The sequence below is a fragment of the Taudactylus pleione genome, unplaced genomic scaffold, assembly GCF_031769625.1.
Source record: "Taudactylus pleione unplaced genomic scaffold, aTauple2 ptg000408l, whole genome shotgun sequence".
Classification (NCBI taxonomy): domain Eukaryota; kingdom Metazoa; phylum Chordata; class Amphibia; order Anura; family Myobatrachidae; genus Taudactylus; species Taudactylus pleione.
Window position 1 is genome coordinate 7,285,288 of NW_028284810.1, and position 144,179 is coordinate 7,429,466.

Genomic DNA, 144,179 nt, shown 5'->3' on the forward strand with positions numbered 1-144,179 from the left:
ACAAACTGCCCAAGGGCTCCTGTAAGGGGCTCGGCACCTGATAGCACCAGACATAACCCTTCCCGAGTCAAATCCTCCGTACTCACACCTGCAGCACATGACTTGCAGGATAGCAAAAATGGGTGCAGTATCATGCTCTATTTCCTGGTCAGACATATCTGACCAACAATCATTGTGGAAATATCAGGCAGCGCTATACTGGTCCTGACTGGCAACGTGCAGCATGCAACAGTATGTGAACAACCTCACAAATATTGACAACTATATATATGTGAGGTCTCAGAACCACCCTAGGTACACCTGTATTAGGGCAGAAAAGGGATAGATATACACTGACAGGTGAGAGAAAAAGCACAGAAAGTCAGCACTAGCATAAGTCACATACAATGCAGAAATATATATACATAAACATTACATATAATATACTGCAAATGTCGCTACATTCAACTGCCCAGATTCAGTGTCTGGGAAGGCTATAGCGCTGTGTACACTGACCTAAATGGTGAGGTACGCAGGGGGACTGGACTCACTGACATCCTAGGAGATCTGCTGCATCCATAGAGGAAAATGGCCGCCTGGAGACCTCAGAGGAAGAGTGGCCCACGGAGGAAACAGCTCATTGACGCCGGACCATGCGCTGGAAAGGCGCGCTGAGCTGAGGAGCTGCTAGACAGGGAAGGCTGCCTCCCCTGGCTAGAAATTAGCCCCCAGGATACCGGGACTCACTGCCGCTATAATCCCTGGTGGTCTAGACAACTCGTTGGGTATGCCTCTATGGAGGGGGAGCCCACCTCCACCGCTAGCGCCTCCGGTCTGTCCCCAGAGACATAAGGCTGCATGCACACGCGGCAAGACTTACCTGTCCCCGTCGATCCGGCTGCAGCCCAAGGATTCCTCCAGAGTCCAGCTAGTACAGACTCTGGGGTCCCGCTGCGATCCCCAGATCAGTACTGGCATTGCAGCGCCGGCGGGGTGTAGGCGCGGCAGCTTGGACGTCCAATGAAGTCTGATGCTGCCGCTCTGAAGAGTAGTAAAAAATAATAAAATAAATTAAAACACTTAAAAATAAAATTTTATTTAAGCTTAGGGAGTGCTAAGCAGCCCCCCTGCGCCAAATGTAACCCAACTCCGGCCGGGCACCAACTCTGGCTTGGTGGTGGGGTTTAAGGGAGAGTGGACCCAGTGCATAGGGAAAAACTATGAAAAATACTATGGGCCTGATTCAGACCTGCTCGCAAGCGGGTCGATGGTTGTGTATTGCACACGCCCCGGAGCGAGAGAGAAATTCTCTTGCTCCAGGGCTCGCTATAAACGGGGCGGCTGTTGATGTTGATCGACAGCTCGCCCCATTTTGTAAGCCGGGTGGGGGGTGGCTGGACAAACGGAGGCGTTCCCGTTTGTGGGCGGCCCTACTGACATCACCAGTAATGTCAGTAGAGAGCTTCCGGCTCTATTAAAGCTGGAAGCTCACTGGGGCTTGCGGCAGATGAGACCCTACCACAAGGGTCTCGTCGCAAGCCCGATGATCGCGACCATCATTTGGCCGCTCACTAAAGCTGTGGGTGGTCACCCACAGCTTAGGGAGGGGCCAGGAGGCAGAGTTTAAAAAAAAAACCGGCTGCCCTGATTCAGAGCAAGCGCTCGCTTTTTGCGAGCGGCTCTGAATAAGGCCCTATGTTCAGCATTTGGAAGCAGCAGCTGGCCTGGGCACCAGATGGGCCTCTCCAACAGGCCTGGGCCCATGTAATTAGTACTCGCTCCCCCCCTCTTGGTGCCCCTAATAACTGGAGAAAAGAGTGCTAATTCCCAGCAACGCATCCACCACAGCATAGGGACAGTTATCATGAGGTGCAAGAGCCTGATTGTTTATCCCAGAGGATAAGGCCTGATGCTGAGAAGCACCTGGCTTGTAGAAAATACAAGGGATAAATCTGTATATTTATTACATCTGGTATTACCATGCAAGTTTAGGAGTTTGCAAATTGCACTACACCTAATGAGGTTCACTTGTCTATTTTGTTGGAAAATAGATGGTGGTCAAAACCTGGCAGCTCCTTTCTTGGAAGCCGCACTTCAACATACCACCTCATTCTCTTAAAAAGAAATATAATAGCCAACACAGGGAATACATCTGTAATACACTCACCAAGAGCCTAGCATCAGGAGAGATGAATGAAAGTCCCTATAGTTCACTTGCATCCCCGCACATAGGTAACTGTCCTGCATTTCTTATTTCTTTTTTAAGTACATTTCATTGAAGAGATCACAGAATACATCAAAGACCAAGACGATTGAAAAAACTCAATAGTAAAAGATGTAGGCAAAACAAATATCAGGTATATATATATATATATATATATATATATATATATAAAAAAAAAAAACAGACAGTTATAATATAAAATTGATCACATAACTAATAAGAAAGAAGACTCCAATATAAACGAAAAAGAGTGAGGTACTGTAGTATAGGAGAAAAGAAAAACTCAGAAAGAAATAGAAGGAAAAGAAAGGTAAGGGAGAAGAAAAAGAAACCGGTAAAGAAAAGAAAAAACCCCTGGGATAGGTCCTAAAAATAGAACCATAAAAAATGACTATATATAAGTGGCTATTACAAGGTGTTTTGAGAGACTAACCAAGGGTTCCATATTTTGTTGTATGATTTAGAAGAGTGATTGATAATGCTAGTCATATATTCCATTTGGTAAATATACTATAATTGTAGATACTGTAAAATAGATTGCATAGATGGGGGGGGGGGGCAGATTGTTTCCAGTCTGCCGCCAACTGGCAGGTCGTAGCAGAGACTATGTGGTGGCGCATTTATTTATTTTGATGCCTACTCAACATGGGCAGTGGTGTCCCTCCCCGTTATGACACCCGATGCAGGGAGGGTTGCCATGCACATGGCGTAGCCGCGCGACGATGAAAAAGGGGGCGTAGCCTCAGGGTAGGGGTGTGGCCTCACTCCCGCCTCCTGTCACAGGGGGAGCCTGCACCCTGGTGTCACCCCTCGATGGGTGACAACCGGGTGCAGCCCACACCCCCCTTGTGACACCACTGAACGTGAGGAAGAAAAAATATTTAGGATCAAAGGGAATGGAAATGTTAAGTAAACGTGTGATAGTACCTCTTTGGAAGGAAGTTATTGGTCTTATCTTTGGGTAGGACCATCATGTATCAAAAAAGCTGCCCTCATTGGCACATCCTTTCCAGCATCTATGTGGGATATATTCTGTGCAGGCGAGAAGGCACATTGTACCATCTGTATAGTAGGTTATAGCAGGGACGAGCAGTCAGGGTAGGCAGAGCCTCCCCTGTCATACTCCTGAGATTTGATATAAAAATGATTAGAATAATACAGAAGATATTTATAACTAGAGAGCTAATAGAGGCATGCCTCCGAGCATGGAGGGGCATGCCTTGAGCACTGATGGACACCTTGGCGGTGTCATGTGACCAGGAAGTGCACTGCTGTGTTTAGAGATCGGAACTCAGGGCCTGATTCAGCTACGGACGGAATTGTAAAGCTGTTCGCAAGCAGCTTTGTAATTCTCTCTATGCAGATATGGTAATTCAGCAGGAAGCATCATGCCTCCTGCTACATCCAGTTTCTGAGCTGCATTGTCCAATGCAGCATCGTATACTCTGCGGAACATTGGCCGGTTAAGGTGACCCATGGGGTCACACAGCCGGCTGCCACAGATGAGGAAGGAGCCAGGAAATCTGTCAGCTGACGGAGATCCTGGTAGTAGAAAACTGCAGAAATGTAAAAACATATGAGGGAACAAAATATCGGATGGGTCTGAAAAAGAAGCCGAGGGAGTACACTCATCTTCACTGAGTTCACTCTGCCAATCCAAGAAATGAGGTGGCTTGACCATGAATTTAAATCAAACTTAATTTGATCTAGAATAAGGGGGTAATTAGCTCGAAAAAGTTGCTGGTGGCAATGTGTTAGAAAAGTACCTAAGTATTTAATTTTCTGCTTATGCCATTTAAATGGGAAAGATGCTTATAGGGAGAGTTTGGTTGGCCAAATAATATAGAAGTCATGCACCTCTGTTTTACTAGTGTTGATTTTATAACCGGAATAATCAGAGTAAAGATCAATCTCGGAGAGGAGGCAAAGATTGAGCTGGATTACCTAGGGATATCCGGACATTGCTTGCGTACAGCGCAATTTTATGCTCGGAAGAGCCAGCCATCACACCGCATTGCTGTGAATCCTTGCCACCAGGGGCTCCATAACTAGAACAAAAAGCAGGGGGGAAAGTGGACATCCCTATCTGGTTCCGAAAGAGGAAATGCTGTTGACAGGCTTTGGCTGAGGGGGATCTATATAGAGCTGAGACACCATCTAAAAATTTCCCGACCATACCCATCCTTTGGAGTACTCCAAAAGCAAAGGACCACGACTTTCTTGCATTTCTTTTGTGCTAATCAGTCCACATAGGATGAAGGCTTTAAACAAAGTTAAAACATTCTTGTTTCAAAGCTATTTATTATAACAAAGCGATACTGACATTCCTTACCACTATCTGCATACTACATATCCAATATTGTGTCAGTCACCTGAAAAGACAGCCAAACTGATCTCTACTGGATGCAGTGACATCTTTCCAGGAATCTAAAATTTTAATCCACATCAATTCGCAGCATCAGTCTCCCAGCTGTCAGCTCCAGGACGGATATCTCCAATGCCGCAGTCCCAGGAGGGGTCTCTAGTGCCACAGCCCCAGGAGGAGTCTCTGTGCTTGCCTCCAGGCATGAGATTCTGCTAGCTGAAGTGGCCATTCCTGTTGAGGTCCCAAGCCCTGTACCTGAGCCTGTCGAGTCTCCAGTGCCCGCTGTCAGACTGCCCAGTCTTCAGTGCCCACTGAGCCATATGTTGTCTTCAATGCCTGCTGTGCCCACTGTTGAGTCTCCAGTGCCTGCCGTGACGAATGTTAAGTCTCCAGTGCCCACAGTGCAGACTACTGCATCTGCTAGTGAGTTCCCTAAAGGCCAAGCAGTTTTCTTTGAGGGAAATACTTCTAACTTTGTTAAATTGAAGCAGCAGTGTGGGAATCGTTTTGCTGACTTATCGCAAGTTTCCCACCATGACTTGACAGCCTCCCTGATTTTGAGTTTTAGGGTAGAGGCTCTGGAGTGGGCCCTTTCACCTAATGACTCTAAAACTGCACACTGCAGAATCTTGTTGCTTTTAGTTTGGCAGTAACCAAGAGATTTTGTCCACCTTTGGTTCTGACAACACTATACACCACTACCTCCGTGCATTAACCACCATCTGGAGAGTCTGTGTTAGACACTTCTGGAGAAAGGACATAATAAGAAGGGTAAGAAGAGATTACCTCAAAGGTGTCTGGAACCCTCTTTACAAAGGTGGGCATTATATGATAGGACTCTGTTTTACTATGTATCCCAGCAGTATGTTTCCCTGCCACCCAGGGCCGGTACAAGGTTTCCCGACACCCTAGACAAAAAGTCAACCTGTCCTCCTCCCCCATCCATGTCACGTACACTTCCCTGCCAGTAAAGTGAAAGTGTGGCATCTTATACTGCAAGTACCCCCCGCACAATTACCCACTTCCTAATACACACAGCTAAACCTCCCCTCCTACTACATGCATGACACACAGCCAGATACATCTTGCTTGATATGCTACAGGTGCCTTACCTTCAGATGTCCGGACCAGAGAGGAAGAGTGCTGTGCACTGATGAGGATTAACTGACACTGAAAGGCCCATGGGAGCTGCCTTGGAGGAGCTGTGCTGCGCATCACAGCAGCTCCCCTGGATGACTCAGCCATCTCACTGGCTACAAGGTTGTTCGGAGCTCCACTATGGCTCACACACACACACACAATAAATTGGTGGTAAAGCCGCAGCGATGCATCGGCGGGCACCACTGTAGTGAAGTGACTGACTCTTTTCAGCCAGGCAGCCCTGCTCCTCGTCTCTGAAAGGCAGAGGAGGAGCTAAGGGTATGAGCAAAGGATAGGCTGGTCCAAGCAGCTGGGGGACAAGCGTTGACTCTGCAGAAAGAAAGAGAAGACGGAGCTGAGTAACGGGTGAGCTGGTGAGAAAGGCTGTATGGCACATCGTACCCACAGTAGTCAGCACAGCTAGCGGCAGACAGTGAGATTAAGCTGCGCCAGTGACTTTACCATAGCTTTCCTAAAAGACCAGCCTAATAGCCAGCCTGCAGAACAGTATGCCCTCCCACTCCCCTGTTGCAGTAAATACAGCTAGCGGCAGGCAGTGAGACTAAGCTGCGCTAGAGACCTCATCATAGTTTTCCCAGAAACCAGCCCCATACCAAGCCTACATAGCAGTAATGTCCTATCACTGCCACATCCCTGTAGATACCTGTCAGCCTAGGAAAGGCTAAGGAGACAGCTGAGGGAAAAAGACAGTTCATGGGACTATTATTTCACCGTTCTCAGGGACAATACAGTAATATAGCCGTTTAAAGAGAGCCCTGTAATTACAATTGTTGTAAGCCCACAAGCCAGCTGCCCGCAGGAACATTTAACTAGGGCTGTCTGCAGCAACAAACTGTTACAAAGTAGCTGCGACTGCCAGCCCGCCCTACACAGCCAGAAAAAGATACTACATAGACTGTAACAGTTGCAAAGTAGCCGAGATTGCAAGCCAGCACCGTAGTGAAGTTCAGGGGAAAAGAGACAGTCAGCCCGCAGAAAGAATAAAGTCTACCCGTAGGAGCTAATCAGTGTTAAAACCACTAATAGGGTAATTTGCATCCTCATTGACTTTTGGAAGTGTAACAGAACATTGCTTCTTCAACTAGAGTTATATAGACGTTAGTCGCAATACTGGGCAGGATTACTAAGGAGAGACTGATCTCACAGCAGCAAGTTCCCTTTAACTAATCTAAGTTACTGTAAGAGAGGCAACAGTATAAAGGACAACTTCAGTCAATGATAGCATAACAGTGAACTAGCACCCGGGCAACATTGTGTACACCAACGGGACTTATGTGTAAACGAGCTCATGAACTTGTAGTTTTCTGGCCAGAAAAGTGTAGAAAATAGGCTAATTTACTGTCTAAATTAACTGTGTAAGGTAATGTTTATTGTTATCGCTGTATAGTTAGGGTCGTTTAAGTAAATCTGCTCTAGGAAAAGTACTGTGTGTAGTAATCTTTGGAATCAGCAGGAAGAGAGGACCGCTAACCAGGAGGCTGTGTTCCAGTACAATAAAATTCAAACTGTTGGTTATTTTATTGTGTATTGCAAATAAGAAGAGTTGTTCTGATTGTAATTGAACTTGTAATTGACCCATTAAAGTGTAGACATTGTAATTCACTTGCTTCTACTCTAATAATATACTTACCTCTTGACCTCTCTGTAATCACTTGAGAAAGTACATAGGAACCCCATTCCTCACCTTTACCCAGATAGGGGGGTATCACAGTGGCGCCAGCCCTGCTGCCACCAGGTTTCAACAGGCCTCCTGACATGTGAGTTGCATTCTAGATCTTTCTATAGGTGCTGCTCTACTGACTCTGTTTTGCAGCCAGGTGCCTTTGTTGGGTCATCAATGTTTCTGGACTTGTATACCTGTGAGCACCTGTGTTTTGTGCCTGCCAGGCTAAGGAACTTCTGCCATTCATCAGGTTACCTTCCATCTTGTCTTTGTTCAGTTATACAGGGCGGGATGTACTAAGGGCAGAAATGCGGTAAAACCCCCGAAAATGCAATTTTTGGGAGTTTTACCGCGTTTCCCAAATGTACTAAGAACTGGAATGCATCTTCGTCCAGGTGGGTAATGCCATCTTTTGATGGCATTACCCAATAGAAGCCTATGGACTTCTTTTCGGGACGCCTGCTGAAAGGGATTCAATTGGATCCCTCCCAGCTCCCCACGCGGTGCGCACATCCTTCTATGCGTGTGCAGGAGGACACCAGAGGGACTTCTGGGTGTTAAACCTGGAAGTCCCTCTATCTGAGGGAAAAGCAAAGGGCAGCTTTTATCGGTTGAGCAGTCCTTTGCGATTTAATTGCATTTCTAAGTACATACCGGTGTAATTAACACCACTATGTACCCGATAAGAGTGGATGTCCCACATCGCGGATGCGATGCTTAGTACATCCTGCCCACAGAATCTTTGGATTATTATCTGCAGTTCCAAGTGTGTCTGCATTCTACATTTCTAAGTGTATCTGTATTCCCATCATTGAATCCTATTGCAAAAAACATTTTTGAATATATTACTATAGTCTGTGACTTGTTGCTCAACCGCACCCAGGGGGTTCATGACTACAACTGACAGACCAAGAAGCCTGCTATATTATTGGTGTGACTACTGACCTAACAAAATATGACTAATATTGTTATTATGCCAGTGTTTGCCAATTCCAGTCCTCAGTAACCCGCAACAGTGCATTTATTACAGATCTCCTCAGTATCACAACAAAAATACTGTACACCAACTAGGAAATCTGTAAAGCATGCACTGTTGGGGGGCCCTGAGGACTAGAGTTGGAAAACACTGTATAAGCAATTGTTGCTGAAATAAATCTTTATATAACATTGATTATTTTATTCAAGCAAAGTAATTCAGTTAAGAACAGGAGAGAAAAACAAAATAAAGCATTGACCTGCCATCGATCTTTTGTGACCTCCTCTGCACAACACTTGCATATACTGCATGTCCACCACAATAATGACAGCCCCTCCAACATGACCCCGTGCATCAGGTACAAAATGCTCTGGACTTCTAATTTATGGTTACAGTCACCTGTGTTGAACTAGTTGATTAATGGGAAGGGTGTTTCCACACAGGTGGCTGCAATCATACATTAAGAAAGTTGTCCAAGAGGAGCATTTTGTACCTAATGGAAGGGGTCATGTTGGAGGGTCTGTAAGGTGCCAATTCTGAGTTGCACACTGTTGCGACCGCATTAGCATCTGTTGCCGTAGTCACGTCTGTGACTTTATACTAATCCAAGTATCATCCTTTCCCCTGGTGTACAGCTATGTTTCCGAATGTGCACAGACTGAGACGCTCACTTTGTGCATCTTTCGCCACTGCAATGCCGCTTGGTGCATCGATAGACGCAACATTGGTCACCCCATACTAGGTGCAGATTTTCCATCTAAGGGGGTGATTCATCTGCCGTTGCAAGTGCTATTGCTAAGTGCTAACGTGGTAACAGCTGCGATAGCGCCATTATGGTAATGCAGCAGGAGACGTCACGCCTCCTGCATGCATTACTTATCCAAGCTGCGTCCAAGGATGCATGACATAGCACCAAGCAGCTGGGACTAAAGTATTCACTTCTGTATTAGGATGGCAGGACAGTCCTATAATAGCTGCATTTTTAGAAGGATGTATTTAGATGCTAAAATAAAACACACAAAAATTAAAGTGCTACAACTTTATTTTGTACATTTCTCATAGAAAATAACACATAAACAAAATCTATTTTCTGTCATAGAAATAGATGAATGAAGGACTTGATTTTGACATAACATCAGGTCATCTTATACACACACATTCCGCAGCACATATCCTAACCCACCAAGCTCCTTCCTCACTATCTATCCCATCTGTGTTGCCCCTGTCTGTCTGCCTCTCCCCTTAGAATGTAAGATCTCACGAGCAGGGCCCTAGTCCCTCACGTGCTTCTCCTATCCCTACTTATAGTATAATTTACTCCTAACTACCCAATTGGCACCCAACATTTGGTTGCGGAGGCCTTGCTACTTGTGTTATGCAGCCATGTTTATAAACCATGTGCTTGTCCTGCATTGTTTTGTATTACTATTAACTGTTTTTCTTGTGTGCTCATTTATGTACTGTGTAAGGCGCTGCGGAACCTTTGTGGTGCCATATAAATAAAGGATAATAATAATCTGCGATCACAACGGCTAGATGAGTGACCCATGAGACACTCAAGCCGGCTGCTGCTGATACAAGAAAGGACAGGAAATCTCCATCAGCCGACGGAGATCCTGGCCTCTTCCCTCCCCCCCAATGGGGGTGACACACCTCTGTTTTGGGAAACGAAGGCTGTCGCTGCCACTTCCCCACCCACAAACGCTCTGTGTACGATCATGCAGGTCTCATACTGCACATGCACAGTACGGGTCTGGCGTTTGCGCATATTCCTGACCATCGGGAATCTGTGGTCAGCAGTGCACATACATGCACTGCTGAAACAGGGCCTAATTACGGCCACCAATGGGAGTTATATAAGCATCTGTGTATGCAGTTTAGCAACACATCTGCGACACTTCCATTACACTCCCATAAAACGGACCATCTTTGTGTGTCTTGTCATATCCCAGTCACCGGCCAACACATTTCTAATACATTTCTGATACCATGTGCCTCAATCGCAACTGCCCCACCGTGCATAGACACCATTGGATCAGGGGAGTATGTATAATGGATGCAGGGTGTGCGGTGCACATAGGCCCCTGGGTCCATGGGGGCCCACACCGCATCCATTTATTTCATACTTACCTCTCCGGAGTCCCGCGTTGGTGGTAGCAGCACTGTATAAATCATCAGCAAAACGGTGCGGCGGCCATTTTCCCAGACAGTTTGCGCATGCCCAGCAGGGAAAGTCATATAACACAATGAGCACTGGAAATGAGTCACTGGAGCCATATAACACAAAGAGCACCGGAAAGGAGGAATTGGAGCCATATAACACAATGAGCAGGGACTATTATTATTATAATTTATTTATATGGCACCACAAGTGTTCCGCAGCACCTTACAAAGTACATAAACAAATAAATAACCAGTGACTTACAATACATTACAAAGCAGGACATGGACATGTATAATAAACATTGCTATATTAGCGACCTTTACGCCCACATAAGCAGCCGAGTGTTGGTTGCCCTAGTTGGGAGTAAGAGATAAATGAAATGACAGTAGTACAAGACAAGAATAACAAGAGATATGGTAAGAACTTACCTTTGTTATCTCTGTTTCTACGAAGTCCATAGACTGCACAGGTTTGACCTTGGGGGTATAGGTTGGGAACCAAACCCGGACACCACGCAGTTAATGCTTTCAGCTCCCAGGATGCGCTGGGTCCACTCTCCCTATAACCCCGCCCCAAGCCAGAGGCACCTCAGTTTGTAAGTAGCCAAAGGCCGGAGGAGGAAAGAAAGATAGAGAAGACTGGAACACTCAAGAACCATACTCACAGAGAAGGAGACTGGAAACCGGTGACCAGTAACACAGCCCATACAAAGCCAGGTGCATCAGGGCAGGTGCCCTGTGGACCCTATGGACCTTGTAGAAACAGAGATAACAAAGGTAAGTTCTTACCATATCTCTTGTTTTCTACTTCAGGGTCCATAGTGGGTCCACAGGGTTGGGGATATCCCAAAGCAGTCCTTATAAGGGTGGGGATGCTCCTGTGCTGAGAGGAGAATCTGTCGCCCAAAGGAAACATCCTGAGAGGCAAAGGAAACCAATGCATAGAACCTTAGAAAGGTCTAGACAGAAGACAACGTGGCCACCTTGCATGGCAGAACAGCTGAGGCGCCACAGCAAGCCACCCACGAGGGGCCCACAGCCCAAGTAGAATAAGCATCAACAGAAACAGAAAGGCCTTCCTATGTGTAGGTCCCTGAGATAGGCAAACGAAGCCATCCAGCCAATATCTGTTTATTGGCCGGTCATCCTTTCCTGTGAAATCCATAGACCACAAATAAGGAGTCAGATTTCCTGAAGGCACTTGAATGGACCACGTAAATCCTGAGAGGCCGGACCACAGTCAATGAGGCCACCCCAGCCGATAGAACTAGAGAGTGAAATGTTGGTACAAGTAGTTCCTGAATAATATGGAACTCCAAAACCACATTAGGAAGAAACACAGGGCAAGTTCAACTCACAACCCTGTCTTAGTGAAATATCCAGAAGAGGGAACCCCATGAAAACGCTCCCAATTCCGACACTCTCCTGGCAGATGCAAACGCCATATGAGTCTAAGCCATAAACCACGTAAGGGCTATCCAAACTAGTGGTTCACATGAAGGCCCCAGGCGGGCACGAAGAACCGCTACCAATTCCCAAGGAGCCCCTAGGGGGGATAAAGGGAGATAGAATCCAGAAAAAAAACACCCTTAAAGAAGGATCTGGATACCCGAGAGCAGAACAATTCCACATCTGAACCATCCTAACAGGGCAGAGACCCGTACTTTCAGGGAGGCCAGGCGGAGGGCTAGATCCAAGCCAGCTGGAAGAAATGTCAGAACTTCTGGAAATCCTACACACCTGAGGATCGTAGCTACAGGTACGATACCATAAGAATTATGTATGCCACATTCAGAGGTAGATCCCAGCAAAGCTGGCCTACACGCTCTAAACAGCCCGATGATGACAGAGCCAGAGAAGCCTTAGGACCACAGTAGGGACGCAGTCAAAGACAAACGATCCAGGGAAAGGCAAGGACCCTGAGACAACAGGTCCGGATATTGAGGCAGCAGGAATGGAGTGTCGATGGAGAGACTCCGAAAATCTAAGTACCAGTGATGTCTGGGTCAATCTGGAGCCACTAGTAGGACAGTACCTCTGCCTTGATTGAACTCAAGGAAGAAGGGAGACTGGAGGAAACAGGTACACAAGTTTGAAGGACCACTTCACTGACAACGCATCACTGAAGGTTGCTTCAGTACCTCTAGTTCTGGACCCTAACACCGGCAGTGTGTGATAGAGTCAGGAGGCCATGAGGACCACCTCTGGGAGACCCCCTCTGCTCACTGGGAGTTCAAACCTCTCTTGGAGAAAAAACTAGTCTTCCAATGGAGAACTCCCGGAATGAACACTGCAGAGATGGCCGGGAGGAGACCCTTGGTCTGTGTCAGAATGTGTGACACTTCCTTCATTGCTGCCCAACTACGAGTGTCTCCTAGATGTAAGCCACTGTTGTGACATTATCGGAGTGAACCTTTACAGGTTTACCGTGAAGTATGTGTTAGGCCAGAGCGAGGGCCCAAGACAGCTTGAAGTTCCAATAAGTTGCTTGGCAGGGCAGAAGCGACAGACGTCCAACTGCCCCGAAAGAAGTGCGGACCGGTCACTGCGCCCCAGAGACTGGCATTCGTAGTAAGGATTACCCTATATGAGATGGCCATAGTCACCCAGATAGAGTCAGAGGCACTTCCGGAGAGAGCATCATTGTCTGAATAGTGATCCGATGGAGAAACCCGTTCCATCTGGAGAGGCTCAGTTTTTGCAAAGGCCTGGAATGGGACTGAGCATATTCCACCCTTCCGAAGGTAGACATCCTGGATTCCAGAACCCGCATTACAGAGTGTAATGACACTTGTCGGATGTGGAGACATCCGCGCACTAGTAGTTGAAGAGTGGAGATCTTGTCTGATGTCAGAAGGATTCTCCGATTCTGAGAATCCAGCAGGGCTCCCAGATGAATCATACCCTGTGAGGGATTCAGGACTTTTTCCCAGTTGATTAACCATTCGTGCTTGTGAAGGAAAGCAATGGTTAACTGGAAATGGCCTTAAAGTACCTTGGTGATCCTGCTAAGAGCAGGAGGTCATCAGGATACAGGAGCAGTTGGATACCCTGAATAGGTGGGCTGTCATAAAAGCCATAAATCTGGTAAAGCCCGGTGGGGCTGTGGAAAGTTCAAAGTGCAGAGCCGAAAAATTGGAAGTGTTGCTGTGGCACAGCAAATCTGAGCCAAAGCTGATGAGAGGGCTGTATAGGTACCTGTAGGTATGCGTCCTGAATATCCAGTGATACCATAAAGTCCCGAGGTTGCATAGCTTGGATGATGGGGCATAGGGGTACCCTCCTGAACTTAGGCACCTTTTAGGAATTAGTTCAGATATTTCAGATAGAGGATAGGCCAATGAGGACCATTCAGCCTCTGCATCAGAAAGAAAGTAGAATAACCAGTCCCCCACTGAGATAGTGGGGTTGGCATAATTACCCCTGCTTACCGCAAGGACTGTATAGCTTTTTGGATTTGTAAGGCCTTATTCGGGTCTGAAGAAGGGCCTGTGTAGCAAAACATGTGGGGAGGCCGTCTGAGCAATGAGAGGGCGTACCCGTGAGAGACCAACTCTTACCAAAGCACCCGTGGTGACTTGACACCAGCACTGGGCGAACTGAAAAAGTCAGTATCTCACTCTAGGATCCCCCAGATGAAGGTCTGTTCCGTCAGGCAGAAGGTGTATCCTTAGGTTTAGAAGCAGGGCATCTAGAGTTCCAGGTCTGCTTGGTTCCGGGTATGGCGGCCCTCGTGGAGGCCGACAGTCTAGGAAAAAACTGGACTTTAGGCTTTCCCTAAGGACAAAACGACTAAACAGATGTAGTCCGAGGCCTTGTAGTGGAAGTAGCTGAAGGCAGAAATGTTGTTTGTGATATTGCCAACATTGCTCCAATCTTGTCAAGGTCAGGGCCAAACAAGATCTCCCCATTATAGGGTAATCTATTTTAAAGCCTATCTTGGGGTCCACCTCTGCCTTCCAGGAGCGCAGCCATAGGGTATGGCGGCCGAAACACTGAAGGTTAGGAGACTGGTATCCAAAGTTGTTACTCCAACATATGAAAACTGCATCTTGAATGTGAGCAGCAAGAGACTTTGGATCCCCAGATGTTTTTGAGGGAAAAACGGTCTACAAATGTATCAGCCCATCTCTCAATAGCATTTAGCCATGGTTGGACGGGCAACAACCCCTGAAAGCGAGTATATTGATTTCAGGCAAAGCTACCACCTACGTATCTGTAGAATCCGTCAGAGCAGGGATGGGAGGCATAGTAGCGCTCTTAATCAGATGAGTAACATGATGAGAATCCACCCCAGGAGGTGATCCCTATTACCCGCAATGACCCTCAGGGAATGGGTAACATGAGGCCAAACGCTTTTGTGATACCTCCAATCTGGCGATTGCCGGACCCCCGCCATGTGATCCACCCACTGTCAGAAAGAGGGGGAAAACAGCTGAAGACACTTTAATGCTTAAACTGAGGGTGATTTTTTTAGGTGCAGGTTCAACATCTATAACTAGGATGGACTTGACCGCCAGCACCCAAGCAGGGATAATAATACTTTTTAGGCTCCCCCTCATGTGAGAGGGATAGGAGTCCGAAACATCATCATCCTGTACTCCCTTAGCTGACAATCTGTGTCAGACAGCAGTGCAGACTGGGAAGTAACCACAGGGCATGTATTACGCCATCTTGCGTTTCGTAGAAATGACAACCACCCAGGACAGACTGTTGTGGTACCTGAAGGAATTGCATGTACTGTGAAAAATCCCGGTAGTCTGTGTCACAGGGGTAAACTGCAAGAACTGCGAGAGGTATCCCCAAGTGGGTATAAGACTACGGGGGCCGCCAGGCGATCTGCAATGGAGGCCTGGATCTTGAGAAAACAAACTGCCCAAGGGCTCCTGTAAGGGGCTCGGCACCTGATAGCACCAGACATAACCCTTCCCGAGTCAAATCCTCCGTACTCACACCTGCAGCACATGACTTGCAGGATAGCAAAAATGGGTGCAGTATCATGCTCTATTTCCTGGTCAGACATATCTGACCAACAATCATTGTGGAAATATCAGGCAGCGCTATACTGGTCCTGACTGGCAACGTGCAGCATGCAACAGTATGTGAACAACCTCACAAATATTGACAACTATATATATGTGAGGTCTCAGAACCACCCTAGGTACACCTGTATTAGGGCAGAAAAGGGATAGATATACACTGACAGGTGAGAGAAAAAGCACAGAAAGTCAGCACTAGCATAAGTCACATACAATGCAGAAATATATATACATAAACATTACATATAATATACTGCAAATGTCGCTACATTCAACTGCCCAGATTCAGTGTCTGGGAAGGCTATAGCGCTGTGTACACTGACCTAAATGGTGAGGTACGCAGGGGGACTGGACTCACTGACATCCTAGGAGATCTGCTGCATCCATAGAGGAAAATGGCCGCCTGGAGACCTCAGAGGAAGAGTGGCCCACGGAGGAAACAGCTCATTGACGCCGGACCATGCGCTGGAAAGGCGCGCTGAGCTGAGGAGCTGCTAGACAGGGAAGGCTGCCTCCCCTGGCTAGCAATTAGCCCCCAGGATACCGGGACTCACTGCCGCTATAATCCCTGGTGGTCTAGACAACTCGTTGGGTATGCCTCTATGGAGGGGGAGCCCACCTCCACCGCTAGCGCCTCCGGTCTGTCCCCAGAGACATAAGGCTGCATGCACACGCGGCAAGACTTACCTGTCCCCGTCGATCCGGCTGCAGCCCAAGGATTCCTCCAGAGTCCAGCTAGTACAGACTCTGGGGTCCCGCTGCGATCCCCAGATCAGTACTGGCATTGCAGCGCCGGCGGGGTGTAGGCGCGGCAGCTTGGACGTCCAATGAAGTCTGATGCTGCCGCTCTGAAGAGTAGTAAAAAATAATAAAATAAATTAAAACACTTAAAAATAAAATTTTATTTAAGCTTAGGGAGTGCTAAGCAGCCCCCCTGCGCCAAATGTAACCCAACTCCGGCCGGGCACCAACTCTGGCTTGGTGGTGGGGTTTAAGGGAGAGTGGACCCAGTGCATCCTGGGAGCTGAAAGCTTTAACTGCGTGGTGCCCGGATTTGGTTCTCAACCTATACCCGCAAGGTCAACTCTGTGGACCCCCTATGGACCCTGAAGTAGAAAATAACTTAAATGTCAATAGTCATAATGTCGACGTTGACCATGTCAACATTCATCATGTAGTCAGTGATGAATGTATGACATGTTAGAATGTCAACATTTTGTCCTGGTGGCCCAGTGATGACTTACCTTCTACTGACGGCTAAAGCGGCAGGGTCCTGGTGGTCATGTGACTGTCACTTCCGGGTCAGAGCTCCAATCCTTCGGCGGTCCCATAAGTATTTCTCCGCTATCCCTAACCCTCCCTCTAGTGCCTAACCCTAATATCCTCCCCACAGCCTAACTATAACCTCCCCGCAGACTAACTCTAACCCTCCCGCCACTTAACCCTAATGCCGACATTTCATGTTGACATTCTGAGAATGTTGACCAGTTTCCTGACATTTTAACAATGTTGATATCATAACTGTCAACATTATGGTGTCAACATCATGAATGTCAACATTGTTACTGTCGACCGTTTGATTACATCACCTTGTGTACATGAATGCTATTCTATATTAAATTCAGAATGCCACATAGAACTTTATTTCTGGGTATATATTACTGTGGGGTTTACTAAGCAATGCTTTTCAAAGCTGCTGCATCTTCATCAGTTTCTGATGCTGGATTTAAAGAGGCAATAATATTAAATACAAAATCAGACATGGTTTGTATATAATATTATTGCCCCTTTAATGATTTTTTTCAATTATCTTTTTATTTAATGCTTCACTGTAAACAAACCCTCAGAAATTGGTCTCTAAGAAAGGTCGTTGCTGTATACTGTTCTAGTTTGCTAATTTGCTACCTAGAAAGGAATCTTCACTGTATACCAGAGATAAGAAACAGGTCTAGTTTTAAAGTAGAAGCCAGGATTGAGTGTTTTCCACATACTGAACTTCTGAATTGTTCTAGGCTGTCTGTCATCAGGAGCAGAGACTCATCACAGCACCCCTCCTTCCCTGTCCCAGTGGATAGTAGAAACCTTCTACCTACTGTATATAACTACTATATAATACAGACAGCATCAGTGACCACCATATACTACACACAGCTTCAGTGACCGCCGTGTACTAGACAGCATTAGTGACCGCACTACAGACAGCATTAGTGACCACCATATACTACAGACGGAATCGGTATGTAATGCCGTCGGATGTGTTCCCGGCGGACGTAATACCGACGCCAGAAGCCCAAACAGTGCAGATCCCGACTAGGGCTGGTAAGTAACCTAACCTCCCCTCTCCCCCCCTAACCCTGCCTTAGTGGTGCCTAACCTTAACCCACCCTTCCCGCACTGTAAACCTAATCCTGCCGGGGGGGGGGTGCCTAACGCTAACCTTCCCCCAATGGTGCCTAACCCTAACCCACCCTTCCCCTATCCTAACCCTCCCCGGAGGGTGGGGTGCCTAGCCATAAGTCCCCCCAATGGTGCCTAAAACTAGCTCTCTCCCCCTCGCGCTAACAGTCCCTGCTTACCTTTGTTCAGGATGCCGGCTGTCGGGATTTCTATGTCTTGCTAAAGATAGGCGTTGGGATATAGAGCCTATGTTTAGTACCAGGTCGGACTTCCAGTGTCGGGATTCCGATGGCCAGCATTCTGAACATTAATTATGTAATATGAAAAATTAATGTACACATTATCTGTTCTTTGTATCCCATTATATGTATCCTCATTGTACTACCCACACAATTCTACTATCTAGAATTAGATGTGAACTGTCTATCAACTACACCCCGCCCACTTAGAAGGTGCCATCAATCAAACCCTGTACACACCCACCAGAGAGCAAGAACAAATGAGAATCAGCGACAAATTAATCCAGTAAGTATATCTAGGAGACCTGACTAACAGTACTTTACAATCCTTGAAAAAGGCTATACAAAGCGTTGGGACCCGAATCACATGCTAAAAAGACTAATGGTGCGTACACACTGGGCGATTAAAGTGGACGACTGAACGATATCGTTATCGTTCAGTCGTCCACTTTTAACACAAAAACAATGAACGATAACGACGACGCGCGTTCCCACGGGTCGTTCGTCATCATCGTTCGTCGGGTAAACATGCAGGCCAACCTGACGATGTCGTAAGGTTGCTGCATGTTGGGGAAGGGGGGAGAGAGCCCGGCGCTGAATGATATCGTTAATGATATCATTCAGCGGGTGTGCTCAATGTCATGAACGACATTGAGCACACCCTGCCGAGGACACACTAGACGATATCGCTCAGGGAGCATATCGTCTAGTGTGTACGCACGATAACAGCTACCCCATTGAGCAATTATCACAAGACCAGGAGCTATCCTCAGCGATCATAACAGGCGGAGGCAGCGGACACCACCAAGCAGCCGCGACAGAAAGGCCCAAGCAGGGAGCAGTTATGGACCACAGTACAGGAGACACAGCAGCCCGCCCGGCGAGGAAAGGGCAAGTACCATCAGGTCCAACTCTGCCTCCATTGTGACAGCCATCCCGGGCAGCAGCATGCTAGTACCGACACCCGGCATTGCAATAGGAGCTCCTCATTACACAGGACAGACAGAATTTTGGACTATACTACAGTAAAAGCACAGCGGACATCTATTAAACTGAACTCCCATTCCCATTGACCATCCCCTATCCACCACTCAACACATCTGTCCACGTCTGACACTGTCATCCACAACACACCCAAACTCCCTCTGTAGTCCTGTGCAACCCAGTCTGTCCTGTGTATTTTGGGCTCTTCCTTTTTACACCTAAAAGCCGACTATCTTGAGTATATTGCAATAATTTCTACATTCATAGTAATTCTGTTAATTACATTTATATTCCACATATTGGATAGATGTAACCAATTTTGTGAGTATATGATCTTAATTGTTTTACATTGCCCCTTGAACAGATATCAAGTCTAGTGAAAGGAATAAATTGCTTTTATTACATAGCCCATTGTCATCTGTCATTTATAAAAATTGATTTTGCACACAAAACATACAAGACAAAAATTGGAATTTCACATTAGGGTTGAGTGCTTGGCTTTTTTTCATTTAAAGACAATTGTGACATTAAGGGTGGTTACCCCTTAGACCCATAGCAGCTGCCCCCAAAAAGTGTATTTTTTTCAGATTGCACAAACACACACAAACCATTGATCCATTTTATATGTTTTATTGTTTATAATGTGTATTGCATTTATACTTACATTTACTACTGTTTCGTATAAGAATAAAACAAATAGACCCTGCCAAAGTTACCTTTATTGAATGAATTGCTTTAAAAAATAATCTCTTCATTGATTAGAGGGACACAAACCCTATTTTTATTTTTTTAATCCCTTTGTATTTATCTAATGTAAATATTAAAACTTGAATGTGCAAAAATATCCATATTAGGGAACTTCCATTTCTAATTTGGTATTAGTAAATCTGCTTGCTGAGCTCACAATTCAGTTTCGTTTCTCTTCTCCATGGTCTTTTTTTCTCCTCCTCGGGCTCTGCTGTCAATCAACATAGGCTTAATAATCTTCTTATGCACAATAATTTGGAGGTGTGGCCTGGTGGCAAGGGGCATGTAAGCCTCACTGGGGTGGGGTCAGTTCCGGAGAGGTTAGATAATATGATAGACAGAAGGGAAAGAAGTGTTAAATAAAATTTCTCACCTTTGTGATCATAGAGGGCCTGATTCAGCATGGAGTGCAACTGCAACAGTGTACACAGATCGATCGATGGTGCATACTGCGCATGCATATGCAGCACAGTGCGCATGCGTGAATTAGTATTTCAAACGCTTTGCAATCACTCAAGCAGAATAAAACCCATCGCAGAGTGAGTGACAGGCTGTGAGCATTTGGGGGTGGTGATGGGGGAGTGGTCGGAGAAAGTCAGGCGTGTCTGTCCGTTTGAACGCCGTTGCATGGGCATGCATAAATTAGCCACTGAAACGGCATACGCAGCTTCTGTACTCACTGTGTGCAACAAGACTTTCAGTTTCTGCAGCAGGTCAGACCTGCTGTAATTCTGCGTGAGGGGTTGATGTTATCGATGTATACGCAGGACTGAGAGGTATTATGGATGTGAGATAGCGGTAGTGGGCGTCTCTATGCTGGCTGTGTGAGGCTTTGCGATTGCATTCATTAGCATATTTTCGCAGCAGACCTCCGTGCAATTATGGAGCTGCGATCGCAATAGCGTTCCATGCTGAATCAGGCCCTGAGTGTGCAGACAGATAACATAAAACTAGCATATGAACTTCTCTTAACATTAGTTTTGAGTGTCCCTTTAATTCAACACAACCAACTACAATGGTAAATAAAGCTGCACTAGCACCATACGTTACAACAGAATGGCCAGCGGGGTCCAGAATTTAAGGGGTCTCTTTCGATATAGTTAGCCAATCTTCCACCCAATTCCCGACTGTAGTTGGTGGTTCAGAGGGGATACGTTTAGGAAGCCGGCGGCCGCAATCCTGACCGCAGGCTTACCGAATCTTCTATCTCGCCTGGGGTTAAATGACAGGCGTCTAAAATCTAAACGCCTGTCATTTTTCCGACGCTGGAAGACAGGCGCCCGGCATCCCGATCAAAATGCTGGGCGCCGCAAGTGGACAGCCGTGGGGGGGAGGGTTAGGTTTAGGGCACCTGCGGGGGAATTAGAGTTAAGCACCCCCACGGGGGGTTTAGGCAGCGGGGAAGGAGGGGTTAGGCACTTAGAGGGGGGAGGTTAGGGTTAGGCACTTTGGTGGGGAGGTTACGGTTAGGCACCCCTGAGGGTTAGGGGGGTTGGTTAGGTTAGTAAGTACTTACCTTAGGGACGACCGGGATTTCCAGCGCTGTCGGGCTTCCGCTGCCGGGCTCTGCTCTTTTGTCTGGCTGCCGCAGCAGGGAATCGAACCGCCGGTCATGCGGCAGCCAGCTTTTCATACCGAATGCGTCCAGAGGTTGGATGACGTGATTTGCATTGAATTGCCCAGCCCCCAACTGTAAAATGCTGTATTTTGCAGCAAGGGATGAGGCCACGATAAAATCGGGGACCCAAACCCGCCCATCGTGTAAGGTTGCTCCCTAAGGGAGGAATCGGTAGCGCCTGGCCGACAACAGCAGCGTTCCCGGCAGCGGAAGCCTGACAGCTCTGGAAATCCCGATCGTAAAAAGGTAAGTATTCTCTAAACCTAACCCCCTAACCCTCCTTAGGGGTGCCTAACCCCACCTTCCCTGCTGCCTAAACCTAAGTCCCCCGGGGGGGGGTGCCCTAAACCTAACCTTCCCCACCCGCGGCTGTCTGCTCGCGACGCCCGGCATCCCTTCGATCGGGATGCCGGGCACCGGTCTCCCGGTGTCGGGGAAATGTCAGGCGTCTACATCTAGACGCCCGGCATTTCATCCCTACGGGACTCTCCCAAAGGGGATTTTAGAGCTGTTAGCAGATGTAACTACCGCCTAGCAAAATGTTTTACTAAAGTGCTCTCTGCAGCTGTTTTTACTGGTGCGCCCCCAATTGTGAGCAGAACAAGTAATAAGCCACTATAAAAATATTGAGCTTGTGATTAATCCTCCTGCTCAACACTTCTCCACTATTTAAAGCTGGCGAACTAAACTTATTCACTGGTACCATCAAACTTATTCATCTGGTACCATCAGTGCTGCTATTGTATCATGCGTTGTGGTGGCATGCATCTATCATTTGCAAAGCATCCGATGGTTCAGCCATTGATTGTTTATGTATGCGCAGAGCCAGTGGGAACTGCATGTGAGTGAGTGCTAAAATAGCAACTGGGTTGCTTCGGAAAACAAGATAAAGGAATTGTGGCAGCCATCGCTTACCTAGCACTGAATAGAAAAACCCTCACCATTGGTAAAAAAACAAACATTGATGGTTATGAACTATCCGATTCTGATGGCCATTCCTACCCTGAATGGGAGACCTCCGAATGTTGCATAAACTCTCCCACTCTCTAAAGAGTAGCCCAGACAAGGAAGTGGGCTGTCCGAGGGCATAATAATGGGATTCGAAGCAAATTCTACCATTATATCCCTGCCCACTACCTCACAACGCTAATCGCAGCACTGGTCAGAAGGGGCGAAGCTGCTATGACGCATTTTTTAAGTCAGCAAATACAGGTTAAGATCACCTTAGTATATTGATAATCTTGTATGCAGGTGCTAGAGCAGCTTTCAGTGGGAAGTCTGTCTGCAGAGCATTATGTGTACCTGTTGAATGTTGCAATCTGCCTAGTCACTGCCACTCTGTTACCACTTCCACTTAGGTACACTGCCACCCTCCCCTGCTGTCACAGAAGTAAGCTCATGTTAAAATAAAAAAGAATGAGCCTCATTTTTTTCGGTAGTGGATAAATCCCCTTCAGTAGTTGCACCCTGACGTCATCAGTTACTGTCCGTCATTTCTTACTATCCACGTGGACATAGAGGGGGAATATAAACCCGTGGCGAGCAAAGAGACCCACCGTGCGCAAAGCGTGGCGAGCGAAGCGAGCCCACGAGGTGACAAGTTTCTTGTTATGGTTAACTGTATGGGCATGGAACCGCACTTCCGCCCTCTATGTACGTCACTTCCAGGTACTAATAATTTTTTCCCCATGTGAAAAATGGCGCCGTTGGCCTCAGCTACGCTGCGTGTGATGTCACGTGGGGGCGGAAACGTGCAGCTGACGATGGGAGTTTTGAAGCTTTTCTCTTAGTGGTGCCGGAGCTGGCGCCGCCTCGTTACTCACTGATCCCGTAATAAGTAAGGGCATGGCGGCGGCGGAGGACGAGGTGTCCGAGTTCCTCAGCCAGAACCGGGAGACGGCTGCCTGGGTGGAGAGCCTGCGGTGGGAGTGTGAGTCGGACAAGCTGTGGCGGCATCGGAGAGAGTTCATTCTGCGGAACATGAGCGACTTCTGTTCGGCTGGGGAGCTGCCCGAGTCTAACCACAAGGGCCTGGACCGGCTGATCGCCTACTCCATGGTGTGGTGTAACCATGTCTTCACCGGCTGCCGGTAAGTGTCCCGGCCGGTCTGACACCGTGCTGCGGGGTCTCCCTGCCTGTGAGTGAAGGGGGAGTACCCAGTTTGTGCGGGCACCCTGGTTTGCTCTATGGTTATCCCTCCTGCAAATATATCATATTGTGGGTGTGCCCAACAATCCATGAACCCATTTGTATACTGTGAGTTGTGTTGTATAACTCGTTCTGTCTTTTCTGCCACTTGTTGTGTTGTGTTCCACCCTGGCTGTGTATGTGCCTGGAATACGTGTCTTGTCAGTGGTAAACTTCAGCTGCCATTGTGAGAAACCCTGTCCTTACATGCATTAGCTCAGGGGTAGCCAACCTCGGTCCTCGAGAGCTACTAACAGGTCACGTTTTCCAGACCACCTAGCTTTTGCGCAGGTGTATTTATTACTCACTAAGGGCGGGATGGGTTGGGTATGGATTGCTTACGGTTGGGATGCCCCTGGTCAGAATACAGACACCCATCAGGAAACCAGGTAAGTCTAACCCTCCCTCCCCGATGCCTAAGCCTAAAGGCCCCCATAAGTCAGAGATTGATGGCAGCAATCGTGCAATTTGCAATTGATTGCAGAATTGCCACAGTCGATTGTGCATAAAAATCTTTCCCTTTTTCAATCGATTGCAAATTGCACGATTGCTGCAATCAATCTCTGATGTATGGGGGCCTTAACATCCCCCCCCCCCCCCCCCGCATCCTAAACCCAACACTCCATCCCTGGTGCCTAAACTGAACAAACCCCCCCCCAGTGCCTAACCCTCCCCTAACTGGCGATACTTACCTTCTGGATGCCGTCGGTCAGGATGCTGGTGTCTGGATGCCGATGCTGTCAAAATTTCGGAGACGGTATTTAGACCGGTGGCATACTGGATGCCCACGGCATACTGGAATGCCGACTACATCCCGGGCGGGATGCATCCTGTTGGTCTTCTGTTTGGATTCCTCTCACAACACTCTGCGGAAAAAAGCCCATAGGCTTCTATGGGTAACGCCATCAGGAAGATGGTGTTACCCACCGCAACAAAGCCACGTAGTGCATCGCATTCCTGGGCTTGGTGCATATGAGATGCTGTCAAACCTGCATTTTCGGGGTTTGACTGCATTTCTCACCTTGCTGCATCCCGCCCTAACACATTTGAAAAGATTGACAGCTGGAGCTAATTTGCATCATTTGCGATTCTGTGAGTAGACATGGAAAACATGCACTGTTGGTAGCTCTCGAGTACCAAAGTTGGCTACTCCTGCATTAGCGAAGTGTGTTTTCTGTTGATGCCACCTAAAACTTATTTTTCCCCCTGGCACAGAATATTCCCCTCACCCTATTACTAAGTGAAGCTGGTACGTCAGATAGCCTCCTCCATCAGTCCTGCAACAGCCCTGAGTGTGTTTCGACAAGTGGGAACTCCGACATCATCGTCATTGTGGGCACAGAATCCTTTCTTATCCAGTGGAACAAAATCCTGCTAGGCATGGATCCCACATTTCTGTTTGTGGCGTGTTGTATATTAGACTTTGTAGAGTGATAAATAATCCTGTAGCATTAAACCAGCCTGCATAGTTGAACACACGCCACCGCCGCACACATGTATTTCTGTGAATATCTTCTTGTTCAGTGTTAAATTATTTTAATTTTTTTTTTTTTTTTTTTCTTTCAGTTATCCTCATCCCGTTATGGAAAAAGTCCTTAAAATGGCAGAAACTATAAAGGTGACTGATGCACCAGTCCACACAACACGAGATGAACTGGTTTCCAAGGTGAAGAAAAGAGGGATTTCAAGTAGCAATGGTTAGCAGAACATAGATGTAAACCATAAGGACTGTGATATAAGATTCAGTGCATCAATGTGTGTTACATGAGAACAACACTGAGTCAAGTGTATTTTGCCAGTGTGCGTATGGAATTTGGTGATAACATGATTGGATGCTGGGTATGTATGCTATTATAGCTGTGACACCTAGAAATGTATAGGTGTAGTTCTGGGTGAACCGCACTCCGGTTTACATAGATAGGTTTCGTAGATCCTAAGAGCTTTCTCTGTTTTAGAAATCTGTAGTAAAAGACAGTGTTTGCATCATTTGTGTTCCCAATTCATCACTGAATCAAATACGCAACCTGCAGTGGACAGTCAGTGCCAAGTTTATTCATTGTTTCAGTGTATTTAGATATTTGAAACTGATTATTCTGTGTGGGGCACAGTAGTGTGCCAGATCCTCAAAAGCCCACAAGCCATTTAACTGAATTCACAATCACCACCTGTACCTGGTTTTTGCAAGGTATATTTCCCTTGGATTGTGTTCACTTCACCAGGGTCCATTTCAATCACATAATTTGAAGTCATGTAAAAGGGTATTGAAGAGAGATTTTCAGAACTGCTGCTTTGCCATGTATGAACTGCTGTTCAGTATGTATGTGTGTTTACTGTTAAGACCATATTCATGTTTCAAGGTGGAAAAGGGATATTTATAGTTCCTATCTTTTTGTTCTACAGAAGGGGTAGAGGAAGAACCTCTGAAGAAGCAAAGATCTGCTGATAGCACATATACAGAACCTGTAGGCCAGCATACTGATGAGTTGAGTTCATTGCATGCTCCCTGCAGCGAGGCACAAAGGACAGACACGGGCTGTTACCAACCTGCCCCTCAGCAAGGAAATAATAACCATGAATGTCATCAACAGACAGTGAAAGCTCAGTTACAGTCCAGTGTGAATACTGTGAAAGCTCCTCGCAAACTGACTTCTGAAGACACTAAGGAACGCCAGTCGTTCTTTAACAGACTCTACAAGACTGTAGCCTGGAAGTTGGTTTCTGCAGGAGGATTCGGCCCCAGCCTCAACCATTTAGAACTTCTGGGCAATTCTATTGAGTCTTTAAAATCTACGTTGGACATTGCTTTTGTACCGCTAAAGGAATTGGCAGATTTGCCTCAAAATAAGACCTCTCAGGAAAGCATTGTGTGTGAACTAAGGTGCCAGGCGGTCTATTTGGGCATGGGTTGTGGAAAAACAAAGGAAAATGCTAAAGCTGTGGCTTCTAGAGAGGCAATAAAACTTTTTCTGAAAAAGAAAGTAGTGGTGAGAATATGCAAGAGGAAATACTGTGGCCGGGAAGTTGAAGACTTGGTTCTTCTAGACGACGATTCGCGCTCCCCAAACTTGCCTCCTGCATTGAAAAACCCCTTGGATCTAATTTAAGAGACTTTCATGTTTTAAACCCTAGAAAATAATATAGATGCCTAATACTTTATATATTAAAATACAGATTTATTTTTTTTTTCAAATGTTGGATTCTTTCATTCACTTTTAATAGGTAAAATGTCACCTATATTAGCTGAGGCATGTTTTGCTTCAGAAATTGACTTTTTGCTTTCTACTTGGGTTATCTTAGTTTAATTTGTGGTGTTTTTTTCATTCTTTGTACAGACATTTAAATTATTGATATTGTTTTAATCTTCCTGGTTTTTTTTTCTTTATGGAATCCCTTTCACACATTGCTTACACCACTTTTTTTATTTCCAGGTTATGATTTACAAATAACATCTTTATTTTACTGCTAACTTTAATCCCAGTCCATATGCTTCATGAAAATGTCAGTTTTGACATCATTAAATGTGCTTTTGTTTTTGATAGTGTGACTTGTTGCCAAGATGTTTTTATTTTTTGTCTTTTCTTTTAAGTTACTAGTAAACCCAACAGCCGGTTAGACAGCTTATACTGAAATCTTTACACTTGGAAATACAGGTTGACTCTTCTGTTGCAATGACAAAACTATTACTTAAAGCACACCTATCACTACGCTCCTTATGCATATTTACATCCATGCCTTGTGCGATCCCATGGTGACTCGCTCACTTGGAGAGCACTTTTTCGGGTGCGCTATGCTTCCTCTAGCTCTCACCAACAGTAAAGCTGTGACTTGTATCGCTGCAGTGTGAGGCTTGGTTGTACTGTCAGATGACTGCTCCTTCTCTCTTCATGTTACAACTTCTGTGTTGTGTGGCTGGAGGAGAAGTCTTCCAGAGAGAGCGAAAGAAACATCCCAATAGAGGACCCGCGACAGGAAGTGTCCCCCCAAACCACCTCTTATACTTGGGTTTATCTTGCATTAAAATAACATTTTATATTTCTAATGCTCTGACCTTAGGCTCATTTTATCTTATTTAATGGGTAAAAACTGGCATTGTGTTTTCACAGAACATGGTCACAAATGTGAATGGTACCACAAAAATCAAGATTGAGTTTCTTATGCTCTGCGTGTTGTTTTCCTTGTTAAATAAAATCTGTTGAAGCATTAATCTACTTAAAGATGCATTAGCACCTACACATAACCTCCACCCTAACCTAGCCAGATCCTGTGGGTTACTCCATACACCTGTCTATTCCTGCGGCGACTCCTGATTCTGTAAGAAAGAACTGGTACAGCAATTTCATTCACTACCTTACAATCTCTGCAATGGTGTGTGTGGGGATAGTGAATGGGATTACAAGTCCTTGATTTCTTGATCAATTTCTTGATTGTGATTTATGATTTTTCCTCCATATTTTTTGTGGGGGTCTGTGGAAAGAACGGGGTCCCTGGAACAACTGCCCATTGGGACTTTGGATACGTGAGGTAGTATGTTAGTAAAGCCGTGCTTGTAGGTGGTAGTGTAGCTTTAAATCTAATTCAGTTGCTGCTGTATGTTTTTTTTTGTTTTTGTTTTTTTTTTTTTCCACCCCCCCACATCATTTTGTAAAGAAATTCTATTTAAAAAAAAAAAAAAAACCCTACACAAGTTAATCTGAAGAAGGGATCACATTGTATCACAACCAAAATGCTTTACAGCATATATGGTCATCTTTCTCCCTTAAGCCATCTCCTTGGCCTCTGTCACTGTGCAATGTGGGTCTTTGCTGATGTTGGTGCTACTCCTTTTGGGGGCCATGAATGCGGTGGTACCAGTAAAATTTGCACGTGATATTGGTGCATGCGTCGCTGGCATTATCAAAGTGATTAGTTTGACTCTTTAGGGGTTTTTAAGCCTAGCACACACTATACGATTTCTCGGACGATATGACCGGTTCCGTTGGATCGGAACAACCTATCGTCCAAATCGTGTTGTGTGTACCCACTACATCGGCTGTTACGCGCTCTTGTGGGTTTATTGGCCGCATCGTCGGGTCATCCCTACATGCAGCTCACCTGAGGTTGCGACTGACGACACCATGCAGCGGGATGTGGCGGGGGCCGACACGTCGGGCACCGGATCGTCAAGTGTGTACGGGCCGTCTGATATGTCGGCCTGTCGTTGGAGAGGGCGGCAATCGCATCGCTGGGTACACATTATATAGTGTGTACCCAGCTTTAAAGACCTAAAAAGCAGATTTTTATAGTTGTAACATGCACGTTAAATCAGTCTTGCCATATGGAAAAGTGGTGCATTGCAGCGAATATGAAAACTTACAGGATAATGAATAAAAAGAATTAGAAAAATACTAATTTGGCTATTGATTAATTGTTATGCTGTGTACTACAACAAAGTGGAGTAACGTCTGATACTTCAAATCGGCCTTAGATCCATAGCTGTAAACTTAAGTCAGCCATGTATGAGCTTGTTGCTAAGGCTGACAGATTTAATATTCAATTTTGGCCACACATAAATGTGTTCAAATGTTATAAGAGCCAGGAATTCAGCTATGTGGAACCAGCAGCTAGATAACCTCAGTGGCCTGGTAGTGCTGCTGAGAGATGACCGGACCATATGGTCCTATCTTCCTACTGCATTTTATATAAAAGATAATTATCCAATGGATTCTGGGGGAACTATTATCTGGTGTCATTGGTGTGGCTGGGCCTTCTCTCACTGTGGATTGCCATTAATGACACTGGTGCTCCAGGCTGATAGATGTGTTGTGACTAAGTGACCTTCCTTAGTTATACCTGTAAGCAAGGAAATAAACTAGACTGCAGTGTTTCCATGACTAGTTGAAGACAATACATCTGTTATATTTGAGCAACAAGTGATACAGCGGCTGATTTCATATATTTTACATTTCATGAGCCCTTCCAGTAAACTAAAACATGTTTTTAATGGGCCAATTTAAAAAAGAGAAAAAAATATTTTGAGAGTAGTTCTCCTTCAACTTTAGGGGTCAATCCACGTACTCGCGATGTACTCACTGGTGCAAGTCATCGCAACAACAGGCACACAGAAGACCTACAGCCTCCTAACTCCTCGGTGGTGCCTAAACCTAACACCCCTCCTCCCCGCAGCCTAACCCTCCCCGGCGGGTCCCTAAACCCAACCCCCCCATCCCCGGCCAAACCCTAACCCACATACGTGCCTTCGGAATGCCAGCTGTTGGGATGTCGATGTCTGTATCCTGACGTCCAGCATCTTGACTGGATCCCTATAGAACGCAATAACTGCGACACTCGAGACAACATTGGTCACACACAACCTGATGTGGATAAGCATAAATAGAAAATATATACAAAGGATATTCTGATAAATGGGTTGGATACAAAACAGCAGGAGTTCTCTGCAATCTAATGGTAAATGGTTATACCGTTAGAAGGAATAGAAATGCAAGCTGCCACTCCACATTGTAAAAACTTGCTTTCCCAGGTGCCCTCAGAGGGTAAAGAATACCAAACAATAGAATGTAATAACTGGCACTCGCAGGTCCTTTTTTAATTAGACTTCAGACCTATATATATATTTTTTCTTTCTCATTCTATACAATATTTTTAATAATTTTGTGTACATACATGAAATGTATTTGTTTCATATACACACAGCCTGAAGGTAATTTTATACAATATATTTAATAAACTCTGTGCCTTAAACATAGTTTGTATACAGTAAACCATCAGAAAGCAAAGGTTTCATTATCTCAGTCATGCTCAAACAATTCCGTGTTTTGGATAGTTGGATATGGGAGACTCAACCTATGTATTTGTGTGTGTATATTTATTTTTTTGCTTTATTATTATTTTTTATTATTATGCTTAATTTTCTATTACCATTGTTACACAGTCTGTAAGTTTCTATTACCATTGTTACACAGTCTGTAACTAGCCACGTGGTGATGACGGGATACTCCTGTACACACAACCTACTGCACTCTGGCCAGCAGAATTTTCCAATTGGCTCCCATTGGAATTTGGTTTTTAAAGAATGTAACATTTGAGGTGCATGTACGTGTTAATTACAGATCAGTTGTACACACAATTACTAAAATGTCCAAAGAAATTGGTTACTATGGCCAGCATGAGACTAGGCAAATACATTTACAGTACAAAGAGATTAAAGGGTTTAATAGATGAATGTACCTGCCACTTTCAAATGAAAAATAGGTGTTTATGCATTTTGTTTTGTTTTAAATGCCCATTCAAGTGAACAGAGAGGCACACAAAAGCACTTTTGGATGCAGCCTATCACTTCTATGGAAATCAATTTGATACAGAAGAGCACAGTAAGTTCCTCAAGAAGGCCTGAAGCCTTACAAGTTAACAGAGTTGATGTACACTTCCAATGCAGGGTTTAATATATATATATATATATATATATATATATATATATATATATAGGGGCTGGCTGGCAACTTTTAGCCTGGGGGGCAAATGCATGCAGGCGGCCCTGGAAGAGGAGTAGCGTGTAGCCAGGGTGCCCGAAAGAACGTGTGTGCTGCGGCTTCCTCCCTCAAGTGTTCTAGGGAGGAGGCGGGTCCATATGGGATTAATGTAAGGTAAAAATAAAGATTAGGGCCAGCCCCCTGTCGTAGTGCCCATATGCAGTGCCACCCTGTGCCACAGGAGGACACCCTTATGCAGGCCTCAAGTAGTGCCCCGAGTAGTGATCCCCCCTATGCAGTGCCCCTTGTGCCCCCAGTAGTAAGCCCCTTATATAGTGCCCCCAGTAGTGGTAACACTTATGCAGTGCCCCTTAAATAGTGGCCCCAGTTGTAGTCTTCCCCCTATGCAGTACCCCCACTATTGCCCTTTATATAGAGCCCCCAACTCTATATAAAGGGCACCCCTCGATGCAGTGCCCTTTATATAGAGCTGGGGGCTCTATATAAAGTCCCCTCCCCCCTATGTAGTGCCCCTAGTAGTAGTCCCCTCCCCCACATGCAATGCCCCTAGTAGTAGTCCCCTCCCCTTGTAGTGCCCCTAGTAGTAGTCCCCTCCAGTAGTAGTACCCCCCTTGTAGTGCCCCCAGTAGTAGTAGTCCTGCCCTTGCAGTGCCCCCAGTAGTAGTCCCCCCCCTTGTAGTGCCCCCAGTAGTAGTAGTCCCCCCCTTGTGCCCCCAGTAGTAGTAGTCCCCCCCTTGTAGTGCCCCCAGTAGTAGTATCCCCCCCCTTGTAATGCCCCCAGTAGTAGTAGTCCCCCCCTTGTAGTGCCCCCAGTAGTAGTATTCCCCCCCCTTGTAGTGCCCCCAGTAGTATTCCCCCCCTTGTAGTGCCCCCAGTAGTATTCCCCCCTGTAGTGCTCCAAGTAGTCCCCCCCTTGTAGTGCTCCCAGTAGTCCCCCCGTGTAGTGCCCCCAGTAGTATATACCTGAGTCCAATTAAGAGACTCAGGTATATATTGATGCAAAGTACTACTTGGAATTGTACCTTGACAAAGGTCCATGGTTAGGACCGAAACGTCGGAGCTTTACTATGATGCTGTAAATTTTTTTTAAAAAGATGAAATAAAAACTCATTTTAGAAGACTGGTGAGTGCACCCCCTTTGTTCATTTTTTGTATGCAGGGATACAGGTGATCCCATTTGGGTGGCTACCCCAGCAATTGGATTTTCAGACGTGAGTGTGGACTAATACTGGACTTATATATATATATATATATATATATATATATATATATATATACATAAACACTACCGTTCAAAAGTTTCTAGTCACCCAGACAATTTTGTGTTTTACATGAAAACTGACTTTTATTTATCAATTGAAATGCAAAATGAATAGAACATATAGTCAAGACATTGGCAAGGTTAGAAATAATGATTTTTACTTTAAATAATAATTTTGTCCTTCAAACTTTGCTTTCGTCAAAGAGTGCTCCTTTTGCAGCAATTACAGCATTGCAGACCTTTGGCATTCTAGCTGTTAATTTGTTGAGGTAATCTGAAGAAATTTCAGCCCACACTTCCAGAAGCACCTCCCACTAGTTGGATTGGCTTGATGGGCACTTCTTGCGTACCATACGGGCAAGCTGCTCCCACAACAGCTCAATGGGATTGAGATCTGGTGACTGCGCTGGCCACTCCATTACAGACAGAATACCAGCTGCCTGCTTCTCCCCTGAAATAGTTCTTGCATAATTTGGAGGTGTGCTTTGGGTCATAGTCCTGTTGGAGGAGGAAATTGGCTCCAATCAAGCGCTGTCCACAGGGTATGGCATGGCGTTACAAAATGGAGTGATAGCCTTCCTTATTCAAACTCCCTTTTACCTTGTACAAATCTCCCACTTTACCAGCACCAAAGCAGCCCCAGACCATCACATTACTTCCACCATACTTGACACCACTCTTCCAGCATCTTTTCACTTGTTCTACATCTCACAAATGTTCTTCTGTGTGATCCAAGCACCTCAAACTTCGATTCGTCTGTCCATAACACTTTTTTCCAATCTTCGTCTGTCCAATGTGTTTCTTCTTTTGCCCATATTAATCTTTTCCTTTTATTGGCCAGTCTCAGATATGGCTTTTTCTTTGCCAATCTGCATAGAAGACCAGCATCCCGGAGTCGCCTCTTCACTGTAGACGTTGACACTGGCGTTTTGCGGATACCATTTAATGAAGCTACCAGTTGAGCACTTCTGAGGTGTCTTTATTTCTCAAACTAGAGACTCTAATGTACTTGTCTTCTTGTATAGTTGTGCATCGGGGCCTCCCACTTCTCTTTCTACTCTGGTTAGAGCCTGTTTATGCTGTTCTCTGAAGGGAGTAGTACACACCGTTGTAGGAAATGTTCAGTTTCTTGCCAATTTCTCCCATGGAATAGCCTTCATTTCTAAGAACAAGAATAGACTGTCGAGTTTCACATGAAAGTTCTCTTTTTCTGGACATTTGGAGAGTATAATCGAACCCACAAATGTGATGCTCCAGATACTCAACTAGCTCAAAGGAAGGCCAGTTTTATAGCTTCTCTAATGAGCAAACCGTTTTCAGCTGTACTAACATAATTGCACAAGGGTACCATTAGAACACTGGAGTGACGGTTGCTGGAAATGGGCCTCTATACACCTATGTAGATATTCCTTTAAAAACCAGATGTTTGCAGCTATAGTCATTTACCACATTAACAATGTATATAGTGTATTTCTGATTAATTTAATGTTACCTTCTTTGAAAAAAACAGTGCTTTCTCTCAAAAATAAGGAAATTTCTAAGTGACCCCAAACTTTTGAACGGTAGTGTGTGTGTGTGTGTGTGTGTGTGTATATATATTAGGGGTGTGCACCGGCCACTTTTCGTGTTTTGGATCTGGATCTTTCTTCGTGTTTTGGATCTGGATTGGTTTTGCCAAAACCACCCTTCCGTGTTTTGGGTTCTGGGTTTTGTGTTTTGGATCTGTATTTTTTTTTTAAAAAGCATAAAAACAGCTAAAATCACAGAATTTGTTGGTTTCTCTGCTCCTATGCTATTATTAACCTCAATAACCTTAATTTCCACTCATTTCCAGTCTATTCTGAACACCTCACACCTCACAATAGTGTTTTCATGTCCAAAAGGTTGCACCGAGGTAGCTGGATGACTATGCTAAGCGACACGAGTGGGCGGCACAAACACGTGACCCATCTAGGAGTGACACTGCAGTGGCAGACAGGATGGCAGTTAGAAAAACTAGGCCCCAAACTGTACATAATGCAAAGAAAAAAAAGAAGTGCAAGATGGAATTGTCCTTGGGCCCTCCCACCCACCCTTATGTTGTATAAACAGGACATGCACACTTTAACAAATCAATCATTTCAGCGCCAGGGTCTGCCACACAACTGTGGCTGAAATGATTGGTTCGTTTGGGCCCCCACAAAACAAGCTGGCAATTAATGTGTCCCTGCACAAACTGGCTCTACGGAGGCAAGATGTCATCCTCATCCTCCTCATCCACCGATTCCTCACCCTCTTCAGTGTGTACATCCTCATCCTCACAAAGTATTAACTCGTCCCCACTTGAATCCACCACCACAGGTCCCTCTGTACCTTCTGGAGGCTGGTCTCCCTGGAAGAGCTGATAATTCATTTTGATGAACATCATCTTCTCCACATTCTGTGGAAGCAACCTCCTACGCCTTTCGCTGACAAGGTTCCCGGCTGCACTAAACACTCTTTCGGAATACACACTGGAGGGGGGGCAACTCAGGTAAAATAGAGCCAGCTTGTACAGGGGCCTCCAAATTGCCTCTTTTTCCTGCCAGTACAGGTATGGACTGTCTGACATGCCTACTTGGATGCTGTCACCGATGTAATCCTCCACCATTCTGTCAATGGTGACAGTATCATATGCAGTGACAGTAGACATGTCAGAAATTGTTGCCAGGTCCTTCAGTCCGGACCAGATGTCCAAACTTGGTACTGCCTGCCCTGCATCACCGCCAGCGGGTTGCTTAGGATACCTAAGTTTTTTCCTGGCAGCCCCAGTTGCGGGAGAAAATGAAGAAGGAGCCGTTGACGTGTCACGTTCCGCTTCAGCTGACAGTGTGTTCACCAGCAGGTCTTTGCACCTCTGCAGGCTTGTGTCGGCAGGAAAGAGAGACACCACATAGGCTTTAAACCTAGGATCAAGCACGGTGGCCAAAATGTAGTGGTCTGATTTCAACAGATTGACCACCCTGGAATCCTGGCAAAGCGAATGAAGGGCTTCATCCACAAGTCCCACATGCCGAGCGGAATCGCTCCGTCTTAGCTCCTCCTTCACTTTCTCCAGCTGCTTCTGCAAAAGCCTGATGAGGGGAATGACCTGACTCAAGCTGGCTGTGTCTGAACTGACTTCACGTGTGGCAAGTTCGAAGGGCTGGAGAACCTTGCACAACACGGAAATCATTCTCCACTGTGCTTGAGTCAGGTGCATACCCCCTCCTTTGCCTATGTCATAGGTGGATGTATAGGCTTGTATGGCCTTTTGCTGCTCCTCCATCCTCTGAAGCATATAGAGGGTTGAGTTCCACCGCGTCACAACCTCTTGCTTCAGGTGATGGCGGGGTAGGTTCAAGAGTGTTTGCTGGCGCTCCAGTCTTCGGCACGCAGTCGCTGAATGGCGAAAGTGGCCAGAAATTTTTCGGGCCACCCAAAGCGTCTCCTGCACGCCCCTGTCGCTTTTCAGAAAATTCTGCACCACCAAGTTTATTGTGTGAGCAAAACATGGGACGTGCTGGAATTTGCCCAGATGTAATGCCCGCACAATATTGGTGGCGTTGTCAGATATCACAAATCCCCAGGAGAGTCTAAGTGGGGTAAGCCACTGGGCGATGATTTCCCTCAGTTTCTCTAAGAGGTTGTCGGCGGTGTGCCTCTTACTGAAACCGGTGATACACAGCGTAGCCTGCCTTGTAACGAGCTGGCGTTTCTGAGATGCTGCTACTGGTGACGCTGCTGCTGTTGCTGCGTAAGGTGATACATCTACCCAGTGGGCTGTCACAGTCATATAGTCCTTAGTCTGCCCTGTTCCACTTGTCCACATGTCCGTGGTTAAGTGGACATTGTGTACAACGGCATTTTTCAGGACACTGAGGACACTTTTTCTGACGTTTCTGTACAGTCTCGGTATCGCCTGCCTAGTGAAGTGGAATCTAGACGGGATTTGGAACCGGGGACACACTACCTCCATCAATTGTCTAAATCCCACTGCACTAATGGTGGATACCGGACGCACGTCTAACACCAACATAGCAGTCAAGGCCTCAGTTATACGTTTTGCTTCAGGATGACTGCTGTCGTACTTCATCCTCCTCGCTAAGGACTGTTGGAGGGTCAATTGTTTAGTAAAAGTAGTGGTGTTCCTACTTCCTCTCTGGGATGATGAACGACTCCCAGCAGCAGCAACAGCAGCAGCGGCAGCAGTAGGCGTAGCAATGCAGGATCCTCCAGAGGAATCCCGGATAGGAGAGTCAGTCATGCCAGTGACATGGCCTGCAGGACTACTTCCGATCCTGACTAAGGAGGAAATTGACGAGGAGGGAGTTGACGGTGTGGTTTGCAGGCGCTTGGATACAACAGGACAACGGGATTTAGGTGTCCCTGGACTGCTTACGGTCTTAGCCAAAGTTTCTGAACTTGACAGTAACTTTTTATGAACGCGCTGCAGGTGCCGTATAAGGGAGGATGTTCCTAGGTGGTTGACGTCCCTACCCCTACTTATTTCACCTTTACATATGGTACATATGGCAAGACAGTTGTTGTCCGGATTTGGATAGAAATATTGCCAGACCAAAGAGGTGGAATGTTTGGTCTTCTGCCCAGGCATGACCGTGATGGGCTTTTTCATCCCACGGACAACAACTGTCTCCCCCGGAGCCTGATTTAAACAAACCACATCACCATCAGAATCCTCCTCGCCAACTTCCTCCTCAGCGCCAGCTACACCAGTATCCTCATCCTGTTGTACTTCAACAGTGACATCTTCAATTTGCATATCAGCAAGTGGACTGTGGGTGCTCCTTTCAGCACTTGCAGGGGGCGTGCAAATGGTGGAAAGAGCCACCTCTTCCCGTCCAGTGCTGGGAAGGTCAGGCATCGCAACCACCACCACACTTGGACTCTCCTTGGGGATTTGTGATATCTTCTTAGAAAGCACAGTTCTTCGCTGTGCTTTTGCCAGCTTAACTCTTTTGATTTTTTTAGTGGGAGGAGGGCTTCCATCGTCATGTGAAGCTGAACCACTAGTCATGAACATACTAGGGATCGACCTTAACCGTTCCTTGCCACTCCGTGTCGTAAATGGCATATTGGCAAGTTTACGTTTCTCTTCAGCTGATTTAAATGTCTTTTTCAAGGTCATTTTCCTGAACTTTGCCATTTGGGATTGTATGTGCCCTCTACTATGACATTGGGCATCGGCCTTGGCAGACGACGTTGATGGCATGTTATCGTCTATGTCATGACTAGTGGCAGCAGCTTCAGCACTAGGAGGAAGTGGTTCTTGATCTTTCTCTATTTTATTTTTATCGGAGAAAGTTTGGTCCTCCATTTATGTTATATCGATTTGATATATACGTGCGGCTAAACACAGAAAATAATTTTTTTTTTGGTTTGGACTGGAGTGTACTTTCAGGGGTTACAGCACCCTTTAACGGTCAAGCCAGCCGGCCCTTTACTTATGACACAGACGCACGCTTGGCACTACTTTGTTGATGCACGTGCGGCTACTGCGCACACAATTCACAAACACAGAAAATAATTTTTTTTTTGGTTTGGACTGGAGTGTACTTTCGGGGGTTACAGCACCCTTTAATGGTCAAGCCAGCCGGCCCTTTACTTATGACACAGGCGCACGCTTGGCACTACTTTGTTGATGCACGTGCGGCTACTGCGCACACAATTCACAAACACAGAAAATAATTTTTTTTTTGGTTTGGACTGGAGTGTACTTTCGGGGGTTACAGCACCCTTAACGGTCAAGCCAGCCGGCCCTTTACTTATGACACAGGCGCACGCTTGGCACTACTTTGTTGATGCACGTGCGGCTACTGCGCACACAATTCACAAACACAGAAAATAATTTTTTCTTTGGTTTGGACTGGAGTGTACTTTGGGGGTTACAGCACCCTTTAACGGTCAAGCCAGCCGGCCCTTTACTTATGACACAGGCGTACGCTTGGCACTACTTTGTTGATGCACGTGCGGCTACTGCGCACACAATTCACAAACACAGAAAATAATTATTTTTTTGGTTTGGACTGGAGTGTACTTTCGGGGGTTACAGCACCCTTAACGGTCAAGCCAGCCGGCCCTTTACTTATGACACAGGCGCACGCTTGGCACTACTTTGTTGATGCACGTGCGGCTACTGCGCACACAATTCACAAACAGAAAATAATTTTTTTTTTGTTTGGACTGGAGTGTACTTTCGGGGGTTACAGCACCCTTAACGGTCAAGCCAGCCGGCCCTTTACTTATGACACAGGCGCACGCTTGGCACTACTTTGTTGATGCACGTGCGGCTACTGCGCACACAATTCACAAACACAGAAAATAATTTTTTTTTTGGTTTGGACTGGAGTGTACTTTGGGGGTTACAGCACCCTTTAACGGTCAAGCCAGCCGGCCCTTTACTTATGACACAGGCGCACGCTTGGCACTACTTTGTTGATGCACGTGCGGCTACTGCGCACACAATTCACAAACACAGAAAATAATTTTTTTTTTGGTTTGGACTGGAGTGTACTTTCGGGGGTTACAGCACCCTTAACGGTCAAGCCAGCCGGCCCTTTACTTATGACACAGGCGCACGCTTGGCACTACTTTGTTGATGCACGTGCGGCTACTGCGCACACAATTCACAAACACAGAAAATAATTTTTTTTTTTGTTTGGACTGGAGTGTACTTTCGGGGGTTACAGCACCCTTAACGGTCAAGCCAGCCGGCCCTTTACTTATGACACAGGCGCACGCTTGGCACTACTTTGTTGATGCACGTGCGGCTACTGCGCACACAATTCACAAACACAGAAAATAATTTTTTTTTTGGTTTGGACTGGAGTGTACTTTCGGGGGTTACAGCACCCTTAACGGTCAAGCCAGCCGGCCCTTTACTTATGACACAGGCGCACGCTTGGCACTACTTTGTTGATGCACGTGCGGCTACTGCGCACACAATTCACAAACACAGAAAATAATTTTTTTTTTGGTTTGGACTGGAGTGTACTTTCGGGGGTTACAGCACCCTTAACGGTCAAGCCAGCCGGCCCTTTACTTATGACACAGGCGCACGCTTGGCACTACTTTGTTGATGCACGTGCGGCTACTGCGCACACAATTCACAAACACAGAAAATATATTATTTTTTTAGCACTTGGGGGGAGCACCCCTGATGGACAGAGCACCCCCTGGACAACACTACAGCACTCCTTTAGGACTGGGACACTGCACAGGACTTTGGAGTGGACACAGCCCCTATGGAGAACTGACTGCACAACACAGTCCAGCCAGCCCCTATGGACTTTGAAGTAGTGGACACAGCCCCTATTAACAACAGCAGCACAGCACAACACAGCCAGCCCCTATGGACTTTGAAGTAGTGGACAACAGCAGCACTACACTACACTACACAGCCCTAACTCCCACCCTCCCTCTTCACTGTCCACAGCCGAGTGAGAAAATGGCGCCGACGCGGGTACCTTATATAGGATCCAAAACCCGCGAGACTCGGAAGGCGGGATGATGACGTTTTGCCTCGATTTCAGATCCGAGTCAGGCGGGAAAAGTCGAGCCTGACTCGGATCAGACTCGGATCGGGGGGGTTCGGGGGGGTTCGGATTTCAGAAATCCGAACCCGCTCACCCCTAATATATATATATATATATATATATATATATATATATATAAAATTACGTGTTCATCAATCTCACCTGTAAATATCATAAAACTGACCCATTCGCAGATTATCCTAATCACCTGCTCAAATAATTTATATTACCACATTTTGTGTTATGGACAATAAAAAATTATTAAAGAAATAATTCATTTAAATATAAATGACTTAAGTGGCTCTTGAATGAGGGGCAACCCCTGTCCATCTACCATCTGTCCTATGTTCCCATTATCTCACCATAAAAACATTAGCAGTTTGCACCTAACACATGCTGTTTAAGTGTTTCATGAGTTACATGCAAAAATGCTCATCTGAAGCAGCCATTAAATTTGCCAATAAATGAATACAACTTTATAATAATAATAATTTTATTTATATACCGCTTTTCTCCCGTAGGAATCAAAGTCGCTTTACAGACATCAGAAAACATGGTACATTGTACAAGGATTTGGTATTGCAAAAAATATAAAACCACATGGAGATAATTAAAGTCAACCAAAACCTAGAGAGCACAATAAGCATATTGCGGGGTTGGTGCAGACATTTTGGGAAATAACTTCCATCAGTTATATATTCCATCCACGAAAAGTACCAGATGAGGTTGTCTTGGGTGCACTACGTAGGATTACCCTGGGTGTAATAGGTTATGCCTAGAAAAAATTGCACAAAATGGATGGCTAAAGTGTCCTAACACTAGGGGTAGGGTCCCACCATAATAGTCAGGACCATGTATTTTTTATCACATCCATGTTGGACGCACTACAAAGGTTGCAGTGTGGGCATATATAGGAAAATGGACACGTGTGTGGGAGTATGAATAGATCCATGTGAAGTACATCCTGCCCATGGAGGATGTGCAGTGGAGGTATAGCACACCAGTATAGAATACAGTGGGGTGGAAGTACATGGTACAACACAGGGAGTAGCAAATACAGCAAACAGTGATGCAGTTCGGGCATGACATATATATGGGTGACTGAAACCTTTGTAATATAAAATGCATTGAATGAATACGTGTTTGTTCATCCTGCCCATGAAGAACCATCAGATGCAGCCATCTTGGGCGCACTGCGTAGGTTACATCTGGCAGGGAGTACAAGTAGCGGAAGTATAATGTCCAGGTGGAGAGAATAAAAAAAATGAATGAGAAGCTGAATACAAAGGTATAATGGAAAAAACAAAAAAAGAGTTATCTGCAAAAAGCCACAGACGCTAGGCCTGCGCCTAGTGTCTCCCTCGGCCGAGTGTGTGGTCTTGTCGCATCCAGCAGTTTGTGGAGTGTGATTTGGCTGCAGCATGAGCCAGCACCCAAACCCAGTCTCAGGGGAGTTGAATTGAAGGTGGAGTGGTAGCATTCCTGTGCTGCTGTGTCTGAGAAATGGTTTAATTTTTTGGGCACTATCGTGCTAGGACACCACATCCCCAGTGCAACATGATCATATTACTGTTCTAATGTGTGTAATATCAAATTTACCAATAACATTCAAAATACAGAACAAAACAATTAATGTTAAGGTGCATATCCACTACGCGACCCAGGGAAGACAGTACGATTACGATATTGTAATCGTACCATCATTCCCCATCCCCCTGCAGTGCCTACACTGAACGATTAGTCATTCAGTGTAGGCACCCTCCATCATCCCCGAACCTTGTCAATCTGTTGTTATCGGCAGATTGACCGCCATGTTCGGGCGATGATTGATGTCGGAAACAACCAGCAGGAGCGCGCCTCAAGCAACATAGAAATCTAACAAGTGACAGGATTTCATGATTGTTATTATAATGTACTGTCAGGTGCATAAACATTGGGACATTGACAGAAATTTCATATTTTGGCCTCTATTCGCGACCATAATGGCTTTGAAATTAAACAAGCAAGATGCGCTTTAACTGCAGACTTTCAGATTTAATTTGAGGGTAATTACATCCAAATCAGGTGAACGGTGTAGGAATTATAATGGTTTCTATATGTGCCTCCCACTTTTTAAGGGACCAAAAGTAATGGGACTATCAACTCAAAAGCTATTTCATGAACAGGTGTGGGCTATTCCCTCATTATTTCATTATCATTAAAGCAGGTAAAAGGTCTGGAGTTGATTCTAGGTGTGACATTTGCATTTGGAATCAGTTGCTGTCGACTCTCAATATGAGATCCAGAGAGCTGTCACTATCAGTGAAGCAAGCCATCATTAGGCTGAAAAATCAAAACAAACCCATCAGAGAGATAGCAAAAACATTAGGTGTGGCCAAATCAACTGTTTGGAACATTCTTAAAAAGAAAGAACGCACTGGAAAGCTCAGCAACACCAAAAGACCTGGAAGACCACGGAAAACAACTGTGGTGGATGACAGAAGAATTATTTCCCTGGTGAAGAAAAACCCCTTCACAACAGATCAAGAACACTCTCCAGGAGGTAGGTGTATATGTGTCAAAGTCAACAATCAAGAGAAGACTTCACAAGAGTGAATATAGAGGGTTCATCACAAGATGTAAACCATTGGTGAGCCTCAAAAACAGGAAGACCAGATTAGAGTTTGCCAAACAACATCTAAAAAAACCATTACAGTTCTGGAACAACATCCTATGGACAGATGAGTCAAAGATCAACTTGTACCAGAGTGATGGGAAGAGAAGAGTATGGAGAAGGAAAGGAACTGCTCATGATCCAAAACATACCACTTCATCAGTGAAGCATGGTGGTGGTAGTGTCATGGCGTGGGCATGTATGGCTGCCAATGGAACTGGTTCCCTTGTATTTATTGATGATGTGACTGCTGACAAAAGCAGCAGAATGAATTCTGAAGTGTTTTGGGCAATATTATATGCTCATATTCAGGAAAATGCTTCAGAACTTATTGGACGGCGCTTCACAGTGCAGATGGACAATGACCCAAAGCATACTGCAAAAGCAACCAAAGAGTTTTTTAAGGCTAAAAAGTGGAATGTTATGCAATGGCCAAGTCAATCCCTTGACCTGAATCCGATTGAGCATTCAATTCACTTGATGAAGACAAAACTGAAGGGAAAATGCCCCAAGAACAAGCAGGAACTGAAGACATTTGCAGTAGAGGCCTGGCAGAGCATCACCTGGGATGAAACCCAGCATCTGGTGATGTCTATGCGTTCCAGACTTCAGGCTGTAATTGCCTGCAAAGGATTTGCAACAAAGTATTAAAAAGTGAAAGTTAGATTTAGGACTGTTTAGTTTGTCCCATTACTTTTGGCCGCTTAAAAAGTGGGAGGCACATATAGAAACCGTTGTACTACCTACACCGTTCACCTGATTTGGATGTGATTACCCTCAAATTAAATCTGAAAGTCTGCAGTTAAAGCACATCTTGTTTGTTTCATTTCAAAGCCATTGTGGTGGTGAATAGAGGCCAAAATATGAAAATTCTGTCAATGTCCCCATATTTATGCACCTGACTGTATATAGCACAAAAAATTCTGCAGTGCTGTACAGTAGAGAGAAAAAACAAAACAGGACAAGTCAAACATCGGGAAGTACCTATAGTAACTGGGCTCTATTTATGATATGGTGAATAGCTCAAGATAGGGCTTCTCTATGTGTAAGTAGCCTCCAGGGGATAAACTTACTAAATTGAGAGTTTTTAGAAGTGGAGATGTTTCCCATAGCAACCAATTAGATTCTAGCTATTATCTTCTAGAAGCTGCTAGTTAAATGTTAAGTATAATCTGATTAGTTGCTATGGGTAACATCTCCACTTCTAAATACTGTCACTTTTGAAAATATACCCCCCAGGAGAGCGATAGCTATTGTCGGCTACTTCCGGGCTCTGGCATAACAAGGACAGTGGAGGTCTTCCTATTGCTAGCTATATCTCAGGATGAGGACCATAAAGGTGCTGGAGTTTTTTTATTTTTAGCAAACTAAAACATTGTTTCATTTGAAGACCAATGGGGGTCTATTTACTAAGCAGTGTTAGGAGACAGAGTGAAAAGTGATAAGGTGCCAGCCAATCAGCTCCTAACTGCCATCTCACAGGCTGTGTTTGAAAAATGACAGTTGGGAGCTGATTGGCTGGCACCTTATCACTTTTCACTCTGTCTCCTAACACTGCTTAGTAAATAGACCCCTAAATTAAAATATTTAGGGCACCATTTACCTACAAACTGTATTGCCAGTGGCATATTTCGTTTAGCAGTGCAGTGATACTAATGAATATGCTGCTGGTATGTCACATTACTTACGTCACTTGGTCCAGCGACATCCCCCTCCTCGGTGGCATCCTTTATTCTATCACTGCCAGCTACAAGCTGCTGTGTGATGCGCATGCGTGAAGTCCAGTCTGCACATGTACATGACACCTTCACCTGCAATACCAGAAAGGATTCGCTGAAGCCGGAAAGGCTGTATCGCCCCTGCCATCTATAGATGGCATAAGCGATACAGTGACAAAACAGTAGTAACATTAATTTACTGCTGTTTGGTAAATACTGAAAATAGGACATATCCCCTTTAGCGATAGTCAAAGGGGTTATGTTTTTTTGTTAAATGGGGCCCTTAATATTTAATCCATGTTTCCTGTGCATGTGTGACACGGGTATGGGACTCCTGGCAAAGCTGTACGTCTCTTCATATTGCTGCCAGTCTGTATCGCCAGAGCAGATTGGCATCCCACAGCTGCATGGGCACATTTATCTTGTTAACCTGCGGTGATAGAAGATTTACTGCATCGATATAAGATCTTTTCTATTGCTGCACATTCATAAATAGATCCTCTTATCACTAAAGTATACTCTCTAATGGGATACAGGGTAAATAATACAGTATATTTTGTGCAATAGAGGAACCATACATGAATACAGTCAAACCCGTGACAAATCGAAAGTCCATGAACAGAACTGGTGTCTGCACGAATAAGATGTGAACACAACCAGCCAACATCAGGCGATGTTCCCTCTATAAAAGCAGGTATATGTATACTGTATGAAAGGCAAAGTGCTGTCTTATTTTCCTTATATAAAAGTATCATGCACAAGTAAGCCATTGATAAAGAGGCTGCTCTATTATCTGCTGACAAATAGTTTTTATATACTATATAATAGCAGCATATGTGATATATATATATAATATATATAATATCCGCCCCTGATACAGCAGTGACACCGCCCCCTGTAAATTGGATGCTGGGAAGTTGTCCCTTTGGCCCCGCCCCACATTTTGGGTACTGATTTCGTCGACGTCTTTTTCTCCTAAGGGCGGGGTTAGTTAGTTGAATTTTAATAAATTAGCATGCGCTTCCAGTCTCTCATAACAGGTCTTATGTATAGGTATATCTTGCGTTTGGTTATGCCTAGAATGAACTGCAGTCATGGCTAGTCATCATACACCACTAACTTGGCAGAATTAATACTTATTGGTAAGTCGCCACTAGCTCAGAATATGACGGCATTTTGTGACATAAATAACGGCGAGCTCAGCCCTGATTCGTAGGCGTTCTGAAGACCTGACGTCTAGGCCACGTACGGAGGACGCATGTTCCTCGCCATCCGCCTAGGGGAAAGTCCCCGGACCTCGGGTAGAGAGTGCCGCGTGCTCCCGTAGCGCGCAATAATCCGGCCCCACCACCCACAACACGTCCGCCAAGAAGCTCCCAGAGCCGAGCGGCTTGGGTGAGGGCGGGACCCTTCGTCCGTACCCACAGTAACGCAGGTAGCGCGGCGCCGGTCACGCTAACAGAACGGGGCTCATTCTCAGAATGCTCATTTTATGCACGATTCGCTTTATTTATTTACTGTTACTATTTATTCCTTCCCACCGCTTGTTGCTGTGGAGATAATTCCCATGAGCTATAAGTGAGGTATAATTACTCTGCTGGAGACTGTATTGCAAGGTTCCAGGTGTAGGTGGCACTGTCCCAACCACGGCAGAACATTTATACGGACTGCCAGGTCTGGTGCTTGCGCCTTGCTGCAATACAGCAAGGCGGATAATAATAGGGGCGGATAATAGGGCTGGTCACAGCTTGATTTTTTACTATGGATAGATTCATGTAGTAGATTCAGAATGACGTGAAATAATTGGGGTGTGAGTGAGGAGTGAGTGAGTGGACGTGAATCTCATCTCCGGATACACCTCTGCACACTTTGCTTACTTACTAGTCAGACTGACACCCCAAACACCCGTTACTGGTATCAGTGACTTGCAACCCCCATCCATAGGCCTCTCCCTGGAAAACAAACCACATTAATAGGGGTATTCAATATGGAGCGAAAAGTCATTTTTTGTGATAATTTCGCACCTATGACGTCATTTTCGCTGGTTTTGGTTTTACACCGTATTCAATTTCAAAGGCTTTTCCCAGGTTCGAAAAGTCTTTGAAAAAAAATGGGGATAAATTTTCACCACTGAATAGGTGGCGAAAAAAAGTGCAGACTTGGGGTTTAGGGGTGCAGGCTTGAAAAAAATAGCCTGCACCCCTGGTAATGTCATTTTAAAATAAACTGTGTCAAAAAAAGTTTTAAAAAAAAATAGGGACACCCCAAAAAAATAATTTTAAATTTGGGGTGAAAAAAAAAAAAATTGGAAAAAAGTGTTTAAAAATAGGGAAATAGGTTCAGGGCTATTCTGTAAGTATGCGGCAGATGTATTTTAGAATAGGTTATAAGCGACAGGTGCATATTTGCAGAATTTTTAAATAAAGACTTTAGGGACTTCAAACTATGCTAGTACCCATTTTCATGTACCCCAAATTTGATGGGACCACTAAAAAAACCGAAAAAAATAACAAGTGCTCTTCTGCATCACTTCTTCAATGTCGGGAAAAAAACACCTGCAGCCGCTGTTTAAATCCCCGACTTTCATTTGCAGGCTAAAATGGGGGTACACATAGTGATCCCCCATGTTTTTACAGTTTTAGGGGGGTCCTACAATTTATTCCAGGAAATTTCGTATTTTTTCGCAGGCTCCCGTTTTCGTAGCTTTTATATTGAATACGGGGATAAAGCGGGCGCGCACGCGATACTTTATCCCTGTAAAATCTCCGATGTGGAGCGAAAAGTCCAGCACAGACTTTTTCGCTCCCATATTAAATACCCCTGTTACATTTTGTTTCAACACTTTGGTACCTGTACTGTGGTGGCTGCCCTTTTCTAATGTAGGTAATGAGGTGAGAAGTCTGGGTCAAATGTGTGCCAGGCAGCAGGCTACTATACCATCCAGCTGTGTGTGTGAAACTGCATTCCAGACAGTAGCTGACAGTGGGCCTGATTCAGAGCCGCTCGTAAGCGGCCGCTCGTTCGTTCCGAGCGATGTTTGCACAACTGCGCATGCGTACGGATCGTAATACGCATACGCGAACCAGTCAGTGCGGCCGAAAATCGTTAGTTCGCTAAATAGCGAATGCCTGCTATTTTGAGTGACAGGAGGAGGCGTATGTGGGTGGTAACAGGGGAAGGTGCTTGAAAACGGGGAGTGGAATTCAGAACGCAGGCGTGCTTAAAGGTCAAAACAGGCCCAGTATCTTTACTGGACTTAAGGTGGGTACTGGACAATGTGTACCGGGACGATATGTTGGACCGACATATCGTACTGCGGGTACACATCAGAACGATGTAATGAACGACGGAACGATCACTCTTTCTGCCCTTCATTAACATGAATGTGATGTGATATCCCCAGGTTTGATGGGCAGCACATCAAACCTGACAACGTCGCATGCAGGAGTGCACATATCGTGCATACACTGCACGATATGTCGTTACGCTTTGACCCTCCCAAAAAATGGGGAACAAACTTCTAACCTAGAATTTATTCCTAAGGGGTTCCCAAGTATGCGGCAGGTTTTTTAAAGAATGCGGGTGGTAGTGCATTTTGAAGAATTAAAATAAATAAATTTAGGGACTTAAAAATATGCTTGCACCCCTTTTCATGTACCCCAAATTTGATGGCCATAGTTATTAAAAAAAAGATAAATGCTGTTCTTCACAGGCACATTTATGCACCTGCCGCGGCTATTTGAAAACCCCGACTCCCTTCAGCAGGCAAAAACGGGGGTACCCATAGTGATCCCCCATGTCTGGACATCTTTAGGGGGTCCCAGGAACAGGGCCGCCATCAGGGTTGGACTGCAGTGACTCTTGTACCGGGCCCGGAGAGAGAAGGTGCCCGGCAGAGAGCGACGAGCTGCATTGGGGCGGCAGCAGGCAGGGAGAAAGATCATCTCATTAGCGCTGTGACATATCAATTATGGACTGGAGCCGGCCGCGAGCTGTGATTGGCTAGCGGAACGGCAGCCAATCAGGAGCGGCCGATCCTGATTGGCTGCTGTCCCGAGAGCTGTGATTGGCTCACGGAACGGCAGCCAATCAGGAACAGCAGCTCTTGATCAGCCAATCAGGAGCGACCGCTCCCGATTGGCTGAGCAGGAGCTGCTGCTCCTGATTGGCTGCCGTTCCGCGAGATAATCACAGCTCGCTCCTGGCTCTAGTCCATGGTTGATATGTCACAGCGCTGATGATCTTTCTCCCTGCCTGCCACCGCCCAGTGCATTCCTCGTCGCTGCCAGCCGGGCCCCCTTCTCTCAGGACAGAAGAACAGGTAAGCAGGTATGCCGATCCTGCCTTTCGCCCCCCCTCTCTTGTCCAGCCAGCCTTCCCTGCACTGTTCCCCCCAGTTCAGCCAGCCTTTCCTGTCCCCCTCCCCCAGTTCAGCCAGCCTGCCTTCCCTGCCCCCCCCCATGTCCAGCCAGCCTTCCCTACGCCCCCCCAGTCCGGCCAGCCTGCCTTCCCTGCCCCCCCCAGTCAGGCCAGCCTGCCTTCCCTGCCCCCCCCAGCCAGCCTGCCTTCCCTGCCCCCCCAGTCCAGCCAGCCTTCCCTAAGCCCCCCCAGTCCGGCCAGCCTGCCTTCCCTGCCCCCCCCCCAGTCCAGCCAGCCTATCTTCCCTGCCCCCCCCAGTCCAGCCAGGATGCCTTCCCTGTCCCCCCCCCAGTCCAGCCAGAATGCAGGCTGATTATGAGTGGCCGCTCCTGATTGGCTACCTTTACGCAAGCTGTGATTGACTCATGGCTGGCTCCATAGTTCAAATGCTGCAGCACTGATGCTCTTTCTCCCTGCCTGCCGCCTGTTGCATTCCTCACCGCTACCACCCTAGCTCCCTCTCTCTCTGGGACTGGAGTCCCAGCAGTCCCCCCCTGATGGCGGCCCTAGTGGCAGTGACACAATTATTAATACATAAGCCCCTTTGAAACAAAGAAATTTGTTAATGATAATCTAATAGTTATGATCAGTTCTACAGGTTCTCAAACTCGGTTCTCAGGACCCCAAATAGTGCATGTTTTCCAGGTCTCACAGAATCACAAGTGAAATAATTGTCTCCACCTGTGGATCTTTTAAAATGTGTCAGTGAGTAATGAATACACCTGTGCACCCGCTGGGGGACCTGGAAAATGTGAACTGTTGGGGTCCTGAGGACCGAGTTTGAGAACCATTGTTCTAAACCAATTAGAGATACCATGTTTGTGGCTGGTCAACAATACCCTATGATATTGTTTGTTGATAGAAAGGTCCTCTGACGCCACAACCACGTGACTGCTAGGACAGGGCCGGTCAGCTACCAATGTAACTATCCACGTGGGCATAGAGGGGGAATATAAATCTAGCGAGCGAAGCGAGCCACCATGCCCGAAGCGTGGCGAGCAGAGCAAGCCCATGAGGGCACACTTTTGGCCTCCCATTCTGTACCTTGTTCCTCCCCCTTTTGTCGCTGATCACATAGTTGTGACTTTGGAGGTCCTGTACAGCACCTCGTTCTAGACCTAACCCTATGATATTGGCTCTAGAGAGCTAACATGCTTAGTACATTTATTACTATTCATCATAGGGCCTATTCACGCAGGTGTGATTTTATTCAGGCATTTACAAGGATTTTATTGCATGCATAGCAGAGGTGACATTGCCCTCATAATCTCCAGGAACCTCAATGATTTATATTTATCCTACCCCTGTTTGATGGTACAGACACTTGCAATTTAGAGAGCTGCCACAGATTCATGAAAGCACAAGACTGCAACACTGCCAGTGAGAAACTAGCTGCCTGTACTGTAATTAGTGATATCACTGTTGCTCCTTCATGAGTGAATTCTGACAGTCAATTGTAAGCGCCTGCTTGAGTAGAGCCGCGTATCCACTACGCAATGTTACTGAGTGATTGCACGATTACGACATCGTAATCGTGCAATCGCACAGTAATCGTGCACTATTATGTCGGAAACGACCAGCGATGTGTGCCCCCGCTGGTCGTTTCTGACATCAATTATCCACTGAACATGCTGGTCAATCTGCCGATAACGACAGATTGCCCGTGTTCAGAGATGATTGATGTGCCTACACTGAACGATCAATCGTTCAGTGTAGGCACTGCAGGGGAACAGCAGCGACGGTACGATTACAATGTTATAATCGTACTGTCGTGACGCCGTCGCCTAGTGGATGTGCGGCTTAGGACTATCACCAATGATAGTGCAAGTTGCAAGACTTCTTTACAGTCAAGTCATTTTTATTGAATTTTCCAAAATTAACCACAAAAGAAGATACAAAACAGCCTAGTCTCCTTGCAAATACAAAGTAATAAAAATATAAAATTCCCTTGAAATATAGGTACATGTTCTGAAAATACTTCAGTGGAAATAGTATAACACCCATAAAGTGACAAGAAATTGTACATAAAAAGTTTGAAAAACAAATATTAAAGATCAACACTAACTTGATAAAATAAATGAAAACTAATCCCAAAACAGTTTGGTTACCTAAGGCCAGGAGCAACACTAATAGCATAATTAGAAATGATTACTTTGACCGTATCGGTTTATATTTTTGCTTGCATTCTCTAGTGAGGTATACTGTACATGTCTTTCATGACTAATAGTTTCATACACCAATGCAATCCAATGTTGAAAACACAGAGCATATTTAGCCGACCAATACATTCGGAAGATACTGTTTTTGACTGTAAAGATAGGATTCCCACTATGACCTAACTGTGTGTAGTTTGTATATTGTCCCTGTGCTTGCGTGGGTTTCCTCCGGGTACTCCAGTTTCCTCCCACACTCCAAAAATATACTGGTAGGTTAATTGGCTCCCAATTAAAATTAACCCTAGTGTGTATGTGTGTGAGCATGTGGTAGAGAATATAGATTGTAAACTCCATTATTCTCCAGTATTCTCTAACCTTAATTCAACCCCGTAACCCTCCCTTATGGGTGCCTAACCCTAGCCTTCCCCCCCAGTGCCTAACCCTAATCCTCCCCCCTCTAAGTGCCTAAAACCCAACCCCCCCTTCCCTGCAGCCTAAACCAAAGACCCCCGGGGGGTGCCTAACCCTAAGTCCCCCCTTCCCCTAGCCTAAACCTAGCCTCCCGGGGGGTGCCTGACCCTGAATCCGCCCCGGGAACCCAAAAACCTAAGTCTCTCCCCCACCCGGCGCCCGCCCTCCTTCGATCGCGGATAGCCGTGGGTGGGGCGCGCTTTCGGTCTCCCGGCGTCGGTAAAATGACAGGTGCCTGTCATTTAACCTTCGCCGGGATTAAGCAGTCAGGGAGCTGGCTGTTGGGATTAGGTCAGCCGGCTTCCCGACTGCATACCCTAATCAACACCTGTGCCACCTAATAATGTGTGCAGCATACCTCAATACCGCTTGCCTTCTAAACGTACTATAGTACAGTATATAGCTGTATATTATTGAGTCCTGCCCATTGCAATAAACTTTTATATAATAGAGTCACCAATCTAGTTGCAAGGTTGTGTCAACTGTGATGCACTATAAACAAAGAGTGTAATATGTGGAAGGGCTGACCCTCTGATACCCCTGTCACACTTGCTCTCATATCCCGGGTTATTGCACACAAACTCGCAGAAACCCGGGTTACTGTGCAGTGTGAAAGGGCCACGTTGAAATAAGCCTTGTCGAGCGACCCCGTATTTAAACCCTGGTAACAAACCCTGCTCGCGATGCAATTTTAATGGGTAACCTGGGTCCCGTTCACTGCTTAGGAAGAGCCGGCGCTTGGGTCTGATCTCATCTCCGAGCGCTGGCTCAGCACGTGATGGCGCCTTTCTGAAAGGGGTCTCAGCCGGGTTGCACCTGGGATGGAGGCGTGAACAAAATCCTGGGTGCGACCCGGCATTGAGATGTGAGTGTTTTATAAGTCTAAGGGCACATGTCCTGTGAGGCATATATACATTTTTACTTGAATAAATATTTTAATTAAGCTAATTCTACCTATTGTTGTAAGATGCAGTTGTTTCCATATGCACGATTTAACATGTAAGAAATCAATTAAAGGGACAATGGGCCTGATTCAGAGCTGAACGCTATTAGCGCTCGCTCGTTCAGAAAAAGGGGGTGGCTATTCAAATGAACCGTTCGCTCCTTGCGGTCTGTTGCCGCCTCCATGTCTGAACGAGCGAACAAAACATGCGAACGTTTATTTGAAAAATACGCCCCCTGGCCGCTCGCATCATACGTCATGTCCGCTATTTATTAGATTAATCGAGTACATCGAACAGCGTATGAACTGCTCGCTATTCTTGTGGTTGGTTTTTCCTACCACTATATTGCGAGCAGTTCTGACTATAAAACAACCAGGTGACGTGGTCAATGACGCTGCTGTATTAATTATGCACACCCATAAAACGCCCGCTTTGACCTTTAAGCACGCCTGCGTTCTGATCTCCACTCCCTGTTTTCAAGCACCTTCCCCTGTTACCACCCATATACGCCTCATCCTGTCACTCAAATTAGCAGGCATTCGCTATATAGTGAACAAACGATTTTCGGCCGCACTGACTGGTTCGCGCATGCATATTATAAACCGTACGCATGCGCAGATGGGCGAACATCGCTCGGAACGAGCGTACTGCCGCTTACGAGCGGCTCTGAATCAGGCCCAATATTTCCAGTAATATTAACAGTCACATTGTTTGAGATCCAAATCCATAAGTATTTGACTTTTGTAACACAATGTACAAAATAAATATCTGCAATATCTTTGGACAATTCCTACAAATAAGGAAAACAGATGCTTTGGACCAACTGATTTTAAGGCCTGAATAATAAAAAGGTTTTAGAAAGAATAATTTGCATCAGCCAATATAATAACGCAATCTGCATTTGTTACTAGAGATGTGCGCCGACCCCCGTGTTTTGGTTTTGGATCTAGATCTCCCCTGGTTTTGGATCTGGTTTTGCCAAAACCTCACCTCCGTGTTTTGTTTTCGTGTTTTGGTTTTGGATCTGGATTTTTTCTTAAAAAATCATAAAAACAGCTAAAATCACATAAAATGGGCCTGTTTTTATTCCTACAGTATAATTAACCTCAATAACATTTCCAGTAATTTCCAATCAATTTTGACCACCTCACAATATTATTTGCTTAATCTAGTTAAGGCCAAAAGGCTGCATCCAGCTAGCTGGCTGACTAAGCTAAGTGAAACAGTGGGCGGCACTAACATGGGGCTGTTCAGTTTCTAATTTCCAACACGGATACAGTGTGGGTTGGATACACCAATAGTGCACTTACTGTGACAGCAGTGTCGGCAGAGAGGGGTTGCTGACGGTGTCCTCAGTACATGGAATGGCAGTGCTGCAGTGCAGGCAGTGTCCTCAGTGAAGGGTACCGGTGATGTCAGTAGTGCGGGGGTGCCAGCAGTGTCTTTAGTGCAGGTTTGCTGGCTGTGTCGACAGTGCGGGGGTGCAGCGGTGTCTTTAGTGCAGGTTTGCTGACTGTGTCGGGGGTGCAGGGGTTTCTCAATGCAGGGTGTCCTCACTGTGGGAGTATCGGCAGTGTGGGGGTCGCTGACGGTGTCCTCAGTACGTTGGGCAGCAGTGCAGGAGTGTCGGCAGCGGTGGTGGATGCTGCCAGTGGGGGTGTCGGCAGTGGGGGGTACCAGCGGTGTCAGGTTTCCTCCTTTGCAGTGTTTTCAATGGGCTTAACGCTGAGTGGCTGAGAGCCATGACAGACGGCTTTCTCAGCCAATCAGTGTTAAGCCCGCTGAAAACAAAACCTCGCGACTCGACGGAGGGGTCGCGAGGTTTTGACTCGGGTCAGGGATTCGGGGCAGGCAGGGAGATCCAATTCGGGTGGGTCCGGTTATCTGGGAACCGGACCCGCTCATCTCTATTTGTTACAGTCTTCTTAGTTCTTGCACATATTACTAGACCACATACTGTATATCAGAATCACTTCTAATTTTACATGCCAGAGGCTCATTGCCAGTGCAAATACCTTTTGATAGGTGGCAGCTTTAATACGTAACTTTAATGAAAATGTATTGGAAATATGTCCATTTGTACTGATTTTCGGTATGAGCAAAGTCATAATACCTAGTAAATAATATTAGACCTATACTAAAATTGTGTAAAACCATCCAAAATCCTTAGCTGCATGAAGAGATACTACCACTTCATCACTAATATCATGTTTCAATTGCAAATGTGTTAATAAGAACATAAGATTAGAGGATGTGCACCTGCCAAGCATAAAACACATTGATCAGTGCTTAATTTGTTATGAATTATATATTTAAATGAAGAACTAATACTTTTGCTAATATCTCAGCTTGTGCTACCAATAGAGTTATTGACCTGTGCAAGTCTGGATTAGAGGAGTGGTAAGTATAGAGGCCTGCATTAGAGTCTGTATATGGAATGTAATACTGACAGTCGGGATGCCTCCTGTCCAAATACCGACAGCGGCATCCCCATGGGGGTAGGGGTAAGTATACTTACCCATCCCCCTTCTCCCCCTATCCCTCCCTTCTTGTAGCCTAACCCTCCCCACCCCGCACCCTTACCCTCCCCGTTAGTGCCTAAACCTAAGTCTTCCCCCTTCGTGCGTAAACTTAACCCTCCTCCCTTAGTGCTCACCCCTCCCTTCAAAACCTAACGCAAACCCCGCTATGCTACCTAAACTTACCTCGTTTGGGCTGGCGTCTTGTCTGTATTCCGGCGTCAGGATTAAGATTGGAGTCGGTATTTCGACGCCTAGCTTAAGTCAAGTGTCGGGCTTCCACCAATTGCTAACTACACCCTGTATATTACCTGATTAGGGACCGTGCTGTAAGATAGCCACCAAGGAATGGGCTGTGTATAGTATGAGATGTATCTTGTGTACTAGGAGCTGGACCCAAACTCTGTTATGTAGTATTTGGTTTATATAGAAGTCAAAGTAAATATACTAAGTTGTGCTTTTCAAAACCATCGTGTCTTCAGCAGATTTTGGCTGCTGGATTTAAAGGAGCAATAATATTAAGTACAAAACATGCCTGTTAGTTTATTTAACAAAAGTATTGGTGAATTGTGCATTATTGATGGTAGTATCCCTTTATATCCCAAGTGACTAAAGAGAGCAGATTAAATTATGATCACTTTGGCTATCATTCAGAAATAAACACATGACATTTAGAGCAACTTAATTTACTCTTTATTTGTTTCCTTCCATTGCACTGGTGTAAGACAATGTGTTTCAAACATCTGGAAAATGTGTGGGGCATAATTAGTTGCCTCCGGGTACATTTCCTCCCACACTCCAAAAATATACTGGTAGGTTAATTGGCTTCCAACAAACATTTTCCTCTTTAATATACTGTATCATCAAAATATGTGTAAAATGAAGGGCCTGGTGCAGAGATGGACACTATTGCACAGTCTTGCAACTATGCAAAAGCCGCAAGAGCCATCTTGTATAAATAGACACCTCCTGTCGGCTTCTCTGATCTGCTGCTGAGTCCTAAGATGCAGCATTTGATCATCTATGTGACTGTCGGCCATCTGAGTAACCCATCGGAAGACGTAGATACTAGCCTTGGCACGCCTCAAAAACTGGGTCGGCACTCCTCCGTTTTCAAGAACGCTGGCCGTCGCTGCCCTGTCCATGCCCCCAAAGGGACGCTGGATGTCAGTCATGCGCAGATCTCACACCATGGGAGAAGTACGGAAACGATTGGGTTTGCGCACATCTCTGAATCAGGCCCTAAATATGATTGACCATGGCAACATTTCTTTATATAGTTACTGTAAGTAGCCTTGTGTATCAGTATGTTTGTTAGTACTGTTTAATATCCTGTAGGTGTAACTGTTGCTGACTTATTTATTGGCATTATATAAAAGTACTATAATAGCAGACCATGCATTATGACAAAGTAATAGAATTATACAGTAAACAAAAACAGAATTCAGCGCCAATAAAATATAATAATATGGTGGATATAATTCATTTTTAATAATATAAGGCTGTGTTAAATGTCGTTACCGCAATCGGTGGAGCTGCAGAACAAATCAATGTGCCTGTGGCAGCACACAAAAACACACCTGAAATCAGGTGCACCCAGAAATACAAAAAATGGTATGTGTCTGCGCTAGTAGAAATAAGTGACCAAGATAATTAATATAAATATAAACAAATCACTACTAACACAAGATTTAATAGTATAAAGTAAGTTTTAAAATTAAATTACTTTATACTAATAATTAGTGTGTTAGTAGTGATTTGTTTATATTCTCTTGGTCACTTATTTCTACTAGCGCAGACACATACCATTTTTTGTATAAAGTAATAGAAGTAACCAAATATATTATCACAGAAGATCAATAGTATTTCATTTTAAACATATTGAAAAGTTATATATTTATGACAGTTATTCTTTAAAACAAAAAAGTTCTTTATAATCCATAAATAGCTGTTTCATGGGATCATTTGAGGTTTACAAAGCAGTTTTTCAGGCTTATGTAACAAATAACAACTGCTACTATTACATTTGGCTCATGAGTGATATTATGAACTGCAATTTCCCTAAGGACCCGTAAATAATCCTAATTCCATTCCATACAGCGAATTTCAGGGTTGGTCTGAGCCACATGATGTCCAACCACTGGTGACTTCCTCATCTAGTCGTCTGTCTTCTGGGCATCTCTAGGCACTAGATTGAGTATGACAGGTTTTGTTGTCTTTAGGAAACCTCGTGTGTCAATTTCCAGTGGGATCTGTTAAATAAATAATAATATTTCACATAAATTGGGTTTAGCTACTAAAAGTAAACAGTAATTTTGTATGTTGGTTTTTAAAGCTTGGTTTAAATAGATTCTTCAACATGACCTATTTCAACCTATAGATAAGTGCTCTCGAACATCCCAGCATTTTTACTGGGTGGAATTGGTCTTTTTGTATTTCCAGGGCCTGATTATCTATAAAACAGCAAAATAGAATAGCGGGAATTCAATGGTTACCAGCCATCAGATGCAGCTTTCCGATGACTGGCTGTGGGGGGAGCACACACCATGATGGTTATAATATCGAATAGTTGCGATGTGATGGCTAGTTGCCATTGCTTCGCTGGATTTGATGTTGAAAGCCCAGCAACCATTTGATGCCGGCAGGGCTGGACTGCCCATCTGGCACTTCTGGCAAATGCCAGAAGGGCCGATGGCCAGATGGGCCGGTCCGGCATCAAACCCTGGCCGAGCAGCTCCACCTCCCGGAGCTCTGCTAGGCCGGGATACTGAAAGACGGGGGTTTGCCGCGAGGCCGGGCCCCTGTGACTTGCGGCATGCCCCAGTGAGCTGAGGCCACGCCCCTTTTGCAGGAATGCGTGCCTATGGTGCACGCAGGAGAACTACCAGGACTGCTGAGCAGTCCCAGTCCGTCGCTGGATGCCAGGCTTCCGATGTCCATCCCTATGAACATGTGCTGCACCCTTGCTGGAGAAGCCCAGCACATGCTGCTCTTACAAGAGCAGGGGAGCGGGGCTACACTGGTCTTTTCAACTTCAGTCCAGGCAGCATTGCGGAGGAGGGAGCTGCTGCTGGAGGATACAGTTCAAGGTGATGAGGACTACAGTGAAACATGTTTGTGTGCCCCAGTCTGTGTGTGTCTATATGTATCCCTCCCTGTATGTGTGTCTCTATATGTAGCAGAGTGCCCCCTCTCCCCAGACCTCCCTCCCTTGCACACATCTGCTGGGACAGTTCCTCTTCTGAGTCTGAAAGGAGGTCCTGCTGCATGCTCTGTCATAGTGGCGGTTCCTGTGTAGCCATGGTGGAGAATCAGGCTAGAAGGGGCAATGGGGGGATATTTGGGCAGCATGTAAGAAAAAAGCTGGAGGGCATTGAGGAAAAAATTGATCGGCAGGGGGCACGTGAGTGAAGAGCTGGTGGACAGAGGGGCATGCAAGTAAGAAAAAGCTTATGGGCAGAGGGCATATGAAGGATGAATTGGTGGGCAGAGGAGTATGAGTGAAAAGCTAGTAAGCATGTATAGGCTAAGTACTGGAAATAGAGGAAAGGGGCTGGGGAAAGTCATTTTAACATTAATGAAGTGGAAGTGGCCCCAAACCAGTATTTTGCCTAGGGCGCCATGTTGATTTCTACATGGAAAAGAACACTAATTTGTGAGTGGTACCCATTCTTCAGGTGTAGAAGTAGACAGTATCCAAAATGATGTTCTTTTCTGTTCTTGCATCACTAAACATGGGAAAAAGTCACTAATACCTTTATATAGCCTTTAGGCATATTTTTTCATGCACTATCAATAAAAATGTGTCAGCATTGGACTGTGATGCAAGTATTAAGCTAGGTACATGCCTGTACAATGTCTGCGACCCAGTGATGCGGTGAGCTATGTAAAGATACATCGTGCGCACCGTACACACTGCACGTTCTGGCATACTAGCGCGCAATGTATCATTACATAATACATGCCATGTTTGTGGCATCGTCACATCTGACATACAGGACAGAAGTTAGGACAATGCAATGTTAAACCGTTTGGAAAGGCAGATTGGATGTACACACTATACAATTTGCAAGACACTATCCTTCCAATCCACGTTGGAACCATATGTCATACGATACATTGTATAGTGTGCACCCAGCATTAGACCTGCTGTTCATTTTTTATTTAGGTTGCTCATTTTGGGGGAGACGTATCAAACCTAGGAGATAAGGTGGAGAGTTTGTCCATAGCAACCAATCAGCTTCTAATGTTGTTTATCTATGACAGTCTAGAAAATGACAGATGCTGATTGGTTGCTATGGACAACATCTCCACTTTAACTCTCTCAGGGGTTTGATACATCTCCCCTTTTGAGACCTCTCTAGCCATGCCTTTGTAATTAAAGTTACCAATATATATATACTACATTTTGTTAGGTTAACCCCTCCACCACTGTACATTGATGCAAAATAGAGAAGCTTCCTTTAGGTGTAAACACTTTACTTATTTCAGATATGTGATTGGAGGACTGACTTGTCCTATTTTTGAAGTTGTGACCAGACCAATAAGCAGCACCGCTAAATGAACACGTTAGAAGAGCAGCTGCTGTGATTCCTTACTGGAGTGTCTTTGCACGAGCGGAAAGAGAAGTTCTGCAGTAGTATGGCGATGACTGATTTCATGTTGATCAAAGCAAATCTCATCCCTATGCAGTTACGTGGTCCAACTCCAAACGGAAGGAAGGTATATGAGTCTTGTGAATCTTTATTCTCTTTACTGAACCTGTGAATATAAAGGAAAAAATTACTTTTCCTAACTACACTAATAATTTATAACTTGTTAACTCTGAGAACACTGTTATACATGGTTATAAAGGGTTACCAGGAAATCGGCTGAGCAGCCCACTAGTGAGTCCTTAGTAAATGTATAAAATCCTGGACTTGTATGTTTTGTTACAGGGTATGTGAGAAAATAAAATAAAAAACTCTGTTATAATTAACCTTATTTATAGTGATAACATGTTACACAGAGCTGTACAGAGACTGTTTAACCAGAATCAGTATGTACTACAGGCTGTCGGGATGCCTCCTGTCAAAATACCGACAGCGGCATCCCGATGGTTGGTATCCCGACAGGGGTTGGGTAAATATACTTACCCTCCCCCCTTCTCCCCTTAACCCTCACTTCTTGTAGCCTAACCCTAACCTTCCCCATCCCACACAATAAACCTCCCCATTAGTGCCTAAACCTAAGTCTACCCCTTCGTGCCTAAACCAAACCCTCCCCCCTTAGTGCCTAACTCTAACCCCCCCAGTGGTTCCTAACCCTCCCCCCTAGGGGTATCTAACCTCCTCCCCCAAAACCTGATGCTAACCCCACCATGTTACCTAAACCTAACTCCCCCCCCCCCCCCCCCTGTCGGCTAATAGCTAAGGGCGCCCCAAACTTGTCTCGTTCGGGCTGACGTTCTACTGGATTCCAGTGTCGGGATTAAGATGGGTGTCGGTAATTCGACGCCTATCTTAACTCCCGTGTTGGGCTTAAGTCCCGTGTTGGGCTTCCCCCGACGAGATTTAGACCGGCGGCATCATGGCCGCCAGTCTCATAACTACATCCCGTTTAACTATTGACTCAGAGAGACGTAGGGGGTGTAATTACTAATGTTCGGGTTTTTAGAAGTGGAAATGTTGCCCATAGCAACCAATCAGCCCAAATAAATGGCCCTCATACTGCGATACCTTTCAGGCCTGAATTCCTCTGGCTCTGGCCATATGTCAGGGTCACGGTGCAACACGAATGCTGGGATCACCACCACTACTCCTTCTGGGATAGTTACTCCATTGATCTCAGTTGTTTTCTTACACACGCGCTCAATTCTTCCAGCTGCAGGGTACAGGCGCAAGGTTTCAGATATTACCATATCAAGATATTCCATCTGCACCAGAGCATCGTATGTTGGAGGAGCCTGTGGGCAATGTGCACAATTTCAGTATCATAGAATATATAATTTATGTACAATATGTGATCATGTATGGTCAGGGGCGTATTAACAGAGGAGGAGGCCCCCTCCTCTCTCCCCTGGCGGCCGGGAGCAGACGGACACGTCTGACCACCAACCACAGCATCAGTAGACTCTGGGCAATAGTCTGTGCCCAGAGTCTACTGCACATGCTCAGGAAACTGGGGAAATGGCGCGGCCGCCGATTTCCCGGCGATTTTCTCACTGCACTTGCGCAAAACGCCGGAAAAATGGCTGCGGCTGAGTTTTGTGCAGGGCTGAGACACCCGACGCGGGACCTCCAAGAGGTAATATGGGTGCAGGGTGTGTGGTGCGGGGGCCTGTGTGCACCCTGCACCCATTATAGATACGCCCCTGTGTATGGTAGACAGTACTGGTATTTTTGAGAAAAATCTATAATGGTGCACACAAAATTAAAAACACTTTGCTGTGATCTATACAGTTTATACTTTCAAGCACTTTACATATATTATATTGTTCTATCTGCATTTTCCCCCCTCATTAAATAGCAAGGCCAGAATACTGAGTAACAAAGCTATAGCTTGTTTTATGGTTTCTTTTGCCAAAAGAGATGAAGCACCTCTAGCTTCCTCTTGTTATGCACTTAAGAAACCAGTAGGAGGGAGCAAACACTCTCATTATAGCCAGCAAGGTGTTACTAGCTCAAGCAGCAGGCAATCAGCAGCACTTTCCTTAGGACATGATCATCACTCAGTTTGGAAGTGCTGCTAAATGGAATGCACAATGGAAGCAGTTACAGTAGAACACACTTACATGTTAGGAAATATTCTATTTACCTTGTTTGGGAGAATGGAATCTATTTCCTGTTGAAGTTTAGTTTGGACATCAGGGTTAGTGGCCAGATGGTAAGACAGGAACATTAGTGTAGTGCTGGTTGTCTCGTAGCCAGCCAAGATGAAGATAAGTCCCTGAGCCATAATCTCAGTGTCTGTCAGTGCTATGAAACAGATATCAAATACAGTCAGTAGTAATGTCCCTATTTGTATGTGATTCAAAATAACTTTAATTGATTTTATAAACAATGTTAAAAAGCTCATTTAAATTTTAATTCATTTATCATGTATAGTAACAAAGGGATCAGCACAGGGGACAAAAAAACCTGTAGATTGTAAGCTCTTTCTAATGGGGCAGTTTCCTGTTGGATTTTTTAGTTTCAAGCTGCTAGTCGTTCCAGTTTGTCATTTATGCTGTAAGGTGTTTTGTACATTTTGTGACACCATATACATAATAACCCTGTGCATGTATACATAGCTGAAGGAAGTACACAATTACAGGTATCAACTGAATATACATATAATCAGTGCTCAAATTGGGAATTTTGAAGTTGGGGGTATGTAAGTTTGAGTTCAACCCCCCTCTCCAAACCTTAGGGATTTTGATAATAAGAGTCAGCCTCTGCTGCTATCTCAACGCAAAGGTACAGGTTACAATCACAGAAGAGAGGGAAAGATAAGATTACAGGCGGGCTGTATTATTAACATTTATATTAGTATAATTCATAGCTATTTATATAACATTCATTGAACTAAACCATGTAGATTCTTAGGTACATAATTATAATATTGCCACAAGTTGCCTTCTCCAATTTTTGCTACTTTGCTCATTATTCAGGAGTGGTGATCTCCCCTCCAGAGATTACTGTACAAGCAGGGCAAAATTTACTAAGCGGCGGTTTGACTGCGGTTTCTATTCCATTCTAAACCCCGGCGGTTTGGTGGTGGGTTCTATTCTATTCTAAACCCCGGGGGTTTGGTGGCGGTTTTGCAGCAGTTTATAAATGACAGCCCTGTGCTATTCTATTCTAAAATGTGTTTTGACTGTGGTTTGGCGGCGGTTTTGCTTTCTGCAGATTTACTAAGGCCAAAACCGCTGCAAAACTGCCATCAAAACCCATTTTAGAATAGAATAGAACAGGGCTGTCATTTAGAAACTGCTGCAAAACCGCCACCAAACACCCGGGGTTTAGAATAGAATAGAAACCGCCACCAAACCGCCAGGGTTTAGAATAGAATAGAAACCGAAGTCAAACCGCTGCTTGGTAAATTTTGCCCACAGAGTGTTTCTTTGCATTATCTTTTTATCTATGTATTGTATTCTCTAACTACACAATAATCATTATTATAGTCATATCCTTTCTTGGATATTAGCTTTGTGACCACAGGTGGATCCCCATGTAAATGTAATCCCGAGTCAGAGCCTTGTGATAACTGTGACATCAGCCAGCAAGGCTCACCCATTATGCCACACTGCCAGTCTCTTTCGCTATAGCTTGCATGCATTTGTGTGTACAGTAGTTTGAGTACCTTTATTGCTCTGATCACACTGTATAAATCATGTCTTATACCTTTATAGTTATGACTCTCCTCCCCTGATGATGTATCTTGGTCGTTGGTTTGAGAATCCACCATAAGTTGTAGGAAATCTACCCGGTCCTAAAGAGGCAAATTGGTGAGATATACAGAACAATTATGTTGTCACCTTGGATGCCCAACAAGTGGTACGCCCAGAATGGATACAAGTTACCCTTTATTTCTCTAGTTTAGAAAATATCTTTCACAACCATCTAAAGATTAAAATACCTAAGGGTATGACTTCTAAATGCCTTTGGCTCTCACTGCAGGTTATATTAGGCTGTAGGGTGAAGCAGCAGCCAAGCAAGCTAAACAGAGGACCTCAGCTACTCAGCTTTATACAGGGAAGATGTCCCCATACTCAGGAAGGAAAGGCATGGCTTAAAACCAGGCTAATATGATAGAGCTGGGGTGCAGATTACACTTTAAAAATGAGCAGAATCATGTGGGCAGAGCGACCTATGCTGGATGAGCAGGGATTTCCACCGTCGGGATTCCGCTGCCAGGATTCTGACCGCTGGTATTATCAGTGCTGGGATTGCGTACCCAACCCCTTATCGAAAGTAAATGTCGATGATAAAATTTTAGATTTCAAAATGTCTTGATTACTGTGTTGGACATAGGTTGTATAGTACCATACATTTGTTTGAGTATAAAAGAGTCTGTCTAGTGTTAGTTCCTAAGCTTTTGTATTGTCCCATTTTCAAAATTGTTGGAGGACAGAGGCCCACAAACCACTGCTGCCCACTCATGGCTTGTTCCACCACCGGATATCTTCAATCCTAATATTTCCCCAATAAGCGCTTACTTACTGTGTGAATTCCTTTCTGCCGGCTTTCCTTAATTCGTTTTATGGCTTCCTGGAAAAAGTTGAGAACACTCACAGGAAGAAAACAGAAGTTCAGTTTTTCCAGGAGAGGAATAAGGAACGGACACAGCACTGCAAGAAAAGTATACAGAACTCTGTACTTAGGCAAATACTGACTACAGATCCCAGCAGATAAACATTTGTGAGAAGCTCATTCAATAACTTACGTGTCATTAAGAACAGAGGATTGAAAATGGAGAAGGTGAAAAGTTTTCTTCCATTGGTCACAAATGGATCGTTGGGATTGTTCAGTGAATCTACATTTACACTGAATGATGTGCTCAGAACAATGTCCATGCTGTAGCTGCCAAAGATACTAAGAAGATAAATGGTAAAATAGCAATAAAGAAACTGAAGTTACTGAAAGCTCGCTCTTACTATATCACTGATCCATCCCAAGCTCCTTACCTTTCCTCCAACAAAATGGCTTCTGTCTGTAGTGGTGATGTCATAGAAATTCACTTAGCCAATCAAAAGTAAATGTCATCTCATTTACACAGTACTGTGATTGTGCACACAACCCAATTTCCAAAAAAAAAAAAATAATCCCATGTGTATAGTAACAAAAAACATTAATGTATCAGTTGTACAAAAGTCAGTCCACTTTGGGTTCAGATTGATTGTGCACTCTGGTTGTATAAGAACAGCATACAGGTGGAAATATGGGCACTTTCATGTTTCCCTCAAGACATTTGTTAGACCTTTATAGTTCCTGAGATATATATTTATGAACATCTATAAATAATATGTATTTAAACAGTGTATTCTGATGACATAACTGACCGATTATGACCTACAGTATGACATCTCTCCAGTCTTCATTAAGAAAAGTTGGTCAGTATAAAAAATAACACACTGTAAATTATTACAATATTGAGTCACTGCTAAGATCCAAGACCTGTAAAAAGCATTTCTCCCGCGGCCTAGTGCCTTTTTAGGGTTGGGTAAGCAATCCTGGGGTTGATAATGCTGATGACCAGAATCTTGGCAGCGTAATCCTGATGGTGGAAATCCCATCGCATGCACTTAAGTATTCTAACCCTTGCCCCAAACCTACCCCTCCGCAGCCTATCCCTTCCAAGTGCTTAGCCCCAACCCTAATACTCACCGTCGGGAGCCAGGATTCTGACTGCTGTTGGGATTCAGGTGCCAGGATTCTGACCATCGGCATTGTGTGCGCCGGGATGCGACTACAACTACTCATAGGCCTATTATATAAGTTACAGTAGGGCGTACATTTTTCCATATTGCACAGGACATAGGCTTTTTTATACAATTAAGATTAAGTACAGACAAACTAAAACATTTCAGTTCAATAAAGTACCATTTACATATACCATTCAGTTTGACGGCATTCTCACTTAGGTCAATAGAAACGGTTTCTAGGCCGCATACTTACTTCTTCATGTCTATAGACTCTTTGTTACCCACTTTCTTCCACATATTCTTGACTAAAAGTTGTCCATAATTTTGTATTATTGGGAACATCTGTAAGGAATAGGATGACAATGGATTTTATTGTAATAAATCTCTCATCTCAAATATGGAGAAAAACTAGACTTCCAGATTCATATCTGATAGCCTTTCTTAGTAAAGATTGAAAATTCAAATAAAAAAAACAAGCAAACTTCTTCCTGACTTGTTCATCAAATGCCACAAAAGGAATAAGAACTGTGCATCCCTACATAAATGACAACATCTATGGATGTTGTTTTATATAAAGTTGTTTAAAAATACATTTTGAATAATATCAGGAAAACTCCAGTAGCACTTGAAAATCTATTCTATGTCATGAGAATAAATGTGCACAGACAGAGAAGTCCTCTCTTCACTATATCATGTATAGCTAGAACAAAGTAAGCAACCTAGTACTCTAGATCAACCTTATAGATCAACATCAGCCTCCCTCCCCAGGTGTAGGGTCTTTATGTTTTACTGCTTTCTTATTATGCTTGTAAAGGTGTGCTCTGTTACCCATATATATGATACCTATATACTTTACCTGCTTTAGTTTACCACTGGTGAATGTAGGGGACAGCACAGTTCGAATCCTCTTCCACTGATCGTTCTCAGCAACTGACAAAGCAGAGTTCATAGGTCCGTTTAGGCCAAAATTCTAATAGAGACCAAATGTACAAATCAGCATTGTGCGATTGTGCATCCAGACTACACAGAAAAATTGTTAGCATATATATATATATATATATATATATATATATATATATTCACATAGAGGCCAAAGCATAACACATAAATGTTTTGGTCCTATACAGGGACTTTTGTCAAGATTCCGGGACTAAAGTCCCCGATTGGGACCAATTAGGTATCTTGGCAAAGGCCCCTGTTTGGTATCGAAACGTTGATGTGTTATGCTATGGCTCCAACGTGAATAAACCCTGCTGAGTTTTTCAAGTCTGGTGTATGCACCCCTCCGATTTAAGTTTTGCATTTGGGGTCCTAGGACTGTATTTGGATAGTCACCCCAGCAATATTATGACTATTAATCTATGTGAGTGTGGACTATATGGAAGTATACATATGTACTGTATATTGGAACTAAGAGAATTTCAGCTTAGGTGCCTATTTATCAGGCCTCTTTTATCTTAAAGTCATGTGGAACCGGCAGCAGCAGGGTAACCATCAGCTAACACCAGTTCCAGATGGCGATAGCCACTTTCTGACTATGTAGAAGAGGGATCTCCGGCAGCCTCTATGTTCCTCTATAGGTTTTCACTAAATGCCACTAGTGTGTATGTGCACTGTCAGAACAGGCAGTGAAATGATAGTGATAGCTATCACTTCATTGCCCAGTTCTTCAAAGGGACTGCTTATATAGGCGCTGCTGTCTCATAATGTGATTTTCTATTAAAAGCTATGTTAATTCTTTATTGCCACGAATTGGAATGAGTATTCTCAATAATGATAAATAGATCCCTTTAAACTTGATACAGATCAAGGAGATCAAATGAGGAGCATGACAAAGCAATGAAGCACTTTCATTATAGAACGTCTCACATCTAAATACTAGAGTTTGTTAATGGTCACAGTCATAGCAAAATACTGGGGTTGGGTTGAGGTACTGTCACTTACCCTTCTGTTTGTGAATAAGCTGTAACATTCCTTAACTAGAACAGATTTAATAATAACTGGATCCATAATGGCAAGAACTGGCTGTCTACCATCATAGAACCTGAAGAAAAAATAGAAACCATTAGAATCATTTTACAAGGAACACCGCCACTGAGGTATATATGACCTACGACAGTGACGCCATTAACTGCTTTTATTACACATAAAAAGAAGTTGCAAAACAAAATGCAATTAAAAAGTAAGGCAATATAAAGTAACATAGTCATTTAATTATCGGCATACTCAGTGCTTAGTAAGGACTTAGTCAGGTTTATTTATGGGCAGTGCTTAAAGTGGTCCTAGAGAAGTGGTGGAACTCACCGCCCCGCCTCAGTACCTTTTCATTAAAAAGGAAGAGCGCGCGCCAAAAAAGGGGCATGGTCTCAAAAGAAAGGAGCGTGGTTACACAATAGTATTTCCAATTCAAATTATGCCACACAGTAGCACAATCTTAATTCACATTACACTACATAGTAGTGTCCCTTATTCATGTATGACACACAGCAGTGCCCCTTTGTGCCTCTTATACACAATGCCCACAGTAATTGTGCCCCTTATACAATGCCCACAGCAGTAGTGCCCCTTACACATAATACCCACTGTAGTGGTGCCCCTTATGCAATGCCCACTATAGTGCCCCACAGTAGTGGTAGTGCCCCTTATGCAGTGCCCTCAGTAGTGGAGCCCCTTATGCAGTGCCTCCAGTAGTGGTAGTGCCCCTTATGCAGAGCCCACAGTAGTGGTGCCCCTTATGCAGAGCCCCCCTTATGCATTGCCCCCAGGAGTGGTGACCTAATGCAGTGCCGCCATTAGTAATCTCCCTGTAATAGTGCCCCCAATAGTAGTGCCCCCAATAGTAATGCCCCCAGTAGTAGTGCACTCAGAGTAACTACTCAGTACTACTCAGTAATACTGCCCCCTGAGTAATGCCCCCTGTAGTAGTGCATCCTATATTGAAGCCGCTAACACAAAAAAAACACAAAACACCTAATACCTTAAGCCCTGCTCCCGCATCCGCTGCCATCTGGTCCGCCTGGCTGCCCCTCTGCACTATGGGAGAGTCTTGAAAAAGAAAGGAGTGGGAGGTATAGCCAACCACAGAAGACTCTATAAAGAGAGCACTCAAATCAGCAGTTTGTCACCCCTTAATAAAACTTAACCTTTAATAGGATTGTAATAAAGAGAATAAAATTGGACTCACAATCACATATAACAAATACTGACCAATTTAAACAAATTTGGCAAAACTAAGGTACACTGAAATCACCATAGTTGTCATTTCATACTTAAGGCGAAATATTACAAAATTGACATAAATACATCACTAACAAAAGATTAAAAAGTCTTAGTATAAAAAACACCAGGTTCAGAAAAATTTGTCAATAATTGGTCCTTAAATAGGACATAGGATGACCACCGTCACTGTTTGATCCACAATAAAAGAAAACCTTAACGTGAAATAATAAAAGTTGGGTGCATCCAGTAATGCAACTAGGCTCTGCTGTTTCCTCTCATACAATGTAGAGTAGATCAAATGAGAGATCTGCTAGCGCAAACACCCCTTGAAAAAGAGTCAACAGTGATCCACTTCATCAACCCCAATCTCTACTGTTGGTTGTCTTACCAACAGTATTGGACAAACAATGAGATTATTCTCAGGTTGGTATGGGAATCACTGGGAAATAAGAATATTGGGACAATGAAGTCTCAAGGGAGGTGTAAAGAAAAGTCTGGGATAAAGATTCTAACCACAGGCTCTGCTGCTCCTTCTCATATATGTATACAGAGGAGGAGGAGGAGTGAGAGATCTCCCGTGCACAGTAATCCCTTAGAAAAATTAATAAGTGTAAGCAGTGGTTTTCTTCAGCCGAAATCTCTGCTATAGATTGTCTTGCCTATTGGTATAGGACAATAAAAGAGAGGGTTGAAGGGTTGATATAGCCACTGAGAGATTATAGATACAGATAATGAATAGTGGTTAAATAACCACTCTATAACAATTAATTATTGATTGTGTGCAGCAGTGCAGTACTATAATTCCATATTAAAGGTATTTATTGTAGAACAAAAATACTGTACTTCACAGGTTAGACATCTCATAACAATCACTTGTAATTATGATATAAAAATCAAAATTTAATAAAGCATTGGTTTTATTGCTGTGTTTGAGCTTTTCTCCATTTGCTGTTCTTAATAGATTCTCAATAGAAAAAGATCTACACCTGTGCTCCAACCTACGCAAACTTATTCCTAGGTTGGTGGGAGAGAGAAATAGTTTTTTCTGAAGAAAATCAGATTCATACAGAACATGTGGAACAATGGCTGAGATATATTGATGATGTCTTCATAATCTGGAAGGGGAGTGAACGAGAATTCACTGACTTCATGAAGATTTTAAATGTGAATGACTTAAATCTACGATTCACCTGGGAAATCAGCGACACATGTATCAACTTTTTGGACCTTAAAATCTCAAGAGGACAGAATGGCACAGTTGAGACAGATTTAAATAGGAAGAAGACAGCCACCAATAGCCTCCTCCACAAAACAAGCTGCCATTTTCCTCCCACAATTTCAAATCTTCCGAAAGGTGAATTTCTGCATATGAGACGAAACTGCTCAGATGATATTATGTTTAATAAAAGATGTCAAGAACTGACCACTCGACTACACAACAGAGGTTATAGTAATTGGTCTAATAAAAAGGCAAAATATGCAGCACAAAGTACTAACAGAGAACAAATGGTCTTTCCTCATAAGAAAACTATAGATGATGCCAATGAACTTAGATTTATAGGAGACTATTGCAGAGAATGGCAATCACTCAAGCAAATTCTCCAAACTCATTGGCCAATCCTTCTCAAGGACCCAGATTTGAAACAACATCTTGGTACCCAAATCTCCATGAGTTGGAGACAAACAAGAAATTTAAAAGATCAACTAGTTCACAGTCATTTTATTAATACTCCAAAAAGAGAACCCAAACTGACAGGTACATATCCATGTGGAGAGTGCAAAGCAGGTAGCTATATAAAAAAAAACAATATAGTAAAAGATAGGTTTGGTAAGGATATAACCATAACAAGCTTCATGAATTGCAAAGCAATAGGAGTCATTTATTGCGTGGAGTGTACTTGCGGGAGTAGATATGTAGGCATGACTACCAGAACTCTGAAGATACGGGTTTTAGAATATGTAAGTAATATTAAAAATGCCAAAATGGATCTTTCAAAAATGAAGAAAATCACCTCAGTAGCGAGACACTTTTTGCACAACCACAATGGAGATCTGAATCATCTCAAAGCCTTTGGTCTTGAAAGGATAAACCTGGGTATTAGAGGAGATCTTAACAATACATTACTGAAAAGAGAGACTCAATGGATTTTCAGGTTGGGAACCCTGACACCACAGGGTCTTAATGAATACAACAGTTATAGTGCTTTTTTGCAATGAAACCTTAAAATTCCCTACATACTTTTTATATATTTTAACTTTATTTAATCTATTTACAATTTGTGTGAAGTCACTATTAAAAAATAGTTTTAACTCTTTTTTTTACATGCTAATAAGATTAATTTCAAACTTAGCGATATACATACAGTAATATAATTAAGGTATTTTAATTAAATATAACATGAGTGTTATAACCTATTTTATCTTATTATTATACTACATTTTATTCTATCACTTACACATATGAACATAGGCCCTCATTCAGAGCCGTACGCTCTGAGCAGAGCGCACGCTCTGAATGAGGGCCGGCCTCCATAACTATGGAGCGTCCTCCTGGACGCTCGTATAGCTGTGGGTCACCACCCACAGCCTATACGAGCGTGCAGTTTGATGGCCGCGATGGTCTTGACCATCGCGACCATCGAAACTGCGAGCCGGAGCCTGCGGTTGAGGTTTTCAACCGCAAGCTCCGGAGTGATTTTGGCTCTATCAGAGCCAAAATCACTCCCACTGACATCACTAGTGATGTCAGTGGGCCGGCTTCTGACGGGAGGCGTTCCCGTGGGAACGCCCCCGTCAGGGAGGCACGCCCCCGGCACGCCTACCAAAGGGGGCGTGCTGTCAATCAACATCGACAGAGCATGCTCAGTGCACACCATCGACCCACTTGCGAGCGGACAGCCGCTTGCGAGTGGGTCTGAATCAGGCCCATAATTCCTTATTTTACGTTTAATTTCCCCAACACATTATATTTTGCACGTCACTATTTTACATAATTTTAATTATTTAACAAAATTTAACTATTGTCATTCAACATCAATTTTCACATTATATTGATAGGACACGTTATCACATTGGTTCACATTATTATTATTATTTCACATATTGTGACTACCCTCACAATTATTAGATTTTTATTATATCAAATGTATAAATTTTAAGAATGTATATATTTTTGGTACATGCAGATATTAATTATTAATATTTCCATATATACTTTTTAATAATAGGAGGACATTTCATATATGTATTTCTTTGTAAATCCATCTGTAGGTCACATAATGAGGAATCTTAATAACTTCATAAATAAATATATATATTAAAAAAATATTAATTAATTTAGCATATGGACTCCTTTTCCGTTTTGATTGATTGATATTAACATATGTGAATATATATACAACAATGTATTGTCACTTTTACAATAAATTATATATACTCTATATAATTCCATATGATCAAATAAATCATAATGGCTAGTTATGAAATGTACTTATCAAACTAATTATTTTGCATTTCAATTATTTCATTTATTTTTTCACTGTATAAACAGCAGTAGTTCTCCCTCTAATTCGCTATATAATAATGCATGACACTTTGGCCCTCATTCAGAGCCGTACGCTCTGAGCAGAGCGCACGCTCTGAATGAGGGCCGGCCTCCATGAAAATGGAGCGTCCTTCTGGACGCTCGTATAGCTGTGGGTCACCACCCACAGGCTATACGAGCGTGCATTTTGATGGCCGCGATGGTCGAGACCATCGCGACCATCGAAATTGCGAGCCGGAGCCTGCGGTTGAGGTTTTCAACCGCAAGCTCCGGAGTGATTTTGGCTCTGTCAGAGCCAAAATCACTCCCACTGACATCACTAGTGATGTCAGTGGGCCGGCTTCTGACGGGAGGCGTTCCCGTGGGAACGCCCCCGTCAGGGAGGCACGCCCCCGGCACGCCTACCAAAGGGGGCGTGCTGTCAATCAACATCGACAGCACGCCCCCTTTGATCAGACACAACGAGCGAAGGACTTTCCTTCGCTCGTCGCGTCTGGCGTATGCGCACGACGGAGCTCCCTCCGTCGTGCGCATGCTCAGTGCACACCATCGACCCACTTGCGAGCGGACAGCCGCTTGCGAGTGGGTCTGAATCAGGCCCATAATTCCTTATTTTACGTTTCATTTCCCCAACACATTATATTTTGCACGTCACTATTTTACATAATTTTAATTATTTAACAAAATTTAACTATTGTCATTCAACATCAATTTTCACATTATATTGATAGGACACGTTATCACATTGGTTCACATTATTATTATTATTTCACATATTGTGACTACCCTCACAATTATTAGATTTTTATTATATCAAATGTATAAATTTTAAGAATGTATATATTTTTGGTACATGCAGATATTAATTATTAATATTTCCATATATACTTTTTAATAATAGGAGGACATTTCATATATGTATTTCTTTGTAAATCCATCTGTAGGTCACATAATGAGGAATCTTAATAACTTCATAAATAAATATATATATTAAAAAAATATTAATTAATTTAGCATATGGACTCCTTTTCCGTTTTGATTGATTGATATTAACATATGTGAATATATATACAACAATGTATTGTCACTTTTACAATAAATTATATATACTCTATATAATTCCATATGATCAAATAAATCATAATGGCTAGTTATGAAATGTACTTATCAAACTAATTATTTTGCATTTCAATTATTTCATTTATTTTTTCACTGTATAAACAGCAGTAGTTCTCCCTCTAATTCGCTATATAATAATGCATGACACTTTGGCCCTCATTCAGAGCCGTACGCTCTGAGCAGAGCGCACGCTCTGAATGAGGGCCGGCCTCCATGAAAATGGAGCGTCCTTCTGGACGCTCGTATAGCTGTGGGTCACCACCCACAGGCTATACGAGCATGCATTTTGATGGCCGCGATGGTCGAGACCATCGTGACCATCGAAATTGCGAGCCGGAGCCTGCGGTTGAGGTTTTCAACCGCAAGCTCCGGAGTGATTTTGGCTCTATCAGAGCCCAAATCACTCCCACTGACATCACTAGTGATGTCAGTGGGCCGGCTTTTGACGGGAGGCGTTCCCGTGGGAACGCCCCCGTCAGGGAGGCACGCCCCCGGCACGCCTACCAAAGGGGGCGTGCTGTCAATCAACATTGACAGCACGCCCCCTTTGATCGGACACAACGAGCGAAGGACTTTCCTTCGCTCGTCGCGTCTGGCGCATGCGCACGACGGAGCTCCCTCCATCGTGCGCATGCTCAGTCCAGAACATCGACCCACTTGCGAGCGGACAGCCGCTCGCGAGTGGGTCTGAATCAGGCCCTTTGTCACTAATTAAACTTAGAAAATGTTACTGATTTCTACTGATTGGACATATGTTTCTTCACTATGAGTCAATTTTACTACTTACTCATGACTAGTTCTCATTGGTCAGACCACATGCCACAATGACGCAACGGCTGCATTTGATTGATTCCCGCTACTAGAAAGAGCAGGAGAACCAGGAAGCAGCACTTCCAGCTGATCTCCATGACCAAGCCACACACAGGCAAAACGCGTGTCGGATTCGGGTGCCCCGTGACTGCGCAGTACGGGACACCCCAGCACCAGGTTGAGTCACACCATTCTTATACTGTATACTTCACATATGGAGCAGTAACTATGCACAGAGATATTCTATCTTTTTGCTAAATTAAGAGATGATACACATGCTTCTCCAGGGCTTGTAAAAGAGAGTATACCCCTTTTGTTGCAATAACTCCATTTATGTTTTCATGATTTCAGCAATATAATATTGGTCTTGGTTATTTATGCCATATCGCAGGGTTGCTACAAAGTGATGTTTAACCTATGATATACCATAAGGATATGCTATTCTCTATAAAAGCAAGACATGATATATGTACATATCCATGGTTAGTAAAATAAGATACATCACTTGCTTATAAGACCTTGCCCATGCCCCATTTCTTGCTTCACAGCAATAAAACCAATGCTTTATTACATTTTGATTTTTATATTTTAATTACAAGTGATTGTTATGAGATGTCTAACCTGTGAAGTACAGTATTTTTGTTCTACAATAAATACCTTTAATATGGACTTATACTACTGCACTGCTACACACAATCAATAATTAATTGATATAGAGTGGTTATTTAACCACTATTCATTATCTGTATCTATAATTTCTCAGTGGTTATATCAACCCTTCAACCCTCTCTTATATTGTCATATACCAATAGGCAAGACAATCTATAGCAGAGATTTCGGCTGAAGAAGAAAACCACTGCTTACACTTATTAATTTTTCTAAGGGATTACTGTGCACGGGAGATCTCTCACTCCTCCTCCTCCTCTGTATACATATATGAGAAGGAGCAGCAGAGCCTGTGGTCAGAATCTTTATCCCAGACTTTTCTTTACACCTCCCTTGAGACTTCATTGTCCCAATATTCTTATTTCCCAGTGATTCCCATACCAACCTGAGAATCCTCTCATTGTTTGTCCAATACTTTTGGTAAGACAACCAACAGCAGAGATTGGGGTTGATGAAGTGGATCACTATTGATTATTTTTCAAGGGGTGTTTGTGCTAGCAGATCTCTCATTTCCTCTCCTCTACATTTTATGAGAGGAAACAGCAGAGCCTAGTTGCATTATTGGATGCACCCAACTTTTATTATTTCACGTTAAGGTTTTCTTTTATTGTGGATCAAACAGTGACGGTGGTCATCCTATGTCCTATTTAAGGACCAATTATTGACAAATTTTTCTGAACCTGGTGTTTTTTATACTAAGACTTTTTAATCTTTTGTTAGTGATGTATTTATGTCAATTTTGTAATATTTCGCCTTAAGTATGAAATGACAACTATGGTGATTTCAGTTTACCTTAGTTTTGCCAAATTTGTTTAAATTGGTCAGTATTTGTTATATGTGATTGTGAGTCCAATTTTATTCTCTTTATTACAATCCTATTAAAGGTTAAGTTTTATTAAGGGGTGACAAACTGCTGATTTGAGTGCTCTCTTTATAGAGTCTTCTGTGGTTGGCTATACCTCCCACTCCTTTCTTTTTCAATGTTTATATTACTCTGAGGCCACCACCACAATTTAATATACACCCTGAGGGGTACGATTGATTATATAGTGGTTATAATAGCAACCTTGTCTATCCCCTATAATTAATTTTCCTATTACAAGGTGAATAAAAACCTGTGCGGTGATACTTCCCATTTCCCCTTTCCCTTTCTTATGACATACTATGGAAGAGTCATCATGACGTCTCTCCCTTAGTGCCCATTGGTGGGAGCCGGAAGCCGGAGCTCAGGAGTGAGCTCCAGCCTCCGGCTGGCACAGCGGGAAGGGAGCCAGGCATCCGCTGGTAACAAAATCTCAGCAGGCACCCGAAAAATGGAGCCTCCCTGTGGCTCCGGGCTGAGGTCGGTTGGAGGAGGCAGAACTGGTTCCGTCTCCACATAGAAGTGACGGAACACAGTTCCACTCCGTTCCGGCCCTCTTTAACAGGTAGCACCTCCCATTATATATATATATATATATATATATACATATATATATATATATTCAGGGTGTGCAGTACTGTAAACATATATATAAAATTGGGCAAGTGTAGCACACTCAAACTTGATGGTGAAACGGGTGCTTGGTCATAAACATGTAAATAGCAGTAAATATCCAGTAAACCAAAAGACCAGAACACTGATTTATGTAACATGTAAGGTTTATAACATATTAAACCATATTATCCAATAATAAAGTGCCATCAGTTCAGAAAAAGGTGCTTAAATGTGCAAACAGGCTTAAATACTTATCGATAGCCAGATACATAATAAACTGCGGCATAAGACTGGCACCCCAACGATCATTTCAGTGCCCTCAGATGCCTTCATCCAGGGGCATAGCAGCTTCATTATAGTATAACATATCATTTACACCCAACACTACTGAACATTACATGAGGTGAATGAAGAGAACACAAGAATTGGTGACTTAGTGCCTGATTCAGAGTTATACACAATGCCAGTGTTTTCACAAATGGAGTGATGTTTTGTGCATCTGTGTCACACTGCGCATGTGTTGAGGTACATTACCGTAGTCGCAACTCTTTATTCCCAGTGTGACTGACAGTCAGGATGCATCGGGGGGGGGGGCAACGTAGAGTGTCGGACAAAAACGCAGACATGTCTCCACAGTTTTGGGCGTGTCACATCCTGCATCTGCGATCCTGTACACAGGAAACATGGCTCCAGAGTCTCAGTTACGATGACCATTCTGAGTGACCATAGACTCACTCATGGGGGTGCATTTAGTAAGAATCGAGTTTCGTTTTTTTTAAACTCACTTTGCTTCACCAAAACTCGGGTGAGTTTACCGTTTACTAACTTGCACATTTCCTAAGAAGTGAGCTTAGCTGAAAGTGAGTGTTCCGATAGTGAAGCAGAACAAGTTTTTTTCCACCAAATTGCGAGTTTAGATGAGATTACTTACCCGAGATTGCAGTGTTTTCTCTCTGCAAAACTCACCCAGGCAAGCAGCCTGAGATATGTGTAAGCTGCTTGTGTGGTCTACCTGTAAAAAAATGGGTTAAATGTTTTTTTTTATTAAATGACGTAGGGTGCCCCCCCAAAAGCCTAACCAACCCTGGACTTGCCAGCCAGTCCTGGTTCCTAAAATTCTGGGGAACAAAATTAGTAGGCTTCCACCATAATTTAGGAACCAGCAACTGGCTGCAGGGCCAGTCCTGGTTTTAATTAAAGGGAAAAAAAATTGCGTAGGGGTCCCCGTATAATTAAAACCAGCACCGGACCCAAAACAGCCGGCTGTAATGCCACAGCCCAGAGACCCTATTACCAGGGCTCCATGGCCAAAGCATTATCACCCCAAGCCGCTCAGGCCAAGCTGGGGATCTCAGGGAAAGTTGGGCTCTTCCCTGCACCCCTGGGCTGTGGGTACGGGGGTAATAAAGTGAAGTATAGATGTAAACTATTGTATTTTACAGTGGGACTACAGGTGCCAGCATGACTGCCCATTGGCACTTGTGGAACTACAAGTGCCAGCAGGCAGCCAGCACCCGTACCCCCACTGTAAAATAAATAGTTAAAAAAAGACATAACACACACACCGTGACAAGTAAAAGTTTATGACATACACCTACCCACTCACACATACCTGCTGCCAGGTGATCACGTCCCCTTCTCCAAGTAGAATCCTGTTTGGTGTACCTGCAATAAAGATCCTATACTCACCTCCTCCATCGCGCTGGTCTCCGTAGCATCCAGGAGGGTCTTTGAAAAAAAAAAAGGACATCCGAACCATTTACTAAGGTTAGCGCTGCATGTGTGTGTGACCACCTACAGCGGTAACCAGCTCCCGACTGATCAGTGAGTCAGGAGTTGGCAGCCAGAGTGGACACTGATTGGCTCTGGTTCCTGACTCACTGACCAGCCCACGTGGGAACTGTCAGAAGCCGCAGCCAATCAGCGGCCGCTCTAGTGGGGTTCAAGATAGGGGGGACCCCTTTTTTGGGGGGTGCCCACTTCCCCTGAGATCCCCAGCTTGGCCTGAGCAGCTTGGGCTGATAATGCTTTGGCCACGGAGCCCCAGTAATAGGGTCTCCGGGCTGTGGTATTACATCCCGGCTGTTTTGGGTCCGGTGCTGGTCTTAATTATATGGATACCTCTACGCAATTTTTTTCCCCCTATAATTAAAACCAGGACCATCCCTGCAGCCAGGTGCTGAATACTAAATTATGGTGGAACCCTACTCATTTTGTTTCTCGTAATTTTAGGAACCAGGACTGGCTGGCAAGTCCAGGGCTGGTTAGGCTTTTGGTGGGGAGGGGACCCTACATAATTTTTTTAAAACAAAAAACTCTTTGGACTAGGTATGCAATCCACGCCTCTTAAACATCAAATTTTCAATTCTTATCGATGTACTTCATGGTATGAGACTCGTATATTGCTTAATGACCCTCGATTGTTTTTGACCCTCCAGGTTGATATTGGAGAGACATTTGATCCTATTTTTGTGAGGGAAGAGGGAGGGGAATCCAGCTGACCACGTCCGGGGAGAGAATCTTATGTATATATACCGTGTCATTATATGACTGATTGATATATATTGTACGCAATATCAGTTTGAAGTGTGATATATTTTTTCTATGCTCTGATGAATAAAGAAAGGTTGAATAAATATTAGGTATTCAGGCAGAAACATACACAAATCACATTGATCTGTGTATGTTTCTGCCAAACTCGGAGCTCAGGAGGTGGTCTGTTTTAAACATCAATTTATCAGTGAGTTTGCTACAAACTCACCTCAGATTGTAAACTCGATTCTTAGTATATTTGCGAGTTGCAACTTTTTCATATAAAGTACTTGCTAATTTGGCCGATGATTATTTTATTCGAGTTTGCAAACTCACATGAATTTTAACGGTGAGAAGAGAAAACTCACTTCCAAACTCACACCTGTTTGATCTTAGTAAATTTGCGAGCTTGAAAAACAGGCTAAACTCGCATGAGTTTGCAAACTCGCCCAGACTCGATTCTTAGTAAATTTACCCCATGTAGTTGATGTTTGCATGATCTGCATCCGATGCTGAGTATGTGTACACAGTTGCGGACAGCTGAGATGGCTCTGATTGGCCTCAGTACAAGTCCCGGCTGCTCTCCCATTAGCATATTTTCGCACATCCTCAGCAGAAAAAAACAGCTTGGCAGCAATTGCGTACAACTCTGAATCAGGGCCTCCATTCTTTGTTTACCTTTGATAACATAAATATGAGCTTACCCCCAAACTTTTCCATATTTTTTGAAACATTCCATGTCAAATTCAAAGATGCCCTGAAAAAAAGTTTTAGACCTTAGTAATAGGTAATAGGTAAATATTAAAAATCCTGCCAACATCCTTAGAGTATTATCTATTCATAGGTCAGTTTAAATGGGTTTTTGTATCAGATTTTATATTCATACATATATACTGAATATTTTCAAAGAGCTTGAAAAGACTATCAAACTCACATTAGATTCCTTTCATCTACTTCCTTCCTTGTTAATAGTATAAAACACAAGCATTTGGGGGCGTGACCTTGCCACATTGTAAACATCGGACCCCCTCTGTAGATGCTGCGAGGCGCTGCCACTGGAGGGAGTATTGTCACAACATGTTGGGAATGTGGCTGCACTATTGTGACTGCGCCCCTGTTACATCCCTGGCCATGCTCATTTATTTAACCACTTGCCTGGCATGGTCGTATCAGATACGACCACACCAGGCTGGGCTTTCCCTGACATGGTCGTATCTGATACGACCAGTCAGGAATAGCCACTAGGCGGCTACGGGAAGTTAATCTTCCCACTGCCGCCTATATCAGAGGGACCTTCTGGTCCCTCTACACCCGCGGCTCCCCCTCCTGTGTTTCCCGATCACTGCTGGCCACAGTGATGGGCATCTGGCGGCACCCCCCTCCCGGCGTGGCTGCATGCTCCAATATATCCCGATCACTGTGGCCAGCAGTGATCGGGCAGCCCAGCCGGTCCCACCCCCTTCAGTGAGAAGCAGCAGCGGCGGCTCTGATCGCCGCCGCTGCTGCTATGTATCGGAGCCGCCAGCGGAACACCCTTCCGCTGCGGCTCCGGGAACACACAGTGATCAGCGTGATCACTGTGTAGAAGCAGCAGTGCGGCTCTGGTAGCCGCCGCTGTGCTATGGGTCCGGGCCGCCAGCGGGACACCCACCCGCTGCGGCTCCGGCAGTGATCACACAGTGATCACTGGCCATGTAAAGACAGCAGCGGCGGCTCTGGTAGCCGCTGCTGTTCTAAGTATCCGGGCCACTCCCTCCAGCCTCAGCTGCTCCTCCTCCCCCATAATGCCCACTTTTATAAGAGGCCTGGCCATAATAAAATATATATATATATATATATATATATATATATACATATATGTGCATATATATATATAATATATATATATGCATATATATATAATATCGTACGTCCGCACTCAAAGCTTCAAATATAAGTCACATATATATATATATAGGCCCTCATTCAGAGCCGTACGCTCTGAGCAGAGCGCACGCTCTGAATGAGGGCCGGGCTCCATTTTCATGGAGCGTCCTCCTGGACGCTCGTATAGCTGTGGGTCACCACCCACAGGCTATACGAGCGTGCATTGTGATGATCGCGATGGTCGAGACCATCGCGACCATCGAATTTGCGAGCCGGAGCCTGCGGTTGAGGTTTTCAACCGCAAGCTCCGGAGTGATTTTGGCTCTATCAGAGCCAAAATCACTCCCACTGACATCACTAGTGATGTCAGTGGGCCGGCTTTTGACGGGAGGCGTTCCCGTGGGAACGCCCCCGTCAGGGAGGCACGCCCCTGGCACGCCCACCAAAGGGGGCGTGCTGTCAATCAACATTGACAGCACGCCCCCTTTGATCGGACACAACGAGCGAAGGACTTTCCTTCGCTCGTCGCGTCTGGCGCATGCGCACGACGGAGCTCCCTCCGTCGTGCGCATGCTCAGTCCATAACATCGACCCACTTGCGAGCGGACAGCCGCTCGCGAGTGGGTCTGAATCAGGCCCATAGTCCAAATAGGTCCACACTCTCATCTTCAATAATAAATTGCTGGGGTGACACACCCATATGGGATCACAATAATCCTCTTCATGCAAAAGTAGAAAACATTTCTTTATTACATCTCAGTAAAAATTTTACAGCATATCAAAATCCGACGTTTCGGTCCTGTGCATGGACCTTTGTCAAGGTTAAAAATCAAGTGAAGTACAGCACATATATACCCATGTAGTTAATCAAAGAACTCCTCCCCCAATCACTAAAAATATTTCACCTGTTGAAAACAGCAGATAACTTTAACCAAATAATCAAAGCAGCTAAATGAAATGCCAATATAAATAAGCATCATGTGAGGTCAATAAAGTAAAAAATCTAACTTCATACATTTCAACAATCATGTGTAGCCCTGCTGGCGTGCATCTCACATTCCTTCCACTTCCTGTGGTTTGAAACACACTACATCTGGTTGTCAAGGTAACCAGAACACAACTTCCCCTGCACCAGCCCTCAGAGTCAGTGACAGAGACACTATCCATACCAGAGAACTTAAGGTCATGATAAGCAACCACAACAGTGTCTGATCTCAGTCACATGTTGCAAAAGAATCTGCACTATCATAAAACAAACAAGGAACTAATACACAGCACCCATGTGTCCCAGTAAGTGTCTTGGTCACAGCTGCACTGTCAGGTAGTCATGGCAACCAGTATACAAATTCCTGTTATGCATTAGCTATATCAGCTGTGTTCAAATTCACTGCCAGCAAAGTTAACTCTATTGAGATCTCATTAACCCCAATGAGTTAAACATAATATTAAGATCTACCATTAAAAGCTTAAATGCCTCACAGTACAATATACATGGACTTATTCACTGCCAGCAAATTTGACTCTATTGACATCCCCTTAACCCCCACGATATTTATAGGCATAATATTGACAAAATACAATTGCCCTATCCAGATCTAACATCAAAAGCTTAAATGTCTCACAAGCTGATCAACACAAAATATTAACACATATAAACATTTGAATTCAAAGCCACAGACTCCAAAGGAAAAAGCCAGCCGCTAAAAAAATAAAAAAAAATGTCAAAAAAATCATCAAAAAATATAAAAAAAAAATTAAAAATTCCAAAAAATGTGTGCTGAATGGTATATTGAGTCCTGGTAGTGTACCCCCAATATATATCCGCGATCTATTAATCCAGAAACATTCCCAAATGCATGGCTTCGTTAAGGCCACGAGGATAGATCGTATCCAGCTTGTGTGTCCACATTGCTTCTTTTTGCAGCAATAGTTTTGCCCGATCTCCACCTCTCCTTGGCAAAGGCACCTGATCAATAATCATGCATTTTAAGGATGATAAGGTGTGATGTGCTTCATGTGCTTCTTGCCACAGGTTTATCGGATGATCCATTAGATAACGCAGCTCTGATGGAAGATCTGTGGTTAGCCATCCTCTCACGAAAAGGACGAATGGTTTTACCCACATAATATAAGGAGCATGGACACGTCAAAATATATACCACATGGTCAGATGTACAAGTGACACGATGTCGGATTTGGATCTTGCGTCCTGTGTGTGGATGGTGAAAGAACTGTCCAACCATCATTCTCCGGCATGTGGTACAGTTAACACACCGAAAGCAACCAGGTTTAAGTTGATTAAGCCACCCTTGGGCGCTATGTGATCTTTTCATATCAAGTCGCATTAGAATATCCTTCAAATATATATATATATATATATATATATATAGGCGGTGCTCCTTAGAGATCCAGCAGAATCCAACAATACAAAAATAGATAAAAGGCTCTCACCAGGTAGAAAATGAAGATAAAATCACATCTTTAATAGAATCATCTTTAAAAACATCACCATATTGTCGACATTTCGATCCTCACAGGGACCATCATCAGGACAATCCAAGCCAGTGTGAACAGAACAACACCACAAAGCATACTGAGTAACCACTGTCCCTTGCCTCTGATATACCTGCTGCAGGTCCTATAGCTCCAGCCACCAATAAACTCATGGTAAATGCTAAAATCACATGTAGGTTAAAGACTACCACTCTGAAATAACACTAAGTATAGATAGCATAGCGATTTGGCTCCTGAGAAAGTGTGAGCCATATATCTTAAAGGCATAACACTTAAAACTTAAATAAAAAATCGGAAAAACAAAATGGCGCCCACAAACTATGCGTGTCACCTGTATAGCCCATGCGTTCCACAGGGGAAACAATACCAGCTGAACCAGGAAATGTCTTAGTCTGGTCACATGTGTAAACAAACCTCCAGCTGATCAGCAACACTAGCTGATCTCATCAAAAACGGACTGTAATGACTGTGCTAAGTTCAGCACACGAATTCTGCATATAACTAACCCTCCAGCTGGTGAAAAACGCTAGCAATTCATGTCAGGGACAAAGCATATTGGCTCTGATGGATTTAGGACCCACAGCAAAATTGTATTATACCACGAAAAAATTAAACAAAAACTAAACACTATAATGACCAAAGGACAATGTCAGAAAGAAAAAACAAACAACTATTGAAAAAAATCCCCAAATTAAAGTAATAAAATTAAAAACACATCAAAAAACATAGAAAGCAGAAAAGTATAAAGTAATCATATATTCATGTAATGATATAATAATGCACTAAATAGTGCAGATCGGTCCTGTGAAAAAACCCAATCAACGCAAAAATATATTTAAAGGATTTGCCTCATTAAGTCCTCTTGGGGCCACAGTGTCCAGCTCAAAAATCCATCTTGCTTCGCGTTTTCTTAATAACATCTCGCGATCCCCACTGCGTGTCAATTTGGGGATGTGGTCGATGAGCATACACTTGAGACTGGAGATGGGATGTTTATGAATGTCAAAATGCCGCGCTACAGGTTTGTCAGAATCATGGTTCAATAAAGCGCTCTGAATAGAGGAGCGATGATTTGCCAAGCGCTCTCGGAAATTGCGCGTGGTCATCCCGACGTAGTAGTAGCCACACGGGCAAATGATCAAATAAATAACATGATCGCTTGTGCAGTGTAACCTGTGGCGTATCTTGATCTTTTTGCCACTATGAGGGTGTGAAAAATGTGTACCAACCTGCATTGAACGGCACGTAGTGCAGTCTGCACATCTGTAGCATCCTGTTTTGGGCAATGGTAACCAGGATTGTGTTGTAGTCCTAGGCTGCTTCGTGGGTTTCATCAATAGCTGTTTAAGGTTGGCACCTCGCCGGTAAGAACACATCGGCGGTTTCTTGTTCACTTTTGAAAAGCTTGAATCGGTAGTGATAATTGGCCAAAACTTCTTGTAAGCCTGTTCTGTCTGATGAGACTTAACATCAAATGTGGTTGTCACAATCATACGTCGCTGATCAATAGGCTGATTATCGCGTTGTACTACCTGTGAGTGCCTAGATCTCGCTTTACAAAGGCATCTGGCCAAAGTGGTCCTAGTGTACCCTCTCGCCAAAAAACGATCTTCCATCTCAACAATCTGTTGTTCCATGATCTCAGGAACAGTGTTATTTCTCAGTACCCGCATAAATTGAGATATAGGTAGACTCTCTTTCAGACTCACAGGGTGGTGGCTTCTTGCATGTAGCAGAGTGTTGCGGTCAGTCTCTTTTCGATAAAGAGCCGATCCCAACAACCCATCCTCAAGTGTAATGGTAACATCCAAAAAATGCAAAAGCCTCTTATCTATCTGATAAGTGAAGCATATAGGGCTATCTAAGGTGTTCAATTCATTGACCATATCATCAAATTCCAACTTGGTGCCATTCCAAAGGATAAATAGGTCGTCAATATAACGTCCATAGTAAAGTACCACAGGCTCAGTATACTGGTACACAGAATTGACTGTATAATATTTGCTCTATATGTATTTTTTTATAGTTTGATCGGTCCTGTTGATGTCTAAGGTGTTGTAACATTGACCCTTTTTTGTTTTTTGCTTTTTGTTTTTGCTAGTCAGTCTAATTGGTTCTTTTTTTGGGTGGGGCTGATTCCTTGGTTGCCATGTCCACTGAGTTTTCACATATACCTGATGATGCTACATTTCAGATTGCACATAGTTCTCTGATTTCGTTAACTGATGATGATGCGGAAAAAGTGTTGTTTGACCATGTTGAATTTTCCAAATTGCCTGATGAAACTTCCCTTGATCTCTATCATCGTTTATTGAGACTTAAGAAAAGGGAGGTCGATTTAACACTGCATGGTCAGTTTTTATCTGACTACTTTAGAAATAAAAAGATTCCTAGGGGTTTCCGTGTTAACAATACCCCTACGATTGGGAGGAATAATTTGGCCTTCTGCACTAAATGGTGCGGAGTGCTCAATAAATGCTCCTTCGACCTCATCTTATTGCTCATTGAGGAGGTCGGGGTAGAACTTCAGAAAATACGTGGGGATATAGCCTCATTTAATGCCTCTAGTTTAACCACACTTTCTAGTGACAAAACAGACAACTGGTTAGATAAATTAAAAGATCAGCTGACCAATTACCAGCGTGAACTCATAACATTTAAGCGTAAAAAACTTATTACTGTGAATGTTGATTATACAAATAATCAGGTTTATAGATGGTTGCGGGGCGATTCACGTAGGCCATTCACTCGGAGAAATCCTGGTACCTTTAGATCCAGGATCCAGCAATTAGACACAGCCTCCTCACAATCCAATTCTGACAGTGAGGCCACCGATAGCAGGCCGCCCAGTGGGGTTGCTGCATCTTTTTTAGGACGCAGCACGCGAGCACAGGTCGAACTCGCACGAAATCCAAACATAGATACCCAACGAGGTGGACCGGGTACAAGAAGAAGAGGGAGGGACAGGAGGCTGTAGCCTCGGTTTTCAATCTGTCTCATTATCCCCTCTCTGATGCAGAGAAGAGTCTTCTCAATTTGGGTTTATCTTTTGTTCCAACAGTGCAACATGACAAGTTCAGGTGGGCAGTTGATCACTTTAAATTTGGAAGGAAACTAAGGCTGAGGGAATTTTTTTCAGATGAGCAGAACACATTTGATCCTAGCATTACTAGGTTTACTGCACCGAGTATATTTGATCCCACGTCGTCCAATGCCAGTATTGAGACCTTTTTGAGACTCACTGAATTGGAGATGTCCACTCCTGACAAATCTGTTCATTTTGATAATCTGTCGAAAGCACAGAGGCTGGCCCTTAACAGTCTGATGCACAATGATGAAATTGTAATTCGTCAAGCTGACAAGGGCGGCGCTGTGGTTGTTCAGGACTGGAGCGCCTACGATGCTGAAATATCATGACAATTATCTGATGTTAATGTATACGAGAAACTTAGGAGAAATCCTATGCATGAGATAAAACATGAGGTAGATCGCATTATTGATCTGGCGGTTCAACATGGCTGGCTTGAGGAGGGCATCGCTAAGTTTATTAAGGTTGAGCATCCTATATGTCCTATCATCTATACGCTCCCTAAGATACATAAAAGCCTTGTTGATCCACCAGGTCGACCGATTATCTCTGCACGTGGATCACTATTGCAACCATTGGCCTTGTTTTTGGATAGTTTCTTACAACCCCATGTGTGTAGGATGCGGGGTTACCTCCACGATACATCAGATTTCTTGGATAAACTTTTCAACTTAGGTATTGTTCCTGACACGGTATGGCTAGCATCTTTGGATGTTAACTCGCTTTATACGGTGATCCCACACGTTGAGGGCATCGATGCTTTACGCCTAGCTTTGACGGTAGGGCCTCATGTGGGTCCACCCATTGAGTTGCTTTTGGAGTTGGCAAGATTGGTTTTGACCAAAAATCATTTTATGTACCGCAGTGAGTTCTACATTCAACGCATGGGTACTGCGATGGGTTCCAACCTTGCCCCTTCATATGCGAACCTTTACATGTGTCACTATGAGACAACACACATTTTTTCCAGATTTAGTGAGAAACTATTTTACTATGGACGTTATATTGACGACCTATTTATCCTTTGGAATGGCACCAAGTTGGAATTTGATGATATGGTCAATGAATTGAACACCTTAGATAGCCCTATACGCTTCACTTATCAGATAGATAAGAGGATTTTGCATTTTTTGGATGTTACCATTACACTTGAGGATGGGTTGTTGGGATCGGCTCTTTATCGAAAAGAGACTGACCGCAACACTCTGCTACATGCAAGAAGCCACCACCCTGTGAGTCTGAAAGAGAGTCTACCTATATCTCAATTTATGTGGGTACTGAGAAATAACACTGTTCCTAAGATCATGGAACAACAGATTGTTGAGATGGAAGATCGTTTTTTGGCGAGAGGGTACACTAGGACCACTTTGGCCAGATGCCTTTGTAAAGCGAGATCTAGGCACTCACAGGTAGTACAACGCGATAATCAGCCTATTGATCAGCGACGTATGATCGTGACAACCACATTTGATGTTAGGTCTCATCAGACAGAACAGGCTTACAAGAAGTTTTGGCCAATTATCACTACCGATTCAAGCTTTTCAAAAGTGAACAAGAAACCGCCGATGTGTTCTTACCGGCGAGGTGCCAACCTTAAACAGCTATTGATGAAACCCACGAAGCAGCCTAGGACTACAACACAATCCTGGTTACCATTGCCCAAAACAGGATGCTACAGATGTGCAGACTGCACTACGTGCCGTTCAATGCAGGTTGGTACACATTTTTCACACCCTCATAGTGGCAAAAAGAACAAGATATGCCACAGGTTACACTGCACAAGCGATCATGTTATTTATTTGATTATTTGCCCGTGTGGCTACTACTACGTCGGGATGACCACGCGCAATTTCCGAGAGCGCACGGCAAATCATCGCTCCTCTATTCGGAGTGCTTTATTGAACCATGATTCTGACAAACCTGTAGCGTGGCATTTTGACATTCATAAACATCCCATCTCCAGTCTCAAGTGTATGCTCATCGACCACATCCCCAAATTGACACGCAGTGGGGATCGCGAGATGTTATTAAGAAAACGCGAAGCAAGATGGATTTTTGAGCTGGACACTGTGGCCCCAAGAGGACTTAATGAGGCAAATCCTTTAAATATATTTTTCCGTTGATTGGGTTTTTTCCCAGGACCGATCTGCACTATTTAGTGCATTATTATATCATTACATGAATATATGATTACTTTATACTTTTCTGCTTTCTATGTTTTTTAATGTGTTTTTAATTTTATTACTTTAATTTGGGGATTTTTTTCAATAGTTGTTTGTTTTTTCTTTCTGACATTGTCCTTTGGTCATTTTAGTGTTTAGTTTTTGTTTCATTTTTTTGTGGTATAATACAATTTTGCTGTGGGTCCTAAATCCATCAGAGCCAATATGCTTTGTCCCTGACATGAATTGCTAGTGTTTTTCACCAGCTGGAGGGTTAGTTATATGCAGAATTCGTGTGCTGAACTTAGCACAGTCATTACAGTCCGTTTTTAATGAGATCAGCTAGTGTTGCTGATCAGCTGGAGGTTTGTTTACACATGTGACCAGACTAAGACATTTCCTGGTTCAGCTGGTATTGTTTCCCCTGTGGAATGCATGGGCTATACAGATGACACGCATAGTTGCAGGCGCCATTTTGTTTTTCAGATTTTTTTTTTTTTTTTTAAAGTTTTAAGTGTTATGCCTTTAAGATATATGGCTCACACTTTCTCAGGAGCTAAATCGCTATGCTATCTATACTTAGTGTTATTTCAGAGTGGTAGTCCTTAACCTACATGTGATTTTAGCATTTACCATGAGTTTATTGGTGGGTGGAGCTATAGGACCTGCAGCAGGTATATCAGAGGCAAGGGATAGTGGGCCTGATTCAGAGCCGGATGCAATTAGCGCTCGCTCATCCAGAAAATAGGGGTGGCTATTCAAATTAACCGTTCGCTGTTTGCGGTCTGTTCACGCCTCTAGGTCTGAACAAGCGTACAAAACTTGCGGTCGTTTTTTAAGAAACTACGCCCCCTGGCCGCTCGCATCCTACGTCATGTCCGCTATTTATTAGATTAATCGAGTACATCAAACAGGGTATGAACTGCTCGCTATTCTTGTGGTTGATTTTTGCTACCACAATTTTGCGAGCAGTTCTGGCTATAAAATAACCCAGTGACGTGGTCAATGACGCTGCTGTTTTAAATATGCACACCCATAAAACGCCCGTTTTGACCTTTAAGCACGCCTGCGATCGGATCTCCACTCCCCGTTTTCAAGCCCCTTCCCCTGTTACCACCCACATACGCCTCTTTCTGTCACTCAAATTAGCAGGCATTCGCTATTTTGCGAGCACATGAATTTCGGCCGCACTGACTGGTTCGCGCATGCGTATAACGATCCGTACGCATGCGCAGTTGGGCAAACATCGCTCAGAGCGAACGAGCTGCCGCTTACGAGTGGCTCTGAATCAGGCCCAGTGTTTACTCATTATGCTTTGTGGTGTTGTTCTGTTCACACTGGCTTGGATTGTCCTGATGACGGTCCCTGTGAGGATCGAAACGTCGACAATATGGTGATGTTTTTAAAGATGATTCTATTAAAGATGTGATTTTATCTTCATTTTCTACCTGGTGAGTGCCTTTTTTCTATTTTTGCATATATATATATATATATATATGTATATATATATATGCGCATATATATATATATATATATATGCATATATATATATATATACATGTATGTTCTATTAATATATACACATATAGATTTATGTTCTATATATATATATACACATATATGTTCTATATATATATATATATATATATGTTCTATATATATATATATATACATATATGTTCGATAGATATCGCAGAGCCTCTGTTTAGGGATGTCAACCAACCATCGATGGTTTGCAAACATCGATGGTCTGACTGAAAACAAGTGGTTTGCCATTGCTGGTGGCCATCAATGATGGACCATCAATGGTAGCCATTAATCGATGTTTAGGAAACATCGACAATTGTGGTCTACACAGATCTTGCCCAATCGCTAAACAATTGATGGCTTCTAACGATGGTTGAACCATCAATGGTACAGCTGTCAATGGCCATCACTACAGTATAATATAAAAATTGCTATTTTTATGGTATACTGGGTTTTAAAAAAATTTTTTTTTTAAATAAAATAGTGATGGATAAGTTTAAAATTATGTTCTTGACCTAATTCAATCATAAAAGAAACCGACAATTTTGGAGCAGTTTTTGGAAAAATAATTCGTCAGTTAATTGGTTAAAACCACCAGATTCTATGGAGCTTATCTGTTACCAAGGAGACTGCAATGCGGGTGCTCGAATGCTGTCTCTAATACTCAGGTTTCTGCATCAGAGTGATGCAAGATTAACTGCATAACTTTTAATATAACCTCCCCTATATAGGGATGTCACCCATATGGGACCTTTACCCACTTTACTTTAAGATGAGAATCTAGATCACTTTTACTCAAAGTGCTGCAGGAGTATTGCAGAGGAAGGAGCCACAATTCAACCTTGTAAATCCCATCCGCTTTTGTTACACAAGGGATGGGTATGTTATATTAAGGATGCAATTGCGATTGTCAAAAGAAGAACAAGTCCTTTAAAGATAAAAGCCACCTAGAATTCAGGGGGGGGGTCATGGTGTTTAAGGGGCTACACCTCAAAAGCTATAGGAAGTATAGAGCTGAAATTTGGCATGAGCGGGTAGAACTGGCGCCCAGTGCTGCATGTCAAATTTCAGGGCAATAAAATAAAAAAATGAGGATAGGACCACTTTCCTGCTGTTCTCTATGGGGGATTTTTGGGAAGGCATAACTCAGGGTAGGCTATCACCCTAGGCCTGGGGTGCCCTGGAGAGGGGGACCCTTTATTGGGGGGTCCCCAGCTCCCCAGGGATCCCTGGCCTGGGCTGACTAGCAGTCAGGGTTGATCCTTTGGCCGGGGGGTCCAGTGAAAGGGCTCCCCTGGCTGTGGCATTTGCCCCCACTAGAAAAAGTCAGGTGCTGGTTCTGGTAAATACAGGGGAACCCTACTCATTTTTTCCCCTGTATTTCCAGAACCAGGACCGGCTCAGAGCCCAGTGCTGGTTGCGCTGAATACGGGGGACCCCTACATCATTTGTCCCCTGTATTTTGGCAACCAGGACTGGTTCTGAAAAGCCTGGTGCTGGTTGTGCTTCATATTGGGGACACCTACGTAATCTGTCCCCTGTATTTAGCACAACCAGTACTGGATTTCCAAAGCCCGGTGATGGTTGGATTCTTTTTTTTGGGGGGGGGGGGGATGGGGGGGGCATGTATTTAAAAAAAAAAAGTTTTCTTTTTTTTTAAACACAGAAGCACAGACGGGTCTCACTGATCCCGTCCCTGCTTCTGTGTTTGTTTGTTTATTTATACACAGACGCAGGTATCATGGATCTTTCAGATCCGAGCCTGCATCTGTCAGCTGCTACCTCCCCCGGGCCCAGCAGCCCACACTACTGCAGCCTGCACTACTGCCACCCGCATTGCCACTGCTAATGCCCACTACCGGCGGCCGCAGCTAACGCCCGCTACCCCCACTCCCCCGGGTCCCGGCCGCAGCTAACGACCGCTTCCTTCCCTCGAGCCCACCACCACTACTGCCCACACTGGCCAGCTATCTTTGTGAACCCAAGTGAAGCCACAGTTAATACACCTGCTGGAGGCTCCTACTGAGGCTGCGCACAAGTTGAAACTTCCTATCTCTAAAATGGTGGATTCGTGAGGTAATCGTTTAAAAACTGAACTTTCTCAATTACCTAAACCCCAAAAGCACCTACCCTGGAACAATAAATACCTATTAAAACAAACCCAAAGTCTAAGTTCGCCACCTACCCTGAGTTATGCCTTCCAAATGTCCCCCATAGAGAACAGCAGAAAAGTGGTCCTAATTGAGGGCCTGATTCTGACCCGCTCGCGAGCGCTGTATGCTTGCAAGCGGGTCGATGGTGCCTAAGTGCGCATGCGCACGACGGAGGGAGCTCCGTCGTGCGCATGCGCGTGACCCGGCGAGCGACGGGGAATCCGTCGCTCGGGGTCTCGCACCAAAGGGGGCGTGCTGTCCATGGTGATTGACAGCAAGCCCCCTTTGGTGGGCGTGCCGGAGGCGTGGCTGCAAGACAGAGGCGTTCCCATGGGAACGCCTATTGTCTGGGTCCTGCCCCACTGACATCACTAGTGATGTCAGTGGGAGTGATTTTGGCTCTGATAGAGCCAAAATCACTCCAGGGCTTGCAGTCACCGAGACCCTACCGCAGGGTCTCGTCACAAGCCCGATGGTCGCGATGGTCTTGACCATCGCGACCATCATCATGGACGCTCGCATAAGCTGTGGGTGTTAACCCACAGCTATGCGAGCGTCCAAGAGGCCGCTCCAAGAACAGGTAGGAGGGCCCTGATTCAGAGCGAGCGCTCTGGTCAGAGCGTCCGGCTCTGAATCAGGCCCTGAGAGTGTTAAAAAAAACTGACAGTTGGAATGTTGGATTACACCCAAATCCTAATTTTTTTTTGTTTTTGCCCTCAAATGTGGCATGCAGCACCAAGCGACAGTTCTACAACCCCATGCCAAATTTCAGCTCGGTACCTCCAATACTTTTGAGGTGTAGCCCCTTAAACACCATGCCCCCCCCCTCGGAACTCTATGGGAGAATTCTATTTTTGTCGAGGGGACCCCTACATCGTTTGTCCCCTGTATTTTGGCAACCAGGACTGGCTCTGATTAGCCTGGTGCTGGTTGTGCTTAATACAGGGGACCCCTACTTCATTTGTCCCCTGTGTTTAGCCCAACCAGCACTGGGGCTCCAAAGCCTGATGCTGGTTGTGCTATAAGGGCACGTAATTTTTTTAATTACACCTTAATTTTTTAACAGATGCATGGATAGATCTCACTGATACGTCCATGCATCTTTGTCTTTTTCCCAGGTGCATGCCCATCACCAGTGAGTCCCTCTGTTGCCCTGATGCTTCTGTGCACAGTCCTGTTGCTGCCACTGCTCCACACCCCCGCTGCTGCCATTGCCCCCGCAGCCGTCTCTCTCTCTACACACCCAAAACACCTCCTGTGTGCTCTCTGCTCCTCCACATGTAGTGTACCTATTTGTTGTCCTTCTGCCCTGCAGGTGGCCAGGTTTGCTCGTCAAAACCCTGATGGTTAATAAATGATAAAAAAGCAATGAATTTCCATAGACAAAAAAAACTTACGGTTTCACATGTCCCATTAAGGCTTCTTAGCTATGATCTGAAATTTCACAAAACCTACTGAATTTGTGCAACTCAAACTAAAAAAAAGCAATGGATGTGTTCCTTGTGCAATACAGATATGGTATGCCATCACACCCTGTGGTTAACTGCAGATTCAGCACTCTCACAGAGTGAGATTACTGTCACTCACAAAATGGTGGCGCTGCTAATTCACAGAATTGTGTGCTTATTGGAATACACACATGCACCTACCCTCCAACATGACCCCTTCCATTAGGTACACAATGCTCTGCTCCTGGACTTCCTACCTAATTTGTGATTGCAGTCACCTGTGTTGAACTAGTTAATTAATTAATGAGACAGGTGGTTCACCACAGGTGGCTGGAATCATACATTAAAAGGGAAATCCAGGAGCAGAGCAGTCAGTCTATGCATAAATACAAACAACAAGTCGGGTGCTCTCCACTGGGTTACAATAAAAATCTCTTGTAAGTCTCACATATAAAACAGTCTTATTTGTTCTAGTAAAAATTCCAATATCCATCCATCGACGTAGGTGATAATAAAAAGCCTTTTATTCAATCACAAGGCTCACAGGAACCGCACATAAAAGAGAAAAAAATAAAAATGTATATAGTGATGTACAGTAAATAATAAAACTTACTAAAACAATAATCTCCATGATTATCTGACACCTTGACAAAGACCCTGGCGGTCGAAACGCGTTGGTGAAAGGAGCGAACGACTATACCAGAGGGGAACATCTTGGAGGATCATCTGCACTAGCTTGTGCTGGAACAGATTTCTATTCTGGATTTGAATCTGTTGAATTACACGCATGCTGGTGTACTGATTATTACACCCCTACCTCTGGTACGCATTTTCAATCCCACTAATCGTGGAGATTATTGTTTTAGCAAGTTTTATTATTTACTGTACTTCACTATATACATTTTTATTTTTTTTCTCTTTTATGTGCGGTTCCTGTGAGCCTTATGATTGAATAAAAGGTTATTTATTATCACCTACGTCGATGGATGGATATTGGAATTTTTACTAGAACAAGTAAGACTGTTTTATATGTGAGACTTAAAAGAGATTTTTATTGTAACCCAGTGGAGAGCGCCCGACTTGTTGTTTGTATTTATTTCAGTTCATTTTGGAGATAGTGACCTCCGGATTTTGAGTCGAGTGGCTGCACTCCCCAGTTGGAGCGCAAATTATATTTGTTTGTTTTTAGTCAGACTATGCAGTCTATGCAACTGAGGTCTGAGCAGAAGATAGAGCTGCAAAGATGGGATAAGAGTGGAGTGGATGGGGAAGAGACAGAGCGGTGTGGATGGGGACATATAGGCGTGGAGAGGGGAGGAACATTAGGCATCACTGATGGGAAGGAGCCAAAGTGATGCAGATGGGTGGAAAACAGTGGTGCGGATGGGGGGACAAAGTGATGCAGATTTGCATGGAAAACAGTGGTGCGGATGCAGGGGAGACAGAGTGGCACGGTTTGGGAGAACAGAGTGACATGGATGGAGGTACAAAGTGGCATGGATGCAGGAAGACAGCAGCGCAGATGGGTAAAGACAGATTGGTACGGATGATGGAATACAGACAATGGGAGAACACACATCAGTAGAGATTGGGAAAGACAGATTGGTGTGGATAGGGGGGAAGACAGATTGCCATGGTTGGGAGGGGGGCAGAGTGGTGCAAATGGAGGAAGAAAGAGTGGCCCAGATGAGGGGAAGACAGAGTGGTGTGACTAGGGGGAAGGTGGTGGTGCAGATGGAAGGAAACAGAGTGGTACAGATGCAGGAAGACAGGGGACAGACAGATTGGTGCGGATGAGGTAATAAAGAACTAGCACAGTTAGACCACACAGCTATAAGGATTTGGGAAGTTATAGCAGCATGGAGACACAGATAGTGTACATGCATAGACAGAGTATGATAGTTTTAGAAATTAGGGAGCTGAATGTGTATAATGAATGAGATGGATGTATGGAGTGAGAAGACTATTGGAACCCAGTGGGATTATTGTGGTGACTGAACGGGAAGATTGTGGGCACTGAGTGGGATGTTGGTGCCACATAACTGCTCAGACCTCAGTTGCATAGACTGCATGTGTGTACTCCAATGAGCACACAATTCTGTGAATTAGCAGCTCCACCAATTTGTGAGTGACAGCAATCTCACTCTGCGACATGAGAAACCGTAAGGTTTTTTGTTTTTGATATATATATATATATATATATATATATATTTATATTAATGCCCCATATTAGTTATTTTTAAACTTACTCAATTACTCAATTGTTACATTCATTTAAGACTCCATGAAGGCTAATATTAATTATACTCTTTGCTAACAATTCCCATTCTCAGTAACACAAAATTCACTATAAAGCATCACAAATACCAACAACAGATAACACTCACAGAAATACACAAGAATATTTTAACCCCTCAATTCTTGAACATCTGCTAATCCCTTAAGGGAACTCTTATCTCACAGGCAATTGCAGGGTGCATTCCAGTTGCCGGGAAACCCCCTTCTCCAAGCTAGTGGCTCGAATCATGACCACTATAGCACATTATATACTATTTTACTAGTGCTGCGGCCACAATATGCAGGTTAAGGGATAGAATAGAGCTGCTATGCACACAAAGTGGCAGTAACTTCTCGAGTCTGCTATGTGTGAGGATTGGAGCACTCAGTCAACTCACAGGACAAGAGAGACAAAAGAAGCAGCTGCCAGAATTGACAGGCATCTTACCATGAAGTTGGAGAATGTGTATGGGGGCACGGGCCAAAATGATGCAATTCTATGTCCGTGCCCCTGCTCTGGCCCCATTGCAGTGTAGCATCCTTGGCCATGCCCCCCCTTTTGCCATGCCACGCCCCCTTCTTGTCCGACCTGGCTACCCCCTCCCGGAGGGGGCAGCCAGAATGTCGGCAAGCCTGCCCCAGTCTGTCTCTGAATTATCTTTAGTCCTTTCTTCTTTAACTTGTCCCTTTCTCCTACTTTTCTACTGAAGGTAATGGAGTCCTGCTGGCCGATGGTCAGAAGTGGCGTGGAGATGCCAGAGGATGGCAGGTAAGCACGATCTTCTGTTTTGAAAAAAAAAATTTCTTTATAATGCTGCTGCCACTGGCAAAAACCCTGACAGCAGCAAAAATATGCCAGTTTTCTCCAGTGAAGCTTCCCCTTATTAACAGCAAAAGTATTATGGCGGTACTTGTAACGCCACAATACCTGTTCATTTATCATATTAAAATATTTTAAAAAATGCTTTATTGCTTGCAGGACATTTTTAGTTTATGTCAAATTTTTATTTTTATTTTTTTTCTTGTAGGGACAGGTGGGGGCAGGGGGCAGACCAGTAACTTGCCTAGGGCCCCATGAAGTGTAAATCTGGCTCTGAGTGTTTTTTTACTGTCTGTGGGAGAAACATAATTTTGCTGCTGGTCTTCACTTTCACAAACTGTTCTGGCTTAATAGATAATTATAGTTTTCTGTACGTTTATATCTGCCTCTCCTCTATTTTACTGCTAGAACAGCATAGCCTATTATCCACCCATTAAAATTGTCTTCTATTTAATTTGGGTGTGTATGTTGTATTCGGGATGTAGTTATGTAGCCGCCGGTCTCAATCCCGACAGCGTAATCCCGGCAAGGGATTTAATTTAGGCGACAAAAATACCGATTCCTATGTTAATCCCGACGCCGGAACGCCGAGGACGGCGGACCGATCATCCTCTCTGCCAGTGTAAGTATACACTTAGCCCGGGGATGAGGGGGTTAGGTTTAGGGCCCCCCGGGAGGATTTAGGGTTAGGCACCCCCTGGGGAAGGTTAGGGTTAGGCTAGGGGTAGGGGGGGTTAGGGTTAGGCACTAGGGGGAGAGGTTAGGGTTAGGCACCCCCCCCCCGGGAAGGTTAGGTTTAGGGTGCAGGGAGGGGAGGTTAGGTTTAGGCACCCATGGGGGGGAGGTTAGGGTTAGGCATTAGGGGGGAGGTTAGGGTTAGGCACCCCTAAGGGAGGGTTAGGGGGGGAGAGGGGAGGGCTAGCATACTTACCACCGGGCCTGTCACTGTCAGGATTGGAACTCTTGAGCCGCCAGTATTTCAATCCCATTCCGTTGTATTCTATCTGCTATCTTTTAAGGTTAATCATTCTTCTGCTTGATCAATATTTGTGATAGTTACAGTACGTTTGCTATGCTCAGATCGGGGAAAGCACTTATTAATTATCAGTATCTTCTAGTTACCTACTACTACACATATTACACATTATATTGTACACATTATTGTATTTCCAGGAAGGAACTGTTACATATTTTGACTGCTAGGACACATATCATGGGTAAAGGTGAAAACTTAATTGCACATTATTGTTGTTGTCTGTGATACTGTGTAATGCAGTTTTCATGACAGTTTATTGCCCTAAATCTAAATCCATTCCTTGGAATATACGAACAGAAACAACTAAATCCAATAATAAGTGATAGTGTTGCCAATAAAATAATGCAAAGCACAAACCATAGCTAGTCCACTGGCACCAGCACTAATCCTGCCCACTGTATACCATACTTGCCGACATTCAGCGCCCTCCTTCTGGCGGGGGGCGTGGCAGGCAATAATGACGTACTGGGGAAATAAACGACACTGTGAAGCAGGGGGCGGGGCCACAATAACGCAATTCAGTGGGGGTTTCTATTAGTAGTCAGGGGGGGGCAGGCGTCAGGCGGGAGGATTGCCTGCCTTTCCGGGGAGCCGGGAGCGGCACTCGATATTCGGGAGGCTCCCGGCCACATCTGGATAAGCTGTAAAGGGCACAAAGTAGCAAAATTAGGGAATAAAAGGCCTTGTCCAAATATGTGTCAGTATACTATACAGTATGTTTATTGTTGTATTGTAATATTTTTTATTTCTCATTATTAAACGGGCTACAGAATAAGTTGTTTCTTTTAAAATACTCAGTATTAATAATCAGCGACCCGCCCCGGTTTCGCTCGGGAGCAATTTTGAATTGACGGTCATGGTCTTTTTTTAACCAAAGTCTTATAAGATTGCCTTGTAGATTACATTAGTAATTTTTCCTCCTGACAATAAATAAAGTACAGGGACAGACACTTAGGACCTCATTCAGAGTCGGTCGAAGCGGCCGCACGGTCGTACGGAAAAAGGGGCCGGATATTCAAATGATTCCCTGGCAAGTTGCGTCCCTAAGTTCGGATCGGTAGTTGGCCGACCAAGGGGAGGAAGCGGTCGGAAGACAAAAAAATACGCCCCCTTCTCTTACGCATTGCACATCATCTCCGGGCATATAAGGATTAATCGAGACCATCGAGAACCATCGGCACTGGTCATAGAGCTTAAGGTTGACCATACCCTCTCTTAAGCTCTACGATCATGTCAGTGTAAAAACCTCCCATGTCACATGTGCCATGACGCTACTTTGTTAATTATGCACTCCCATAATCCGTATGCACTCCCAAAAAACGCCGTTCGCATAATGAGGCACGCCTGCGTTCGGATCTCCACTCCCCCATTTTCAAGCACCTTCCCCTGTTACCACCCACAAACGCCTCCATCTGTCACTCAAACTACCGACTTGGCTGTGTTCAAGGAGAGAGAAATTTCTGATCATAGCGGCTAATTTGCGCACGCGCATTGCGAACTTTACACATGCGCAGTATAGCGAACATCAGTGGCGTACGACCGTGCGGCCGCTTCGACCGACTCTGAATGAGGTCCTTAATGCGGCTGGAGTTGACCTAAGTGGAGACTGTTTTGCTCATGGACAACTTTATGTAGCCCTTTTTCATGTCACGTCAAAACTAAATCTTTTCTTGTTGACGTGACATGCAAAGGGCCACATAAAGTTGTGCATGAACAAAACAGCCTCCACTTAGGTCAACTCCAGCCGCGTTAAGTGTCTGTCCCTGTTCTTTATTTATTGTCATGCCAAAGCAAACTCTTACCTGGAATTGGATTCGTTTGTAATTAAAGAATCGTTTTTTCACATAAATGTAAAAAAAGGGAAACTCTGAAATGTTGTATCAGTATACAGGGCTTACAGCTATTTTTTTTGAGAAACCGGATAACACATATCAATCTTTACATGATATGAAATAAAGGCCCTCATTCAGAGCCGGACGCTCTGAGCAGGTCACCACCCACAGCACATACGAGCGTGCAGGATGATGGTCGCGATGGTCTTGACCATCGCGACCACCGCCAGTGCGACCAGAAGCCTGTGGTCGGGGTTTTCGACCACAAGCCCTGGAGTGATTTTGGCTCACCATCGACCCACTTGCGAGCGGACAGCCGCTTGCGAGTGGGTCTGAATGAGGCCCAAAGTCCATTGTTGTGATATAACTTTAACAGTTTAGGTAGCATAAGCCAAGAAAGCACTCGGTCGTCTTTTTTTCATTGCGTTGCTTCATGAAAATCATCATTGCTCAGCTCCCTTTTGTCATACATTAATGTTTCATACACCTAAACCTTCCTCAACAAATGCTCTGTAGAATAGTGAAAACTGCACCAAAATCTGTCTAGTGGTTCTCGAGATTACCAGGGACTTTATTTTATACTATATATAGCTAATGACAGTAATGATGCGTACAATATAAGGGTGTGTTATCTTAGTTCAGGATTCAGAATGTTGTTATGATCTGAATGTTAGCATTTAGAATGTCAATAGTGTCTCAGTGCCAACATTTGCGCAGATCAGCTGGTCAACAGGTGTCTGCACATGTGCATTCCTTCTAATTTTAACTGAATGTCTAATAACCAACGATTTCTCCTATTCTATATGTATTAAAAATAAGTTAACAATTTTTAGCAAGGCAATTTATGTTGATAAATCCATATTCTCTATATAAATGAACACACCAAAAATCGGGACCCTGCAGAATGATTAATCAGCTAAAGAAGAGTGAATTATGCACCTGAATAAAAGGCCTCCCCATTACCCACCAACTACACAGCCCTGACGAAGCCCGCACAAGCACAAGCAGGTGAAACGCATTGGCCACACCCCCCCCTCAACTTGCTTCACGGACTCTAGTCTTCAGTTTTCCAACGGGGATCAGCGTGCACGCTCACCGCCGGAAACACCCGCCAAGCAAGCCAAAACATCTCAAGACGCTAGCAGAGGACAGGAGGGGAAGGAGAGATCAGGTGGCATTCACAGCATTACAGCCACACGGATGTGTGGTCAGTATATATTCAGAACAGCTCAGGACTTTGGGAAGACAAGGTAGGAGAGACGTGTATCCACCTACATCTTTATGATACATTGTATTCAACATCGCAAACTGCCAAACTAAGATCCGGAACTTTTGGCTACAATATAATCTCTCCAGCTGACGAGCTGTGATTTGAAAATTCTTTCTGTGACTTACCCAGTACCTACTTCTATCCTTGCATACCAGAGACTAAAGTACCTGTTCTACACCCATCAGATCTATATGGGCACTGTAATAGATGGACTTTAATATGCATTTACCTTGATTATTTTAACCTATGTATTCATTTAATTTGTTTATACTGTGTTTAGATTAATAAATATTTTTAACTACACCTCCACTGCACATTGACTCCTCGCTACGCTGTCACCTAGACACAAACACTATTATTACATATCTCAACATTTGATATGTCCACATTCACAATGTTGACAATGACATAATGATGACATGTTCAACATGTCGACATTACGCATGTTGGCAGTGATCATTTTGATGGTAATATTTTACCCTAACCACTGTCAGGGCTCAGCCGGGGATCGGCGCCCGCTTACCGCACCACCGGCTTCCCCTTTCATCCTGGGTGGTCGGTCGGCCTGCGCGACGGCGGGGGAGAAGCTGAGTTTTCTCGCCGCTTGCTGCGGCTTCCTGGAGGGCTGGTGTCCGGCATCGCAAATCCGGACATGGGCGCCGCCATGACAGTCGGCCCATGTGACTGGATCCTTCTCCCTGATAGGCCCGTTTTCAGCTGATGCTGTGCACCTGTCTAAGGGTTCCCCTGGGTATAAAACTGTTCCACAGGTTATGGGAAATTGCCTGAACAACGGTTGTCTCCTAGCGTGCTTTAGTGAGTTCCCGGTCCAGGTTCCTATTCACCCGTACAGCAGCAGTGTTACCACCTTTACCTGTGTGCCTATACATCTCTGGTGAATACCCGTGCAGCAGTGTTACCACCTTTACCTGTGTGCCTTTACGTCTTTGGTGAATACCCGTGCAGCAGTGTACCCACCTTTACCTGTGTGCCTATACGTCTCTGGTGAATACCCGTGCAGCAGTGTTACCATCCCCACCTGTGTGCCTTACGTCTCCAGTGAACATCCGTGCTACAACGTATACCGCCTCTACCTGTGTGCCTTCTATCTCTGGTGACGTCTCAAGTAACCGTGAGTTGCTTCCCACTTGAAATCCTTATTGACGTTTGATCCTCGTGTCAAGGTGTTTTCTATACAGTATTTTAAGGGACTGTTTTGTGCCTAAGCAGGCATATCCTCGCTGGGCCACGGGAGTAGTGTCTCTATCCCTGCAGGGCTTGGGTACCTGGTCAAAGGACCGCGACCTGCTCACGGGGTGCAGCTAAGCCCATATCCCAATTGGGGGGGTCACTGGCGAACACCATCCTGTGGGTTAGACTCCGCACCTTTGCCCAGGTCTCGCCAACACTCAAGTCCTGTGGATGAGGAGAACGTACATCCAGGCCCCTCGTCTCCACTTCTTTCCCCAACTGGTTTAGATTCAAACCACGTTGGCTTCTATTCTCCCGGTTCCCTCGCCAGCGGTTCCTGTACCTTCTCCATCAGTCCCTCCACCAGTGGTTCCTACTCCCAAACCCCGACTACAGCTTGCCACTCCAGAAAAGTTTGATGGCGATCCCAGGCGGTGCCGCGGGTTCATCAACCAATGTGAAATCCAATTCGAATGTCTTCCCCAGAACTTTCCCACGTCTCGGGCAAAAGTTGCATATGTGATTTCATTATTAACAGGAGCAGTGTTAGACTGGGTCTCCCCTTTATGGGAACGGGCCGACCCCATCGTCTCTACCTACGAGGAATTTGTTTCCGCATTTAAGAGAATTTTTGACGAGCCAGGCCGTTCTGCATCTGCATCTTCTGACCTCCTCCGAGTGCGTCAGGGCACACGGTCCGTGGGGCAGTATGTAGTCCAATTTCAGACCCTGGCATCAGAATTAAAATGGAACGAGGAAGCTCTTAAAGCGTCCTTCCTTCATGGACTCTCTGAGAGGATGAAGGATGAGCTTGCCTCCAGAGATTTGCCAGAATCCTTTGCTGACGTTATCTCTCTCTGTATCAAAATTGACCTTCGCCATCGGGAAAGATGGGCTAGTAGGGGAAGAGGTGAACGTCTACCAGTCCGTTCTTCTGCTGTTAGTCCGCCTATACCCACCCTAGCTAGTGAAGAGGAACCGATGCAGGTCAACAGAGCCAAACTCACCCTGGCAGAGCGCAATAGACGCTTCCAAAATAAATTGTGTATCTATTGCGCTGCACCTAACCACATTCTGAAGAATTGTCCTTTACTTGCGGGAAATGCGAAACCCTGACTGAAGTAGGGAGCATTCAGTTGGGGGTTATTCTCAAGCCATCCCAATTATCCGAGAGTCTTTTAGTAGTGTCGCTTTCCCATAAGTCCAGGACAAGAAAGGTTCACGCTTTAATTGATTCTGGAGCCGCTGGTAATTTTATTGCAGAGAGATTGATTCACAGCTTGGGTGTTCCAGTCGTTTCCCTACCTAATAAATTGTTACTGTCTGGTCTAGATGGTAAAACTCTGGTGGGGCTACCCATTTCTTCGCTCTCTCATCCTGTGTCTGTCCAAATTGGGTGCCTACATCATGAAATGCTGGAATTTTTTGTGTTACCCGAATCCTCCTATGAGCTGGTATTAGGGCTGCCCTGGTTGAGATAACACAATCCTGTCTTCGACTGGGATGCTATGCAAATCCTATCCTGGGGTTCACAGTGTTTCCAAGATTGTTTGACCAAGGTCGTTCCAGTATGTAACCAAGCGACGGTTTCCAACCCGGCTAAGAAGTCCCTTCGACCATAGCCTTCTAAACATTCCCCCCAGCCGGGGTTGCCCGAGGCTTATCAAGACTTTGCTGATGTATTTTGTGAACAAGCCGCAGATAAACTTCCTCCGCATCGACCTTGGGATTGTGCCATCGATTTGCTTCCCGGGAAGAGTCCTCCACGTGGCCGTGTTTACCCTTTGTCCGTGCCTGAGACCGCGGCCATGGAAGAATACATTAAGGAAAGCCTTGCTAAAGGATTCATTCGGCCTTCTTCTTCTCCTGCAGGGGCAGGTTTCTTTTTTGTAGGGAAAAAGGATGGTGGACTCTGCCCCTGTATAGACTATCGAGGATTAAATCAAATCACCATAAAGAATCGGTACCCTCTACCTTTTAATTTCAGAACTGTTTGACAAGGTTCAAGGGGCTCAGGTTTTCACGGAGCTGGATCTACGTGGTGCGTATAATCTGATTCGAATTAAAACCGGGGACGAGTTGAAGACCGCGTTCAATACCAGAGACGGACACTTCAAGTACCTCGTAATGCCCTTCGGTCTTTGTAATGCACCAGCTATTTTTCAAGGTTACGTCAACGAGATCTTCCGGGATATTCTTCATAAATTTGTTGTGATTTATCTCGATGACATTTTAATCTTTTCCAGAGATTTACAGAGCCATCGTCTTCATGTACGGGAGGTATTGTTCCGCCTTCGCACTCCTTCACCTCTTTGGGAAACTTTCCAAATGTATGTTTCACCAAACTTCAGTACCTTTTTTAGGCCATATTATCTCTGGGGGGAGTCTCCAGATGGATCCTGATAAACTAAAAGCAATCTCTGAATGGCCCCTGCCTACTTCTTTAAAAGGTACTCAGCGTTTCCTAGGATTCGCAAACTATTATAGGAGGTTTATTCCACACTTTTCTACACTGGTAGCACCCATTACCTCCCTCACAAGGAAAGGAGCCAATCCTTCTAAATGGTCTGTTCCAGCAGTACAAGCCTTTCAAAACCTAAAAGGTGCCTTTTCTCGAGCTCCCATTCTCTGTCAGCCTCAAATAGACAAACCATTCATTGTGGAGGTGGACGCATCCTCCGTTGGAGTAGGCGCGGTATTATCTCAGTCTGCTGAAGATGGGAAGATGCATCCCTGTGGATTTTTCTCCCGTAAATTTTCCCCTGCTGAGAGGAATTATATTATAGGCGACCAAGAACTTCTAGCCATGCGCCTAGCCTTAGAGGAATGGCGGTATCTTCTGGAAGGGGCCAAATTTCCTGTCACGATTATTACAGACCATAAGAATCTGATCTATCTGCAAACTGCACACCGGTTGAATGCCAGGCAGGCACGATGGTCACTTTTTTTTTCTAGGTTTGATTTAAAACTCCAGTTTCGTGCTGGTGTGTTGAACAAGAAGGCCGATGCATTATCTCGCTCCTTCATGACTAACTTGGAGGAGGAGGAGTGTTCTCAAGTTCGTTCCATTTTTGACCCAATTGTATTTGCTCCTACTCAAGTAGTGTCCTTGCCACCTGGGAAAGGGTCAATCAAGAGCTAGAGACCTTCATTAGGCTCTTTGTGTCATCTTCCCAGGATGATTGGGTGGACCTCCTGCCATCGGCAGAGTTTTCTCATAATTTTAAATTCCATTCTTCCTCTAAATCCACTCCTTTTTTTACGGTTTTTGGTAGACATCCACGAGTTCCAGATTTCCAGAAGCTTCCATCTATAGATGTTCCAGCTGTGAATCAAGAGATTCAATCCTTTTCAGTTTTATGGAATAAAATTCACCTATCTCTAAAGCAATCTTCTAGGAATTACAAGAAATTTGCGGACAGGAGACGTTTGGCAGTTCCTCTGTTGAGAGTCGGGGACAGGGTCTGGTTATCTTCCAAAAATATTCGCTTAAGAGTCCCGTCCATGAAACTCGCTCCGCGTTTTATTGGTCCATATCGTATCATTAAGATAATCAGTCCAGTAACTTATAAATTGGAACTTCCTCCTCAAATGAAGATTTCAAATACTTTTCACGTTTCTCTCTTATGACCCCTGGTGCTCAATCGTTTTCAGAATTGTTCCCCTAAATTGCCTCAAGTCAAGACATTACAAGGCACAATTTGAGGTGGAAAAGATCTTGGATTCCCGGCACAGATTCAACACCCTTCAATATCTCATTGATTGGAAGGGCTACGGCCCCGAGGAAAGGGCCTGGATTAGAGCCTATGATGTACACGCTCCGCGACTAATCCAGAGTTTTCATAGGCGATTTCCAGATAAGCCTGTTGGGTGTTCAGTGCCCACCCTTAAAGGAGGGGGTACTGTCAGGGCTCAGCTGGGGATCGGCGCCCGCTTACCGCACCGCCGGCTCCCCCTTTCATCCTGGGTGGTCGGTCGGCCTGCGCGACGGCGGGGGAGAAGCTGAGTATTCTCCCCGCTTGCTGTGGCTTCCTGGAGGGCTGGTGTCCGGCATCGCAAATCCGGACATGGGCGCCGCCGTGACAGTCGGCCCATGTGACTGGATCCTTCTCCCTGATAGGCCCGTTTTCAGCTGATGCTGTGCACCTGTCTAAGGGTTCCCCTGGGTATAAAACTGTTCCACAGGTTATGGGAAATTGCCTGAACAACGGTTGTCTCCTAGCGTGCTTTAGTGAGTTCCCGGTCCAGGTTCCTATTCACCCGTACAGCAGCAGTGTTACCACCTTTACCTGTGTGCCTTTACGTCTTTGGTGAATACCCGTGCAGCAGTGTACCCACCTTTACCTGTGTGCCTATACGTCTCTGGTGAATACCCGTGCAGCAGTGTTACCATCCCTACCTGTGTGCCTTACGTCTCCAGTGAACATCCGTGCTACAACGTATACCGCCTCTACCCGTGTGCCTTCTATCTCTGGTGACGTCTCAAGTAACCGTGAGTTGCTTCCCACTTGAAATCCTTATTGACGTTTGATCCTCGTGTCAAGGTGTTTTCTATACAGTATTTTAAGGGACTGTTTTGTGCCTAAGCAGGCATATCCTCGCTGGGCCACGGGTGTAGTGTCTCTATCCCTGCAGGGCTTGGGTACCTGGTCAAAGGACCGCGACCTGCTCACGGGGTGCAGCTAAGCCCATATCCCAATTGGGGGGGTCACTGGCGAACACCATCCTGTGGGTTAGACTCCGCACCTTTGCCCAGGTCTCGCCAACACTCAAGTCCTGTGCAGTCTAACCCTAGCCTCAGCCTTATCCTAAGCACAGCCTAGCCCTACCCACAGTCTAACCCTTACCCTAGCCGCAGCCTTACTCTAAGCACAGCCTAACCCTAAGCACAGCCTAGCCCTAACTGCAATCTAGCCCTGATCTTAAGCACAGCCTAGCCCTAATAGCAGTCTAACCCTGACCATAGCTTTAGCTTTACTGTAAGCACAGCCTAGCCCTAACTGCAGTCTAACCCTAGCCTCAGCCTTACCCTAAGCACAGCCTAGCCCTAACTGCAGTCTAACCCTAGCCTCAGCCTTATCCTATGCACAGCCTAGCCCTAACTGCAGTCTAACCCTAACCCTAGCCTCAGCCCTACTCTAAGCACAGCCTAGCCCTAACCGCAGTCTAGTCCTAACCCTAGCCTTACCCTAAGCACAGCCTAACCCTAATCGCAGCCTAACCCTGACCCTAACCGCAGCCTAACCCTAACAGCAGCTTAACCCTAGCATCAGCCTTACCCTAAGCACAGCCTAACCCTGACACTAACCGCAGCCTAACCCTAACAGCAGCCTTACCCTGACCCTAACTGCAGCCTAACCCTAACACTCAAATGTTCATACTGTAGACATGCATAATGTTGACATTTTGAACATGTCAACATTTTGTCAATGCCGACATGTTGAATGTTGACATTTTGCACTTCCCTAAATACAAATCGAAAATGTTGATATTCTGAATGTTGGCATTCTGAACCATTCTACGTTACAGTGTCAACATTCAGGGGCCTATTCAACATCGAAGGCCGTATGGCCTCCGATGATGAAGTATTGAACTCACTGTGAGGGATACTTAAGTATCCAACTCGCAGCGGGGGATAGATTACACCAGAGCAATTCATCATTGCTCCGGCGAGGGGACAACTGTTCCGAAAAGCAGCTGTCCCCTCGGTTACTATCACGGCTACAGATGTAACTCCGTTACTTACCTCCTCCCCATCAGCCCGGCTACACATGCGTGACCCGAGCTCACACATGCGCACACCCGCCAGGGAAGTAGTGAGAAGGCGGCATTTCTCTTCGCAGAAGAAGCGGGGCTGTGAGAGCAAGCGCCGTCTGAAGATGGCGCTTGTTCTCGGCAGCAAACTCCGAAAACTTTCAGTTTTTCTGAGTTTGGTGAATACCAAGGGGGTCCTAACGTACCCCTGATGATGAATGGCCTGGTAACTATGGTTTCCGCATGGTTACCAGGCCATTCATCAATTGATGAATAGGCCCCTTTGAATGTGGACAATGTGAAACCATAGGAAACAATCTGATGAAGTTACTTTATAGTATACTCACATTTCTGTTTTCCAGAAAGGTCCCAATAAATGGCAGAGGTTTAGGACCGGGTATCCCATGTTTTAGGAACAGTCTGTAAGGTATCACAGCATAGCTAGAAAGAGCAGAAAACCATTGAGGCATATATGTCATGTAAATGAACCATAAAATTTAATATCAATATGTGTAATTATTAGTAATTTCACATATTAGTGAACACTTGCTTAGCTGTGATTATAGCTAATATTTGTTCCACTGTATATAGTCTCAGACAATGCTGCCCGCACACTGTGTAGCTTTGACTGACCAACCACAGATCTATGTATGGCTTACCATAACTACAGATGCGCCAGCTATACTGCATTGTGGCTGATCACACCACAAACGTGCACATGCATTGCGCCATGTGATTCCCCGTGCCTGCATACGCTACACTACACTATGGAGCTCACTGTGATCGCACCATGCATTCCTATAGAGGTGCGTCCGCAGTACGTGTATCCGCTCGCGCTGAGTGGTGCAATTCGCCGATCGGCAGCAATATAGCTGGGCATATCTGTAAGTAGAATTATGCCTAGATGGATCTTTTGTGATTTGCTATTGCAGAAACATGGATAAAATTTTAAAAAAGAAATGAAATGGTCGCACCAAAGTATAATTATTTACAATGACCTATATAATATATCCCTGATTCGACACTGATTCACCTCAATTTATTATATGGATATATATGAGAGGGGTGCTACCCCTGGACTAACACAGCAGCAATTAACAACAAAGAAAAAGTACTTGCATCCTGACCGCCCACCTCTGTTGCGGTCGTTAGGCTGTGGGTTAACACCCACAGCTCTAACGACCGCTCCGGTGATGGTCGCGATGGTCAGAGACCATCGCGACCATCGGCTTACGGTAGGGTCTCCCTTGTCGTAAGCCCCGGAGAGCTTCTGGCTCTGTCAGAGCCGGAAGCTCTCCACTGACATCACTAGTGATGTCAGTGGGGCCGCCCCCAAATGGTAGGCGTTCCCATGGGAACGCCTCCGTTTGGGTTGCCACCCCCCCGGCCCGCCTTCCAAACGGGGCGAGCTGGCAATCAACATCGACAGCTTGCCCCCTTTGGATCGAGACCCGCTACGACCGGCGCTGTCGGTCGTAGCGGGTCTCACGCATGCGCACGACGGCGCCGTCGCCGTCGTGCGCATGCTCTGTGGGGGGCCATCGACCCGGTCCGAGCGCATCGGCGCTAATGACCGGGTCTGAATGACCCCCTGAGTGTCAGTTTATATAATTTAATATGTATTCCATGGGGTTAATAGAGCCCCTATTGTATATTGGAAAAGATTCCTGAACTGCACACCCTAAATATATATATATATATATATATATATAATGGGAGGTGCTACCTGATGAGACTAATTGCAGGCACAGAAACAGACGAATCTCAGGTGCACAACTCCAAATTATTGATAATATATATAAATGCAATAAAATTTTGCAATCAATAGAGGTTTTTAGCATAATCATAGCCAAGGTTATGGGCCTACCCACCATATCCAGGCAACCTCTTTAGGGTAGGTCCCTAACATACTAGGGTTTAAATCCAGAGCGCAGGACACCTCCAAACCGGCCCAGCCAAGCTGCCCTACGGCACCACCATAGTAAGAAAAGTGCAGGTTAAAAGAGATAGTTAAGAGCAGCCACAGCTGCATATAAAGAATGAAAATAAAAAAGTGTATATTACTCGCAGTTCATTCGTGACACAGTTCCTTTATTTTATAGGTATAACAGATAAGTATATGTATCTTATTTATAAATCCTATATATCTGTGTCTTACTGAACATGACACAGTTCATAAATCACAGGGGTATCGCTAGTAAAAGTGTATCGATAGAATGGGAGTTAATGTCTGTCACACTTCCATTTTAAAGTCATGTTACTAGATGTATGCTGTGTCGCTGTTCACGGTCACTGACTGACTCTTATTACTCTCTCTACAGTGGTTCAAGTACTGTAGCCACAATCACTAATACGTAAGTAACTCAAATGTAACACTAATCAAGTTCCCTGAACACACCGGTGCCGCAATCGAGGTCCGATTGTGTTGAACTAGTTAATTGATGAGAAAGTTGTTGTTCAAATGCAGGTGGTTGGGGTGGACTGCGCACACCCGTGACGTGGTCTGATTGAATGTGTTTAAATACAGGTGGCTGCAATCATAAATTTAGTAGGAAGTCCAGGAGCAGAGCATTTTGTACCTGGTAGAAGGGGTCACGTTGGAGGGTCTGCTTTTATACAGAGGGCAAGAGTCTGACCTCGAAACTATTTCAACATTTTGTTAGATTTTTAACCGTGTATACATGGAAAACAATATCACCATATTTTTGACATTTAATTTATTTATTTAATTTATACCCCTTTTCCACCAAAATCCCGGGTCTGTCCCGGGATTTTTTACCTGCCATTTTGCCAGGTCGTTCCCGGCTTAGACCATGTTTCCACTGCACCCTAGCCCAGGGTTTTTACCGGGTCACCTCCATTTCCACTGAACCGGGTAAGCCCAGCAAACCCTGTGGATGTGATTAAAAATGGCCTTTATTCAGGCCATTTTTAATGACATCCACATTTAATTACATTTTTAATGTCATCCTTTATTATTATTAATTATTTTAATATTTATTTTATTTAATTATTATTATTTATTGTATTAATTATTTATTTAATTATTATTTAATTAATTTTATGACATTTTTAATGACATCCTTTATTCAAGCGTCTCCCCTGATTACATCATCAGCCATGTCAAAAAACCCAGGTAAGAGCTGTTTCCACTGCAGTGTTACCGGGTTTTACCCGCTAAAAACCCTGCTCGATACCCAGGAAGAAATCCTGGGTCAGTAGATCTGGGATTTTTTCCTTGGAGCCGTTTCCACTAAGCCGAGTCTTGGGTAGACACAGCAATTACCCTGGTTTTTTTAGGCAGTGGAGAACAATTATTAATCTATTTATTAGACAACTTATCTCCAAAATGTTAATTTTTCATATTAAAATTATCTCCATGCTACAGTATAAACAGCTGAAGCCCCTCCCACAACATTAGGACACATGTTCTGATTGCTTGTGGCATAAGTGACAAATCTGAAACTAAAGAAGCATCTCCCCCACTAACTTGACGGGTATAATAGCCCAATAAAAACTCCTCCTGATGTAATTCATATAGAATAGTCAGCTCACACAGTCATTGAAATTGTGTCTTTATCTGCTCTGTTAGAAAGAATACATAGAAATGTACAGACAGACACACAAGGGTAGCAAAAAGCCCTCACTATTTCCCAAATGCAACAGAAGCTACATTACATTTTTGTCAATTGTTGACATTCTGTAACTATATCAATAGCCGTCTATCTGTTTATATAGTGTTTAGATCACTGTTTGTTGCGCTTTGCTCCAATACTACTAAACATACTTAAGGAGTGCCACAATAGAAAGCTGGCACTCCCTAATGCCAAGCAAACATATTCTGGCATATTTAATTTAACTTACAGTATATACAGCAAGTACTATGATACATTCACTTTTCATGAAATAATCCAAATTTGCGGATTAACAGTGTGTTCTGTATGCTATATACAATATACAATAAATAGGCGGGATGCATCAAGCATTGCAATTTGCATGCAATGCATCCAGGGGCGGATTGACAATGGGGTGGCAGGAGCTGCAGCTCACCCTGTGCAGGCAGCACTCACACAACACTGATTATACCCCCACAACACTGGTTAAACTCCCGCAGCGATGGCCACTCCTCGTGCAGCGGCACATAATAGGCCCTTCATGAATTTCAGCTCCAAGCCCATGTGGACCCTAATGTTGGCACTGGATGCATCCCGCTACTCATTGCATGTATACCAGCGTAAGTAACACCTGTATGCATGAATACAATCACAAAGGACAGCTCTCCTGGTAAGAAGGACTTCAGGGTTTATGACCCAGAAGTTCTTCTACGCATGCGTCAAGTGATGCACGGGGGGGATTCGCGAATAGAGTCCATAGGCATCTGGGCTTGGTGCATATGCGGTGATATCATTATCGTTCAATCGTTCATTAATCGTTCACAAATCGGCAATCAAAATGGCAAATACGGCCAGCGATGCACGCTCTCGCTAGTCATTTTTGACATCTATCATCGCCTGAACATGCTGGTCAATCTGCCGATAAGACAGATTGCCCATGTTCAGGAATGAGGGAGGGTGCCTGCACTGAACATAATTGTGCAGTCTTTTCACAGTCTGCTAGTGGATGTGCCCCTAGTACAGAATCCACTAGAGTTCTGTTTTATAAGACTTTGGACCTTGATCACCTCAGCTGCAGAGATTAATACAAATGTGAAAACTATAAATTGATCCCATATCTCTGTCAGCATTCAGCCTTAAGTGATCCCAGTCCCAGCCCAAGCACAGCACACAGCAGAATGAGCTGACTGTCACCTCAGATGACATATGTAAATACTGTGCTAAAGTGGAATTCTGCGGCAAAACTGTGATTGAGCAAAATATCACTGCTACTTGTGGTACCCCTATATTTGTGTTCCAAATAGGGATCCCACAATTTTTTTTTTTTATGTATGTACACATAGATATACTGCAGCCCCATTCCTTATAAAAGGCAGGTATAGTGAACTTTGACTGACCCTGATATCCCTGAACCCCACTGAGCATGTGCAAACATTCAGCCTTAAGTGATCCCAGTCCCAGCTCAAGCACAGCACACAGCAGAATGAGCTGTCACCTCAGATGACCTATGACTATGTAAATACTGTGCTAAAGTGGAATTCTGCAGCAAGACTGTATTTGAGCAAAATATCACTGTTACTCATTACTGTTTACAACCTGTATAGAAACAATACAAAATCATACATCAGTGATACACAGTACAGAAGCCAGACATGTGCAATAGTGGATTATCAACCCAGATGCACTTACTAAGTGATTAGTGCCAGTAACAGGACTAGCAGAATCCATGTTTCCTTAGAGAAATCCGGGAGGAAATACATATTTTAGCTTCCTTGGTGGCTGTCGTCTCTCTCTCTAATATACCAGCTCTTTCCCTTCTTCTCCTCTTCCTGCACTCCTGGCTTCTCGCACTCAGGCAGCTGTATTTATATTGTTTACTTCCCACTAGTGACGTGTTCTGTGGGTGCGATCCCAAAACTGAGAGGAGAGAAGGGCGGAGACCAGAAGCACATATTGTGTGTGGAGCAGTTACTTATCTCTCTGTCCTGCTACAAATCACACAGGCAATATTACTGATATCTCTCACCTTTATAGCTACAATGACAAACTGGAACTGGAGCAATATCAAGTTACTATTTTAGCCCTTTGAGGCTGATTCTGAGTTGTATGAAATGCACTGCAGATGGATGTGGCTCCTGTTCAGAGTTGTACGTATCTATACCGCACTCTTCCACCTGCGAGAGTATCTGTCATTATTATCGCCACTTACACCACCCCCATGCTGTAGCGCTACAGTACATGCAGGAGGTCCATATGATTTGGCTCCCAAAATGCACGTGCACTACCCACCCATTCACGGGAATAAAAATGTAAAAATTAAACCTTTAGATTTATTGTTGCTCTCAACAAAATTAATGCTTAAACATAAAAAAAATTATGTAAATGAGGATTACTCAACAGAAACTTTTGAACATTATAAGCCTTAAAAAACATAAACTTTTCATAGGAGTATCATTGTGAGATACTGAGTGAGGGCTGATATGTGTGAGGGCTGCCAGTTCCTGGGTTACTGCTCAGGGGCTGCCTGGCAACTTTTAGCCTGGGGGGCAAATGCATGCAGGTGGCCCTGGCAGAGGAGTAGCGTGTAGCCAGGGTGCCCGTAGCACGTGCGTGCTACGCCCCCCCCAAGTGTGCAAGGGAGGAGGAGGGTCCATATGGAATTAATGTAAAGTAAAAATAAAGATTAGGGGCAGCCCCCTGTAGTGGTGCCCATATGCAGTGCCCCCTGTGCCCCAGGAGAGGACCCCCTTATGCAGGCATCCAGTAGTGCCCCCAGTAGTGATCCTCCTATGCAGTGCCCCTTATACAGTGTCCCCAGTAGTGGTCCCACCTGTGCAGTGCCCCTTGTGCCCCCAATAGTAAGCCCATTATATAGTGCCCCCAGTAGTGATCCCCCCTGTGCAGTGCCCCTTGTACCCCCAGTAGTAAGCCCTTTATATAGTGCCCCCAGTAGTGGTACCCCCTATGCAGTGCCCCCCAGTAGTAGTCCCCCCCTTGTAGTGCGCCCAGTACTGGTCTCCCCATTTTAGTGCCCCGAGTAGTAGTCCCGCCCCTTGTAGTGCCCCCAGTAGTAGCCCCCCCATGTAGTGCCCCCAGTAGTAGCCCCCCCTTGTAGTGTTCCCAGTAGTAGCCCCCCCTTGTAGTGCCCCCAGTAGTAGTCCCCCCCCTTGTAGTACCCCTCGTAGAAATCCCCCCTTGTAGCACCCCCAGTAGTAGTCCCCCCCTTGTTGTGCCCCCAGTAGTAATCCCCCTTGTAGTGCCCAATAGTGGTCTCCTCCTTGTAGTGCCACCAGTAGCGCTCTCCCCCTTGTAGTGCCCCCAGCAGTGCTCTCCCCCGTTTAGTGCCCCCAGTAGTGCTCTCCCCCTTGTAGTGCCCCCAGTAGTGCTCACCCCCTTGTAGTGCCACACGTAACAAAAAAAACCCACTTACCTGAATCCCCGCTCCCGCCGCCGCCATCCGCTCCTCCGTTCGTCCTCCCGGGCCAGGCAGTTCTGCATTATGGGAGAGACGTCATGACGTCATGACATCTCTCCCATTACCCACTGCAGGAGCCGGAAGATGGAGCGGCTCCTGCAGTGGCGCAGCGCCAGTCAGTGAGAGTCTGACAGACTCTCATTGGCTGCCACTCAAAACAAACACACAGCTGCCAGTGCCAGCGGCTGTGTGTTACTCACTGTGTAGCGCTGACCGAACTCCGTCCGGTTGGCGCTACACGTGTGCTGCAGCCTGTGTCACAGAGGCACAGACTGCCCGCGGCCAGCGGCCCACATGGCGCTGCGGCCCGGGGGCACATGCCACCCTGCCCCCCGGCCCAGCCCAGCCCGCCACTGTTAGTGCTGCTGTTTGGGTTATATTTCCGGGAATATATAACAAGAGCAGGGCTGAAACTAGGATATCTGTCACCCGGGGCAAGGGAGTAATTTTGCACCCCCTCCCTTCCCGTACCTTGATTTTGTCCATGCTCCTCCATAAGGCAGTGCACTAGTCAGACGTCCCTGGTATAGTGACTTACATTATTCCACACACCATAATGCCCATTACACATTATGCCACACACTGTAATGCCTATTACCAAAGTGCCACTTACATATTTGCCCCTGACACCATTATATGCCCCATAGTAAGGCTTATAATTACTTTTAAATTACCTGCTGGTTGTCAGGGGTTTAATGCTCATTACCAGGGAGTTCATGCTCGTTGCCAGGGATTTCATGCTCATTACTAGGGGTCTCATGCTCGTTGCCAGGGGTCTCATGCTCATTGCCAGGGGTCTCATGCTAGTTGCCAGGGGTTTCATGCTAGTTGCCAGGGGTCTCATGCTCGTTGCCAGGGGTCTCATGCTCATTGCTAGGGGTTTCATACTCTAGGTTTCATGCTCTTTGCCAAGGGTTCCATGTTCGTTGCCGGGTGTTCCATGTTCGTTGCCGGGTGTTCCATGTTCGTTGCCGGGTGTTCCATGTTCGTTGCCGGGTGTTCCATGCTCGTTGCCGGGTGTTCCATGCTCGTTGCCAGGGGTTCCATGCTCATTGCCAGGGGTTTCATGCTCATTGCCATGGATTTCATGCTCATTGCCAGGGGTCTCATGCTCGTTGCCAGGAGTTCCAGTGGCAAACGCAGGAATTTGAAAGGGGGGTTTCCAAATACGAAAAAAAATCTAGCTACAATATATTCGGCATTACACACACAATGACACAGACACACAAATAGACACACAGACACTGACTCAGACACTCACAAAGACTCAGACTCTAACCTGAACAGACACTCACAAAGACTACACACAGACACACACACGCCAACACAGACACTGACACACATACATACATACTGTACACACACACCTCATTCACAAAAAAACACAGACAAACAAGTACAGCATCAGTTATTAAAGAACACCCCCCCCCTCGAGCTGGCAGTAACCCCACGGGCTGGCAGTAACCCCCGCACTGGCAGTAAACCCCCACGCTGGCAGTAACCCCCCGCCAGCGGCTACTCCCCCACTGGGCACCCCCCACATAACTTCACCTGCGGCTCCAGGTCCAAGAGAAAGCGCCGGGAATACAGTCACCCGGCGGCAGCTCAGCCTGACCCTCTTGCAATCAATGCCCCATCAGAACTTCCTAGGAGGAACTGCGCGCTGCTGCAGCAGCTCCCCCTACAGTCAGCAAGCCCAGCTCCAGCCGCTGCCAGTGTAAGGGCAGGCACAGTTGCCTGAACTCCGCAGCTCCTTTTAATAAAAATTAAAGAAAATTATGTTTAGCTGCGCGGCGATGGAGCGGCGGCCAGGGGGGGTTTCTAGGTACTCAGAAACCCCCCCTGCATGCACGTATGAGGGGTTCCATGCTCGTTGCCAGGGGTTCCATGTTCGTTGCCAGGGGTTTCAAGCTCGTTGCCAGGGGTTTCACTCTCATTGCCAGGGGTTTCACGGGAGAAGATGCAGCTCTCTGCATCTTCTCCCGGCAGCGTCAGCATTCCCGGTACTTCCGGGAACGCTATGTGCTATGCGCTGCCCTAACAGACACTAGAGGTCCAGTAGGACCTCTAGCATGTGTCTCCTCCTAGGCGGCAGACATTTTTGGAGGGCTGTTTTCAGCAGATTCCATGTGGACAGCTAGTCCACATGGGATTTGCAGCCCCCAAGCCACCACGTCCCACAAGCCTCCGCGCCCCCAAGCCTCAGCCCTTCAGCACCCCCTCCGGCGCCTGGTGCATGTGAATCTCTAGCCCCTCCCTTGTTGCGGCCCTGACATGAGGGGTTAATTGTAATAGGATGCGACTTTGAGACAGGTTGATATTGCAGATTAAATGACTGCTACTTTAAAACATCGGGCAGTCTCGCACGGGACTTGGCGATGTCTCAAAGTCAAAGGCTATTATTTTTACCCTGAGGCATCAGTCAGGGATCCAGCTCTCCCCAACTATACTCTGGTTACGCAGCCAAGTAGGGCACCATATAGAGGGGGCACCCTGGCTCGGCCGAGCCAGTGACATGCAAAGCTCCCTCGGGCAGACTGTATTACTGTGACACAGCTGCCTGTGTAGCATTGCGCTGCTCCCTTGGTCTGTAAGAGGTGGGTCTGAACTCAATGGTGGGGGAGACTGGGAGCCTGTTACCTCAACACACAAAAGGCTTCCTCCTTCGAGCCAGGTAATCTGCTGCTGGGGAGTTATGCTAGCATTACATTAGCGCGGTTTCGGCCTGATTGCCCGATTTTCAACGCGTCGTATGGTGAATCGTGTAGAAATCGTGTAGCATATAGGTACAATCCGATGCTTGCTTCTGCTGCTCTTAAAATGTATCATATGATCAGATGTGCAGCCCATCATATCTATCTTAATAGTATGCATATCATGCGTGTTCAGGACTGCTGGGGAGTTCAAGAGAAAACGTACGATGAATCGCATCGTACAACATCGTACGAGTGTATGGCCAGCATAACACAGAGGTGGACACTGGACAGGGAGCTTCAGCCTGTGTTACAGCTATGTGAGGCATACTTGCCTTCTTTTGAAAAACCATTTCAGGGAGATTGTGAAAGCAGCACCTATAAGCGCACGTTACAGTGGGCGTGTACTAATAAATCTGAGAGGCGTGTCCTAAAACTGACTTACATTCACATGTAAACCAGCCCAAAGGCAGTTAGTAAGATCTGTTTGTTGATGAAAACACACTAATACTTTGCAGAAATTCATAGGGATCATTGTGCCTCATAATAACCAATGCAAGGAAATAACACTAATGATCCCATTTGAATGTATATATCTCTGTTTTTTAATATAACAGCTTCATAACGGGGGTAAGGATGAAATGAGGGAGATTGCTGGATTCTTCAGGGAGACAGGGAGATTGCTACTATTTCAGGGAGTCTCCCTAATAATGAGGGAGAGTTGGCAAGTATGATGTGAGGTCACCTGGAAGTGATGCTGTGGTAAAGTGGGCATGTACTGCTACATCTGAGAGCCATGTCGTAAAATTGTTTTATATCCAAATTTAAACGAGACCCAAAGCAGTAAGATCTATATGTTGATGAAAACACACTGATACTTTTCAGAAAATGCATGTACCGATAGGGATCATTGGAGCTCATTCAGAGCTGCTCGCTAAGATGAAAATGTTCGCTGCTGCCGATGGTATGCAATGTGTATGCATTGTGCGAATGCATATGCATCGCAGTGCGTGTGCGCATACCATAACGAAAGTTCACAATGCGTTCGCTCGCTGCACATAGACAGCCCAGCAGAGTGAGTGACAGGGGAAGCCGTTTGTAGGTGGTAACAGGGGCTGGCCATTAAAACGGGGGAGTGGAGGTGCAAACGCAGGCGTGCCTGAGCATATCAGCGGCGTTTTAGAGGTGTGCATAATTAAATGTAACCCCCCTTCAGTGTGCGGTGTGGTGCAAGGTGCATTTGGATTGATACACCTCCTATTGTCTCAGGCTAGCTCTTAAGGGTGTGGGCAATACCTGAGAAGGGGGTACCTGCCCATGCAGGCTTTATAAGTGTCACACATATAGATACAGGTGTAGACATTATGCAGTAACAGTTCTTGTTGAATAACTTAGGCACCAGACCTTCTCTTATAAAAATATACCACTTTATTTCTCTCCTCCTGCACATGACTTTAAAGGACAAAAATATAGTTACAGCAGCTTCTCCTCTTCCTCCAGGTCATATACTTGGCATGTCAGATGGTGTAGGACAATCTTATGGATATGGTTACATTACATCACACTCTTCTTCACCAGCACAGTCTTTAAGCACAGTCACAATGAATGCTTTGCATTTTACACACACAGGTCCACCTGGCCCTTTGCTGGCTGGTGCCTCTAGTTCTTCACTTCATACGTGCAGGTTCACCTGGCACTTCGCTGGCTGGTGCCTGTAGTTCTCCACTTCATATGTGCAGGTCCACCTAGCCCTTCGCTGGCTGGTGCCTGTAGTTCTTTACTTCATACATGCAGGTCCATCTGGCCCTATGCTGGCTAGTGCCTGTAGTCCCACAGCTTCACACACATGTCACATAACTTCTTTTGCACTCTGCCTCTTCTGTGTCTCTTCTAAGACAATATACATAGTGTCTCATACCCAGTCTGCCTCTCTCTGCTCCCCTTCTCTTTCACATGGGACAGCAATATACAGACTTTTCTATTGCAGCTATCACACTCTCAGCTGCAGCCCATCCCTATCCTACAGGAATGGCTCCTATAGCCACACTGCTACCACAGTGACCCCCCACCCCACCCTTTAATGGCTGCTGGGGGGCTTTTATGCATAAGGGACTCCTCTTGTCCCCTAACAATAAAGCTCCCGGGAAATTCCTCTTCCCCATCTCTCCAACACATATACTGACATCTCTTACCCCGCTCAATTCACTGGGCTGCTCACGCTGCAACATTCCAGCTCTTTCTCTGTGGTCTCTCACAGACTTTATCTCAGTGGTCTCACTCCAGACCTCTCTCTCCTTTTGCATTAGATGGGCATCGTGGCAGCCACCACGGCCCCGCCAATCTCCCCCTGCCAGGGGAGCACGAGGGCTACATTTCTGCTTCCAGCTCTGACTCTCCCCAAAGATGTCTCCTCTCTCCCAAATTCTTCTTCTCAATCCCCTTTGTTCTTCCTCCCCCCTCCTTTCTCTTATCTGCCTGTTACACACCCAGGCCCTGATTCAGAGCCGGACGCTCTAAAAGAGCGCTCGCTCTGAATCAGGGCTTTTTTTTTTTTTTTTGGAGCAGCCTCCTGGCCGCTCGCATAGCTGTGGGCGACCATCGCGACCATCGGGCTTGCGACGAGACCCTTGTGGTAGGGTCTCGTGGCCGCAAGCCCCAGAGAGTTTCTGGCTCTAATAGAGCCAGAAGCTCCCTCACTGACATCACTGGTGATGTCAGGGGGGCCACCCACAAACGGCAGGCATTCGCATGGGAACGCCTCCGTTTGTGAAGCCACCAGCACGCCACGCCTTCAAAACGGTGTGAGCTGTAGATCAAAATCAGCAGCCGTCCCCATTTGGTGCGAGACCTGGAGTGCCGGAGCGCCGATCACTAGCCGGGTCTCGCGCATGCGCACATCTGAGCCGGCTCCGGCGTGTGCATGCGCAGTGGCCTAACATCGTGCAGCTCACGAGCGGGTCTGAATCAGGCCCCCAGTCTCCCCACTCCTGCATGTCTATCTCTCCAGCCCCTCCTTTACCTGAAAACTGATCCCCAGGGTTTCAGGAATGTAATATCTACAACAGGAAGCAAGCTTTAACACTGAGAGGGGTGTATTTACAAATACCATCCCCTAGAGGGTGTTACATAAAAGACAGCATCATAGTACATGTCATACTTGCCTACATCCGAGGAAGCAGCCAGGTCGGTGTAGCAGGGGGGTGGGGCCTGTATAGAGGGGCGTGGCCGGACATTTTACCAGTGTTTAGGGGCAGGGCTGGGGGCGGAGCCACGCGATCGCGTCATTTAGGCTCCGCCCCTGCTACGCAATGCCGATATTTCCGGCATTGCTATGTGGGGGGCGGGGTTATGATGACCCAATTCAGCGCAAATCGCGTCATCAGCCCCTCCGCAGCGGGGGTTTAGCACTACATTGCGGGGGGGGGGACTGGAAAAGTCGGGAGGCCTGCCTACTTTTCCGGGGGGCCAGGAGTGGCACCCGATTTTCGGGAGGCTCCTGGCCAAATCAGGAGATTAGGCATGTATGGTACATGTCATCTGGCTTTTTTTTACACAGAAGTGCTCGCAGTGCTTGCGGAAGGGTATGGTCCAACTCAAGCGCTGCGATCACATCCGATGTACCGATGGTTACATACACTTTTTGGACATGCGGGCATCTTAAGACAGGCTGGTGGGTGTCTGCATACACTATGATCGCTTTCTAGGAAATACTGGGCGTGCTAATGCATTGCTGTGCGATTGCACTGCCTACGCAATTTGCATACACATCAAGCAAGCGATCGCATCTAGCGAGCGGCTCTCAATCAGCTCCATTGTGCCTTATAATCAATGCAGGGAAATTATACTAATGATCCCGTTTGAATATATGTATCTCTATTTTTTTTTTTTTAATATAACTGCTACATAATGGGGGTAAGGTGCAATCAGGAAGATTACTAGATTTCTCAGGGAGACAGGGAGATTGCTACTATTTCAGGGAGTCTCCCTGACAATGAGGGAGTGTTGGCAAGTATGATGTTTTGTTTGTAATATATAAAGGTTTTGTTGGAAATGGTGAAGGCTGTGACCTATCTTACCTCATAATAGCTTTCTCATGGTCTCAAATTAGGGCCCATGTATATCGGTCACTGTCCCGCCATCATGCCTGCAGTATGCTGCAGAGGGGTTAGGAGGCCGTTTCCAGGGTTGGACTGGGCTGCCGTAGACTCAGGTAATTCACCGATGGGCCCCACTGTGTTGCGGTCACACCCCCTATCATTATCCTCCTGCTGCATTTACATATTTGCAAGGACGGAAATGCAAAGCTGTTTGCGTGCAGCTTGGAAATTCCGTTCTCTGCTGAATTAGCCCCTTAGTGCACATGCGTACCTGTTAGGCTGAGCATATATCATCATCAGCCTTTGTTAAAAATTAAAGAGCTACAACTGCAATACTGAACCAGGTCAGTAAATGTTAACTTTGCAGATGTGCATGCGTGAGCACAAAACTTTATTATTATTATTATTATTATTATTATTATCCTTTATTTATATGGCGCCACAAGTGTTCCGCAGCACCTTACAAAGTACATTAACAAATGAACAAGGAACCAGTGGCTTAAGGTGCCTACACACTTGGCGATGTGCTCACGATCCGACAATTTCCCCTTGAACTCTCCCCAGCAGCTCCCCGGCAGTCGTGGCCACGATTTGGTGTTAAAAACTGTCTAATGTGACAAACGATCTATCGTGCCTCCTAACTATTCCAGTGCATTGTGATTGAGATTGTCAGATCTGCCCTACAGCACGGCAGATCTGAAGATGCGATGTATGACCTGCGGGGGACGCGCATCGGCATCGTGAACATGAGTGGACTCTCACGATTTGGGTATAGTTTACGCGATTTGTCGTCACGATGCATCGGAATCCGGCAAATCATGTAAAATATCGCTAAGTGTGTAGGCACCTTTACAGTACAGTACAATGCAGGATAAGAACATGGTTTATATCAGTGGCTCTCTTGTATTTTTTTATTAACAAGTAAAACTGAAAACCCTGAAAGTCAGCAGTAAGTTAATCAGGCTTGCCTACCCTCCCGATTTGGCCCGGAGCCTCCCGATTTTCGGGTGCCACTCCCGGCCCCCTAGAAAGGCAGGCAAGCCTCCCAGAAGTCTCACACCCTCCCCACCTCCCCCCTGAAAAAAACAGAAATCCCCGCAGCGGGGGGCCCAGTGACGCGATTCGTGCAGAATCGCGTCCTCGTGGCCCCGCCCCCTGCTTCACAATGCCGAAAATCACGGCATTGTGAAGAGGGGCGGAGTCACGATGACGCGATCGTGCGGCTCCACCTCCAGTGTGACCCAAAATGGCCACTCCGCCCCCAATGGCCGGCCCCTCCCCCCGCTATTAGCCGACAATCAGCTCCCTCCCGAAAGGCTGAAGCTGATTGTCGGCAAGTATGAAGTTAATCCTTACTGCCCGGTCCAGTATTGCCATTTCAGCTATATTTTTTTTATCAAAATAAGCTACAGCTAAGAAGGTAGTTGATTTAATAATTTACAGCATTGGCTAGGGATGTGGGGATGAACACTTATAGAAATATCACAATAAACAGTGAACAGTTTTAGGTTTTTTTCTTCTTTTAATCTAAACTATTCTACCACTCAAAGAAAGGCAGACTATACAGTACATACCCATTCACAAAGCGACAACATTTTTTTTGTTGTACTGTAGCTTCAGTATGATTCAATTAGCTGCAGGGTTTACCCTTCAGCTGAAGCTACTGCCTGAGCTATTTAATTAAGGGTCACTTCCCTGCAAGTTAAGCCCCAGAGGGTGCACTTAATGCAGAAAAATCTGCATTAAATGTACCCTCTGGGGCTTAACGCGCAGGATAACCCATAGATTCCAGACACCTAGAGCTCTATTTACTACAATCCACATTAAAATGCAGATTGAAGTGTGATATTACCGACTGAATTCACATTGCGAATTCAGGCAATATCACATTATTAAAAATCCCATGCAGGGACAGAGCTTGTGATAAAGCTCTGTCCCTGCGAATCCCATCCGCGGCCTTATCACTTCACTGTATTTTTCGGAAAAAATACGGTGACAAGGTTCCGCGCATGTGCCGATTGGTCACCTCTATGCAAAACACCTCCTCGGGCCGACCCCCCTTCCCATGACTCCCCATTATTTGTACTTACCTCCGGTCAGGTCATCGCTGCTCCGGTGATGTACTCTCTCCGGGGCTTCGGTCAGCTGGTCTTCCATCCTGCACTGTGACCCGGTCAGCTGTTTAATGCAGCAGCTGACCTCACAAATAAGAATTTCTTCAAATGAAACCCCTTAGGGAATAACTGTGTACCAGATAAGGCCTAAAAGTAGGCGCTGTAGACAGGGTGAGGGGATAGTTGTTATACCTGGGTATATAACCCTCAGCCGTCATCAAGTGGTCATCAATCTGGCAATGATCCTCTCCACACCAATACGTTTCAGAAAAACCTTCCTTTTTCAAGGTGTATGAGGATAAAGTGAGGGAAGCACTCTAAATACCCATAATTTATTTTATTTATTTATTAACAGTTTCTTATATAATGCAGCATATTCCGCTTTACAATTGGAAACATTTATAGAACAAAACAGGATAAATAACAGACAGACATAGAGATAAGAGGGCCTTGCTTGCAAGCTTGCAATCTATAGGGAAATAGGCATTGATACACAAGGATAGGTGCTATATATTGCAATTTGGTCCAGCCAGAATGCAGAGTTTCTTAGTTGGCTGCATAATCCAGTCACACAGGAATTTCGGCCAAATGTCAGGAGTATGTGAAAGAAAGACAATGTGTGTGAGGTTATGTGTGGACTATGAGAGGGGATGTAATAAGACATGGAAGCTATGAAGGTTAGGTGGTCGGTTCTGGAATCTGATAAGCTTGTCTGAAGAGGTGAGTTTTCAGGGAACGCTTGAAGGATTGAAGACTAGAGGTAAGTCTTATTGTGCGTGGTAAGGCATTCCATAGAGTGGGTGCAGCCCGAAGAAAGTCCTTTAACCGTGAATGGGAGCAAGTAATGCGTGGGGATGAGAGACGCAGATCTTGTTCTGAGCGGAGAGATCGGGTTGGGAGATATTTTGTGATGAGTGAAGAGATGTATGTTTTTGTGGTTTGGTTAATGGCCTTATGTGTAAGTAATAGTATTTTGTATTGAATACGGTAGAAAACCAGCAACCAATGGAAGGACTGACAGAGCGGGGCAGCAGACGATGAACATTTGGCAAGGAAGATAAGCCTCGCAGCTGCATTCATAATGGATTGTAATGGCAATAGCCTGTTTTTGGATAGACCAGTAAGGAGACTATTGCAATAGTCAATGCGGGAAATAATGAGTGCATGGATTAGAGTTTTTGCAGTGTCTTGTGTGAGATATGGTCGAATTTTGGATATGTTTTTTAGATGTATGTAACATGATTTTGAGACAGATTGAATGTGGGGAACAAAAGACAGTTCAGAGTCAAGGATGACACCAAGGCAGCGAGCTTGTGGGGCGGGGTGGATTGTTGAGTTATCAACAGTGCTAAAGAGATCAGGTTGGTAACTGCTATTGGCCGGTGGAAATATAATTAATTCTGTTTTAGAAATATTAAGTTTCAGGTGCCGAGATGGCATCCAAGGTGAATTGGCAGAAATACATTCAGTGACACGGATCAATACAGATGGTGATAAATCTGGAGAGGATAGGTAGATTTGAGTATCATCCACATACAGATGGTACTGAAATCCAAAAGAGCTGATTAGTTTGCCAAGAGAGGTGGTATAGATTGAGAATAGCAAAGGACCTAAGACAGAGCCTTGCAGTACTCCAACTGATAAAGGTAGCGAAGAGGAGGTAGAATCCAAAAAACAAACAGAAAAAGAGCGATCAGATAGGTAGGAAGAGAACCAAGAAAGAGCTGTGTCCTTAAGACCTCGGGATTGTAATGTCTGTATGAGAAGAGAGTGATCAACAGTGTCAAAAGCAGCAGATAGATCTAGAAGAATTAGGAGTGAGTAATTGCCTTTAGCCTTGGCAGTGACCAGATCATTTATTACCTTAGTCAGTGCTGTCTCTGTGGAGTGCTGGGAACAAAAGCTTAACTGAAGTGGGTCCAATAAGTTGTGGGTGTTAAGAAAGTGTGTGAGGCGAGTGTAGACAAGTCTCTCCAGTAGCTTAGAGGGGCATGGGAGCTGGGAGATAGGAAGGTAATTTGAAGAGTGTTAGGGTCGGAATTTAGTTTTTTCAGAATGGGAGTAATCACTGCATGCTTGAACAGTGATGGAAAGTTGCCAGTAGAGAGAGAGAGATTACAGATTTTAATTAGGGTTGGGATGAGCACAGGAGACAGAGCTTTACTGATTTGTGAGAGTATAGGATCTAGAGGAGAGGTAATAGAGTAGAAGGATGAGAAGAGTGTAGATACTTCATCTTCGTTTGTGAGGTCAAATGAAGAGAATGTGCCAGAGGGTTCAGGTAGGGAATTGAGCATGTCACTAGCTGAGGAAGAACATACCATTTCATTTCGGATATTATCAATCTTGTCCTTAAAATAGGAAGCAAGATCATGAGCACAGATAGTAGTGCGGTGGCTTGAGTGAGGGAGGGGTTAGAAGCAGTTTAAATGTATTAAAAAGTTGCTTGGGGTTAGAAGCTTGAGCAGAGATAAGAGATTGGAAATATGTATGTTTGGCAGTGTCCAGAGAAGTACGATAAGAGTTGTAGATAGTCTTATATGTGAGGAAGTCACATGAAGTACGAGACTTTCGCCACTGACGTTCAACTTTACGTGAGAGTTTTGTAGATGCCTTGTTAAGTTAGAATGCCACGGTTGACGTCTAAGTCTACGTGGAGTGTGATGGGTAGCTGGAGCTACTTCATTGAGGGCTTTTTCTAGAATCTGATTTAGGTGTGATGCAGCAGTCTCAGGAGAAGTGAATGTAGAAATTGGTGAGAGTCATTGTGGAGAGGTAGATAGTTGTTGAAAGTTAATAGCATTAATATTTCTGCGGGTTTTAGGAGGTTTGGTTGATTTCACTGACATTGAGGTTGATGTAATGGAGGAGAGAGTGCAGGTGATAAGGTTGTGATCTGAGAGAGGGAAAGGAGCATTAGTGAAATCAGAAACTGAGCATAGTCTGGTAAATACAAGATCAAGGCAGTGGCCCTCCTTATGAATAGATGAGTCAGTCCATTGGGAGAGGCCAAGAGAGGAGGTTAGAGAGAGTAGTTTGGAGGCATGAGGAGATTGTGGACTGTCAATGGGGATATTGAAATCACCCATAATGATGGTGGAGATGTCTGAGGATAGGAAGTGAGGGAGCCAGGCTGAAAAATGTTCCAGAAATTGTTGAGGTGGCCCAGGCGGGTGATAGATAGCTGCAACTTGCAGAGAGAAAGGGGTGAAAGTCCTGATAGAATGTACTTCAAATTATGTAAATGTGAGTGAAGGTACCTGTGGGAGAACTGTGAATGTGAAAGATTGGGAGAGTAATATTCCTACCCCACCTCCTTTATAATTACTGGAGGTGTGTGAGAAGTGTAGGTTACCATGTGAAAGTGCAGCAGGTGAGACAGTGTCTGATTGTGTGAGCCATGTTTCTGTTATTGCCAGAAGGTTGAGGTTAGTTGAAATAAAGAGGTCATGGATGGATGTTAGTTTGTTGCAGACAGAGCGTGCATTCCATAAGGCACATTTTAATGACTTGGAGGGTGAAGGATGGAACGCAATGTTTATGAGGTTAGCTGGATTTATAGTTCGCTGTGGGTGTGGCAAGTGGGTCGGTCCTGGATTTGGTGATATGTCACCAGCTAATAGAAGCAACAGGAGAGAGCTATAAATATATTTGTGGGATTTGTCTGAATGATTTTTATGGCGATAGGTTGTGTATGTTATTGTCAATGTGTATAGATAATTTAAAAGCTCATGTGTTTGTAAGAGGAGAGAAAAGTAATGAGGCTGCAATATGTACAGAAGGATGGGCTGCAGGGAGAGTAAAGGATGTGGTAGTTTTAGAGATGATTCCAAACATTTTCATGATTTTCAAAACATTCAAAAATATACAACACACAAACTACTGTTAAGGAATGATATTGGAATTACCTTGTCGTAGATGTTGTTCACTGTTTGTTCAACTGTTTTCTAACTGTTACATAAATTACACTTTGTGTTATAACACACTTAGGCCCTCATTCAGAGGCGCTCACAAGAAGCGAGCGCTCATTCTGAATGAGGGCGGCCGCTTCTATTTTTAAGTGCGGCCTCCTAGTCACTAGCTAAGCTGTGGGTTACCACCCACAGCTTTAGCGGCCGACCAGGTTGATGGTCGCGACCGACCAGGTTGATGAAGACCAGGTTGATGAAGACCATCGCTACCATCAGGGCTTGCAACGAGACCCTAAGGTTGGGTCTCGGCAGCCGCAAGCCCCAGGGAGCTTCCTGCTCTGATCGAGCAGGAAGCTCCCCACTGATATCACTGCAGGCGTTCCTTAAGGATCATCATCGACAGCCGGACCTTTTGTAGTGAGCTCCAGAGCGAGAGAGTTTCTCTCTCGCTCTGGGGCTTGCGCACGCACTGTGCAGCCGCTGCGCGTGCGCAGGGCCTAAATATCGTCTCAGTTGCGAGCGCTCAGCGCTTGCGACCGGGTCTGAATGAGGACCTTAGTGCTTATAATACACGGCTGCCATCGTCCATCGTCATAAGTTGTGGTAATGTGATCCGGAGGGCTCGTCACGCGATCTTCTAAGTCTTCATTAACCACATTAAGTTTTAAGCAAAACAATTCAATCATACATCTGTTACAAATAAAGTATCATATACGAAATACATAAAAATATAACCATATAATCATTCCCCAAGAGAAGTTTCCTGCCCATTGGCTTGTATCAATAAAGAGCTGGTGCTCCCGGATCCCTGGATTCTCGTACAGATAGATGTATGTCCTAATCCGGAAATCCATGTCTGAAAACAGGGAAGGCGCCAAACTGTGTCCACGGGCGATCTATCATCATATCACTTCCGGTATTTGGACCGCAACCAGAAGAAGTCCTTGTAGTCAAGCATCCGGCAACATCCACATAGCATTGTGCCGCTATGGAGGACATATAACTTCCGGACCAGAGGTTGCGTGGCGGAAGTGGTCATACAAGTTTTGGAAACACTGCTTTGCGGGAATTGTAGTTCAAGATCGCCTCCTAAGCAAAACTATGAGGGCGATGGATTCCTCCCTTCATGAATGCAAAGGGACATAAAATACATAAAAAACAATTAAAACATGATCGTTATGAAACATGAAGCATCAATAAAATGCGTTTTTTTTTTTTATTTAATACTACAAATATACATCAATAGACAATCAAATGCATGCATAAAAATGGTCACAGACAATAATAGAGCCATCACAACAATATGAATAAATAGCATATCAATAACTATAAAAAATATATAAAGAAATTAATATATAAAAATAATAAATTGTATGTCAAGACTATGGCCCGTATTCAATTTGAAGCGAAATGTCAGAATCGGCGATAATTTATCGTCGATGACGTCATTTTCTCCTATTTCAAATATCCCTGTATTCAATTACATTGTCTTTTCGCCGGTGCGAAAAGTAAATGTAAAAAAACGGGGATAATTTTTCGCCAGGCGAAAAAAAGAGCAGAATTGGGGTTTAGGGGTGTGGGGTAAAAAAGCTGGCAGCCTTTATAAAGTCCCCTTAGGATAAACTGTGTAAAAAAAATAAAAATTAAAAAATACCCTCAGGACCCCCCAAAATACGTTGTTAAAATTTGGGGGTAAAAAAAAATAAAAATAGGGGAACAGTGTTTAAAAATAGCGAAATAGGTTCAGGGGTGTTCTGCAAGTATGCGGCAGGTGTTTTCTAGAATAGGCTATTAGCGGCAGGTGCATTTTTGCAGACTTTTAAAAAAATGAGTTTAGGGACTTAAAAATATGCTAGCACCCATTTTCATGTACCTCAAATTTGATGGCACCACTTAAAAAAACGAATAAAAAAACTAAGTGCTCTTCTGCATCACTTCTTCAATGATGGGAAAAAAACACCTGCCCGACTTTCTTCTGCAGGCAAAAACGAGGCTACACATAGTGATCCCCCAGGTCTGGACATCTTTAGGGGGGTCCTACAATTATTTCCCGAAAATTCCCGTCTTTTTTCTTTGATCAAAGTTTTGCCGGTTCCCGATTTCGCCTACTTTGGAAATGAATACGGGGAATAGCGGGCATGCGCGCGATACTTTTCCGCCTGGAAAACAGGCGAAAAGTCCAGCAGGCGAAAAGTCTGGACCTTTCGCCTCAAATTGAATATGGGCCTAAGGCCCGTATTCAATTAGGGAGCGAAAAGTCCGTGCTGGACTTTTCGCTCCACATCGGAGCTCTTCTGGGGATAAAGTATCAGGTGCATGCCCGCTTTATCCCTGTATTCAATTTGGAGCCGGCGAAAACAGGAGCCTGCAGAATGGTAAGTGTTGGGAAAAATAGGGGAATTTTTGGGAATTCATCCAGGGATCCCCCTAATGATGTCCAGACATGGGGGATCACTGTGGGTACCGCCGTTTAGCCCTGCAGTTCTGCATTTTTAAATAGCTGCGGCAGGTGTTATTTTCCCAACATTGAAGAAGTGAAGAAGAAGAGCACTTAGCTTTTTTTTTCGTTTTTAAAAGTGATCCCATCAAATTTGGGGTACATGAAAATGGGTACTAGCATATTTTTAAGCTCCTAAACAAAATTCTACAAAACACCTGCCGCATACTTACAGAATACCCCCAAACCTATTTTGCTATTTTTAAACACTGTTCCCCCTTTTTTTTTAAACCCCAAAATTCAAATAATTTTTTTGGGGTGTCCCTATTTTTTTTAAAAAAACTTTTTTTGACACAGTTCATTTTTAGGGGCTATTCCCAGGGGTGCAGGCTAGTTTTTTTAAGCCTGCACCCTTAAACCCCAAGTCTGTACTTTTTTTTGCCATGTAAAACATGGTGAAAAGTTATCCCCGTTTTTTTTTCAAAGACTTTTCGAACCTGCGAAAAGTCTTTGAAATTGAATACGGAGATAATTGAAAAAGACGAAAATTACGTCTACTTTTCACAGCCTAATTGGATACCCCCCTAAGTGTGAGTATCATAAAAACCATTTGGTCTCAAAATCTCTGTTCAAACCCCTAGGGGATAAAGGCCCTCATTCAGAGCCGTACGCTCTGAGCAGACCGCACGCTCTGAATGAGGGCCGCCCTCCATAAAAATGGAGCGTCCTCCTGGACGCTCGTATAGCTGTGGGTCACCACCCACAGCCTATACGAGCGTGCAGTTTGATGGCCGCGATGGTCGTGACCATCGCGACCATCGAAACTGCGAGCCGGAGCCTGCGGTTGAGTTTTTCAACCGCAAGCCCCGGAGTGATTTTGGCTCTATCTGAGCCAAAATCACTCCCACTGACATCACTAGTGATGTCAGTGGGCCGGCTTCTGACGGGAGGCGTTCCCGTGGGAACGCCCCCGTCAGGGAGGCACGCCCCTGGCACGCTCACCAAAGGGGGCGTGCTGTCAATCAACATCGACAGCACGCCCCCTTTGATCAGACACAACGAGCGAAGGAAAGTCCTTCGCTCGTCGCGTCTGGCGCATGCGCACGACGGAGCTACCGCCGTCGTGCGCATGAGCAGAGCACAACATCGACCCACTTGCGAGCGGACAGCCGCTTGCAAGTGGGTCTGAATCAGGCCCAAAGTGCATAATTCATATATGGTTTTCATTTCCAACCTAGCAAGATCTCCTTCTATATCTTAAGCTCTCCACCTGAATGGGGAGATTTTTATCCCACAAAAAGAGACCAAATATTTGGAGTCGCAGAGATGCTTATCCTTAAAATGAAGAGACACGCTGTGGGTTTCCAATCCCTTCCGTATGTTCCTACAGTGTTTTGAGAGTCTTTCTTCCAGCCTCCTGGTGGTTCTTCCTACATATTGACTCCCACAACTGCATTCTAGGAGGTATATGCAATTTTTACTATGACAAGTGATAAAATCTCTTATTTCATACACTTCCCGTGTTTGGTTGGACCTGTGTTCATTGATATTATTGGAAGAATATTTACATGTTCTGCACATCGTACAGAGGGCCTGATTCAGAGCCGGACGCTATTTGCAGACGGTCGTTCCAAAAAAGGGGCCTGCTATTTAAATTGAGCGCTCGCTCTTTGCTCGCAGTGCTTGTGGTAGGATTTTCTTACCGCTATCACTGCGAGCAGTTCAGGCTAAAAGACAACCAAGTGACGTGGTCGATGACGCTCCTTTACTAATTATGCACGCCCTTTTGACCGTTAGGCATGCCTGCGTTCGGATCTCCACTCCCCCGTTTTCAAGCACCTTCCCCTGTTACCACCCACAAACGGTACATTCTGTCAATCAAATTAGCAGCCCCTCGCTGTTTTACGAGCGCACGATTTCCGACCGCAATGACTGGTTTGCACATGCGCATTACGACCCGTACGCATGCGCAGTTGTGCGAACATCGCTCAGAGTGAACGAGCGGCCGCTTACGAGCGGCTCTGAATCAGGCCCAGAGACCACAACGATGAAATCCCTTCCCAATAGACTGTACCATCATAAACAGCCTTTGTGATGTTACTCAGCTTTGATAGACAATCTGCAGCTTCTAATAAAGGGAATTACCATCCCTTTGCACACAGGACTAACAACAAGAAAAAGAGAAACGCTGATTGTCAGAATGTAACAAATGTATTATTTGTAAACAGTTAAAATAAATTCACCGGCCGGCAAATATAAAAGAACAATAACATATTGGACGAAGCACACCTTTATACATTAATAGCAGCAATTAGTCATGCACAGGAATGTAACTTTATAAAAAGATAATATCTCTATAAGCAGTCATTCGGATATCACAGCAGTAGTTGTTATAAGCTGTTTATGCAATATAGTTGGTTCTTGCAAACGGTAGATTAATATAACAGCAGTTATTAACAGCTGTAGACTAATGTCATAAAATAAATCAGCAACAAATGTTAATTGTAGATTGTGCAACATCAATTCAAAGCAGCCGTAGGTAAGTATCGGGGCGGTGCTAGGGTGTCCTGCATCCCCCTGCAAACTAAAAATATGTGCCCTCCCTCCCATTTTTTACCGAAAAGACAGCGTGCGCTGAAAAAGGGTCGTGGACACACAATAGTACCCCTAATTCAAATTACGCCACACAGTAGCACAATCTTGTTCACATTACACCGCACATAGTGCCCCTGATTCGCATTACAACACATAATAGTGTCCCTTATTCACGTTATGACACACAGTAGTGCCCCTTATACACAATACCTACAGTAGTTGTGCCCCTTATACACATAATGCCCACAGCAGTAGTGCCCCTTACACGCAGAGCCCACAGTAGTAGTGCCCCTTTCACGCAATGCCCACAGTAGTAGTGCCCCTTACACACAATGCCCACAGCAGTAGTGCATCTTATGCAATGCTCACAGCAGTCGTACCCCTTAGGCAATGCCCACAGCTGTAGTGCCCCTTACACGCATTGCACACAGCATTATTGCCCCTTATACAATGCCCACAGCAGTAGTGTCCCTTATACAGTAGCAGTAGTGCCCCCTATAAAATGCCCACAGCAGTAGTGCCCCCTTTACAATGCCCCCAGTATCAGTGCCCCCTTACACATAAAGACTCACAGACAACACACTGTACTTACCTAAATCCCTGCTCCTGTGCCCGCCGCCCCGTCAGCTCCTCATACTTGGCACTTTGTGAGAGACGTCATGACGTCTCTCCCTACAACCACTGAGGGAGCAGGAAGGCAGAGCTCAGGAGTGAGCTCCAGTCTGTTACTGCAGGGAGGGAGCTGACGGACATCCGCTGGTAACAAACATCTCCACCAATAGAGAAGGTTGCGGCACCTCTCCAGCCCGGCGCCTCCCTGCAGTGCAGAGTCGGCTGAGCGTATAGAGCCAGCCCTGGTTAGTATAGCAGTCAAGTATGAATTAGTGTTGTAGCTTGTTATATAGCTAAGGGTTAGTATTGCAGCAGGTTTTTAGTCCATTAATAAAATCTTAAATTCAATCTTAAATTTCTTTGCCAAATGTTACTTGCAATCAACATAATGTTCATTCCTGGCACAGTATATATTCTATTGCCATACAGTAATTGGTAAAGTTACCGGTGGTGTGGACAGTCCTGTAAGCGATGTTACAAAGAGCAATAAAATTCCTCCCAGCTGCTGGTGCTTTTCCTATAATGAAGCTGTCTCCAGAGGGCAAATTGCAGTCACATCATCTCTAATGTAAATCACCGGCTTTTACAAAGAAATGCTGGTCTGGTCTCTTTCTTTACGTGTTTCCCTGCCGTATGATTACATCAGCGGCTTCCTCAGAGGGCACTGAACAGATTGCCTCTCTACTCTTTTATAGCCCGTCTGTACTTATCATGCTCACTCACTGCAGCTGAATTCCAAGCCTCATTCACTCATGTGAGCCACATGAGCATGCTCGGTGGTGCTCTTGCGTTCCATATGCATACCAGATACTCAATCTTCGAACAGCTATATCTCCTAGATACAAATCATTACCTTTGAACTATTTACATTTACCTATATTCACAATATATAACAAAATAAGAACTGAAGTTATGAAACATTTAATAGACAAAAGTACATAGTAATCCATAAGTGTCGAAACTAGAGATGAGCGGGTCCGGTTCTCTGAGAACCGGACCCACCCAAACTTCGTGTTATGTGGCGAAATCTGAGTCCAGCTCGGGTTTTCCCGCCTGACTCGGATCCGAAAACGAGGCAAAACGCGTCATCCTCCCGGTGTCGGATTCTCGCAGGTTTTTTATTAAATAAAGGTCCCCGCGATCGGCGCCATTTTCACTCCAGCTGTGGAGAGAGAGGCTAGCAGATGTGTAGTCAGTCACTCAGTGTGTGTTCAGTCGGGGTCTTGGGCTGAAGGCTGCTGCTGTGTTGTCCATAAAGGGGCTTAGGCTGCAGTATGTAAAGGGGGGCTTCCTTCAGGTGTTGTTGTCCTGTCCATGCAGTCCATAAAGGGGTGCTATGTTGACCAGGGGGGTGGTCTGTCAATTAGGGGTGCTCTTCCCCAGTGTAAAAATAAAAGTACTTTTTTTCTTTCTTTTTTTTTGCGTGTGTGCGCGTTAGCAACTTAGCTGCGCTATTATTGTTCAGTGACTCTGCCGCAGTTTATTGTCCACGTATTTGTGACTCTGCAAGTGGTCTATCCGCACTTGGCAGGGGTGCCTTATTGTCCATAAAAGGAGATGCTGTCTGTGTTGTTCATCAAGGGGCTGCTGCCTCTTTCAGGGGTGCTCTTCCCCTGTGTAATAAAAAATAAAAGTGAAATTAAATTAATATCAATTCACAAAAAAAAAAAATGATTTTTTTTGTGTGTGTGCATTAGCAACTTAGCTGCGCTATTATTGTTTAATGACGCTACCGGCCAGACCGCAGTTTATGGTCCACGTATTTGTGACTCTACAAAGCAGGTGGTCTGTCCATACTCGGCAGGGGGGCTTTGTTGTCCATAAAGAAGGGGTGCTGTCTGTATTGTTCATCAAGGGGCTGCTGCCTCATTCAAGGGTGCTCTCCCCCAGTGTAAAAAATATAAATAAAAGTGCTTTTTTTGTGTGTGTGCGCGTTAGAAACTTAGCTGCGCTATTATTGTTCAGTGACTCTGCCGCAGTTTATCATCCACGTATTTGTGACTCTGCAGGTGGTCTGTCTGCACTCGGCAGGGGTGCTTTGTTGTCCATAAAAAGCCCCTTGTGTTGTTCATCAAGGGGCTGCTGCCTCTTTCAGGGGTGCTCTTCCCCTGTGTAAAAAAAAATAAAAGTGAAATTAAATTAATATCAATCCACAAAAAAAAATTATTATTTTTTTGTGTGTGTGCTATAGCAACTTAGCTGCGCTATTATTGTTTAATGATGCTGCCGGCCAGACCGCAGTTTATCATCCACGTATTTGTGATTCTGCAGGTGGTCTGTCCGCACTTGGCAGGAATGCTTTGTTGTCTATAAAGAAGGGGTGCTGTCTGTGTTGTTCATCAGGGGGCTGCTGCCTCATTCAAGGGAATTTTTCCCCAGTGTAAAAAAAATAAATAAAAGTGCTTTTTTTGTGTGTGTGCGCGTTAGAAACTTAGCTGTGCTATTATTGCTTGGTGACACTGCCGGCCAGAGCGCAGTTTATTGTCCACGTATTGTGACACTATAAGTCGTAGCGCAGTATGTTATTCTTATTCATAAAAAATCTTGTGACACTGTAAGTGGTAGCGCAGTCTAATATTAAACTTTTCTCTTCTTTCCTCAATCGTGAATAAATGATGAGTCTACACTCCGACTACAAGATCACAACACAGTGCTAAATAACATGCGTTATATATAAAACAAAATGACATCACTGTAAGTGGCAGTGTAGAGGGTTATTCTTTTCTTATTCATAAAAAATCTTGTGACATTGTAAGTGGTATCGCAGTGTGTTATTCTTATTCATAAATATTTTTGTGACACTAATGTCGAAGTCGGATGGTTGGTTGAGACCTAAATTGTAAAATTAAAATCTTCACCACGCCATTTTGCGAATGGCTACACAACACCATTTTGTGTATGGCTACACAGCGCTATTTTGCGTTCCCCACACAGTATCAGTAATATACGGCGCTATGTTGTTATTTAGCGTAGTACGCAATAGAACACTGTTAAAAGTCCTGACAAAAACAATACATACATTTATTGCTACATACAATATGAACAACCCAGCAAAGCACGTACCATGGTGTACTTCACAAACACATAGACGCACAACGCATACTAGCATATTTTCTTAATATCCCCACACTGACACATTGCATACTTACACAAAAAGGTTCCCTAGCATTAAGGTTAATATTAAAGGTTTTAAACGTTATCAAGTCTATTGTGAAATACATATATTTGGTATATAAGGTTTAGTACATGATAAGCAGACCATGTTTGGTGCCATTCTAATTCATATGCATATTTCCGGTTCCATCAGCAAGGAAATCGCAACATGCGTCTGCAAATTATGGATCATAGAGAGATAGTCATTGTAATGTACTCTGTAATGTAATGTTTATTAGGCAGTTTAGACTTGTTCTTCGGTGGGAAAATGCACACACCGAGCTGTTGGAGGGCTGAATTATTACAATACAAACTGACCTATGAACTGTATCGTAACAGAAGAACCAGGAGGAAGAACCAATGGGATTATGCCAACTCGTACTATTGTATTGGCTATCTCTGCAAGGGTGCATATGCAAGCACTCTAGATCTGGTAGTTAGTCATCTTTCTTTTTCTGTTGGTGCGAGGTTTCATAGTTGATGCCGGGAAATCTGGATCTAGAGCGCATGCATATGTATCGACTGTACCTTGTATTTTGTATAACCTTTGCGCTAATTGTGTTATAGATCAAGGCATGTAACTATATGCTTTTATGTGAATAATATATTTTTTGTGCTTTGGAACCACAATGAAAGTCTGGAAAGCAATTATTTCTTATGCATACGCAACGCTAAATAGCAACTTTAGGGTATAGAGGTTAATAGGAATTCATAGTTGGGGGCTCGTAGAGTGAGATCACGCTGCCAATTTACACGGTAACACACGGTTATCGGTCTCTCATCAAAGGGTGGAGGCGCCATACGCAGGAAAGAACGCATTGCCTTCGAATACCTGCTACCACTTGATGCTGAGAAACCGCTATCCGTTATTGTGTGAGTTTAAGGAGCGCTGATTAGAATCCAGGGACAAGGAAGGAAAAAGTTTGTTTTCCTTCGTTGATAAAGTTTCATGTTAAAAGGGGAAGTCGCACAATAGCGTACGCATATTTCCTGTATTGCTGCCACGTGTTCAAACAGTCATTGTATGCATAGCGTGATTGCTTGTTAAACCTCTGTATTATACTGCTATATTAAGGGAAAAGGTTCTATTTTCTGCGCAGAAAAGGTATATGTAAATTGAAACATTTTATTGTGAAGGCTACTGTCTATTTAGCCTAAATAGTGGAGGTTACTGTCTGTTAAACCTCAGAGGAAACTCGGTAGGTGCCTGACTGGGCCATACAAACTACTGACTGGGCCATTGTACGATGCTGGTACATTGTGGTTATTGAAAAACTAAGGGGTTTCTTGGTCCGTCACCCATTATTCGCAAAGTCCATTGATCAGTTAGGTTCTTTGGGCAATGTGATCGAACCGCATGGTTATATAAACCGTGACTGTGAAGTGGGTTGTTGTGGGAGTGAAACTGCTGGCAAGGTTAGGAGTTATTGGAACTTCTAGATGCTACCAGTGGGAGTAAGCCCAAAGTAGGAGCGAGCGGCGGAAGCTTGGGTTTAATATCACCGCAAGTAGAATAATTTTCAATAGGTGGTTATTCTGCTCCTCGTTATACAAGCCAACTGTAATACCAGGCGGGTCTGCTGTGTATGACGGGAGGGAGTGCGTGAACATAGCTCACTGAAAATTATTCACCAATCAATATGATGCAATCTCTAGTAATGGTCGATGATGTGCTGCTGGTGGAAGGGCGGCTTGGGTCGGCCAGGTATGTTATGTTTAAAAAGTATGGTGCGTACACTACAGCGTACTGCAACATATGGATCAAAATGACCAAGAAATGTAGAACACCTTTTCCTAAGATTGGTAGCTTTGATTCGGAGGTTCTGAACAATGTCAGAGACAGTGTATGTTTAGTGAAGTCTCTGAAGAAAAGGGAAAAGTTTAATGATTGCTCGAAGTTGTGGCAGCATGAGGGGGACATGTGGCTTAGTGGTGTGCACGCGACGCAAACTAGTGTTGCGCGCATGATGCAAGGGAGCGCGCGTGCAAATAGTGTTGCATGTGCACCACAAGGTAGCGCTGCAGAAGGTAATGTTAGTAGCGCACGCACACCACCACCACCCTATGCGGATGGGGGTGAAGGTACAGTCGATCTAAAAAATCATAAAAATGTAACAAGTAACTTGTACCCTCTCCTAAGTAACTATAAGGAACATGTTTATGATGCAGATGATGAACCTGTTGTGATGTCCGCTCTTTCCAATGTTGCACAAATGTTAAATGTACCATCACAGCAAGCACAGGTAGCTGCCCCGCTAGTACCAGAAATGGAAGTAGCCCCACCAGTGCAGGAAGTATTAACACCCGCTGTAACAATAGTGGAGATTGCTAATACCATACGTAGTAGCAATAGGCTGAACCCTCAAACAGGTAGTAAGGTCAAAGGCAGAAGTGTGCCAGGCATCCATCCCGTCCGGACAATAACTGTTCCCAATGGGAATCCGGATGCACATGGTGTAGTGGCCACAAGGAATGTAGCGATGCATTGTCCATGGACAAGAGCAAAACTATGGCCCTGATTCAGACCCACTCGCAAGTGGGCGTACGCACGTTCGGCGTACGTAAAAAAATATTTAAATTCAAGCACTCGCTCGTATTTTCGTACGCAGCTAAAAATCCGACCCAAACTCAGGCGACCTCTCCTCTAACTAACGAGCGTGCCAAATAGCGAGCGTACATCCCCGAAATGGCTTGAAGGGAACGCACGCACAAGTACAAACCGGAAGTGGGAATGTCAGATTCCGATTACCTGCTCGTTTTTTCGGCTTACCTCCCTCAATCGTATCATGGCAATCAATGTATCAATTAGCTTAATTTTTTATTTTTTTTTCAACACAATGCAATAAACTTTAATCTTGTCCGTGTTTGTATTTGCTCGCAGAATACGTACGGCTGAAACCTTCGCTTTTATTGTTCAAAAGACATGTTAGCCCCAATTAAACAATTGTTCTATTTGTTTGTCTCCCCACAGTTTTTCTGTGGTTCATTTCTTTATTTAAATTTGCTTACGCATGTCACTGCATCAAGCCTATCATAACTCACAAGAGATTTGTGGCCCTGTCGAACACATGACTCATACACTAACCAATAGAATTTGTCCTGTTAATTTCCCAAATACATTAGCCAATCAAATTTTTTTGGGGTGCTTTATTAAAAATATTTTGTCACAAAAACACCATTGCCATCATGAGATCCGCCGCATTCACCAGGCGCGAACTGCTGGTGCTGACGGAGGTGATGGACAGGCGGATCACCAGTCAGCCTCCACCCATCTCCAATAGGCGCAAGCGTTCCGCATATGCGGAGGTACATCGACGCCTGCACTCCTTCGGCTCACGCCGACATATTGGCCAGCTGGAGCGCAGGTGGTCGGACCTGCACCGGCGGACGCCCCGCTTGCTGGCATGCTTTCGCATGCAGATTGCGGAAAGTAAGTGTTCTGGACTGTGGTTTTCAAGTTTATCTTGTGGGCCCTAACTGCGTGTGCATGTTTTCATGTCTGTCCTATTGAGTCATTGTAGTCATATCTGCATGTGCATGTTTTCATGTCTGTCCTATTGAGTCATTGTAGTCATATCTGCATGTGCATGTTTTCATGTCTGTCCTATTGAGTCATTGTAGTCATATCTTCATGTGCATGTTTTCATGTCTGTCCTATTGAGTCATTGTAGTCATATCTGCATGTGCATGTTTTCATGTCTGTCCTATTGATAATTTTTTTTTTATTTTTTTTTTTGGATTCCTGTTGAAACTAACCACAATATTTTTGTCATTTTTTAGGGGCACAGCAAACACTACGGCGGCATCGCCACACAAGACGCCGGTCCCGGCCCCTCTCTCCAACCCCCAATTCGTCGATTACCCCCTCCTCCCCAGACCCTGTGGCCGAAATTTCAGGCCTACTTCCCCTCCAGCCCAATTCCCCCTCTCCTCCATCCGTCCCTCCTCCAAATACCCCCTCCCAGGATTCCTCAAACACCTTGCCCCTAGGGTTGGGGAATGTAGCCACCTCCGAGGTGGTCCAGGAAGTGGCTTCTGGCTCTGTCGTTTTGGAGAACGGTATGTTTTTAAAGTTTATTTTGGACACCACAAACTGTTTGTATGTAATCATGTGTCGTCCCCATTTTTTTTGCCTTTCTGTCGCCTTAGGGTATTTTTGGGGGTTGTCTTTACCTGTTCCTGCTGATGTCACCATACACATATCACACCTGTGTGCCTTTTTTTAGGGCCCTTGTATTTTTGCCCTTAGACATTTTGGGGTGCTGGGTTTTATCCGTGTAATGTTTTTTTGGCCCACAAGCTTGTAAGTTTTGGTTTGCTTGTTTTGTGTTTTTTTAGAATGTTGCTTCATTATCGATTTATTAATCCCCAAACTTTGTTCACCCACAGAGGAACAGAGGCGTCGGGAAGAGCTAGTGAATTGTGTGGGCCGTATGCGGGAGCAGGTCACCGGGCTTATGCAGGGCCTTGACCATCTGTTGGTCCTCCTTAGGAATTAGTTTTTTTTTTATTTTATTTTCGATTTGTTTCATAATAAATCAGTTTTAAATCAAGCTCTGTCTCATGCGTTTGGAGTAAATCCAAGATTCTTTACACTGACATAAGTAGACTCTTCAAGCAAGGATAGCCACAGAATCTCACTACAGATTGTGTGTTGTATTTTGAAGGCAAACAGGCACAAGAAACACCTCCCAGTACCAATGTCATTTTCCTTTTTTGTGGTGGTCAACATGATAGTTTACACCATTTTTCAGGTTCCTATTTGGTGGCCAAACTGCTTAGGACAATCTTACGAAGGCAACTAATTGTACACGATTCCTTGTTGTGTTGGTTAGTACCCTGAAAACATATTACATTTTAGCTCCACTTGCTTCATTACTGGGTTACCCCTTAGGTAAAATTAACGTTTGGGAGTTTGTTTACACTTGCTTCTAACGTGCCCAAAAAGGAAACAAATTACACTCTCCAAATATTTATTCACAACAGAAATCAAAATACAAAGTGGTCACTCACAAACAAAACACACAGTGATAATCAGAAATACACCACATACCAAAAACACGAAACAAACAGACAACAAATCAAGAACTGGTTGACGAAGGTCCATGCCCACATGATTTCAAAAATATGGCGTTGCAATATTGGAGTCAGAATATATTCCCGAAGTTTCAACATAAAGGTTTTTGAAGGGTAGCAGGAAGTAGTCATCGTGGGAGTGCCAAAGATTATGCAAACAAACAGAAGATGGTGCAAGAATTAATATAAAAAAAGATGAACGTTAAAAAACCGTAACACATTGGGTATACACACTGTTGTTTGGTCAATAATTACCTAAAATATCGGGCCACCACATCATCGCGTATGGCCCCCCCACATACTGACCTCCGACCAACCTCGGGGGGGCCATCCTCAGGTAAGGCATCCTCTGGCTGCATTGGAACACCACTCCTTATGGCGATGTTGTGAAAGATCCCACACAGGACCACAATTTTTGAAACCATATCCGGCAAATACATGAGCTCGCCACCAGAGCGGTGGAGGCATCTGAATCGGCCTTTTAAAAGGCCGATACAGCGCTCCACCACTTGCCTGGTGGCTGTAAGTGCGGTATTAAACTCACTTTGTGGACCTGGTGTGGGAGCCAAATAAGGAGTGAGCAGCCAGGGCATGCAAGGGTATCCACTGTCTCCTGTGAAAAAGAATAGACAACATCAGGATCACTGTGTATCAAGCTTAACATTGTTATGTACTGAAGGTCTACACTTACCAAGAAGCCACGCATCACCAGCTTGTAGGTTGTTTAATTTGTGCCATATCCCTGATTGCCGGATGACGAAGGAGTCATGTGCACTTCCTGGTAATTTTGCATTCAGGGACAGGATCTGGAGGGAGGCATCACATACCACCATTACATTCAGGGAGTGATAGTGTTTCCTGTTTCGAAATATGGCCTCCAGCCGTGCTGGAGGCTGAAGTGGTATGTGAGTACCATCCACAACCCCTATGATGTGTGGGAAGCCAGCTATTTGGTAAAAATTGGCCTTGGCCACACTAAGGGCACCCATATCCAAAGGCATTTGAATAAAATGATGGAGGTGCTTGAAAAGTGCCTCCATCACTGCGCTCAGGATCCGGGAAAAGGAGGATTGTGAGATGCCCGCCACTATTCCCACCGTTGTTTGAAACGATCCTGAGGCACAGAAATGTAACACCGCCATTATTTGCGTAAGTGGTGGTATTGCTGTTGGACTGTCAATTTGCCGCTCAAGACCACTCTCTATTAATGAGAGAGTGTCTATGATGATTTTGGGAGGAAGACGGTAGCGTCTTAAAACCTCATCATCGGGCATTCCAAAAAGGGTGACACGTGTTCAAAATATCTGGGGCCTTGCACGCCTACGATGCCTACGCCTGGGACGAGATTGAGGTTGGTCGGCTTCCAGGAGCATGGCCAGAACAATCCGCCCAAGATCAACCTGAAATGGCAAGATTGGAATGTAAGGCTTTGGACCCACCCCAAAAGAAAATTAAGAACAACTTAGCTTGATGATACCATCCATTGCTGCTTACATGCCGGGGTATTGTCATGATACGTCCAAACTGAAATTAATCACAAAAATAATTTGACAAATTTTACTCTGTGCATTTATGTTTCTAAATTTTGTGCTAGACAAAACTTAAAATATGCGAAACACACATTTGGCCAAAGAGCAAAACGACATTGCACATAGTACATCAAAATGGGTTGAAATGTTTCCCAAAAAAGCGAAAGGGCAACCACAAAAATTTTTACAGGATTAATAAGCATTTAAAAATGCGCTAATTGGTTCGCAAATACAAGTTAATAAACAAACTGAGAAAAGTGCGCTAATTAGTTCGCAAATACAAGTCACAATAGTAAGTAGTAAAAATGCGCTAATTAGTTTGCAAATACAAGTCACAATAGTAAGTAGTAAAAATGCGCTAATTAGTTCGCAAATACAAGTCACAATAGTAAGTAGTAAAAATGCGCTAATTAGTTCGCAAATACAAGTCACTATACAAACTGAGAAAAATGCGTTAATTAGTTCACAAATACAAAATAAAAAATGGACTTACCAAGAGCAAATATATAAGAGTCCAAATCAAAAGGTCTTTGGGTCCGAAATTAATAAAAAGCTAAAAGATATGAAATTATGGATCCAAAAATTAAAAACAAGAAGAAACACAATGAGACACCAATTGAACAAAAGTTAGACTTCACAAAACTTACCAAATCAAGAAACGAGGCCAAAAAAAAAAATACCAAAAAAGAGAACGGAAAATAAAAACGCAAATCTAGCAAACAAAATAAACTCCAAACGCCAACTCCTTTATCCGCAAACAAGAAACTCCAACCAAGGTAACCTCCAACAATCCAAAAACGCCACCTCGACTCGAGACACACCAAGCCATAAATAGTGTTTCATTTCCCGCACAAATTAAGGAGGGATCATAGGAACGCACAATCATTGATGCGGCCGCAAAATAAGGACACATGTATAAATACGTCACGAAAACACATTTAAATTCTGGTGTATTTCTTGTTTGGACCTCAGACATGGCGACAGACCAGGGAAACAATGCCCAAGAGTCAGGCGGTAAGTCTTTCATGCATTTTGTATCAATGATTAATTTGAAACATAAGATTGGGCAAGTTGTGAATTTGTGAAATCTGAATATTTACACAAATAGGTGAGGAGGATGACATGGAAGAGGCTGCTGGGCCCAGTATTCCGGCCAAAGCTGCAAAAAAAAAAAGGCAGCCACATTTCACAAGAAAGGAGATGGAGGTTTTGATACAGAAGTGTGTGGACATCCTGCCACAGGCAGACAGGAATATGAGT

The 144,179-nt window shown here is 44.7% G+C and overlaps 2 protein-coding genes and 1 non-coding gene across 3 annotated transcripts; 2 read left to right on the top strand and 1 right to left on the bottom strand.

Annotated features, from left to right (window-relative positions):
- Positions 1 to 23,261: 23,261 nt before the first annotated feature.
- On the top strand, positions 23,262 to 26,933 carry CDKN2AIP (CDKN2A interacting protein). The gene is made up of 3 exons (XM_088446947.1): positions 23,262 to 23,645; positions 25,310 to 25,440; positions 26,144 to 26,933. Exons 1-3 carry the CDS (start codon positions 23,401 to 23,403, stop codon positions 26,845 to 26,847), a joined length of 1,080 nt encoding a protein of 359 aa, XP_088303073.1. The 5' UTR covers positions 23,262 to 23,400; the 3' UTR covers positions 26,848 to 26,933.
- An 18,696-nt stretch (positions 26,934 to 45,629) lies between these two features.
- LOC148506299 (RNase MRP) lies at positions 45,630 to 45,901 on the top strand. The gene has a single exon (XR_015869800.1).
- Positions 45,902 to 56,777: 10,876 nt separating this feature from the next.
- On the bottom strand, positions 56,778 to 113,070 carry LOC148506300 (cytochrome P450 3A24-like). Its single transcript, XM_088446948.1, has 13 exons — positions 112,917 to 113,070; positions 107,961 to 108,054; positions 79,380 to 79,432; positions 67,253 to 67,352; positions 66,165 to 66,278; positions 65,562 to 65,650; positions 64,330 to 64,478; positions 64,107 to 64,234; positions 63,288 to 63,375; positions 61,720 to 61,880; positions 60,642 to 60,868; positions 59,523 to 59,685; positions 56,778 to 57,176 (listed from the first exon to the last, which is right to left on the bottom strand). Exons 1-13 carry the CDS (start codon positions 112,985 to 112,987, stop codon positions 57,081 to 57,083), a joined length of 1,533 nt encoding a protein of 510 aa, XP_088303074.1. The 5' UTR covers positions 112,988 to 113,070; the 3' UTR covers positions 56,778 to 57,080.
- Positions 113,071 to 144,179: the final 31,109 nt, after the last annotated feature.

Coding starts and splice junctions, on each gene's coding strand:
- CDKN2AIP (XM_088446947.1), top strand. CDS start 23,401: ATGGCGGCGGCGGAGGACGAGGTGTCCGAGTTCCTCAGCCAGAACCGG. Junction 23,646..25,309: donor CATGTCTTCACCGGCTGCCG/GTAAGTGTCCCG, acceptor TTTTTCTTTCAG/TTATCCTCATCCCGTTATGG. Junction 25,441..26,143: donor AGGGATTTCAAGTAGCAATG/GTTAGCAGAACA, acceptor TTTGTTCTACAG/AAGGGGTAGAGGAAGAACCT.
- LOC148506300 (XM_088446948.1), bottom strand. CDS start 112,987: ATGTATTTCCTCCCGGATTTCTCTAAGGAAACATGGATTCTGCTAGTC. Junction 67,353..79,379: donor AAATATGGAAAAGTTTGGGG/GTAAGCTCATAT, acceptor TTTTTTCTTCAG/GTTCTATGATGGTAGACAGC. Junction 66,279..67,252: donor GCTTATTCACAAACAGAAGG/GTAAGTGACAGT, acceptor GGTCTCTATTAG/AATTTTGGCCTAAACGGACC.